The sequence below is a fragment of the Lynx rufus genome, unplaced genomic scaffold (genome assembly GCF_022079265.1).
Source record: "Lynx rufus isolate CCGP_SWC_20201006 ecotype Redwood Valley unplaced genomic scaffold, mLynRuf1.p SCAF_28, whole genome shotgun sequence".
Taxonomy (NCBI): Eukaryota; Metazoa; Chordata; class Mammalia; order Carnivora; family Felidae; genus Lynx; species Lynx rufus.
Genome location: NW_025814843.1, coordinates 1,636,142 through 1,768,612, shown reverse-complemented (window position 1 = coordinate 1,768,612; position 132,471 = coordinate 1,636,142). Strand labels below are relative to the sequence as shown.

The window sequence follows — 132,471 nt, the reverse complement described above, 5'->3', positions numbered from 1 at the left end:
TTGAACATCGTGGGGAGCCTGGGTGGCTCCGTTGGTTAAGCATCCAACGCTGGATGTCAGGTCAGGTCCTGATCTCGGGGTCGCGAGTTTTTTTTGTTTTTTTTGTTTTTTTTTTTAATTTTTTTTTTCAACGTTTATTTATTTTTGGGACAGAGAGAGAGCATGAACGGGGGAGGGGCAGAGAGAGAGGGAGACACAGAATCGGAAACAGGCTCCAGGCTCTGAGCCATCAGCCCAGAGCCCCGCGAGTTTGAGCCCCACTTTAGGCTCCGCTCCGCGCATGAAGCCCACCTAAAAAAAAAAAAAAAAAAAAAAAAAAAAAGACACGATCCCCTGTTCTTAATTCTTTGGTGTGCACACCTGGGACTGGACCTGCCAGCTCTCTGGGTAATTCTGTGCAACCGCCAAGCGGTTTTCCACAGCAGGTGCCCCATTTTACGTTCCCGCCAACAGCGCACAAGGGAGTTCTCCACATCCTCGCCAGCACGTATTTTCCTCCTTTGGATTATTATTTTATTACCCATCCTAATGGGTGTGAAGTGTTCCTGTGGTTTTGACGCGCATTTTCCGAACGGCCATTGACGTCACGCATCTTTTCATGCGCTTACTGTGTCTTGTTGTCTTGTTGCGTAAGAGTTCTTTATAGGTTCTAGATTTTATGTGCGTATCTGCGGATTTTAATCTTCCCACAGGTAACTCCCGTGTGTGCCAGGACCAAACACTACCGGGTTGGACTGTCCCCGGGTCAGACCTGGCTGGGGTGCTGACTCTCCACCAGCCTGCGGTGCCTCCCCGGACTTGTGCCCTAACTGCTGAGCCGGAGAGGCCTCGTCCGTAACAGGGTGGTGGTACGCACCTGGGGGCTCTTTGGCGGGAGGTCAGGGCCAGGCCTGACTGGCTGCAGTGAGAACGTCACCGACAGAACCCGCGGGGGAGTTTTCCAGGTCCCTTGATGGCCTGCTCAGGCTGGCAGCGTTCAGGCAACAAGAAATTGATCTGTCCCCCTCTAATGGTGACTGGAAAGGTTTGGACCCCCGTATGGACCCCCACGTACAGCTTGTGCGGTGCAGGGCCGAGGCGAAGACCACCCCAGCTCGCTGAGTCCTGGTTGCAGCCGAGCACTAGGCCAGGCGGATCACGTGCCGTGTTAATCGGCTTCCCAGCCTCCCTGCAAGGCAGCGCCTGCTGCCCGTCTGATGGTGGAGATCGCGGCCCGGATGGGGACCTGCTTACCCCTAGAAGCTGTCAAGCAGGAGTTGAAGTCGGCTGCCATGCCTGCACCTCGGAGCTCTGGGAGAGTCCACACTGTTCTCCACGCTGCGGGGCGAGCCGCCTGCCGCCCCTCGGAGGAGAGGAAGCCTGGCTGATGCCGCGCACACCTCCCCGTCAGCTGGTCTGCCTGCCCCGGGCTCACAGAATCCATCTCTGATGCTTCCTGGTCTTAGAGCAGCTGGAAACTACAGATAAGTCCCCTTCCCCGCCCCCCGCCGCTCCACGCGTGCCGGGCACACTGGGCACCAGCTCCTGGGACAGCGGCAGGAGACGCTGCAGCCCTTTGGGGTGAATCACAGCCCACGCTCCTCCCAGGAGCACGTCAGCTGCTCAGACCCCGGGATCGCGCGTGGTGTTCGAGTTCCCGGGACTAGAATACAAAGTGGTGCAGGTTCAGCGAGCGCGCCAGGTGGTACCACTCTCCCCCCCCTGGCCGTCCCTTCCGGGGTCAGATGTGTGCGCCCCATCCCCGCCTCAGACTGCCGTGTTCATGGTGGGGGAGCGGGGCTCCGGGTTGCGAGGTCACGACTGAAGGAGCTGGAGAGTCTGGCCTTCCCACCTGCCTGAAGGCGCGGCCCGATGGACTGTGCTGTCTCAGGAAATTGGCAGGAGTGCAGAAAGGACGCAAAACAGTGTCCCGGGAGCCCGTCTTTGGGGTACAATCTGGGCTTCGTCCGCTACAGCCTTAGCGTCCTCAACAAAGCGAGTGCAATCAAATGGTCGTGTTGCTGGGGTTTGCTTGTTTTTTTTTTTAAATAACTTTTTCTGATTACAAAAGAAAAATTGACTTCTGAAAAACGTAAATGCGTAAGACATATGCGATGTGCCAGGTTGAAGGCCTCCGTTTTAGGGTGAACAGGCCGGAGGTGGAGCAGTGGCCTTGGCCTACAGGCTGCTGGGTGGGCAGCTCCAGCCCCCACCCCTGGGCCCCAGCGCCCTTTTGGGCCCCGCCAGCCACATAAATCTGAAGGGGAAGGGCCCTTTGCCACCAAAGCTCGAGAAGTGCCTTCCTCGCGTGCCTCGTAAGCTAGCTCAGAGGCAATTCTCGAGGTAGATTCTGGCTCGTGAAGGAACCAGGTGGCCCCTCAGCTGACACTGAAGTGACAGCTTCTCGGCGCGGTCCAGGTAAGCGTGGAGAGCCACAGACAGCCGGCACGGCTGGTGGGAGCGTGCATCTCCCAAGTGGTGAAGTCTGCTGGAAGGAGGTTGGGAGCGCCGCGATGGGGCAGAGGCGCGGGCGTGGGCGTGGGCCCCGGGCTTCCGCCTCCCCGACGCAGACACTTGCCCTTCCTGCCCAGCCGGCCGGTGTCAGTTCGGTGCTCTGGGCCAGTTTTCCGGCCTGCTGACCCACATCCTTCCAGAATGCAGTTTGGCCGGATCCTTCAGGGTCTGAACACTGAATGCTTTGCACTCCCAGGAATGTCCTGTGCCACAGCTTGTGTGCACAGAGACTTTCTTCAGGGTTTGTTGTTGTTTAATCTTTTTTATTTATTTTTGAGAGACAGAGCGAGAAAGCAAGCAGGGGAGGGACAGAGGGAAACACAGAATCCGAAGCAGGCTCCAGGCTCTGAGCTGTCAGCACAGAGCCTGACACGGGGCTCGAACCCACGAACCGTGAGATCATGACCTGAGCTGAAGGACGCTTAACTGACTGAGCCACTCAGGCACCCCAGGGTTTATTGTTTTTTAAGTACAATTATCCCCCCGCTTATGGGTGGGGGATACATCCCAAGACCCCCCCGCAGTGGATGCCTAAAACTGCGGATAGTACCAAACCCTATATACTCTGAGTTTTACTATGCCTTTTCCCAGAACACATGAGAAAGTTGGAGAAAGTCCAATTTATAAATTAGGCACAGTAGGAAATTCACAATAACTTATAATAGAAAAACTATAACAATATATTGTAATAAAAGAGATGTGAATGTGGCCTCTCTCTCCCTCTCAAAATACCATATGGCACTGTACCCACCCTTCTTGTGAGGATATGAGATGATAAAATGCGTGATGAAGGGAGGTGAATGGCGTGGACCTTGTGACGCAGCGCTAGGCTGCTATTGACACGACGATACATCAGGAGGGTCATCTGCTTCTGGTCCGCAGTCGACCAGGCAGAACTGAAACCGCGGAAAGCGAAACCATGGGTAAGGGGGATCTACCGTCATCGCGAAGATTGGAACAACTGGACAGGTCGGCTCTAGGGAATGAAAGGTAGCCCCACTTCATAGACTGTTCTGCAGCTAAGCATTTCCTGAAGAGAAGTGTAGACACGTGGATTTACAAAAAGGATACGTTTTATGTACAGTAAGATTTATTCTGGACTCAGGGTGGAAGGGGTGTCGGTGACATGTTTTAAATTAGTAAGTTTCTATTTGCTGTTTTTTGGGGGGGGGCTGTTTTTTGTTTTTTATCTGCATCGGCGATTCTCTCTGAGCAGGTAGCATCTCTGCTGTGCCACAGTCATCAGAGCTCCTGGCTTTGGGTCACGTGGTAAAGCTAAGTCAAGGACACAGATTGCCTGCTTTTGCCACTGTGGCCAGAGTCTAAATATTAAGACATTTAGACCCTGGGCTGAGCCCACAAGTGGCTCAGACAGACTTGGAGTGGCCCTTGCGTTAAAGGGGTGCGTGAAACTGATCAGCAACCGCTCTGGGCTGGCCCAGCACACGAGGTCCTGAAAAGGCTCTTAGCAAAATGATGATTTGTTTCCAGTTCTCTGGCCAGCAGCTGAAAGTCCCAGACACTAACCTTGGGTGAGTGATGTTAACCACGAGCACCTCCTTTCTCTCTTTTTTTAATTCATCCTGGGTTTTTCTTACTGAAATCGTAGCGGGAGAATTCCTCAGAGCTACCTGAAGCATGGGGCTTCCACGGAGGGCACCACGTGGTGGGATTTGATCATCTACGAAGAGGGGCTCTGGACTCAGCTGGCTTCCAGACTGCTGCCCCCGGCTGTGCCCAGCCAGCCCTCCATGGGGGTCCTGAGGAGCACGGCTTGGTCAGACACAGGCCTGGCGCCGGGAGCCCCTTGCTGTGTCGGTGGGGAGGCGGCAGGGGCCAACAGTCTGGTTCCTATGTCAGCCAGGCCCCACGCGAACACCACTCGAGCAGTTACTCCGGACACCTGCCCGAGAAGTTGGTATTACGTAATTTACTTTACCAACAAGAATACCAAGGCCCAGCCTCTGTCTGCCTCCAGGCTGCTCCCTTGCCAACACCCGGCTGCCATTACAGCGGCTCAAAGCTCCCTGTGCACCGGTTCCCAAGCCAAGTGACCCGAATGGACCTTGGCTAAGCCAGTCTCCCGCCCTCTGACCCTCACCACAGCCTCTCCGTGGAGCCATCCAGCTGTCTGAAGGCCCGCGGCAGGGCCCTCATGACCTTCAGAGGCAGCCCACGGTCCCACATCCAGAGGTCCAGGCATCTCGTCTATTCCACGTGCAGGCTCTCAGACGAGAGGGGACGTTGATCCTGCTCCTTGTCCTGTACTCCCGGTTCAAAGGGGTGGGTTCGCCTCAGGAAACACACCAAGATGGAAAAGAAAACCAGGACGGGAACAGTGGCGGTGGTGGCCACACCCTGAGCACTCATGGCCCAAAGCACACGGGGGGGGGGGGGGGGGGAGGTGGGAACCTCACATTTCTCTGAACATTGACAAGCTGGCTGGGGGGCAGCCCTAGCTTGCCACAGAAGACATGGGGGCTTGAGGAGTTTAGGCTCTGGGGGGAAAAAAGAGTCCCTAACTAGTTGGTTCCCATTACTAAAGTGAAACGTCACACCAGGAATCCTGTAGTATCATCCCTCCGCGTAACCTACTTTTCCAGTTCGGTCCTAACACCTCCAGGCTGATCCCGAGACCTGTGGCCAAGCTTCCAGGACTCCAAAGACCAGTGTATAAGGGCCCAGCACAAATCACACAGACGTTTGAATTTTTCCTTTTATTCTCATTCACATTCTTTGAGGCATAGCTTTGCTTCAGCAAGAAGGATACCAAAGACGGGAGGGATGCCTGGGAGGTGGGGCGGCCCTCCCTCCCCACCTCTGCCAGGCTTCAGTGAGGACACAGGTGTCAGCGGGGAGCAGTTCAGGTTGGCACTGTGGAGGTCAGGCCCGCTCAGCCGGCTTCCCTGGGAAGGCGCGGCCTCCGCTCTCTGGCCGGACCCAGCAGCAGCTAGTCGGACAGCCCTGCCTCTAGGCAAGGTGGGCAGCACAGGGAACCTTGGCTCCCCCAGCAGCGGAAGGGGGCTCTCCCAGGGGCCTCTCTGCCCAAAGAGAAAAATGGCCCGGTTGGAGGGAGAGGGGCCTTCCCCTGAGGTACGAGGTGGGCAGCACACCAGACTGAGCTCCTGTTCCAGGCTAAAGGGGAGAGCTCGACAAGCCAACTAGACACGCAGGTGACGTCGGGAGACGCGGCCTTTAAATCAGCCCCAAAGCTGCAATCCGGGGGTACCAGGTGACTCCGGCCCCTGGGGGACAAAACAAACACGTCGTATTTACCATCCAGCACCAGAAGCCTCGAGATGCCTGCAGCTGGCACCCGAGGAAAGCGCTAACTCACCCTCTCGACAGAAAAACGGAGCTGCCTTTATCCCCTGCCTAGGAGAGCAGAAGCCGTGTTCTGTCAGTGCGTTCACTGCTGGTGACGACGGACCGAGCCCAAGGTCCTAGGGTCGGCCCGAGGGGCGGGAGAGGCCGGCTGCCCCAGAGGCCCGGGCTTGGGGCTCCCCGGACTGCTGCCCGGGACATGCTAACCCCGTGGACTTAAGAGCACCCTCCTCTATTCTGGCTAAAGCAAGAGAAAAAGTGCTCTCCAAATTCCTGGAGGGGAGGCGCACACAGCTCACCAGCATCAGCACGAGTGCCGGCCGCCCTGTCCCCACCCATCTAGAGCAGACACTCGGGGGCCTGCAGGCCGCTGTAGAGCGCGAAGCCGATGTCGTCAATCTCCTCCTCACGCAGGCCGCTCAAGAGGTTCACGCCGGGGTTGAAGTGGCAGGGCAGGCTGGCCCGCTCCAGGCTGTCGATGAGCGACTCCAGGGCCTGCAGGAAGCGCTCCCCCAGGGCCGCCTCGGCCCAGTCCACCTCCTCCTCCCCCAGGCGCAGAACCACCTGGGTCAGATGGCAGCGGTCCAGCCGCCCCAGGGCCGGGTGGCCGCGGCAGACCCCGCACAGCAGCCGCAGCAGCCGTCGGCGGGTCCCGGCATCACGCTCGTCCAGGGCCCGCAGCCTGGCGGCCTCTGCAGGGTACAGGTCCTGCAGCCAGAGGTTCCCGGCCAGCCCCTCCAGGGGCCAGGCCAGAAGGAGGCGGTCTTCGGCGTCGGCACCGGTGACCGCCAGGAGCACGGCGACGGTGAGCTCGAGGCGCTCGTGCTGCACGTCGAGCAGCAGCTCCTCCGAGGCCACGCTGGGCCGGATCAGGCACCCGAGGAGGCCGCCGATGGCCGGCCAGTTGACGGAGGAGGCCAGGGCCTTGCGGAGCAGCTCCAGCAGGACCCGGGAAGAGAGGTAGCCGCCCACCAGGAAGCGGTCCCAGGGGCTGCTCCCGCGGGGACGGAACTCAAGCTGAGTCCTGCGCACGGCCCAGCAGCGAGGGTCCCTGGCCACGGTGTCCACGCCGGGCACCAGGCCCCACAGGCCCACCTCCAGCACCAGGGGAACCAGGAGGCGCACGCGGCTGGCGGCCCCCCCCTGGAGCCCGTCATAGAGCGGCCCGCCGGGCACAAGGGCCCCGAAGGGCAGTTCTGGGAATTTGTTCCGCAAGTAGGCCTGCAGCTCAAGGGCGATGTCACCGGCCAGCTGCTTGGCCAGAGCCACGTGGGCCTCTGGAATGGTCACGTGGTCCCGCTCAAACGCCAGCAGCTTCTCCTGAAACGTCAGGCACAGCGGTGCTGGGGAGCTCGGCTGAGGCAACGGCTGAGGCTCGGTGTCTGAGGGCCCCTCTGCAGAATGAAGGGGTCAGGGACTGTGTCAGAAGACCCCGCGAAGAGCCAAGAGAACTCTACCCAATTACTAGCCGTGTGACATCCTGGGTCTCGTCTTCTTCGCCTGTGAAACAGTCACCTGAGAGGGCACTTAAGCTCAAGTCCTCACGCACAGGGAGCACGTGGTAACAAATTCTCACTGCCTCAGATCCCCCGCACCCTAAAACAGCTTCATGTAGAAAGGGAAAACAGGTTACTGGCCTCAGTTTCCCCACCTGGGGCCCCTCGCCGTCGTAACGCTGCTGCCATGCTCTGGTACCACCCTCCCAGTCGCGTCTTGGTGGCCGGAGCCTTGATGCCACCCAGGAGGTTAGCAGGGCAGAGAAATACGCCACCATTAATCATGCAGGGAGACAGCACCCTGGAGGAGCAGGGACTTGCACGGGTCACACAGGGCAGTCAAGGCGGAGTCTGGGTTGCATCTCCCAAATGTGACCACCAGAGGGGGACCTACCCAGGTTTGGGGGGAAGGGGTGCCGCTCACCGGGGGCAGATGGCAAGGGGGCGGGGAGCGATGCTGGCTGGCTGAGGGCAGCAGGTGGGGTCCGGGGCTGCAGGCGTGGCGTGGCCTTGAGTAGGGTCAGTTCCTTCCAGCTCTCCTCCAGGCACGTGGTGTCCCCTTTGGCATCATCCTCGTCTCGAGGGCTGGTGGCCCTGTCGATGAGCTGCGGGCCGAGTGACAAGGATCAGAGCATCTGAAGCCTGGGCAGCCGTGCCAAAGCCGGTGGCAAAGCCGAGGTAGCCGGGGTAGAGAAGCAGGTCCCAGCTGTGGGCTGTCCCCACCACCCTCTGGGTCCCCGCTGCAGGGAGGACAGCGGTCCCCAGCTATAAGTGGCTCAGTCTGGCCTTACCCGCTTCACAGCCAAGGTAGCAATTCCCAGCACAGCGGCCCCACCAACGCCCAGCACCAGGCGGGCATTGGCCAGGAGGAAATCCACAGTACTGCCCAGGACCTCGTCACGCTGCCTCCCCCGTTTCTGGGAGAACTCTGCCATGGTCTGTCTGCCTGTAAAAGAGCAGGGTGCAGCGATAGCTAGATGGGGGCGGCCAGGCTGGCAGCGGGACAGACCCCATCCTGCTGGGGTCGCTGAGAGTAGAGCCCATGAGAGGCGATCCTGGGAACTTCTTAGGAGAAAGGGTTTCTTGGGAGGAGATGGGGAACTGCCCAAACCCTCCTCCCCCAAACCTGCAAACAGCTCACCCATCCTCTGGACAGGGAAGGTCACATAGGCCTGAAACTTGTAGCAGGTCAGAGGAGGAGGCCCGTCTTCTCCATCCCACCCTCAAGGACCCCCTGCATCACCTCAGACCGTGAGGTGGGTCTTATCATCACGACTGCCATCTTAGAGAGAAACAGGCTGCCAGACCACACAGGGAGCGGTGTGGACTCGGACCCACGACTGCAAAGCTTCCTGACTCCTGCCCACCCCCAGCGTCCAATCGGTCTCCAGGGGCCTATGGCCAGGTCCTAGAGGCTGCTTCATCCTGGTTCTTAACAAGGGCTGGGCAGAGCAGGAGAAAACTGAGGCCTAAAGACACAGCTGGGGTCCCAGGCAGGCTGCTCTGGAGGGCCCCTCAGGCCTTTGAGGGAACCTCAGTGAAGCTCAGGGAGCCTCAGTTACCCCCCTCCCCAGATCTCAACAGGGTAATAGAGCTATCAACTCAAAGGATGGGAGGAATGAGATGGCCCAGGACGCCCAGGGAGGGCAGGAGACACTCGTCAACAGGTAGGTGCCAGTCAAGGTTGAAGACCCAGTTGTGGGGACAAGCAAGCAAGGTTTCTCTAAAGACCCCAAACAGAACTGGCTTAGTGCATCTCTGGGCCCCTCAGGTTTAGAATAATAACACGGGGTGGGGGGAGGCGGTGGCCGCTGTCCTCAGAGGCTGGGAGCCCAAGCAACAGAGAGAGAGGAGGGTCCGAAGCCCCAGCTTTGTTCACCTGTAAAATGGCACAGGCAGCGGTGAGGAAGGATTCACAAGCGAGGAGCCCAGACCTGTAGCGTTGGTTAGAGCCGGGCACTTGGGAAGCAGAGGCAGAGATCCTTCCCAGACCCAGGCCACCAAGCTCCAGCCTCAGGTTCTTCCAGGGGAAATCCTGCCCTCAGGCCCTGAGAGCTGAGGGGGTGTGTGACCAAAGCACAAGCTCACATACCAGGCAGTACCTGACCAGGCAGAACCGTCTTCTGTGCAGATGCCTGAGCAGATGACCATGGGCCCAGAGCCATCTTGGGCACCAAGGACTTCTGCCCTCCCTGCTCAGCTGTGGGTGCCCACGGCTCAGTTGCCAGGTGACCAGATGCCTAGAGCAGCTAAAGCCTGAATCACTGCGAGACTCAGCCCCAACACCTCCCCCAATTTGGCCAGACTAAAAATAGGACAAGAGGGCTCTGGGGCCTGGGTTGGTCAAAGGCTAGGGTGATGACCCACCAAGGCCCTGAAGCCATTTTTAGTCTCCTTATGGGTGATCAATATTGTCACCCGTTTCCAGAGGAACCAAGAATCAACTCACAAACTGTAAAGCGCTTTAAATACCTCCTATCTAAAGTGGACTCGGAGCAATCCTTAGCGGGGTCGCACAGGCCCCAGACAGAAGCCTTCCAACTCCCCGAAGGGGGAGGGGGCGCGGGTGGTTAAAAATAACCGGACTCTGGGCTTCCGGGCCCCACAGCGCTCTGAGATGCCTCCCGTCTTGCCCTTCCTCCACCACACCTGCTACCCAGGGCAGGGGCTGAGAGGGCCGCGCAGCAGACCCTAGTGGGCCTGCCAGGGCCCCTTTCACCGGGATGGCACCCAGGCCCTGAAAAATGCTGAGCGGTACGCTAGACGTGATGGGGCGGAGTCGACATTCGAACCCCAGCCTGGGGCCCAAAGCCCTTCCCTCGTTCCCGGTCCTTGACCAGGGGCCCCGGCGGAGACCACGCCCCCGACCTGCGTCCGACGCACGCTCCACGCCCGGGACTGGGTGACCGGGGCCGCCCCGTCACACTCCGGCTGTACGTGCGTCGCGGCTTCAGCACAGCGACCGGAGGACACAGCGAGTCTGCTCGGGCCCCTGAGCCCGAACCCGCCTGGGAATGGAACTTGGAGGACCCGGGGACCGAACACCGAGGCCCCAGGGCCTGCCGCTGACCTCCAACGCTTGCAGACAAGCAAGCCCTGCCTCCAATCGGAGCGCCCGAGGCCCCGCCCACGTTCGAAAATACTGCGCAGCTTAGCCAATGATACGTAGGCCACGCCCCCTCTCCGGCAATCGCCCTCCCTCTTGGGCGGGACTCTTGGACGCACTCCGGATTTAAAGGCGCAGGGCCGAGTTCCCCCCGCCCCCACTTGAGACCCGGCGGTGTGGTTGGTGGTCATTAGAGTTCAGAATGTTCATTAGAGCTCATTAGAGGCAGCCCAAAGGCCCGTTGTGAAGGCGTGTGTGCTTGCATGTGAGGCAGCGGTGTGGAGAAAGATATCTGAGCTTACGTTCTTTCCCGGGCCTGCAAACAGGTGTTACCTGGTCCCAAGGCCCGCTTGCCTGACCCTTTAAGTCACCTCTGAGGGCGCCTCGGTGGCTTCGTTATTTTATCTGTTGGTCTGCTGGGCACACAGCGTGACTCAGGAGGCTACCCATGCCACCTGTTCCGTGTGACCTTGTGCGGGCCACTTTTCCATTCTGGCCTCAGTTTGCTCTCCTGTAAAATGGGTATTCAAAGGCCGCCTCCTCTCCTGCAAAGGATGATTATGCATATAACCTGTGGCTCCCTCGGCATTTATTTATTGGGGACCCACTATGTGCCGGCTGGTGGGGGAGCAAGGAAATAGATAAGGGTGGGTGTTGACTCTAAGAGGGAATAATACTAATGTGCCACTTACTGAGTGCCTGCTGTATGCTCCAAGCTACAGTTTATTTGTTCCTGGAGACAACCTTAGGAAGCATTTCACAGGTGAGAAAACTGAGGCCAGGAGCAGGCCTGGGGTTTACCTTGAGTCCTAGGTCCCAAGGACCCAGGCGTCATGCTACCATTGGTCGCCATGCAGGGCCCAGTGCGGGGATAGAAGCTCCCAGGTCTCTGCGTCCCTGGGGCCTCGGTCTATAATCTCTCCAGAGGTCATGGCCAACACCAGCTGATGCAGCAGCCCAGGGGACAGTGCCTGGACCTGCAGGGCCTGTGACACCCCTCCCCCCACCATAGGTCTCTGGAATTTAGCCTGGGGGTTATGAAGCCTTCGGGAGCACAGGGGGAGCCCGGACTTTTCGAGGCCTCTCGGGTCAGCGAACAGACGGGGAAACTGAGGCCCAGAGAGGTCTAACGCAGAGTGGGCGGGCCCGGCGCTTCCCCGCGGCGCGCCGCGTGCGCGGGCAGGCGAGGGGCGCGGCCCGGGCTCCGCCTGCCCGCGGGCCCGGGAGGGGGCGGGTTAAAAGGGCGGAGCCAGCGTTGGCCCAGCCCGCGGCTCGCCCCGCTGCCCCCCGCGCCCGGTACGGCCCCGCAGCAAGAGCGGCGCCATGGAGGCCACCGGGGTGCTGCCGTTCGTGCGCGGCGTGGACCTCAGCGGCAACGACTTCAAGGTGAGCTGGCCGGGCGTGGGGCCGGGCCTCCCTCCAGGCCGTCTCTTCCGCCCGGGCCCGCGCCGGTCTCTGCTTCCTGTCCCGCCCGCCTCCGGGCCCCGCGCCGCCCAGGACTGAGGACGGCCCGGGGTGGGGCTCCCCCCGGGGCTCGGGACCTTGCCGGGAACGGACCCCCGACGCCTCAGCTCAGGGCCCGCACGGGAAGAGCGAGGCCGGCCTGGGCCTGACGGACGCTTGGGGGCGGAGTCACGCCGGGGAGTGGTCTGGGGGCCCCCACCCCGCGTCCCAGACCGGGCGTCTGGGCCCCGCCAGGGCCAGAGAGTGGCCTGGGGGGCCGCGAGCCTCCGCTCCCGCCCCCCCCCCCCCGGCCCTCCTTCCCCGCCCCTCTTAGGTCATACGCCCAAGCCAGGCCTTGACTCATGGCCGGCTACCGGCTGTCGGCTGGCTGTCGGGGGCGGGTCTGGAGCACACTCATCACTGCCCTGTCCCTGCCACCGCCACCCCATCCTGTGTGGTCTTGGGCAAGTCACTTCCCCTCTCAGAGTCTGGGTTTTGTCATCCGGTGAAGGGACTGTAATGTAGAGGCATGGATTGGTTGGTGTGGAGACTGTCAGGCTGATGTGCAAGGTCTTGGGGTGGTTGCTGTCTGAGCAGCTGCTAGACCGGTAGACTAGGGCCTCAAGGAACTGGAGCCCAGCCTTCCAGCCAGTTGGTGGGTGAGGGGGTTCTAGAGGGTCAAGAATGAGGTGGGCAGTGCTGGTAACCAGATGAGTGGAAGGAAGAGCTGGCCCAGCACAGGAGGGGTCAGTGAGCAAGCAGCTGAGGCTGGGGTCAGTGTCGTGTCAGCCTGGATCTTCAGCATTGGGGGGGCCCAGGCTTTGACTAAGGTTGGGTTAGACCAGGGCTGAGGAGGCTGGCAGGTCCTCCCTGCATTTACCCACATGTGCACACACCTTTGACCCAGGGCCCAGGCGGCCACACCACTTTCCTCCGTCCCCATCCCTACCATCCTCACCTGAGGTCTCCATTGTCCTCTCCAGACTGGGAGAGTCTGAGTCACCAACTGAGAATGTGGCTCTAGGGGAATGGGGACACCAGCCGAGGGCGCTGAAGGCACGTGATGCCTCAGACTGCCTGCCATAAAGGCTAGGGGTACTGAGGCAGGCATTCGAATGTGGGGAACGAAGACATGAACAAGGCCTTGCACAGGGGGTTGGACCTTGGCAGTGGCTTGTATGCCGATGGCAGGTTGGGGCACAGTCAGGGCCTTGTTGGAGCCTTAGGAGTCCCCCCATCTCTGGCGGCCTAGGTAGGGCCTGGAATGGCAGGCACAGGCATTTGAGCCAAGCTAACTACACAACTGAGCACTGGGATGACCCCTGGAACAAGCCAGTTCCGTCCTGGCCCTTTGAGGGCTCAGAATCCAACAAGAGATCTTAGACCAATAGCCATCCTGATAATTAGTCGGTCCTAACACTTTTATCATGAGGAGCTCTTATTAGCCCTGTTACATTGATGAGGAAGTTGAGGCACAGAGTGGCAAAGTGACTTGTCCAGGGTCACACAGCTGGTGAGAGGTGGCTCTGTTGCTCTCCCAAGGCTCCCATGCAAACGGGGGGACACAGAGGGTGGTGGAGCAGGGGCGCCCGTCATCCCAATCAGTCTCACCATGACACATACCCCCAGGGCGGCTACTTCCCTGAGAATGTCAAGGCCATGACCAGTCTGCGATGGCTGAAGCTGAACCGCACGGGCCTCTGCTACCTCCCAGAGGAGTTGGCAGCCCTGCAGAAGCTGGTAAGGGGCTCTGGGCAGTCAGGGAGGGTCCCTGTGGATTGGGCTGGGCCAGGTGGGCAAGCCTGCACAGAAGGCAGTCGACATAGAGGAAGATGCTGACAGCCATGAGATGGAGTGAGCACCCTGTCCTGGGAGGTATGCAAGAAAAGGCCACCGTGGGAGGGAGGGAGGGTGGGAGGCTGCAAGAGGTGGGCTGAGCGTGTGTGGCTGAGGGCCCCCTGGATGGTACAAGGTTCTGGTGGCAGTAGGGGGACTCTGTAGACATCTTACCCACACTGCTGAGCCTCTGCTCCCCCGTCCTGGCCCAGGAGCACTTGTCTGTGAGTCACAACAACCTGACCACGCTTCACGGGGAGCTGTCCAGCCTGCCGTCACTGAGGGTGAGTGCTGCCAGAGGCCATTGAGCTTGGGGGCTGGGGCCAGAGTCCAGCCAGTGGCGTGAGGGCAGGGCCAGACCCCAGGCTGGACCAGCACCTCTGGCCATCCTGTGTCAGACTCGGGGACCTGTTCCTAAAGGGGAAAGGACGTCGTAATCCGCTGCATTAAGTAATGCGTGGGGGGGAAATATGTAAAACACCCAAACTCCCACCCATTTTAGACAAATACAGTGAGAACAGTTGACAGCAGCCAAGCACTGTTCCAATTCTTCCCTATGGGTTTTTTTCCATATCGTCCTGACCTTCGCCAAGTTCACAGAGCCAGGTCACTTGCCCGAGGCTGAGGTCACTCGGCCAGGCAGGGGGAGAGCTGGGGTAGAGTGCGATTTGGTCAGAGCGGTCCTCTCGCCCCTCTGCTCTCCGTGGAGCCTCTGACGTCCCAGAACATCAGGTCCCCATCCAGACCCTTCGGGCCTCGGTGAGGGTTTTTTCTGTCCAAGGCCAGAGCCCTGAGTTGTTAAGAGCACAGCCTCTGGACTTGGGCTGCCTGAGTTCTAATCTGGGCCCTGCCACTTCCTGGCTGCATGACCTTGGACGAGGCCCCTTCCATGTTCTGGGGAGGGTTCCGTGGGTGACGCTGGGAAGGGGCAGGGTGGTGCTGCACAGACATGAAGGCTGAAGGAGAATTGGTCGCAACTGGGTTGTGGTGTCGCGGCACAGTTCTCTGGCCTGTTCTCTCTCCCCCTCAGACTTTCTGCATGTCTGTAGATGAGGTTTCAGCCCCGAGAGGAGGAAAACAGACTTGCTCTCAGTCCACACTCTGATTTCTCTTTGGTCCAGCCCCCTTCCTCTGCCCTAGACACTCTGCCTCAGAGCTACACATTTATCTCGCCCTCTGGACTTGGGAAGAAGAGGGATTGTTCAGTCAGAAAGGGTTCCCTGAGCATGCTGTACTGGGTTCCAGGGCACATTTGAGCTGGGCTTTGAGGCGTGCATAGGAGCTCATCAAGGGGGGCTAGGAAGAACTCTCCAGGTAGAGGGACTATGAGCAAAAGTCAGGGTGGGACAGCACTTGAGCCTGGCCTCTGGTGGGTTTCCTGGGGAGGTGTCCTTCCCTGATCTCTCTGCTGCTTCCTGGGGGTGGAAGCCAGGAATCATGGACTCTCATGGTGTATCCCCAGGCCATCGTGGCTCGAGCCAACAGCCTGAAGAATTCCGGAGTCCCCGATGACATCTTCAAGCTGGATGATCTCTCGGTTCTGGTCAGTGGCTACCCACCCACCTGGCGCCTGTGTTGGCCCACCAGTCAGTTCTCCTCTATTAGAGTGGTCTTCTCAGCCGCTGTTACACCGTTTTATAGATGGAGAAACTGAGGCTTTAGAGTGCCTTGCCTGAGCTCATTCACGGAGTCAGATCCCTAACCTGGGCACCCTTCCTCTCGGGGTTCTGACTGTCTGCTTTTGGCCCCGAAAGCTCCTCAGCCACTCCTTCCTCAGTCCCCCACCTGACCCCCAAGGCTGGCCCTAACACCCCTGACCTGGCCTCGCCCGTTCTACACAGGACTTGAGCTACAACCAGCTGACGGAATGCCCACGGGAGCTGGAGAACGCCAAGAACATGCTGGTGCTGAACCTCAGCCATAACAGGTGCCTGTCGGCTGGGGTGGGGGGCAGAGTCTGGGGGGGACTGCAACACGGGGTTGCATCCATCCAGGGGGGGCACATCTGGCCCTGACGGCCCCTGCCTGCCCCACCCCCACCCATCCGCAGCATCGACACCATCCCCAACCAGCTCTTCATCAACCTTACCGACTTGCTGTACCTGGACCTCAGTGAGAACCGTCTAGAAAGCTTGCCCCCACAGATGCGCCGCCTGGTGCACCTGCAGACGCTGGTGCTCAACGGGAACCCGCTGCTGCACGCGCAGCTCCGGTGGGCGCCTCCTCAGACCACGCCCCACCCCCGAACCCTGGGGAATCTGGCCTTGTCCCTCAACTCCCCAGTAGCCCTGGCCCGTCCTGCTTCGGGCCCCCCACCACATCCCTGCCCCTCCTGTGTGGGCTGGGCCCCTCAGGCCCCATCTTTCCTAAGTATCAGGTCCTACCTCAGTCCTGAGTCCTGTGTACCCCACCCTACAGCCGCCCTTGATCTTGTCTTCTGAGACCCTCTCAGCCCCGTGCGCTTGGGCCTGCCCCCGGCCTGACCACCCACGTCTCCCTGCAGGCAGCTCCCAGCTCTGACGGCCCTGCAGACCCTGCACCTGAGGAACACCCAGCGCACCCAGAGCAACCTCCCCACCAGCCTGGAGGGCCTGAGCAACCTCGCAGGTTGGCAGTCCCTGGGTGATCTCGGGCTCTCGTCCCCTCGGGTCCCTTGCTTCCTTACTCCCTTATGGAGGAAGGGATAGATCCTGCTTGCCTGCCCACCTGCCGGAGGGCAAAGGACGCGGTTATGTTAATGAGTAGTTCTTTCCTTACCGTGACAGCTAGTGGTAACACCAAATTATGAGCACTGGCTTTTTTTTTTTTCTTTTAATTTACATCCAAGTTAGCTAGCTTATAGTGCAACAGTGATTTCAGGAGTAGATTCCTTAGTGCCCTTTACCCATTTAGCCCATCCCCCTCCCACAACCTCTCCAGTAACCTTCTGTTTGTTCTCTGTATGTAAGAGTCTCTTATGTTTTGTTCCCCTCCCTGTTTTTATATTATTTTTCCTTCCCTTTCCTTATGTTCATCTGTTTTGTTTCTTAAAAGTCCTCATATGAGTGAAGTCCTATGATATTTGTCTTTCTCCGACTAATTTCGCTTAGCAAAATACCCTCTAGTTCCATCCACATTGTTGCAAATGGCAGGATTTCATTCTTTTTGATTGCCGAGTAATACTCCATTCTATATATATACCATGTCTTCTTTATCCATTCATCCATCAGTGGACATTTGGGCTCTTTCCATACTTTGGCTATTGTCGATAGCGCTGCTGTAAACATCGGGGTGCGTGTGTCCCTTTGAATCAGCATTTTTGTACCCTTTGGATAAATACCTAGTAGTGCAATTGCCGGGTCACAGGTAGTTCTATTTTTAGTTTTTTGACGAACCTCCGTACTGTTTTCCAGAGTGGCCCCACCAGTTCTCATTCCCACCAGCAATGCAAAAGAGATCCTCTCTCTCCCCCTGCATCCTCGCCAACATCTGTTGGTTGTTGCCTGAGTTGTTAATGTTTGCCATTCTGACAGGTGTGAGGTGGTATCTCAGTGTGGTTTTGATTTGTATTTCCCTGATGATGAGTGATGTTGAGCATTTTTTCATGTGTCGGTTGGCCATCTGGATGTCTTCTTTGGAGAAGTGTCTATTCATGTCTCTTGCCCAATTCTTTGCTGGGCTATTTGTTTTTTGGGTGTTGAGTTTGATAAGTTCTTTATAGATTTTGGATACTAACCCTTTATCTGATAAGCCATTTGCAAATATCTTCTCCCATCCCATCAGTTGCCTTTTAGTTTTGCTGATTGTTTCCTTCTCTGTGCAGAAGCTTTTTATCTTGATGTGGTCCCAATAGTTCAGTTTTGCTTTTGTTTCCCTTGCCTCCGGAGATGTGTTGAGTGAGAAGTTGCCGCGGCCAAGGTCAAAGAGGTTGTTGCCTGTTTTCTCCTCGAGCATTTCGATGGCTTCCTGTCTTACATTTAGGTCTCTCATCCATTTTGAGTTTATTTTTGTGTGTGGTGTTAAGAAAGTGGTCCAGGTTCATTCTCCTCCATGTTGCTGTCCAGTTTTCCCGACGCCACTTGCTGAAGAGACTGTCTTTATTCCATTGGATATTCTTTCCTGCTTTGTCAACTATCCATTGGATATTAGTTGGCCATACATTTGTGGGTCCATTTTTGGGTTCTCTGTTCTGTTCCATTGATCTGAGTGTCTGTTTTTGTGCCAGTAACAAGCACTGGCTTTATGGCTAGACTCAGCAGTATGAGGAAGTCTTTCCAAATGGAGAAACTGAGGCTCAGAGAGATTAAGTCACTGGCTTCAGGCCGCAGAGCCTGGAGGCCAGTGGAGGTGGGGCTCACATTAGGGCTGGCTGCCCCTGGAGCGGGCTGCGGGGGCCCCAGCTGATGCACCCCACTCCACACCCCAGACGTGGACCTCTCCTGCAACGACCTGACGCGGGTGCCCGAGTGCCTGTACACCCTCCCCAGCCTGCGCCGCCTCAACCTCAGCAGCAACCAGATCTCGGAGCTGTCCCTGTGCATTGACCAGTGGGTGCACGTGGAGACCTTGAACCTGTCCCGCAACCAGCTGACCTCACTGCCCGTACGTCCGGGCCTAGGGTGGGGAGAGGGAAGGCTGCCGAGCCGCCCTGGCTCCTGCCCCTGACTCCCGCCCCCCGCCCGTGTCTCCCCTCTAGTCAGCCATCTGCAAACTGACCAAGCTGAAGAAGCTGTACCTGAACTCCAACAAGCTGGATTTCGATGGGCTGCCCTCGGGCATCGGCAAGCTGGCCAACCTAGAGGAGTTCATGGCTGCCAACAACAACCTGGAGCTGATCCCTGAAAGCCTCTGCAGGTGCCGGGGCGAGTGGGGGCGGGGAGACTTATGGCATAGAAAACCCCAGATTCGTAGTCAGAACCCCCCCTGCCATCTCTGCCCATCATGCAACATGGATGGGTTAACTTGGCTTTGTGGGTCAAGACCCACGTCCTGTGCCAGCATGAGTTTGGGACACCGCGCCATGTCTGTCTCCTTCTGGAGGTCACTGTGTCCACTGGCATGACCTCCTCAACACTCTGAGAAGTCCTTCAGGCAGAGAACAGAGGACCCCTCAGCGGCTTCCACGCTAATTTGAGGGCAGAGTATGGTTTGGGTTTTTTTTTTTTTAAAGTATGTTTGTTTATTTTTCTTTCTTTTTTTTTTTTTTAAATGGTCAGAAAATTTTTTTTTAAGTTTACTTATTTTGAGAGACAGCACAAGAGGGGCAGAGAGAGAGAGAGGGAGAATCCCCAGCAGGTTCCACACTGTCGGCACGGAGCCCGATGTGGGGTTTGAACCCACAAACCGTGAGATCATGACCTGAGCCGAAATCGAGAGTCAGATGCTTAACTGACTGAGCCACCCAGGTGCCCCTATTTGTTTATTTTTTAAGAGAGAGGAAGAGAGCACAAGTAGGGGAGAGGGCAGAGAGGGAGAGAGAATCCCAAACGGGTCCCGTGCTGTCAGTGTGGAGCCTGATGTGGGGCTCCGTCTCACAAACCGTGAGGTCATGACCTGAGCTAAAATCAAGAGCCAGACGCTTCACCGACTGAGCCACCCACGCGTCCCTGAGAATGATTTTTAGTGTCCTGTTGGTCACGTGCAGGAGCCTTTAACTCTGCAGAGGGCCTCTTTGAAAACTGCTGTTGCGTAGAAGCCACTAGAAGATCTTCCCAGTCACGTAGCTTGAGGAGACTCCAGTTCCACTTGCTTTAGCCTTTCCTGCCTCTCTCGGCCTGTTTAAACCCAGTGGTTTCGTAACTAGCTGGGCTACTCAGTTCCTCTGGTCTTACCCGGCTCCCCGTCTCTGGGTCCTGGAAGTTTCCCTGCCTCCCCCGCAACCTCATCTGTCACCTCCCTGAGGCTCCGGCTCTGTCCTCACAGGTGCACAAAGCTGAGGAAACTCGTCCTGAACAAGAACCGCCTGGTGACCCTCCCAGAGGCCATCCACTTCTTGACGGAGATCGAGGTCTGGGCAGGCCGGGGCCAGTGCCAAGAGGGGCCTGATGGGGAGGGCGGAGGTGCAGACAGACACCCCCTCAGGAAAGAGCGCACAAAGCAGTGTCACTGGGGTGGGGACACCCAGCAGAGGCCCCCTGGAGCGGCGGCAGGGCCACAGTTGGGAGAAGGTGAACCGCATCCCCGTGTCTGTCCCGTGCTTGATGGCAGCGTTTTAGCCCCGTGACCAGCCTGCAAGGTCCCGTTTCACAGATGGGAAAGCCAAAGCCCACGAGGGGCGGCTGCAGAGCTGGGATGAGAAAGAACCCCAGCCCCCGCCCTGGACCTCTCAGCACTAGCGGCTGCCGAGAGCGACAGACGGGGGTGGGCGTGACGGGGCGGTGGATCTCAGGCCCACCACCTCTGCTCACCCCGCGAGGCAGGTCCTGGACGTGCGGGAGAACCCCAGCCTGGTCATGCCTCCCAAGCCCGCTGACCGTGCTGCCGAGTGGTACAACATCGACTTCTCGCTGCAGAACCAGCTGCGGCTGGCAGGTGCCTCCCCTGCCACGGTGGCTGCGGCAGCAGCTGGTAAGCAGAGGAGGTCGGGCTGGTCTGGGAGCCGGGGGCATGCTTCTGCCGGCCTCAGCTTATCCGTCTGTACACTGGGTGGGACACACAGAGCTTCTGGATCCTGGGAGATGGGGTTGGCCCCTGGTTGGCTCGTGCCCGAGGGCCCAGCTATTTACTCCTCCCCTAAGCAGTAAGTGGGCCCAAGGACCCCCTGGCTCGCAAGATGCGGCTGCGGAGGCGCAAGGACTCAGCCCAGGATGACCAGGCTAAGCAGGTGCTGAAGGGCATGTCGGATGTGGCCCAGGAGAAGAACAAAAAGCAGGAGGTAAGCCAGGTCAGGGGCTGGGAGGGGACAGGTGTCCCTGGGCTCTTCTTCAGACAGACTGTGTGACCTAGGCCAAGAGGGAGAGTGGGTCCTGGGTAGAGAGGACAACACATGCAAAGGCCCTGAGGTGGGTAGCAAATAGAGATCTGCCTGAGTGACTGTGACGAGGCAAGCCATGCCTTGTGACCGTGACCCCAGGAAAGTACTGACGCGCGAGCCCCTGGGGGCAAGGCACGGCGCTGGGACCAGAGCCTGGAGAAGCCGCGCCTTGACTACTCCGAGTTCTTCACGGAGGACGTGGGCCAGCTGCCTGGCCTGACCATCTGGCAGATCGAGAACTTCGTGCCTGTGCTGGTGGAGGAAGCCTTCCATGGCAAGTTCTATGAGGCTGACTGCTACATTGTACTCAAGGTGAGAGTTGGGCATCTTGTTGGGGGCTAGGACCCCCCAGTAACCTTATCTTAGATGGCTCAGGGCCCCCAGCTCCACAGTTTTGTTCCTTGAGGCAAGGTGGGAGGGGGAGGGCTTTGCAGAGGAGGTGGGGTGGGGATGTCCTAGGCAGAGGTGTGACAGCGCCGCCCACCGTGGGACTGGGGAGTCTGTGGCCGTTAGAGTGGCCTTTGGGGGGTGAGCTGGGAAGCCAGGACGCCTTGGCCAGGGCTGACACGGCCTATGCTGCCCGCCGCCCCCCACCAGACCTTTCTGGATGACAGTGGCTCACTGAACTGGGAGATCTACTACTGGATCGGCGGGGAGTCCACGCTGGACAAGAAGGCCTGCTCTGCCATCCATGCCGTGAACCTGCGTAACTATCTTGGTGCCGAGTGTCGCACCGTGCGGGAGGAGATGGGCGATGAGAGCGAGGAGTTCCTGCAGGTGCCAGCCAGCCAGAGGGCGGGGCCTTGGGCGGGGTGGGGCCGGGAAGTGGGCGTGGCCAAAGGCTGACGGGGGGCCAAGACCTCTGGCTCACACTGCCGACCCAGAGGTGTTAGGGGTGGAGACCTAAGGCAGTCAGGGAACTGGGTGAGGCCAGTGGTGGGGAGCCTGGGCCGGTGGCCAAGAGAGCTGGGGAGCTGGGACCAATAGCGCCAAGGAGGCGGGGCCACACGCAGGACCCTGAGTCAGAGAGCAGGGTTAGCAACCTGTGCTGTCCTTTCGGCCAGCTGGCACGTGGAGATGCCCATACACACGACGCTTTACTCCGCTTTCTTCCATGAACCTGCTTGGTCCTGTGCCCTGACACACGCGTATCTAGACATGCTGTGTGCGGCTAAACCTTAACAAGAGTGAACGCACCACGAACACATAGTTTTGTAGCTGGTGACGTTGAAATAACGAGTTTACGTTTATAGACACAGATCTTGTTCTTCTTTGTTGTTTTGTTGAACTTCATCACGGACCTGTGGCACTTGATGCAGGGTCAGGCAACTCTGCCCCCCTGACAGGAGGTATTTGAAGGGGGGCCGGGGGGGGGGGGTAGCTCAGTGACAAGGGACCACACCCTCACACACACAGGTGTTTGACAACGACATCTCCTACATTGAGGGAGGAACAGCCAGTGGCTTCTACACTGTGGAGGACACACACTACGTCACCAGGTGAGGGGGTGTGTGGGTAGGTGGCACTAACCTGGACTCAGCTGGGAAGGGTTGGGGGGAGGGTGTTAGGGCTAAATCGGCCCCTTCGTGTCCCTACCTCCCACCCCCTGGTCACTCTCGCTCTGCTGCCAGGATGTACCGTGTGTATGGGAAAAAGAACATCAAGTTGGAACCTGTACCTCTCAAGGGGGCCTCCCTGGACCCAAGGTAGGCCCCCATGACTTGAGGTGGGAGTGCTTGAGCCCAGACCTCCTCCCCACTAGTGGGGGGCAGATTTGGGTTTTAGAAGAAGAGGCCTTCCAGCAATCCTTTTGACCCCTGTCTTACCGAGTTTCGTGGTACCCACAAGGGGGATAAACCCCATAAGGAGGGATTGGGGCCGGGTCTAGGGCATGAGGGCAGTTGCTGCCCACGTCTAGCACCGCCCCTTCTGCCCCTCCCATCCAGGTTTGTTTTCCTGCTGGATCGAGGGCTGGACATTTACGTGTGGCGGGGGGCCCAGGCCACACTGAGTAGCACCACCAAGGCCAGGTACGAGGACTACACCCTGCTGGGACATGGTGGGGTGTCTTCTGCAAAGACCGACTGCCACCTCTAAGAAGGGGCACAGGACTCACCAAGGGCTTTGCACGCCACTCCCCCTCCAGGCTCTTTGCAGAGAAAATTAACAAGAACGAGCGAAAAGGGAAGGCAGAGATCACACTGCTGGTACAAGGTCAGGAGTCCCCAGAGTTCTGGGAGGCGCTGGGCGGGGAGCCCTCTGAGATCAAGAAGCATGTGCCTGATGACTTCTGGCCACCTCAGCCCAAGCTGTATAAGGTGAGCTGTGGTGCTGGGTGCAGGGCTGGCCTGACTTCCTGAGCCTCGCACCACTGTGGTGGCTGTGGACTTGGGCGGGGAGAGGGTGCCACCTTCTGGACAGTTAATAGCCAGAGCAAAGGTCTAGAGGCTCTGAGTGAGGCCGTGAGAGACAGTGTTAGGGTGTGTGTTTCCAGGAAGGTGGGGCTAGAGAGAGAGGCTGCAAAGTGCCTGGCTTCCAGGGCTGAGAACCTGGCCTTAATTCTGCAGGTGACGGGAAGCCCATGGGGGTTTTGCAAGCAAGAAAAGGACGAGTTAGAAGATTAGAAAAGACAGTAAGGACCTGGAGAGGGTTGGCAGGGAAAGCACCTTTTAAAAGCCCTTCCACTGATAGAATGCCCTTAAAACACTGGTGGAGGGAGGAAACAAAGGTCCAAAGAGGAGCAGGCGATGGTCCTGAGCACCCACAACAGGGCAGAGGCCAGACTCCAAAGCAGGGGGCTGCTGGTGGGTTGGGCTCCTTCCCCCAGACCCTTCCCTGCCACGCCCACCTCTTCATCCTGCCAGGTGGGCTTGGGCCTGGGCTATCTGGAGCTGCCACAGATCAACTACAAGCTCTCTGTGGAACATAAGACACGTCCCAAGGTGGAACTGATGCCGAGGATGCGGCTGGTAAGACACACAGAGGGAGGAGGGCGAGGGAGCCAGGACCCCTCCGTGGTGGTGGGGCATCAGCATTGACCTCCAGCCTTTGCCCCGCAGCTGCAGAGCCTGCTGGACACGCGCTGCGTGTACATCCTGGACTGTTGGTCCGACGTGTTCATCTGGCTGGGCCGCAAGTCCCCGCGCCTGGTGCGCGCCGCCGCCCTCAAGCTGGGCCAGGAGCTGTGCGGGATGTTGCACAGGCCGCGGCACGCCACCGTCAGCCGCAGCCTGGAGGGCACGGAGGCGCAGGTGCGTGTGTGCCTCTGGGGCGGCCTCTTACCGGCTATCCTGCCAGGCCCCGCCCCTCCGGCCACCAGGCCCCGCCTTCATTTCTAGACCACCCTTCGCTTTTCCGGACCCCGCCCCCAAGCCACCCCGACCTCTGCCTTAACCGCATCAGACCCCCATTCCAGCTGGTGTTGTCATCCCTTTGGAAGGTGTTCAAGGCCAAGTTCAAGAACTGGGACGACGTGTTGACAGTGGACTACACGCGCAACGCAGAGGCCGTGCTGCAGGGCCCGGGACTCACCGGGAAAGTGAAGCGCGACGCAGAGAAGAAAGAGCAGATGAAGGCTGACCTCACCGCGCTGTTCCTGCCCAGGCAGCCGCCCATGGCACTGGCGGAGGTGGGGGCGGGGCCCCGGGGGCGGGGCGGGGGAGGACTTGGCCCAGGACCTGCCCTGCCCGGTGGTGACTGGCGGCCGTGGCCTGCAGGCCGAGCAGCTGATGGAGGAGTGGAACGAGGACCTGGACGGCATGGAGGGTTTTGTGCTGGAGGGCAAGAAGTTCGCGAGGCTGCCGGAGGAGGAGTTTGGCCACTTCTACACGCAGGACTGCTACGTCTTCCTCTGCAGGTGCCAACGCGGCGCGCCTCCGTCGCCCGGCCCCTCCCCTGGGGCTAGGGGCCTCGAGCCCCCGCTCACGGCTCTCTGACCCCCCCCCCTGGCCCCCCAGGTACTGGGTCCCCGTGGAGTACGAGGAGGAGGAGGAGAAGAAGGAAGAGAAGGAGGAGGAGAAAGCAGGGGCGGAGAGCAAAGAAGGCGAGGAAGCAGCGGCTGAGGCAGAGGAGAAGCAGCCGGAGGAGGACTTCCAGTGCATCGTGTACTTCTGGCAGGGCCGGGAAGCCTCCAACATGGGCTGGCTCACCTTCACCTTCAGCCTGCAGAAGAAGTTCGAGAGCCTCTTCCCCGGCAAGCTAGAGGTAGGTCTGTCACGCCCACCCCAGCTCCAGCCACCGCCCCCCCCCCACCACCTCCTGAGAGGGACTCAGACCCAGGGGAGGCTTGGCCTGAGGGGCAGGGTGGGGGTCCAAGGAGCTGTCCTTAACATCTCCACACCCCCAGGTGGTCCGCATGACACAGCAGCAGGAGAACCCCAAGTTCCTGTCCCATTTCAAGAGAAAGTTCATCATCCACCGTGGCAAGAGGAAGGCGGCTCAGGGTGCCCTGCAGCCCAGCCTCTACCAGATTCGCACCAATGGCAGCGCCCTCTGCACCCGGTGCCTGGCCTGGGCAGGGGGAGGGGGGCGCAGGGGGTGGGACTGGGAGCATATGGTGGGCAGACGGGGGTCAGTGGCCAGCAGCACCTCCCTGCTGACCCCTCCCACTCCCCAGGTGCATCCAGATCAACACAGACTCCAGCCTCCTCAACTCCGAGTTCTGCTTTATCCTCAAGGTGGGCTGTGGGTGCGGCCAGCACTGTGGCTCAGGGTGGTGGGTTGTAGGCGGGACCTGACTTGAACCCCTGCACGCTCCCCAGGTTCCCTTTGAGAGTGAGGACAACCAGGGCATCGTGTACGCGTGGGTGGGCCGGGCTGCGGACCCGGACGAGGCCAAGCTTGCGGAAGATATCCTGAACACCATGTTTGATGCCTCCTATAGCAAGCAGGTGACCAGGGCGGGTGGCAGGTGGGCAGGCAGTCGTGCGAGGGCCGACAGGGGACCTGGGCCAGACAGACGCTTTCCCCACAGGTCATCAACGAAGGTGAGGAGCCCGAGAACTTTTTTTGGGTGGGCATCGGGGCACAGAAGCCTTATGACGGTGACGCCGAATACATGAAGCACACTCGGCTCTTCCGGTGAGGCCAGAGCCCATACCTCTCCCCGCGCTCCCTCCTCAGTCCTGGCAGGCTCCTGCGACCCTCAGCCTCTCCCTGACCCTTGACTTCCAGGTGCTCCAATGAGAAGGGCTACTTCGCCGTGACCGAGAAGTGCTCTGATTTCTGCCAAGATGACCTGGCGGATGATGATATCATGCTGCTAGACAATGGCCAAGAAGTGAGCCCCCTGCCCCCCCCACCCATTCAAGGGGCCTACCCGCTGGTAGATGGGAACCCGGGGCTGGAATGGGGGTACTCTCAGGTCCCGTGAGACCACCTGTCCTGCTGTCCCCACAGGTCTACATGTGGGTGGGGACCCAGACGAGCCAGGTGGAGATCAAGCTGAGTCTGAAGGCCTGCCAGGTGAGTCGGTGGTGGGGAGGGCCGGGGCCGGGCCTGGTGGTCCCGGTGCACCGCCCAAGACTCACGCCTTCTCCTGTCGGTCAGGTGTACATCCAGCACATGCGATCCAAGGAGCACGAGAAGACCCGCCGCCTGCGCCTGGTCCGTAAGGGCAACGAGCAGCACGCCTTCACTCGCTGCTTCCACGCCTGGAGCACCTTCCGCGAGGCCCTGGCCTAGGGCGGCCATCACCCGCCTGCAGTGCCCCCGCTGCGACCCCACGCCAGGGCGAGGAAGGGCCTCTGTCCGTCCACTGCCTGCCAGCAGAGGCAGCCCCCGCTCCAGCCACCACCCCCAGCGCCACAGTCCCCAGCGCCACAGTCCCAGCAGCACCGACGGGGAGACCCTGACCGGTGCCCTCAGGCGTCTGGGCACCTGGAGTCCCTCCCTCCTGAGCTCCTGTGTGACGCCTCCTCCCCACCAGGGATAAAGCAGATGTGGCTGCCTTTTAAGAGATATTAAATGCTTTTATTTTCAATATTAAAAATCAGTATTTTTAATATTAAAACAGCGCTAATTTTAACAAAATGACAGGAAAAAAACCCCAAGGTACAATCTACAGGGAAATCCATCCTGACCGACCTCCCCGCCCCCCACCCTCGTACACACACACGCACACACATGCTCGCACATGCACACACACACACCCTGACTGGGCCCCCAGTCCTGGGTGCCCGGCAGAACTCCCAGTCGTATATATGCGCACATCACAGACTTGGGGGGGGGGGGGTGGGTGCTGGCCCAGGAGCAAGTACCAAAATAGTTTTAGAAATGCCTGTCCAGCCCGGCACAGGCGTTAGAAAAATATTCTTTGCAAAGGCAGTGGGGAAGGACGGTGTGCTGAGTGGGAGGTGGCATGGGGCTTGCCAGGCCCAGCAGTCCTCGCCCTGTAGCACCTGGCTTCCAGATGGCTAACTGCCTACTGGAGCGGCCAAGGTGAATCTACCCCAGAGGCTCTGGGCTGAGTCCCGGGCCCACACCCCCCCATACCGCACTGGGGCAGAGGTGGGCAGGTCCCTCTGGAGGCTGTAGGTTAGCAGGTGTGGGTCTATGCGGAGGGGCCAGGGGTCCTGGATCCCAGCTCCCAGAAGGGCAGTGGGTAGCCAAGCAGTTCTGGCCTTCCTGGTAAAGGAAGAGAAGAGGGGTCAGAGAAAGCCAGGGAGCCTAAAAGTGCAAACGGCCTGGCTGCAGAAGTGCCACCGTGCCCCCTCTAGGGCAGGCAAAAGGGCCACCCCACCCATTTAGGAGCAAGGGTCTTGCAGGGACAGCCAGAGGTGGGCTTGCTGACTCTGACCACTGACCACGCTGGGCCCACTGAGGCCCAGGGCGTGGCCAGGGAGGAGGCAGCAGTAACCCCGGCAGCAGATGAAGAGGGAGCTTGGGGGTGGGAGGTCTCTGCCCGGCGTGGGGCCAGGCTGCGTGGGTAGGGGCACTGGGCAGCGAATAGGTTGGGCAGACCTCTGGGCCCCAGATCTGGGCTCCACATCCAGGCCCCACTCACCAGGCTCACCTGGCAGGACCCCACCACAAGAGCCTGAGTGATCATCTCTGCAAAATGGGCTGGCCACACCGGCCCCTGAGCCCCGAGCTGCCACCACCTCTAAGTGGTTTGCTCTGGCCTGGTTCCAAACAGTACCCATGCCATCCAGGAGCTGACAAGCCGGCCTAGCCTTTCTAGTACCGAACCGTGAAAATCAGGGCTGTCAAACAGTAAGGACCAGGCAGACCCAGGGCCCCTAAACCCGCAGCACCTCATTTGATCAGGATGGCACAGGCTCGAGCCTCGTCTTCGGCCAGGTTCCTCAGATTCTTCTCAGATTCCTCTGAAGAGCTGTGGGGAGGGGAGCGGAGATCAGAGGGTCCTGGGACCTGGCCCTTCCTGGGGCCTCTGTGCCCAGCTCTGACAGAAGGCAGACAGAGGGTAGCAGAGGGAGGCTGGGGAGGACCCAGGGCAGCCCCTCTGCGGACCCGCCCACCCGCCTCACCCCAGGAAATCCTTCACGTCCTCCACCGTGACGTCCCCTGTCGTGTCCAGCGTGGTGTCAGCACTGGTGGCCGAGTCAATGGACATGGGCGAGAGCGTGGCCTCGGGTGGCTCTGGGGTGTCTGCAGGAAGGAAATGATCAGGACCCCACCTGGCCATCTGGGCACCCTCTGCACTCTACCTTCCATCCCCTGGGGACCTGACTCGGACCCGAACCCAGCCCACAGTGAGACTTGGGACTGAAGGCAGACCGCCACCCCCCTCCCCCACTCCTGCCTGGCCTGGCCCCCCCACCCAGGCTTCCAGCCTCTGTCAGGTTGCTGCCACCTACGGAGGCTTGCCCCCCGTCCTGCCTCAGCTGCGTGGATATCCTGCCACTTTCACTTCACATCCAGCGTCCTTACCAGCTCCCTTGCTGCGGGCAGGACCAGGGCTTCCATCGCGGCTCCCTGGGGCCAGGACCACGCCTGGGGTCCCATTAGCCTGGCTCAGCTTGGGCGACTCTCGGAGCCTGTGGCTGTAGAGATGAGGCCACGATGGGTGCCACAAGCAGGCACCTCAAGTCTTAAGTGCCAGGCCCTACCCTCCCTCTCCTGGGGCCCAGGACCAGAGCGGGGTGACACGAGGGAGGGCCACCCTTGTTCCACGCAGGATCCGAGCACGAGGATGAGACCAGCCTTAGTGAAGGCCCCCTGGGCTGCCCCTCCCACGCACCTGGTGCGCGTGGTATCTCGGGGCCAGCTAATGTCCAGAGAGCACAGCGGCTCTGTGATGTTCCGAGCACTCAGAGAGAAGCGTTCAAACTCCGATGGAGAAATCAGGTAAAAACCTGGGTGGGCGGGTGAAGAGTGGGGTGCAGTTAGGGGGTGTGACTGCACCCACAATCCCTCAGTGGCCTCCCCCTGGCCTGTGCCGGCCAGTCCCGAGCCCGCCCTGGGGCCCCTCTGCTGACGCTCCCCAACAACTCTTCCAGCCCCGCTCAGGCCGCTTCTGCCCCAAGAAGCCTTCCCCTCACCCTGGCCGTGGCGCGTGAAGACACAGGAGGCGATGCCGCTGATGTCCTCCTTCCGGATACAGGAGTAGTGTACCTGGGGCCGCAGGCCAGGCACCGAGAAGACGTGCACGTCGCCCAAGTTGGTGAGGCAGGCCAGGCAGGTTTCAGCGTAGTCCTCACAGGCCACGCTGGCAAACGTGGCAAGGGCCACCTTGCGCACCCGACAGCCCTCGTGGGCCGTGAGCTTGAACTTGGTCTTGGCGCTCACCTTGGGTAGTGTGAACACCTGGCGGCAGGCGGGTGGCCGGTGAAAGGGGCTGGCCCTGTCCACACCCGCAGGGCCCACCCTCCCGGATGCGGGCACCAGCCCCCGCCCCGAACCCGGCCTGCCAGTTGGGCCTACAGCCCCGGCCGCCCGGCGGCCTCCCGCCTGGGCACCCTCTCCTCAGACTTCACCTAGGAAACCTCCCAGGGTACCCCCATCTGTGGCCAAACCAGTCACACTGGGTTGTAAGGGTAAGGTGGCTGGTATCCACTCAGGTCACGAGTTCCTGCCAGACAGAGCCCTGAGGAGTCTTCAGAGGGTCCTGGCAGGGACTCGGTGAGGCAGGAGGGTCCTGGGGGGATGTGGCTGGCTGAGGGAGCATCTGGGTTCTCCAGGGGCCATCTCTGCTAGTCCAGGGGCATGTGTCTCAGGCAGACAGGGGGTCTCAGCAGATGGGGAGCACAGTGAGGACAGAGTTCCTGGAAGGTCTAACGGTGTCAGGTGGGAGCCAGGAGGGTCGCCACGGTGGTTTACCTTGAACTGCTCCTCAGACGCGATGAGCACAGCGTGGCCGCCCTGCATGTCAGGTGCCTGTGCCAGATCCCGAGAGGCCTCATAGGGCTCGGGCAGCGGGCGGCCGCGCCCATCCAACACGGCAATCGCCACCACGGGTGCACGGTGCATCAACTGCACCTCCTTGCCCAGCACGGCCTCCACCGCCCGCTCGGGTCGCTTCTCACCACCTGCCGCGGCCGCCGGCACCTCCAGCGCGTAGGCAAACACGGACCCCGAGTTGGTGCCTGCCCACATGGTGGGTCCATGATGGGCCGCTGCGGGACGACGGGGGCTGGTGAGGCGGGGTGTCGGCCGCATGATACAGGTTCCTCCCCTCCTCTCCGGATACCCCGGAATCAGTTCTCTCGTGTCCCACGCCTCCCCAGGGACGTCAGAGGGCCTCAGGCCCGAGGCACCTTCTCTATATTACTGACGAAATTTGGGGCCTCAGATACAGCCCTCCTGCAGAAGTGGGAATGGCCTCCAGGACATCTCGAGGACGTCAACAGGCACCCAAACTAGACCCTGATCTCTCCAACCCCATCCCACTGTACCCTCAGCCCCCATTTCAGGAACAGAGTCCCTCCCCACCATGCAGCCCTGACACCCCCTCACCATATGCCATCACTAGTCTTACTGACAGACTTGGAACCAGCCTGCACCCTGCAGATGCGTTCCAGCTGGCCACAGCCCACCCCCCGCCGTGTGCTTTCGGCCCAACAGCCAGACGCGGAGTCCTCGGGGCCGGGCTGGAAAGAAATGAGGCCTGCGGGACGCTGTCTAGCCAGCTTTCCCTGTGTGGGCTGAACCTCTGGGGAAGGTCCTTGGTGGAGAATCACAGCTCAATGTCCAGGAGCCAGCAGGAGCCAGCAGCCACGGCTGTGTGCCCTTGATGAATCGGTGGCCTCAGCAACAACCACCAGGGGGAGCCAAACCCCAGGGAAAATAAGCAACTCAAAATGTTGCCCAGACCTAGGACACCCAGCCAGCTGGGAACCTGAACGCCATAAACCTTCTCATGGTGACAGCGGAACAAGGTAAAGAGCCTGGGGCTACCATGTCCAGACTCTGAGAAAATCCACTGGATAAAAGATCCTCAACAAATACATGACATCGGAAGGCGGGGGGGGGGGGGGGAGGGGGGTCCCTGCTCGGATTCAAGAGCCTGAAAGTCACATCAGTGAAACACCAAGTGCAGAATGACTAGATGCTGACCCAACATCAACCATAAAAAGGCATTTTGGAGATGAAAGGAGAAAGCCACCACAGCCCGAGTGTGACAAGAGACTGGATCAGCACCGGTTCCGCGGGGTGCGATGCAGGCACCACGGCTGCCGGTTATGTCTGTTAGACACACACTCAAGTCCTGATGTACAGATATTCATTGAAAATGCTCCAGCAAGATAAAAGCCACTGTGGGGGGGGTGGGGAGGGGGGCTGAGTGGCTTCGTCAGTTAAGCGGCTGCCTTCAGCTCAGGTCATGATCTCATGGTTCATGGGTTCAAGCCCCACAGTGGGCTTTCTGCTTGGGCTTTCTGCTGTCTGTGCAGAGCCAACTTCAGATCCTCTGTCCCTCTTTTTCTCTGCCTCTCCCCCACTTGTTCTCTCTCTCTCTCTCTCAAAAATAAATAAATAAAAATTTATTAAAAGCCACCGTGTGGGGCGGGGACGGTGCAGCAGCAGATGGCTGGCTGTCTTTGTGGGGCGACTGCACTTCTGTTGTTGTGTATGGTTAAAATTCTCCATGATACAAGGTAAAAATCCATCAGTGAATCAGTCAATAAACCAGACCACATCAGTCTGCAGAAGACCGTCCCGGGGCTCCCACCACTCAGGGCACTCGCCACTGCAGAGTGAGGTGGCCAGCACCCAGCGTCTCCCCAGCCTCCCCATCCTCTGCAGCCACCACGCCCGGGTCATCTCCCCAACACATACCCACCTCAGCCACTGGCACTGGCTGACCCCCACACTCTCCTCCCCCAGATCTTGGGCTCCCTTCTCCCTCTTCAGGTCTCAGAGGCCCGGCTCACTCACCAACCCCTCACAGTTGGAAGTTCCAGGGGGGACCACTTGGGGTGGCCAGGGCACTGTCGCCAGCTCAGTCCGGCGCATAGGGTGTGCCTTCCAACCTCCCAGACGGCACGGTCCCACCCTTCCCTGTTTCCTAGATGGCCGGCTCAGGCCCATCCCCCCAGCCCGTCCCCCTGGCCTCACCATCTCGAAGGAACGTGTCAGCGAAGTAGAGGCAGCGAACAACACCCGAGAGGGAGTCGTCGGCAGAGCGGGGCTCAATGCGGCGCTGCACGGGGGTCATCTCCACGTCATGGGGGCAGGCCTGCTCGGCCAGCTGCGCATTGGCCTCCTGCAACTGGAGGGGCACAGCCTCCAGAACTCCGCCTCCCCAACCCCCTCTGCTCCCATACAGCCTGGTGCCGACATCCCAGCACCTTCCCCGGTTCATCCTGATCAGCAGGGCGGGGGGGGGGGGGGGGGGATGGGAGGGGGGCCCAGGGGCCGGGGCTACTGAAGGGAACAGACACTTGGAGCTGAGGCTCCACTGCTGTGCCTGGCCCCAGCAGGCAGAGAGGTGGCATCCAGGCAGCGCAGCCCCGCCTCACCTTGCTGTTGGCATTAGCGGCCCGCTTCTTGCCCGAGACTCGGCTTTTGCGGATGCGCCGGAAAGACTGGCGCAGAGACTTCTTGAGCGACTTCACCCGGGACAGCGGCCCTTCCATGGCCAGGGAGTCGTTGGGGTGCAGGGTGCACCTGGGGGCAGGCAGGTGCCAGCTGTGCCACGGAGCAGACTCCTGGAGCAGCCGCCGCGCTCCTGCCGGCCCCGTGGCTCAGGAAGCCGGAGCCCCTCTGCCCCTCGAACCCACAGCCGGGGGCGCTTAACACTCTACCAGCAGCACTTTTCATAAAGACAGAGCTGCCAGCGGGGAAGGCGGCTTCAAGGACGCCCTACCTGCACCATGTCAGATCTCAGACGGGGAAACTGAGGCCCAGACAGGTGTGGGGAGACACCAAAGGTCTCACAGGAGGCTGGGGCCAGGTGCAAGTACAGCCCCCGCTCACCGGGCTCCGGGCCCACCACACACACACCTGGCCAGCACAGGGCTCTTGCGCTGGTAGTCGAAGAGGCCAAAGCCATGACTGGTACCGAAGGCCACGAGGCTCCACTCGGCATGGAGCGTGACAGCGGTGACAGCAGCTGGTGGCAGGCATTGAACCAGCACGCGGGGCTGGAAGCCAGCGGGCCACGGCAGTGGCCCTGTGCGCGGACTCAGCCGCTCGTGGCCCTTCCACGTGAAGCCCTCTCGGTCCTGGAGGAGGTCCACACTGGCCACGCTGACCGCCTGTTCTGATGGCACATCACTTAGCTCCAGCACCAGCACCTGAAAACACAGCCATGGCAGGGTGGGGAGGGGTCAGTGTGGAGGACAGGACTACCCGGGCCCCACCTGAGCCTGCAAAGCCACCGTTAGGCCAGTCCCAGTACTGTCTCTCATTTATCCGCTTAACAAGCACTCACTGAAAGCCTAGTGTATCCCAGGGCCTTCACTGAGCACTGGGGAACACAATGGTGACCAAGACCAGCTGGTCCTTGCCTTCCAGGAGCACAATATCCCACCCCTGCAAGTCTCTCTCCCTTTAGCAATGAGCATACATTGAGCACCTTCTGCATACTGCACGAGTGAGAGGGGAACAGCAGTCACCAAGACCCACTGGCCTTTGGAGCAAAGCACCCCCCACTAGCCTGTCTCCCATTTAACGGTAATTACCCACTGAGCCCCATATACCGTGTTGAGTGCTGGGGCACGGCAGCGACCCAGACCTGCTGGTCCCCACTCTCAGTGCCCACCTAACACCCGTGCTCCCACCCCTGGTGTGGTTCCCGGCGGCCAGAGCTTGGACTCCAGGCCTCCTAGAGGTTCCACCTCCCTGGCTGGCCTCACCGCAGCAAGCCCCACCTGCAGCCCCATTCCCATCTCCGGGCTTTTGCCCATGTGCGTCCCCCACTACTCCACTAGACCCTCTAGGTCAGGCCCACCTCCTCCAGAAAGCCCTCTGAGACCCCAAGCCTGGGGCACCTCCGCCTTACCTGGCCTGCAGTGCCAGCCACCACCATCTGGGCTGTGTACTTGCAGAGCGCCACCTTCTGCACGCCGAGCCGAGGATCGTCGCTGTAGGGGTCAAAGCAGCCCACCTGCGGGGCGGGATGGAGCGATGACATGGGGCAGAGCTGGGACCCGGCTCCCCAGGGCCGGGGCAGGGCCTACCTTGCGAAAGGGCGGCCAGTCATCCTCAGCGGCCTGGGCCAGGCTGTCAGCGTGCTCACAGTCTGTCTGGAAGAGGCCAGCTGTGCTGAGCTTGTAGAGCGGCCGCAAGGCCACACCAGATGCATCCCAGAAGCGCACGGTGCCGTCCTCGTGGCTGTAGGGAAGGCAACATCAGGCCCACCCCGGGTCCCCGTGCACCACCCCCATCCCGCTCATCCAGTGACCACGCGCTGACCACCTACTACATATGCCAAGCACTGACCAGACTCCCACTGCACACAGCAAACAGGAGGCATCTACTGTATAGAGCAAACACATCTTGAGTGCCTACAGTATGCCAGACCACATGCACCGGGGCCCCTCAAACAGGGTGAGAAGGTATGGAAATAATCACCAGTGTGACGAGCAGGAGATGACAGAGGAGATAATGCAGGGAACAGAGGACTACGGGCGCGTCCAGAAAAAGCGATCGGGAGTTAGCCACAGAGCAGAAGGATCATGAGGCATGAGGCAGCCATGTAGGCAGAGCAGCAGGAAGCCTGGGGAGGCTGGGAGGAAGCAGGGAGGGGAAGCGGGGGGCAGGAGCAGACAAATCTGGGGTGCAGCCTCAGGACACAGCTGCAGAGCCCACGTCAGGGACCTTTGGGCGGTGGTGGGAGCCCAGAGCCAGGGCGAGAAAAGGTGTGTGAGTCTCTGGGGCTGGTTGGGATACCTCCAAAAGCTCTGAAAGCCATGATTAGGAGCTCTCAAGCAGGATAGGGGACACTGGAGTCAGAGGCCTGAGGGTCCCAGCACAGGCAGGGGCAGGGCAGGAAGTTGGGGCCTGAGTCACTGGGCACGTCAGCGCCCGCCAGGCCCAGACTGGGCTCTCTAGCACCTGCCCTGGGCAGATGAGCGTGGGCCAGCCCAGATTTTCCGGTCCCAGGGCAGGCCGGGTGGGTGGAGCCCAATTCTAGACCAAAAGGCAGGGCAGGGCGGGGCCTTTAACCAGGGCCTAGGGAGGCTTCATCCCAATCCACCCTGCAGGAGAGGGGAATGGCCTGGTCCCACCAGGGCTGGGGCCTGAGTCACCAGGCAGGTCAGTACCCACCAGCCCAGGATGGGCTCTCCTGAACCTGCATGGGCCGCACCACGCTCCATTTGCCCAAATACACACGCGTACACACACACATACACACACGCACACACACACGCACACGTCACACCTGTGCTTGGCCATGGAACACATGTGTCTGCCTACCCAGTCAGCAGTAGCCCCCGCTGTGATGGCTCCTGGGCCAGGTTCCGGCCCCCGGTGATGGGCCAGCTCTGAGAGAGGGAGGCAGAGATGTGGAAGCGGTAGGTCAGGACAAACACCTTCTCTCCTCACCTTCAGCATGGCACCCGGGGCCCAAGCTGCCTGAATTCCCCGTGTACACCTGCTACATCCCCACCTCCAGGCCTTTGCCTGCAACACCCTCCCTCCCCATGTCCCCGCCCCTGCAGGAGGCCCTGGGCACACACCGAGGCGCTGGAGGCAGGCTGGGGGCTCTGCTGCTCGCCGGCGCTCACAATGCGGGCCCACAGCTTGGCGGGGACGTTGGCGACATGTGCCGAGCAGGTGATAGCAGATGAGTGCAGCGGGGCCAGGTAGGGGGCAGGCACAGCAGGCCAGCCAGGCGTTTGCAGGTCGAGCACCACCAGCTCCTCTTCGAGCAACACAGCCAGGGCCTGGGGCTCGTCGAACTCTGCGGGGCGAGGGCTGGGTGAGCAGAGCCACGGGGTGGGGGGCGCAGGGCATGGGGTGGGGAGGACAGGGCACACACCGTCCTCGGGCCGTGTGCTGTGCACCGTGAAGAAGTCGATGATGCGGGAGGTGAAGTCCAGCGTCACCAGAGTCTCAGCCCGGAGCACACTCACACAGTGGCGGTCACCGTAGCTGGCGCGGGGCATGCCTCCACTAAAGATGATGAAGTGGTCCCTGCACGGCAGGCGGGGAGCCACGTGAGCCACCCAGACCCCAAGTGCACACTGCCCGACCCAGGACAGGACATCCCTGTGCCCCAGAGCCCACCCTCCTCCCCCCTGCAGACACAGCCCCCAACCCACATCTGAGAACCAGCTCCCCACCTACCCAGATGCACAGTTTCGCCACAGAATCTTGTTAATGGCTTTGCAGGGGAAGGGGCCTGGAGGGGTGGGACAGTGTCGGGCTCATTCGCTCACAGGGACCAGAAGGGCCCCAGGTCACATTTCTCCAAGCTTCTCCCGTTCCTGCTCTGCCTCCATCATCCTGGCCTCACAGCTGCTTCCTGACCCCGAGGGGAAGGCCCACTGCCCAACCGTGCCCCCCAGCAACCTCACCTTCGAGGACGTGGCTCAGCATGGCATCTCACACAAGGCCTCCTGGGTACCCCCACCAAGGCCGGGCAGCCCCAAGTGCCTGAGCTCGGGGTCCCCGGTCAACCCCACGCTCAGGTGGCAGGGCTGCCCTCAGCCTCCCCAGCACTCACCGTAGGGCGTGGTGGCTACCGTGGGCTGTGTCACGGGGGAGCCGCCGGCACCCGCAGACCAGACAGCGTAGCTGCCGTCACTGTGCGAGCTGACCAGCGTGTTGCCGCTGCGTTCCCAGCACAGGCTCTCCAGCTGCTGCAGGGGGGTGGGGGGGGGGGGCAGTGTGAGCAGGGCCCTAAGCAGAGGGCCCCGGCGGCAGGTGCCGGCCTCCCTCACACACCTGGTTCCCCAGGAAGACACGGTCCGCGCACTGCGCCGCCCTGTTCCAGATGACCAGCAGGCCCCGGCTGTAGCCAATGAGGATCTTGGTGGGGTCCCGCAGGTGTCCTTGGAGTGACTCCACGGGGCCCAGCGCCTTCCCACACCGGTAGTCATCTGGCACGCTGCAGAGGGGCGCAGGTGAGCCGGCAGGAGCACCACCCAGGCATGGAGAGGCTGCTGGGAGGTCCGCCTGCCTCTTACCTTCGAAGAACGTCGTCCGGGGCAAGAGTCTGCCCCTCGAGCAGCGTCAAGGTGGGCACGTCCAGGAAGAAGACGCTGCCGCCCTCGGTGCCCAGGGCCGCCAGGTCACCGGCTGCCAACAGCAAGACCACCGTGACACGGGCGAGGCTGAGCGGGCCACTGCAAGGGATGAGGGGAGTGGGTGAGGGCGCAAGCCCGTCCGCCCGCTGAGGAGTGGTGTGGCGGGGGCTGGGCTGCTACTGGCAGCTCATTATGGACCCTGTGCGCTCATAGAGGCCGGATTATCGAGTGGGCTGGCTGGCGCACTGGGAAGGCAAAGGTGGTGGCTGCGGGCATCACAATTAGCTCACTCAATTATTCATCAGGATGTTGGGAAGGAGAGGGATAAAAATAGGCTCCTCAGGTCTTGGAGACGGGCTCCCGACCCCTCCCCCTCACTAGGAAGGAAGGTAGGAACCAGGCCAGTGCCTGGGCCAGGACCAAGGGCTCTAGGACACACACAACCCTCGTGAGCCTCACCCAGGAACCCTGTCGCCAGCCTCAAGATGTCTCCCTGACTTCGCAGGAGGGCCCCAGATTGGACCTGGCCTGAAGAGGATGGGAGACCCCAGGAGTCCACCCCCGTGTGAGGGTGTCACCCAGCCCCCAGAAGGAGTAGGACAACTCTGTTTCAGCAGAGCCAGACCGAGAGGCCCCTTACACTCTCACTGGGGGCCTAGGCCCACTCCACTGACCCCTGGAGCATCCTGCTGGCACCTCATACAGCCTGGGACAACGCTCCTTGCCCCCCAGCTGCCCTTTCACCCATGTACATTATCACCCATCGCCCCCTCCAAACTGTTAAAGGCCCCAGCGGTCCCCAGAGCATGGACACTACCTGCTCACCTCAGACTTGGCCAGAGCCCCCTATTTCACACCTGCAAAATCCACAGGGCACATCTCTCCGGGCCCCGGGCCCAGCCCCAGGTACCCTGCCACCCCGTATCCTAGCTTGAGGGAGGCTTCCTACCCCCACAGCACCTTTGCAAGGCTGGCTTCCACAACCTCCCCCGGGCTCCCCCTCCCACCCCCTGCGCCCAGCAGCTGGTCCCCAGCCAAGTCCTCCGATACCTGGCACAGTCAAAGCCCGGCCGACTGGGTGGCTGGAAGCTGAGTGCTTCCTCCAGGTGGGCACAGCCATTGTGGTGGACGATCTCCCAGAGATGCAGGCTGCTGTCGTCCAGCAGGGTCAGGAGGCGGCCCTGGTGGATGAGCAGAGACCAAGACTGGGCTGGCCTGGGATGGGGAGGGCATGGGGGCCACGGGAGCCAGTGAGGGTGGAGGCTCACCTGGCCAGGCAGGAAGTGCATCTGGGTAACAGTGGCCGTGTCTCGGTGTAGGCCGGTAAACTCCACGCCAGGTGCACCGTAGCTGAGAGCACAGGTCAAGGGCAGAAGCAGATACGGGAGATCCTCCTTTCTGAGAACGATTCCAACGGGCCCCAACCAGGGCTGCCTATCCAGAAGCCCTCCAAGGTCCAGATGGGACCCCTCCCTGAAGAAGCACTGTCCTATCCCCCCAAGATATCCCCAGGCTCAGCGTGCAGGCTCCACTCTGCTCCTGCAAGTCAGTTACTTCCTCATCCGTAAAAGGGGCTAGTGAGTCCCACTCCCACCTTGTAGGGCTGATGCAGGGCAAGTGAGAATAAGGACATACCCAACACAATTGGCCCAGGCCCGGCAGGCAGCCAGGGTTCTGCCCTGTGTTAGCCGTGTGCGTGTGTCTGTGTACGTAAGAGCTGGGCCCCCCAGGTTCGGATCATACAGGCAGAGACGCCAGGCGAAGCCTGGGCACGGAAGTCTGGAGCAGAGGAGAGTCCAGGCTGCCTCTTCCCACAGCTCCAGGCCAACCTCCGGCTATGGGCAAGGAAACCAACCTCCCTCTGGGGCACGCAGCCAGCAGCCCCCACTGTGACCAGGGAGAGGCCTCAGCCTGCCCATTTCACAGACAATCCGCAGAGGCTTAGACTGGGTGACCCGCTTCAAGTGTCTGGTGTCAGTGCCAGAGTCACAGCAACACCAGTCGGGCAGGGCCGAGGGGGCCCCAGGAGGGAGGGTTAGGGAGGGGTCAGCGTTGCCCAGCAACAACGCAGGAGCCGGTTGCTTTGGAGCTAGAGTTGGGATTCCCTGCAGGAGCCAGGAGAACACAGAAGAGGGGACAAAAGAGAGGGCAGGAGCGCTGGGCGGGAACCAGGGTTGCCAAGGAGACGGGCCACCCTTGAGGGGGAAGGGTGGCTTCTGTGGCCAGCCTCAGTTTCCCGACCCAGGGCTGGGAGCTAGGGTAGGCTGGGGGAAGGACTAAGGGGACAGAGGAGGGCCCCAGCTTCCTCCGGGGATGTCTCCTCGCCAGTACACCAGGTTCTTTGTGAGCGGGAGGAGCCTGTGCGTGAGACCACGGAGCGACAGCTCAAGTGGCCAACAGAGTCGCGTGGAGCAGGGCACTGAGAAGAAGAAAGGGCTTCGGGACCACAATATACCTGTGAGGCAGGCCAGCACCACAAGGAGTGGGAGCTGGCCAGGAAGTGCATGCCCCCTCCAGGGCAGGTGGGGACTTGGGGGCACGGGGTCCAGGCACTGCCCCCTCCCCACCCCCTTCCCTGCCCCACCAGTGCCTCAGGGGCCCACGGGAGAGGAGGGGCATCCTGGCCCAGCCACACTCCCTGGAGAAGGCAAACTCACAGACCACAGGCCCAGACGCCCACCCCTGTCTGGCCACCCAGCCCTGGGGTGGGAAGACCCCCATCCCCACCCTGCCTCCTTCCAGGCACTGACTCATCTTCTGCCAACCAGTGTCCCCAACGAGGGTACTGAGAGCCAGAGGGTCCCAAGAGGAAGGGTGAGGGTAGGCACCCCTCACCGAGCCGCCTCCAGCCAGACCCCACACCTCTGTCTCCCCACCCAAGGGGCTTCCCCGAGGGCAGTGGGGGTGGGGTTCTCCATGGCAGGCAAGGAGCATTCAGCTGCCTGCTTGCCCCCACCCCACCCCCACCCTGCGCTTGCAGGAAAATGCCCGCTTTGTGCGGCTCACACGGCCCATTGTGCAGCCGCCAGCATCCAGGTGGGGGCCGCGCCGCGCTCACCATGCTGAGCCTGGCACTGCCCCCAGCCCCTCAGCCGAACACACGTGTCTTCACATTGGCATACGTGTGTGCCCAGTCACCAGGGCAAGGCCCACTGTGTAACCCTGGCCCACTCAACACCTTTGCTGGGTACCGTGCGTGGTTAGCCTCCTGGCCTGGTGTCCCCAGTCAATTAATTGCTGGAACGACGCTAGGGTCGCCTAGGTAACTGGCTGGCTGAAATGCAGCGATGGACAGCTGTGACCACTGCAAGCAGACCCCATCCCCACCCCCCCCAACCATCTCCGCAAGGAAGAGTCTCAGGGCAGAAGCCACACCACCAACCTCCACCAGGATCGAGGCGCCTACTGCGGCCTCCCAGGCCAGCCCCCCTGCCCCCCCACCCGGCCCAAGGAGCCCACATACAGGGAGCTGCAATCAGGAGCTTCCGAAGGGCCCTAAAGGCCTCAGTTCCCAAAGGATACATCTTGACGGCCCCAGACCTGGTGCCGATGGCCATGATGCGAAGCTCCGGGTCAAAGGCCAGGGCGCTGGGCTGGTTGGGGAAGCCATGCTCCACGGTCTGCGGGGGAGGGGAGGGCAGTGGCATTGGCACAGGCACAGGCACGGCTGCCCCTGGCCCACCTGAGTCCCACCCCAAGGCAGCCTCCAGACTATGGCAGCTGCAGAGCAGGACTGGAGCTGGTCCGTCTGAGCTCTGTGCCTCAGTGTCCTCAACTCTGAAACAGGTGTTCACGTGTCCCGTCCACACCGCAGAGGCCCTCCCCCTGCCAAGCCCCTGTCTTTCTCAATACCCGTGTCCGGCCCGCTGTGTGCAGGGCTCTGGCAACAGAGAGAAACAGGACCAACGGGGTGCAGGCACAAAAGTCAACCCTACCTGTCCCCCAGAGCAGGGTTCTGCATCCCACTTTTAGCGGTGAGCCGCCATGCTGTCCGTAGTCTCATATGATGTCCCTGGCACTCCCCACAGGCCCCACATGGAGATCGGAGGGCAACACCCAAGATCAGCTAGGTGGAGGCTCTTGACCCTCCCCCTCCCCCAGGGCCACTCCTCTTGGCAGGGCCAGTCCCCCCCGCACAGACCCCTGCCCACCAGGTTCTCGATCCTTCCTTCCACCCACTCGTGCTTTCCTCGGTTTTCCCACATCCACCAAGGAGCTCCTACTCATCCCCAGAGGCCCGGCTGGAGGGGCCCCCACCCACTGTCCTCAACACCAATGTGGGACACCGCATGTGGGTCCAGGTATCTCCTGACCACTGCCTCAGCAAGAAACACATTTCAGAAGAAACCCTGGTCCCCAGGCCTGTAGCCCCGGCCTCCACCAATCCAGACAGGGACTGAGCCCTTTATGCAGCCTGCATGGGCTCAGGCTAGTCACAATACTCCCCAAGCCTCAGTTTCCCATCTGGGCACGAGGGGCAGTGCGCCCAACCTGAGGACAGAACAGTCCGTTTAGCTGGGGGGTAGAGGGGAGTGCTTCCCTTCCCTTCCCGCCCCCACGCTAGCATCACCACACGTTTGCTAGATCTGACCATCTGACCGTGTCTAGCCAGTCCCCACCCTCTGCTCAGGACCCTCTCCAAGCTCCCGCCTCACCACCTGGCCCCTCCCTGTCCTCTTCTTCCCACTCTCCCCCAGCTCACTTGACTCCAGGCCCAATGGCTTTCTGCTCTCCTCCAATTTACTAGGCAGACTCCTGCCTCAGGACCTTTGCATCTACTGTCCCTCTGCCTGGAACGTGCTTCACCCAGCACTGTCCAAAGAGGGGTCCTTCCCACCATTCAGGTCTCAGATCGGGAGTCAACTCCTCAGAGCCCTCCCTAAGCCACCCTGCTCTAGCAGCCTCCCTGTCCCCACACTCCACACCTTCAGCCTACTTTATCTACAGCACTGGCTGTTATCCAAGCTACTGCACGTTTTACTCTTTTGCTTTGGCTTTTCACTGTCTCCCCCACAAGTACATGAGCATCCTGTGTGAAGAGGCACTTGTCTCTTCTGGTCACTGTGGTGTCCCCCATACCTAGAAGGGGGCCCTGCACACAGTAGGAGCTCAGTATCTGTTAAACTGACATAGAGTGGACATCCCACAGGCACCTTGTGGGCAGGGCGGGGATTTGGATGTGAGACTGAGTCCAAAGTCCAGGCTTGCTTCTGACTCCCCTGCCATCGCTTGGGAATGTGGGGCCTATTTATTCTCTAGTGATCACCTACCACCTCCTCTTGTGACCAAGCCCCTTGCCCCAAGCCACACCCCTCTCGCCAATGCTGCCCACTCAGAATGGGGCCTCACTCTCCTTAGCAGGGACCCCTCGGCTTCTACCAACCCAGGGCCAGCCAAGCGGAGCCAAGCCTCTCCACCACCTCTCCTCTTCACACCCGACTCAATGGCTAAGGAAGTGACACCTTAACACATGCCTGTCGCCACCATCATTCTCTCGCCTCCCAGGGCTTCGCCCTCATAGCCACCCAGCATAGGAAGGGGGCCATCCGGGAGACCCTGGGCACCAGCCTCCCCTCTGGGCCCCTCAGGCCCCTGGCAAGTACTCAGCTGCCAAGTCTGAAGGTCCTGGCAGCCTCCCCATCACCAGGAAACCTTGCCTGCCCTGAGAGACATTCCCACCTCAGCCACTGCAGGTCCAGTCACCCCAGAGCGTTCTCTTGGACGAAAGTGTCCTTGAGTCTGGCCCAGGACCACAGCAGTCCCTCCAAAAATCCCTGCCCCTCAAGGCTAAAGTCAAATCCTGTCGACAAGGGGACACAAGGACAAAGTGCCCCAACTGGCTCTGTGACTTTGACAAGTCAGACGTCACCCCTCTCTGAACCTCGATTTTCTCACCTGTGTGACGGGGATAACAACTCTAATCCCCAAGAGCAGTGAAGGGCTGTGCATCAGAGGTTTGGAGTAAAACTGAGGCCAGAAGCAACACCCCAGGAGAAGTTAACAAGGCAAAGGTTGGGGCCTGGATCTACCACACATCAGAGCAAGGGTGGGAGGAGGTGGGGGCTGCAGGCAGCCCCTTTCCCATGGCCCCTCTTGCCCTACCTGGGAAAAGAAAGGAAGGAGCAACCTTCCACCCCCTCACCTCCACCTTGGCTCAAAGGCAGGTCAGCTGGCCCATGTGATACAGGGAGCCAGAGCCCACAACCAGGTGGCTCCATTTCACAGCAAGGGAAACTGAGGCCCCACACACTGAAGGGTAGTTGAGTACAAAGCCAGGCATCTTCCTTGGAGCCCCCAGCAGCACAGGGCAGGTCAGAGCCCCACAAGGCAGAGCCTAGGGCCTTGGGGGAAGGAAGGAGAGGAACATGGAAGGGATTTCCCAGCCCCACCCCCCAACATCTGCCTCTCCTCCTCACCCCTCCCCGCTGGCCTGGGTGCAAAAGAAAAACAAACTGGGGCCCTGGGCTGCCCTCAGGGCTGAGCAGGGGCTCCGAGAGCCCCCAAAGGAAGAGAAATAAAGAGACAGAGAGTGAGAGTCGGAGTGAGAGTTCTAGAGACCGCACAGGGACATATGCAGGCAGAGACACACGCAAGAAAAGACCAGCAAAGACTCACAGATGCAGAGACAGAGAGATGAAGGGAGACAGAGAAGAGGTACCCAGAGATACACAGAGACAGAGGTAGAGACACCCCCCACTCCCCGGACACACAGGCATAGGCTGAGGATAGGGAGGTGATCACAGGCAGAGACAGGGACAGAGACCCAGAGACAGGCAAAGAGTCGTACAGAGACAGAGACACACAGACCCAGGTAGACAGAGACCTGCAGAGCCAGGGCCAGTGAGGCCCACAGAGACCCGGACAAGCTGACTCGGAAAGTCAGCGAGAGACCCAGACCCACCCAGAGTCCGAGAGTGGAGCAGGGAAAGAGGCGAGAAGCGGGGCCCGAAGAGGGGCGCGCGTCCCGGCCCCCGTGCCCCGCCCCAGCTGGCGCCCCCTCCCCCCGAGCCCGACGTGGCTCCGGCCCCCGGGCCCCCGGCTTGGGCCCCCGGCCCGCCCCCTCCTGCCCAGCCCGAACCGCCGCCACCGCCGCCGCACCTTGTTGAAGGCGAAGAGCTCCTGCTTGAGCTTCTCGCGCTGCGGGTCGGCGCCCTGCCGCCGGAACCGAAACTTCATCATCTTGCGTCCGGCTGCCGGCGCCGCGCCCGCCGCCGCCGCCGCCGCCGCCGCCGCCCGCAGGATGCGCCGCGCGGCCCCGCCGGTCCTGAGGCGCGGGCGGGGCGCCAGGCGGCCCGGGCGCGGGCGCGCGGGGCGGGGCCTGCACGGAGGCGGGCGCAGAGCGCAACCGATGTGCTGCCCGACCAATAGGTGTGCCCATACGCCGCCCGCCCCGCCCCTGCGGGCCAGACAATGGGGGAAGACTGGGCCCCCGGGTTCGACAGGGCTCGCGAAGGTACTCTCGCCGAGCATGCGCTGCGGTGTGGGGCCTGCTGGGACTTGTAGTCCTTGAGCCAGGCCTCCTGCGTGGGCGGCTGGGGACGAGCTTTGGAGGGGGCCGGCTAGTGTTCCCGAACTTGGAGGAGGCGTTTTCCTTCCTCCAACGAGGAGCGACGTGCTTACTCGGGTAATGAGGCAGACCCGTCCCGAAAGCCAGGAGAGTTCTGACTGGGGCAATTCCCTGACCCCCTCAGCCTCAGTTTCCCCATCTACGCTATGGTCTAGTGATTGCCAAGTTATATTTACAGTTTCACGGGACACCGCTTTGTACCCCAGTGGGCCAGAACACCTCCCCCGCCATGCTTTTACCCTGGCTGGGTGGTCAGTCAGGAATGCCCTCTTCAGCGCCTAGCCCCTGGGGAACTCCTACACATCCTTCAGCATCCAAACTCCAAGGTTACGTGTGGCAGCACCGGATCCTTAGGAGGGCCATCAGGTAAGGACAGGGGCAGGTAAGTAAGAGGCCCTTCCTCAGGAAGTGACATTTGGGACGATCCTGAGATTGGATTTGGGCTGTTCCCAGATGGGGGAAGGGCCTCCCCTGCACAGGGAACAGTGTATAAACAAAGCTGCACCCCGCCTCCACTCTCTGAGGGACAATCGGCCTGTCCCCACCCACCTCCCAGGCCGCCTTTTCTCATCTGGACGATGGCCTCAAGGCTGAACCTTTCCTTCCAAGGCTGAGGATCATAGGCTGCCCGGGCTCAGGGCTGGGCAGAACGGAGGAGTTCCCAGAAGCCCCGGTGGGGCAGGTGGACCCGGCCCCAACCCCAGCAGCCTGACGTTTGACCCTGAGGTAGCTGCCAAGCAACAGGGGCCTGGCCATCCCCCCCCCCCCCCCCCGCACCGCTCCGCTCCCGGCCCGCCCACGCCCTTGGGGCTGCATCTGGAAGAGGAGCTGGTGGGGGAGCAGCGAGGTGATCAGAACAACAAATCTTAGGAGCACCTACTATGGTAGGCACTATTCCCAAACCTTTCCTAGTTTCAGATGACTTCATACTCTCAACTTACGGGTGAGGGCGGAGGAAGCCGTATTCCCCACTTTACAGTTGAGGAAGCTAAGATAGATGGGCAAAGGCCAGGGGAGAGCTTTGACCCGAGCTGTGGGCAGAGCTGGCTGGACAGAAGGGTCAGATCCCTCCGGCCACTGCCCATCCCACCCCCAACACAGGCAGCTCAGGCAACTCAGAGGCCTGGGTTCTGGTCCCTGCCACCCTGCCACTGGCTGAGTGACAAGCCCTGAGCCCCAGTTGCCTCCTCTGCAAAAGGAGAGCCTCACAAAGGGAAGCGTTGTCAATTTACAACCCCGGCATCATCACTTACAAGCTGTGTGGCCTGGAGCCAGTTACTTAAGCTCTCTGTGCCTGTTTCCTCACCTGTGAAAATGTGCAGACTATTAGTACCTACCTCAAAGGGTTGTTGTGAAGATGAATTGAATTAGGACTTGTAAAGCCCTTAGAAAGCTCCAGGCAGACAGGAAGAGCCATGTTGAGTGTTAGCAGTTCAGAGAGTTCTTGCTAATTGCTATCTGAGCTCTTCCCCTCTATCACCCTGGGCAAGTCCCTGCCCTCCTCAGTTTCCATCTTTCTGTCTTTGAAAGGGGACTTAGTCATCAGGCAGTAAGCAGCCCTGCCTCCCCACCACACCCCCAGCTCACAATTGCAGGGGGTGGGGGACTGGGCTGAGTGGAAACCGTGACCACCTTGTACCATGATGGGAGACACACGGGGGCTGTGGGAGCCCAGAAGTGGCATCTGACCCAAGGAGGTGTCCTGGAGGGAGGGGGAAATTCAAGCTTGCCTGTAATGCATGAGGAGTTTCACAGGAAGAGAGACCTGGGGGTGGACAGAGAAGGGTCCCATGGCAAGGAGGTATTCGTGGTGTCAGAACTCACCCCCATGCTTGTTAACAATGCAGATTCTGGGTCCCCCAGATGTGAATGCCCCTGGAGTGAGCCCCCAGAATGTGGATTTTAAAACAGCCCTTTCTCGGGTGACTCAAGCCCAGCTTGGCCTCATCTGATCAGTTTGAAGGGGGTTAAATGGGTACACGGAAGTACAAACGGGTAAACTGAGACTTGGGCAGACTTGCCCAGCCCATGAATGGCACCGGAGAAGGTACCATCCCAGGCTGGGAGGGTCTGGGGCACTAATGACTCTGTCTCTCCCCTCCCCCAAGAGCCTGGTTGGGAACAGGCCTGTGATTACTACAATAGCCCAAGGCAATAGGGCCAGGCCACTAGGCTCATCACTTGATGCAGGAAACAGGCCCAGGGGAGCCCAGGCAAGGGCTTGAGCACAGGATCTTCAATGATCTCAGGCACCCCCATACCTTCCTGGGAGCACTGAAGGGAAAGCAGTTTCCTCCTTTGGATCTCCCAGCTTCGGGTCAACCTCAGGCCAGGGATGGATTGCTCCCTTCTAGGCATTTCCTGGGTGGGGTGGCCTCTCCCTTCTCCCGCCTCCTCCTAGGGCACTCCAGGGCCCTGGCCCAGCTCTAAAATGAGACTTCGGTCTGGCTTCAAACCCCAAGACATCTTGCTAACTGGATGACCCCAGGTAAGACACTTGTCCACCTTGGGCCTCAGTTTCCTCCTCTGTAAAATAGACTGTGGACTAAATGAGATGATTCAAAGTAGGAGTCAAGCATGGGGCAGGTTCTATACCTAGTGAGCCACCTGTTTTTAGGACTCTCCCTAGGACCCGCTGGCTGCCTCACTGTTCTTCAAATGTGCTGGATGTGCTTCTGCCTCAGGACCTTTGCAGTTACTGATTCCTTGCCTGGAACACTTTGCCCCCAGGTTTTCACTTAGCCAAACCCCTCACAAACAAGCCAGAAGTAAGTTACTTTTAACTTAAATGATATTTGCTCAAAGAAGCCTATTTCCCTTACTCCTGATGCCCTTCTCTGTCTGATTCTTCTGATGACCTCTTCCCACTCACTACCTATTTGACTTCTTTATGTGGATATTGTCTCCCCAGCTTGAGAATGAGCTCCCTAATACGGTCTTGGTGGTTTTTAATGCCATTGTTCATTGCTGTGTCCCCAGTACCCATAACAGTGCCTGGCACACAGTAGGTATTTAACACATTAAAACATACATATTTAAAAAGATCTGAAGCCATTAAGACAAAATGTTAATATGTGTGGTAGGTGCTCTTGTGGCTTCTCTGTTAGCTTAAGTATTTTTCAGTGTGTTTGAAATATTTTATTAAAAATATAAAACACAATGGGGCACCTGGGTGGCTCAGTCGGTTGAGTGTCTGACTTTGGCTCAGGTCATGATCTCGCAGTTGTGAGTTCAAGCCCCTCATCAGGTTCTGTGCTGATAGCTCAACTTAGAGCCTCCTTCTCTCTTTGCCTCTCCCCTGCTTGTGCTCTCTCTCTCTCTCAAAAATAAACATTAAAAAAATGTTTTTTAATATAAAACACAAATAATCATCATCCACATTGTTTAGGAGTCAAGTTCATAGGAAATGGCGGTGGACGGCATGTGGAGAAGCGGGTGGGTAACAGGGGTATCCCCGAGCCAGGCTGGCGTGCATCAAGGACTTCCTCAGAGGCAGACGCCCCAATAAATGCCATATCTGTGCTTTATCTGCTTGTATCTTTGCAGCCACGCTGGAGGGAGGTACAAAGGAAGATCCCACTTTACAGACAGTAAATGGAAGCTAAGGGTAGAGAAGTGACTTGCCCAAGGCCACCTAAGAAGGGAAGGAGGGAAGGGTGACATGGGAAAGCCCCAAAGGGAGGCAGAGTAGGGGCAGCGAGGGGGTGGGAGGAAAACCTGACTGAGGGAGGCAGGCCCTGCCTTCCAGGAGCTGGCCCAGATCCCGGCCGAGGCCACGACCCTCCTCTGCTGCCCAAACCACACACGCAGCTTCTTCTTGGCTGCTTCCCCCGGGGGCCAGGCAGCCCTAGGATTCCTGGAGTGGAGTGTGGGCTGGGGGTGGGCAGGGCCTGGGGTGGAAGGAAATGAGGGAGAAAAGCGGGTGGGGAGTCGACTGGGAGGTCACTGGGGAGTCTGGGCCCAGGGGTAGGAGAGGAGTGAGCACCTCATCCTTCATGGTGAATGAAGCTGGCTCTCAGGGTGTTCTTAGGGTTTAGATAGGCAAGAGGCCGGTGGATGTGGGGGCCCTCAGTCCCCAGAAGGTGAACAGTGTGCTGGGCCTCAGTGAAAGAAAGGCCAGATAGGAAGAATGGTGGAGCAGACCCAGCCTATCCTCATTTTACAAGGGAAGATGCGGGCTCAAAGAGAAGTGACTGGTCTCTAGACCTCCAGCCAGTGGTCCTTCTCTGGATACAGGACTCAGCCCTGATGCTCCTGACACTCCCCCTGAGCCTAGATCCTGAGTTGTGCTTTTTTTTCTAGCTCCTACTGGGCCATAGGACCTGGTGATTCAGGTGCACCCGTCCCCTGCAGGGACTGTCAGGTTTGATGCTCCAGGTTGACACTGTCACAGGCCTATCTGTGCTTCATTCCTGTCTGTGGCCCCAAATTCTAATCCTGCCTCTGCTACTTCATTTTTCTAGGCCTCGGTTTACTCATCTGCAGAATGGGGGAAAATATTAATTGCTACCATTTATTAACACTGAGCATTTAGTCTGTGCCAGGCCCTGTAGTCGTTCATTTAGTCCTATGTCCATTGTACAAAGGAAGAAACCAAGATCAGAGAGGTTAAGTAATCTTCCCAAAGTCACATAGCTAGTACGTAGCAGAGTTGGATTTGGGCCCAGGCCCCAAGTAAGGTATTAAATGTTGTGGTGAGAATAAATTGGGACAGCTTGTAAAGGGCTGCACTCACAATGAGAGTCCAGGAAGAGTGAGGATTTGGGTCCTAGTGTCCCAGCCTGGAGTGGAAGTGCTGGGACCACACAGCACACTATGGACTGTGCTGAAGGAAGCCAGGGGTCTGGGGAGCCCAGAGGCAGCCCTGAGGAAACTGGATAGGGGGCCAGAGAAGGTAGCCTCCAGTGGAAGTTGCCCAAAGCAGAGGGCATTGGCACGTGCAAAGGTTCATGGGAACATACCCTGGTGGGTTGGGTCTCTCCTCCTCCACACACCAATTAACCCTGCCAAACAGGGCAGAAGCACTGAGGAACCTAAGTTCTTGCCTCTGGGGCCTTAGCTCCCCATCCAAGCCAAGGGACAGCTGTCCCCTGCTCCACTCTGAAGCACTGTCACCTAGACTCTGCTGCCACATTGTGGGCACAGGGAGAACTGCACCGGTGAGCACCCAGACACGTAGCTGGAGGACCCCTCACACCACCCAGTGGCTTCAACCCTGCCAGTAGGCCACAGCTCTTCAGTTTGGAGCCCCTTAATCTCTTGCTAATGCCAATGCCAATCTCTTAATGATTTCGACTTGTCCTCAACAACAGCAGCCTGAGGGATCCTAAGTCTGATCACGTCCTCTGCTCAAAACCCTCCCTTGGGAAGCCACTCACAGGAGCCAGTTTTAAGTAAAATAAAATTTTTGGAATTTTTGTGATTCAGTTGTTAAGGTCATTATTGAGAATTATATAAAATCATGTTAAAAACAAAGGTAATATCCAGAACTAAGCACTTTCTATTTTACAACATTCTGCTCATCTCTCTACACTTTCTTTTCCTTGCATCTGTTGTCTCTGTCTGGGGGAGATACTGTGCAATAAATAGTGTGCTTCTTCTGTCCACCTCTTCACAACTCCACGTTCAATGACTTTATGTTGACAGCTTTCAATCAGCCACTAGAGGAGTGTTTACACCACGGAAACTGGCAAACACCACAGATCAGGCTGGATTTGGGGACTTTCTAGACCAGTGCCATCCAATAGGGAGAGAATGCAAACCACATACGTAATTTCACATCTATGAGTAGCCAGATTTAAAACAGTAACAGGAAACAAGTGAAATTAAAGTGTATTTTATTTAACCCAGTATGTCCAAAATATTGTCATTTCAACGTGTAATTAATATAAAGTAACTCAGGATTTATTTTACATTCTTTATTTTCATACTAACTTCAAATTCTGGTGTGTATTTGACACTTAAAGTACATCTCAGTTCAAACCAGCCACATTTCAAGTGTTCAACAAATTGTCCAGTGGCTGCTGTATTGGAGAGCACAGGTCTGGATTTAAGAAATCAATGGAGAAAATATTGATGATGGGGATTAAATTTTAATAGTGCTGAGGCTGAGAAATTTCACTCCAATTAATGTAATTTGTTCAAGGATGAGGAACCAGTAGGCCACGTTATCAAATTTAATGACAAACTTACTGGGAAGAGAGTGGTATAGTAGGCTGAACAGTGACCCCCAAAGATTTCAGGTCCTAATCCTTGGAACTTGCAAATTTTTGTACTTCACAGATGTGACTAAAGATTGTTACGTGGACAGGTTATTTTTGATTATCCAGGTGGGCCCCAAATCCAGTCATTAGTGTCCTAATGAGGGATAGGCAGAGGAGGATTTGGTACACACGGAAGGGGCAGCCACGTGACCACGGAGGCAGAGGCAGGAGTCCTGTGGCCACAATCCGGCAATGTCGACAGCCACCAGAAACTAACTGTTAGACGCAAGGACTAGAGTCTCTACCAGAAGGAGCATGGTTTGAATCGTGATCTCAGCCCAGTGACAGGGATTTTGGCTTTCAGACATTCAAACTGTGAGAAAATAAATTTCTGATGTTTTAGCCACCAAGTCTGTGGTAATTCGTTACAGGAGCCCTGGGAAACTAGTATCAGCAGATGGGCTACAACTCCATTCGCCATATATCATGGTTGAATTACAACCACAAGTAGGCTACAAATACAAGAATTCAAAAAGATCAACAAAAGCATTCTGTGAAGAACACTTGGCTGTGCAGAACTTATAGTGTACTGTATATCTTATTATTTGTATTTCCTATGCTATACCTCTTTTAGGCCAGCACAATTTAGAATAGCCCTGTGTGTGTGTGAGAGAGAGAGAGAGATACCAGATCTGTCTTGTATCCTCAGCACCCAACACAGAACCTTGCACATAGTAGGACACTCAAATGTTCTGAATGAATGAAGGAGACTTTGGGCCTCAATTTCCCCCCAGTTCAGTAGGGTTAGGGGAATGGAATGGGCTCCTCAGGAAGGCAGGGCTGGTGCCAGATGCTGTTAGAGCACCTACCATGGGCAAGATTGGGCTGGAGGCAGTCTGATTCAGGGAGTCAGGTACGGGGGACCCCCAAGGGCTTGGGGACTATTCAGAAAAATAGCTTAGTCCAGAGACAGGGTGTCTTGGAACTGCTGTGCAGAGACTGAAGCCAATGATACAGCAGGACCTGTTAGGGCTAGAGCCCCTTCCTGCAGCCTCTCCTGTCCCTCATTCCTGCACAGCAAAGGGCCTTTTTCCTTCAGGGACCAGAAAGAGCCCGAGTGTGGTTTTGTCACAGTTACAGTAGAGTCCCAGCTCCCCAGCCCTCCACATAAGCCCCCCATTTTTTGCCTGAGTCAGGGGCCTGGGCAGAAAGTGGAAGATGCCCCCCTTTGCCACGTAGTCTGGAGGACTTTGAGCAAGTCCTTCTCCCTCTCAGCTCCACTGCCTCCTCTCTGGGGCAACCATGGCCCCCCGCCCACCCTGCCCAGTGGCTACCCCTGCAGGTCCAACTAGTCACAGACCATACGGAGGCTCTACCTCACTGCCCTTCATATCCTCTCACCAATTTGTAGGACTAAGCCCTAGCTGGTCACTTGCTCCCTCTAGATTCTCTCTTCTCTCTTAAATGGATAGTTAAGGGACTTGCCGGGTTTCTATTGCAAGAATTTGGCCAGACTGGTTTGGGCACTGGAAGTGCATGAGGGAGACTCCAGACTAAAGCTGACCAGAATCTGGCAGCCAGGACCGGGATCTGGAGGGACTAAAAACCCTCTGGGCTGAACCCCAGTCCACCTAAACACGTCAGCCTCATGCCTGTATCTGTATCCCACAATTCTGTAGTACATCTTGAAAGCAGGCACCAGAAGCGTTTTGCTTACTGTTGCGGCCACAGGGAGAGCTTGGCCAAAATACAGAAGAACCCAAGAACTGTTTAATGAGCAAAACCACTTGCCTACCTTTTACAAAGGCCAGGCTCTCCCCATGCTCACGTTGTCCCTCCTTCACTGGCACACAGCCTGTCTGATCACGCCCAGGAGGAAGGGCTTCAGAACTCAGCAAGGTGTGATCCTGGTTCCCGTAGGCCCACGGCGTCCTGGGCACCTGGACACACGGTCCATCCTCCTTGGAGCAGGAGAGAGGGCAGCAGGCAGAGGGCATAACCACCTGCAGCCCTCAGCCCTACTGTCTCCTGTGGGGCCCTCCCTGGTAGGCAATGAACGCTGGCCTCCCCAGCCCAGGTTCAGAGTTAAGGAGAAAATAAAGGGATTAAGGAAGCACCAAGTCCTCTCTTATGACAGTATCAGACAACTGTTTCAAAATATATTAGATTTGGTTTTTATTGTAGAGCACACATATCAGGGCAAAGTGCTGCACACACAACTACAAATCATTTTTGGGAAAAAAGCTGTAAAAAAAATAAAACTGCAACTGCTTTAGTTATGCAGTCCCGACTTGAATCCACGCTGGCAAAGGAGTTCTGGCCCCTGAGAAGGGCTTCTCGATGGTGGCTGCCCCAGATTTCTGCAGCCTCAGGCCTGGGCCTCTGTAAGACAGGGCACAGGGCCCCTGGGGTGGTGGCAACCTGGGTACTGGGAGGGCCTCTGCTCTCAGCAGGCCTGGGGCTTGGCCCTGGCTGGCAAGGAGACATTCCTAATGAATCTACATCATCAGAACCTTGCAGCCTTTGAGGATCTGAGTAGGTAGAAACTGCCAAAGACTTTATTTTTTCCTTTTATTATTTCTTAAAAGCCCCTTCCCAGCTCCCACGCCCCTGAGGCAGAGGAGGCACCAACCCAGTCTGCAGTCCTGAGCTCTGGCCTTGGATGCATGCTACAGGCAGACGGGGGGGTGGGGGGGGGGTGGGCGCCTTCCTATGGGGATGACACGGAGAGAAGGCCCAAGCTGGCCAATGTAGGAGAATGGAAAGGGTTAGGAAAAAGCCAGGAGACCAAAGGAAAAAAATAAAAACTCAAAAACAAAAGAAAACAAAAACCCTACCACACACCACAACAATTTTCCATACCCCAAATGCTAGACTTGGAAGGACACCAGTCCCTCTAGCTAGAAACAATTCCTAAAACTGCCCCGACATGGGAAGTCTAACTGTTCCATACAATCACACGCATATGCTTGAAAGGAGCAACCCACCAAAGAGGCGTGCCCCCAGCAAGAAAGGTCAGGACCACTGTAGCCAGCCCCTCGGCAGCCCAGGGACCTGTGGGCAGAGCAGGCCAATGGGCGTGGAGGAAGCCCGGGGTCTCAGCCAATAACTTTGGGGTGGCACATGACTGCTGAAACCTCCACCCAGTCATTCTGAACAACTCTGCCGCAGGAGGAAGAGGGGGTTTGCGTGAGCTTCCAGGGCCTGGAGAGCGGGTGAGAGGTGGGAGGACAGCAGGCCTCCCGCAGAACCAGCAAGGAGCACGAGACCTCAACCCAGCACGCAGACATCAGTGGGAGGAGAAGGGGCAGAAGACTGAATTTCATTTACAACACTGAGAAGATTTACATTTAAAGCAAAACAAGAATTTTCTTAACCAAAACATTTTGTTGTTTTTAAATAAACCCAGCCTGACACAGCCCCACTTGAGGACAGCTGCCCCTCACACCTCTACTGGCCACTCCGGCGTGAGCTTCTGTCCTCTACAGATGCCAACAGCCTTTCCATTTTGGAGGAAAACCAAGAACATGAGAATCAGGTCCCAACCAATTCTGTTCTTCAGCCTTAACAGGCAGCAAACCCAAGGAAAAAAATGTAAGGATCAAAAAACAAAAAATGAAAAATAAAAACAAAAACCAAAAAACCGAAACGAAACAAAAGGAGAGGGCAGCTACGTGAGGATCAACCAGAGTTCCCAGGAGGGCGCGGCAGGCTTCAGTGCCTCCGCATCTTCACCTTTCGGGCGGGGCTGCCTGCTGCCTCCGAGCAGTCCTCCCCAGACTCATAGGACTTGCGCCAGTAGTTCTCAGAGCTGAAGCTACTCCTCCGACGGTGTGTGGGCAGCAGCACCGAGCGCCGGTTCTCTTCCTTGTCCATTTCCAGGATCCGAGGCCTGCGAGGAAAGGGGTGGATGCAAGCGTTACCTCACACCCACCTCTGTGTCTGGGTGGAGCCCTCACCATCTGTGGGACGGCTCACCCAGCTGGGTGGTTCTGTGTGAGGGGCAGTACTGGCAGAAGTACTGGCACTGTCTCTGTGCCCAAGAAGTGCAGTGGCCACACCTAGTCTTTGAAACACCTTTCAATCACCCCGTGGGGCCTGACTCTGTCCAGTACCCTAGGACACCACCATGGCTGAGACGCCAGACGCCAGAGAGGTGGCGGCCTTCCCTACCACAGCCTCTTAGACCCTGCACAGTCCTGCCATCACCTCCACTTCTCAGTCCCCGTTTGCATCACCACGTAGCTCCTGCCCACCCCTACTCTGCTCACTGACTCCACTAGGCCCTGAAACCAACAAGCTCCTTCTGCCTCACCGTTTCAGCCCAGTACTTCTGGTCTAGACCGGCCTTTGCACACGGCTTTCTCATTCTTCTCATCTCAAACACTTCCCCAGAAACCTTCCTGAATCGTTCTGAAATGGGTCCCTGTCCCTGGTCTACTATCTTTCAAGTCCCAAGCTTTCCTTCTAACATTTAAATACAACCACAAAAGCATTTGGGCAGACTGAATAAGGGAAGTCATGGGAAGGCCACGAAGCATTCCCACTTCTCAGAATCTCGGCCCAATCCCTTCTCTCTGTGGGGTACACGTAGTTGGTCACAGGTTAGGTGGGAATGCCACCAATGCCACTGACCTAGAGGAGGCAGACATAAATCTCAGAAAGGTGAACAATGCCAGACTCCTAAGCAGCTGACCCAGGCTTCCCCACCCATCTCACTCTGCAGCCAGGCCAGGGGGCTGCTTTGCTGGCCTTTGTGGAAGGTTTTAGGCTGAGTACCTGTGGGCAGCATCGGGGTCTGCCTTGCGATGGGACCGCTTAGGCTTCAGAGCAAGGTCTCTGTTATTTCCTGATAGACGATCTGAAGCATAGCTGGGTGGTAACACGGAGCTGCTCAGGGACTTTGTTTCCAACCGGGGTGCGTCTAATCTCGTCCTGCAAAGGAAACACGCATGGGGTTATCAGTGGGCCTCTGGGGAGGGTATGGGCCCCATCAAACCAATTCTCTCTCGGGCCAGAGGGGGGCGGGGGGGGCAGCAGTCTCTACTCTGTGCCTCTGTCTCCTCGTGGTTCAACTAGGTCTGGCTGACTTGCAAAGACCCTCCATCTTAAGTTCGGGCTTAGGAATAGGACAGGAACACCTTTATGTGGAAACCTCTAATGATAGGGATCTGCTGCCCCAGGGGAAAGATCCAGGGCTCTCTCTCAGATGGACAAGGCAGCCCCGCTCACCCTACTCAGGCCCAGAGGGTTCTCTAGGGGCATCTACTCCACCTGCCAGAGTACTGAGGACCCTAAAATACTCTAGCAGATGTCTTCATCCTTCCCGGAAATACCAAGACAGGAAGGAAAGTTCCCCTGGTCTGAGCCTATGGAAGGAAAAAGAGACTCTCCTACACTCTCACACAGGAACACTAAGACTGTGGCAGAGCCAAGAGAGCCCAGGCCCAACTTAACATTCACACACTTGGCTCTGGTCCTACCACAGCCACCTGGCAGCTTTTGCTGGTTACAGGATGCTGACCAATCCAAGGCCAGGGGGCTTTTGAAGGCAAAGTCCCCACCTAGCACAGAGTGTGAGTTTCAAGAAACACACTGTCCAATACAAGGAGAACATGCACGTATGGATGGGGAAGACAGTGATGGGGGAGAGAGATGAGGAAGAGAGATATGGGGAAGAAGGAGATGGAGAAGGTGGGCAGGGAGGTAGTCCAGGGCAGTGATCTGAGTCCTTTACGAAGCCACGCTAGGAGGAAGCTAGCCTGGGAAACTTCAAAGAAGCCCTGAGGCTTCTTGGGTGATATAGAGAAGGCTGGCAAGTCAGGCTGGTGGCAGCAAGGGACAGGAGGAAGCCTGGGGTAGGGAGTGATGGGGACACATGTGGTAGAAGGCCCTGAGGCACCATTCCCAGAGGCAGCCGTGCACAACGTAGTCACCTGGTTCTGAGGAACGTGCTGTGGTCAGGGCAGAGCATCCTCACAATAACACTGCAGGCAAGACAGCAGGAGGGAAATCCAAGAGCTGCCCTGGCCTAAGCCACATGGTGTTCTTGGTAACAATTGTACCCAAACCCCACAGGTCCCCCTACCTACTCCCACTGGCTGGCCTGCTGTAAATAGATGAGGAAAACTAGGTCGGAAAGGTGATGAGTCACAGGTCCTGGAAATCATGGGGAAAAGGTTTAAGCCCAGGTGAGACGCCAAGCCTGACAAGCCCGAACCATAGGGCTTTGACCCTAGGCAGGGGCCTTTCTCTTGAGGCCAGCAGGGGGCGCCTTCTAGCTGGGAACCAATGTTCTAACACCCTTAGGCCCAAAGTGGTAGGCAGGCAGGACTACTTTCCCTGCCCCTTTGCTTTGGCCTCATGGACCGGGAAGCCAGAGTGGTCCATCTGTACTGACAGGCTCACCAGTCTCAGCCTCCACTCTGGGCACTCCAGGCTCAGGGAAGCAGGACCTATCTAGAAACAAAAGGAAGAAGACGCAGCACTAATGGTGCCTCTTAGAATCCAGGCTAGTAGTCACCCCTTTCTGGGCCTACTTCTCCATCTAAGCAAAAGAGGGAGAAATGCGGCTGGCCCTAGGAACTCTTTCAGTTCTTAAGGCTCTAGAAACCAAGTGGCCTCCTTCAAGGCTAAGATTCTTGAGAGGAGTACCAGGAAGAGGTGGTGCTAGGCAACACCCAGACATGAGGGTGGGAATTAAAATCACCAGAGTCCCCAAAGACCTCTTCTTTACCAGGTCAGGCCTCCCCCCACCTGCCCCCCCCCCCACCTCAACCCTCCCCGCTGAGAGGTCCAGGTGGCAGAGATCAGACCAAATGAGACACTGGCCATTAAACTTGGCTTAGAGTATTCTAAGCATGTGAAGCTTTATGGAGTAAAGTCCCCCTCTGGCCCTGTGGAGCTACTTCCAACACTAAGACCCCTCAGATACCAGGAGCACATGCTCAGGACAGGAAAACCCCTGCAGGATGAAAAAGCCCCAACAAAGCTCTGGTGGGCAAGGTTTAGCACCCTGCAGTTGTTTCCTCAGGTAAGTGAGGGATGGCAAGGAAACCAAGAGCAGGGCCACCAAAGAGAGCCTGGCCTGCACACCTCTGAGGTTGGAAAACACGAGCACATCCTGCCACGCAGGCACAGCTGGCACACACCGGTCCCTGGAGGGGTCTCCACCCTTCCTGAGCTGCCTTCTTGGGCGGCCTGTCTGCGCAGCCAGGGACAGTGGTGGTGGCCTCTCACCATGGCTGCAGGACCACTGGAGAGGCTAGGGAGACAGGTGGGACCAGATGAGACTAGAAAGGCCAAGGACATGGACCGACTCTGCTTCTAACTGCCTGAAGGAGGGGAAGAGAGTTGTTCCTTGTACATGATAGTTCCGCTGCCGTCAGGAGGCACCCTCGAAGAAGGGTTAGTAAGAGGTGACCCTACCAAAAACCTTGCCTCCTGGACCCACCTGGGGACATAAAAGTGTCTGGGACCCTAAAGTGCTCCTGACACATCCCCTGGGGCTGTTACAAGTACATTTCAGAACAGCTGGAGAAGTTCTTGCCCTCCCTCCACTCCCAAAGAGCTACCATCCTGCAGGAAGCCAGGATAGAATAAGATCCCAAATGCAGAGCCCACTGGTAGCTTCATTTCTGAGCACATCCCTCTTAAAAGGCAGCTAACTTCCAAGAAGCACCCTAGGTCCCTCAGGATTCAGCAAACAGATCCATAAACTTGAAGTCAGGAAGCCCAATTCTAGCAGTAAGGGCTAGGCCTGGGCCTCCTCAGGTGGCAAGAGGAATAGAGACTTGCCTTGTAGATCTGAGTCGATATCCAGGGGTTACAGTTACAGCAAGGCACCCCAGGTAAGTGAGGTCACCCACGTGTCGGGACAGCCCTCAGGACAAAACAGGGATTGGGTCCAGGTACAGATAAAGCCAAAACAAAGGGAGGATGACAGCATTAATGTTAACACATTAACACGTGACCTAAAGGGAAGGAGGGAATGGACTGTCCCAGGAGCTCCCCTCCTATTCCTTTATCAATCACTGAATGAATACTCCAGAGAAGCCACTGAGGAGGATTATTTCCACTGTGGGGATGGGGAAGCAATGCTAAATCAGAGACCGAATCACTGGCCTAAGTCACACAGCTACCATCCCATTATGGCCTCTGAAGCCCAGGTGGGCTCTCTGTACTACGGCAGAGAGCAGAGAGCTGGCCAGGCTGACCACCATTTCTGGGAGAACAGCAACCAGTCTGCACCTCAGGCCTGGATGTCAACCATCCCACAACTTCTGGCTCCACCCTCACGCCAAGCACCCCTGTGCTTTGTACAAAGTTGGACTTTCCCATGGGAGTAAAGAGGCAGGCAGCAGGCCTGAGTGCCCCCTTGTCTACTAAGTGATCGGGGGCCTCTAGGTCTAAGCTCTAGCACCTCTGAGAATCAGATTCCCACACAACCCCAACCTGTACCATTGTCTCTCTGGCAACAGTACCCACCCCCCATCTTCCACCAACCTCCCTCCAACATCACACTTCACTCCCCACAAAGCAGCTCTGAGACAGGTGTAGAAGCCTGCTATGGTCAGGAGGGCCTAAAAGGCACATGAGGCGTATATCCTGAAGAAAGGGGTTCCATACCCAGGCCTGCAAGATAACCAGGTCCCAAAGACCTCTCCAAATCATTCAGTCTAATGACCAACATGTCACACCACATACTTGCAACCCAGAGCTCCAGGAGCCAGGGCCCCCCAGATGACAGACAGACAAAGGGCCAGCATCATGGGTGATTAGGAATCCCCTTGTTCAAGCCTAGTAAGCCTTGAAATCATCCTCTAGGACACCAGATAGCCAGACAACAAGCTTGCTTTCCCAGCCTGAGCCAGTGAATGACGTATTTCCAGGTTTCCCTCTCCTCCCACTCTCTGGGCCTCTGCTCACACCTTACTTCGAATAAACAGTCTTCTTCATCCCCTACCCTTGCTTCATCAAAATCAGAGGGGAAGTATGGTGAGAAAGGGGCTAGAAGAAGCAGACACAGCATTCTTGAATTTAACCATCCCTAGCACCACTGTTGCCCCCATTTACAGGTGAGAACACAGAACTCAGATAACCAACCTGTATTCAGTGAGGAAGGGGTAGAGCCAGGCCAGGAGCCTAAGCCAGTTTCATGCCCAGGTGGTCTTAGCGCCCCCTCTCCCCCTCCCCACTGTTCCTTGTGCAGGATATACACACATAGACACACACACACTCACTGGACCAGGAAACAAAAGTAGGTTAACCCTTGGACCAGGGGACATGAATCATGGAGATAGAAGCCACAGCTTGGGTCTTGGTGGGGGCAATGTCCCAGGCCTAGTCAGGGAAACCTAGAGCTAGCCACCCCTCCCCATGCCCAGAGGGACAAAGCCCAGAACGAACCCTCCATTCTCACCCTCCACTCACACACACAGAATCTCACATTTGGACCACTCTGTTTTCCCGGACAGTCTCCCCCTGACCCCTGGACCCCTTGGCCTGAATGACCAAATAAACCGTTTAGCTCACTCAACCTCCTACAAACAGTCTCTCTCATGCAAACCCCACACTCCACTGCTTACTGGCACACACCAGCCTTGGTTAACATTTGGCAAATAAACCTCTAGATGTTCTTCCCAGCTTCAACCCACTCTAAGCCGAGCTCACTTGACCAAAAGCAAAGAAGTGGGTTATTTACAGTCTTGAGCCACTTTATCTGATTGACTGGAGAACCATGCAGGAATACAAGTCTTGTAGGCAGATTTGGGACAGCTGTGGGTACCTTCTGTAGACCAAGGGACTGGGTACCCTGGCCACCAAGTGGAAAGCCCTGAAGGCCCACAAGCCATCTCCTGATGATCAAGAGTTGATCTAAGAACTCCTTCCCACACTACCCCTCAACTACAGAGAGCCTCTATACTTCCTGCCTTCTAGCCATTTTTGCCTGCCCAGCAATTTCTAGCTTAGGAGCCAGATCTACCAATCCTGTCCCAACCCACCCCCGCATCCCACTAAGCTGGATTTAATTTTTTAATTAAAAAAACAAATTTTTTTTTTTTTTTTTTTTTTTGCTGGGTCCCAGCAGACCTACTTTGTGCTTTTAAGACAATGCTTACTTTGCTTGTGGTGTAATGGCATGCAAAATGCCAGCCTATTATATATCAGCAGACCCAAGTACAAGGCCTTACTCAGCCATTTATGGTTGTGACCCCAACAGACTATAACACTAAGCTGCAGCCCATGGATTCCACTCATGTGGAAGCTCTCAGGTGGTCACTCCCAGCCTCCCAGTCCTCCCCGTGAGAAACGATAGTACCACTCACATAAAGACTTGGCACCAATCCCATTCAAAGGTGCTGCATTTTGTTGAACCAAAAAGCACCTGGTAGCCAACCACCCATTTCCCACCATGAGGCCTTTAAAAGGACTGTCCCAGCTCTGACTCACCTGAGCTGGTGACAGAGCCCCCCACCAGGCTCTCCCACAACAGCCTGTGCAATTGTTATCCAAACTGAAGAGAAGGCAGGACTGGCTCCATCCCCCGTGCTTCCGAGAAGCAGGGCCAGGATGCTCCCCTTTTCATCTTGTCACCTACTTGTCCTTTTCCAAGACAAGCCTATACAGCTACTCTGGAGCTGCTCCTCATTCACCTGAATTGTCCTCCTCTGGTACTTCCTCTGGGCCAGGCCTCAATGCTGGGCCCAGATGACAGGGATCTCCCACCCCCACAGAATGCAGATTTTGGAAAATCACAACAGCAAGCATATGGGCTATAACAGTCTACAGCGGCGGGGAGGTGCACTGAGAGAGCTGCAGGTATGTGTATGAGGCTTCCTGCATGTCAAAACAGTTAATACCTGAGCCTCGAAAGATGGCTAGGTTAACCAACTTTTAGCATACGCACATGGGTCACTTGCAGGGTAGGAGGAGGACGATAGATGAACATGTTAGATGGGATCAAACTGCTGCAAGAGCCCAGGATGCTAGTCCGTGGGTCATACTAAGAACTGCAAGTACGTTAATATAAGTGAAAACTCCAAGAAATTAGGCTGGGTGGATAGGCAAAGTCCAACAAGGATTTTACCCTGGGCCTCTCATCTGGTCACCTGAGTTGGCTCCCTAAAGTTGGGCACTACTCTAGCTCAGCTGCCCTGGGGGAGCTGGGGGCTACCCTCCCACTCCTCTCCAGCCCCCTCATACCAAAGCTCTGTGCTTCTGCTCTCTAGCCCAGTCTATGGCGGACTCCTGGGCCCATTCAAGTCAAAAGGTCAAAGAGTACCAGTCACCCACAACAGTCATTCTCCAAGGTCAGACCACTGCCAAGGGCTCCACTGGCCAAAGAGCTTCCAGGAGGACCTGTTAACTCCGTAGGCTCCCTAGCTCCCCTGAGACGCATCTGACTCAGCCAACCTGGGATGGCAGCCTGGGAAGTCAAGCATGGAAGCCATCATTCAAAAGGAAAGAAACAGCTGGAAGAATGACCTCCAGCTATGGCTACTTCCATGTGCACCTCTGGTGAAGATTTCCTGGGGATAAGCTACTATGAGGCTTGAAGGAGCACCTGGCAAGTTGCTGCTCTGGTTTTACATCACTCTGGGAGTTCCTCTCCAAGTGCCTGGCCTAGGTGGATCACTTGTCCCAGCCTAAGAAGAAATGAATGCATAGAAGAGGCCAGAAGGGAGCTACACTCTGGGCTCCATCACTTCTGTGTTCTAGGTTTTGGCCTATGCTGGGAACCACAGGAAAAGAAAGCAAAAAGGCAGATAAAAACCCTTTTTCTAATGAATTCCCGGAATATTCTTAGGCTAGAGGGGAGATGCTGCCAGCTCCCAAACAGACCCATGTCTGGAGCTGTCACATGTGCCTGGTGCTCTGCAGTCACCATAGGCTTGTCAGTTTTGACTTGACAAAATGGCAGAGCCATGCCAAAGAGACTTCATCACCACATTATTCTGGAGTTCTGAACCCAAAGGGCCAAGATGCTCAAGTTATAGACTGAAGTTAAAAAGATGGCTCAGTCTGTTAAGCATTCAACTTCAGTTCAGGGGAGATCCACAGTTCAGAGGTTCGAGTCCCGCGTTGGGCTCTGCGTAAAAAGCTCGGGGCCTGGGGCCTGCTTCGGATTCTGTCTCCCTCTCTCTCTGCCCCTCCCCCACTTGCATGCTCTGTCCCTCAAAAATAAAAATAAAACAAAACAAAAAGATGGCAAGCCAGAAAGTAAAGACATAGTTCAAAACAAAATAAAACAAAACAAAATGTGGGGCACCTGGGGGGCACAGTTGGTTAAGCATCCAACTCTATCTCAGCTCAGGTCATGAGTTCATGAGTTCTACCCGTACATCAGGCTCTGTACTGATGGAGTGGAGTCTACTTGGGATTCTGTCTCTCCTTCTCTCTGCCCCTCCCGTGCTTGTGCGTGTGCTCTCTCAAAATAAATAAACTCAAAAAAAAAAAAAAAAAAAAAAAAAGGAACACAACTCCTAAAGCCCCAAGCTGGAGTAATTTGAGCATAAAACAAATACCCGTAAATCCATATGGGTATAAGTAAACGAATAAAGAAAAAGAAATATACAAATGAGAGAGAAGAAACAAAATCTTCCTGCAGAAGAATTCCAAATAACTTGTGTAGCGATTCCCCCCCCCCCCTCACTCCTTATTCATGGGCTGCAGGTGGTGACTTCCCTCCTGAGACAGGGAAAATACTGACTTTAGAGTGCAGAGAACCGGCGAACACAGCCTCAGCCAGATGTGCGAGGTCAACATCAACAGCGATTAAGTCCTATGCCCTCGATAGAACATGAAGAGAACGGGGCTTTACCTCTGTAGATTCCCTCCCCCAAAACCTAACCCCAATCTAACCATGAGAAAATGGTTAAATTCTAATTGAGAGATATTCTACAAAATACTTGGCCAGCCTGTTATCACGAATAAGTTTAAGAAACAGTCATAGCCAAGAAGAGCCTAAGGTGACATGACAACTAAACGTAATGTGGCACCCTGGAACAGAAAAGTTATACTACGAAAAAACTAAGGAAATCTGAATAAAGTAGGATTTTATTAAAGTATCAATACTGCTTTTTTGACTGCAATGAACATATCGTACTAATGTAAGATGGTAACGACAGAAACAGTAGTATGAGGAGACTCGCAAAGAGACTCTACTACCTTTACAATTTTCTGTAAACCTAAAGCTATTCTAAAAAATTGTACTTAAAAAAAAGACAGTAAGCTATAAGACATCGTGTTCCAACCGGGGGGGGGGGGGGGTCCAAGCATTGGTTCTGCTTTCCTCACTGATGTCTGTACAACCCTGGACAATCATCTAGCCTCTCAGGACCCCGCTTTAAAGACAGACTTGTCTTGACCCAGCATCTGCTTAGCTTAGTCCATTCACATACCTCACGAGCAGAGAAAAAGAAGCACTGAAGAGGCCAGGTCAGTACATCCCTGACTCCATGGCCAGAGAGGAGGGACAGTCACAAGCTATGTGAGGGCTGAACACTACAGCCTAATGCCCCACCTTTGTTTTCTCTTCTCACTCCCTGCTCCTCCTAGAAGTGAAAACCCAGGCATTTTTAAATCAGGCTGCTAAGGCGCAGTCTAAAAATAACCAGCAAGAGCACATGTGACAAATCAGAACCAAGGAGATGGGGAAAAAAGAGGCGGAGGGAAGGTCTGGAAGAGGGGTCCCCAAATAAGACTATGCCTATAAACACTGGGAGCATGTGCTTTTGCTCAATCCCCGACTCCCAAGTTAAGCAGCCACAGAGCTTAATTTTCCAATGAAAAAAACCAAAACAGCTTTTTCCTCACGGAATTAAAAAAGTATGAAACCTTATAGCCTTTTCCTCTCCCAGGCTTCATGCTGCCATGCTACTGATAAAGAGGAGCCAAGTTCTAAGGGAAACCAGACCTACATCTCCAGACAGGCCTGCAGGTGCCAGACAACGGGACACTTACTTCCTGAGGATGATGACCGCTCTGCGCTCCTTGATGTCCTGAGGCCGTATGCAGTGAGTGATTTCATCAGCAGCATATCCACTGAAAATAAACACAGAGCATATGAGCTTGGAAAGTGAACAAACAACCAAAGTTCCTACAGGGTAAAGAGACAGAAATATGGTCCAGGTCTTAATAGACACCTCTACCCTATTATTTTGAGAGGTTCAAGGATCTACATGGAAAGGGAAATAACCTCATAGGCTCTAGCATGATCCACTCAAGAACAAAACCTGGGATGAGGCAAAGGCAGGCTTTGAGGCAGACACCAAAGCAGGAATCTCCCCACACAAGCCAGGAGCCCTTCTTTTAAAGGACCCCCAAGACGGTACACCTTTAGTCACTTCGGAGGCAGCGAGAGTGACTCAGGCCAGACCTTGGTGAAAAGACAAAGTGCATCTCCTCCGCTTCTTCCCTCCCTTCCCCCTACCTTTAGGCATGAAGAGGAAGCCAAGGAAGACACTGACAGCCCTGAGTCACCAAAGAGAACTAAGGCTGCAATGTTCAAAAAGAGAATTTGTGTACTTGAAAACAAGCTTTCAAAAACCTCCACTTGGGGGGATCCAAAATCTTGAAGACAGCTGTGTTTGGGATATTTTAAGAATTCCCATCACACTCAAATATCTATTTATTTTCACCAAGTTACACAATTTTTAAAACTGCTTAGACCAATGAATGTGGGTAGATGACTGTCCTCTTCACAGCTAACATCTTTCCGATTTGAAACCCTGGAAGCAAACTCAGCATCCTGAGCCTCCTCACATGCCCTCACCCAGAGGCACTCCCACCCCAAGTTCATCTGCCGAGCTGAGGCAGCTCTGCACAGCCAGACACATGCTCAGGCACAGGCCTAGTGGGAGGTGAACACCTTCTTAGCCTGCTCTTGCTCAGCATCCCCCTGGGCCCCCCAGACCACAAATTTTCCTTTCCATGGTTGTAACCAGCTCTCTTAAGGGCAGCTATAAAGACACCTGTATAGCTGTCAGAAAGACTGCAGGCCAGGAAAGAACTCCTCAAAATGGCCAGACTGCCGCAATGTGGGCAAGAACTAGAAGACAAAAAAAAAAAAAAAAAAAAAAAAAAGAAGAAGAAGAAGAAGAGGGAAAGCCCTCTGATTTGAGGCCATGCTGGGAAGAGACACAGAATCTTTATCTTAAATATTTCCCCTCCAAGCTCCTCCTAGGCCAGAGGTTTTGAGGGTTTTTTTTTTTTTTTTTGTGAACACCAGTCCTAGGAGAGACTACGGACAAACATCCACAGTCAAATCAGTTTGAAAAATATTGAAGAGTTTAGTATGTTAAAGAATCTGAGAATTACTACAGCAAAAGAATCTGCTGACTTTGTTTAACTGAGCACTGACCAAGAACCTTCTCTCAAATAACACCTATTAATATCTGTAGGCCTACAGAAATGCCACAGGGAAGAGCTGAAGAGACCCGAGTTAAAACCTGAGTTTTGTCACCTTCTAGGCTTTGTGACCTTAGTGAAGTCACTTGCTGGGCCTAAATCTGTTTCTTCATCTGTAATAAGGACAGCAGGTTTCGGGTGTTCACTTTGTTATGCCTTAATACTTAGGTATTCTTTTATGACTACTAATAACAACAAGATTTATTTTTTTTAATTTTTTGAGAGAAAGAGAGTGTGCGCAAGCAAGGAGAGGGGAAGAGGAACAGAAGGAGAGGGAGAATTCCAAGCAGGCTCCAAGTTCAGCACAGAACCCGTTGTGGGGTTCGATCTCATGACTGTGGGATCAGGACCTGAGCCGAAATCAAGAATTGATTGCTTAACCAACTGAGCCACCTAGGTGCCCCAACAATAACAAGATTTTAAAGGGGTGGACAGAATTAGAATTCTCTTCCAGGCAGAATTAGAGTTGTAGGACCACGTGGTTGGCACCCCTGGAAGCTGTAGGGCTGCTATGAGAATTAAGTTGGATAACGCAATGTGCCTGGCACTGCACTCCCATTTACCAAGCACGCGACCCAAGACAGAGGGCCCTGGACCACCCTGGGGCAAGCTAGAGACTTGGGCTCAGCACCTGCCAAGGAAATGTGATCTGGGTTCCTTTTGCAGGGATATGCCAGCAGAAGAGGCCTCATGGGTCCCATTCCAGGGCTAGGAGTTCCAGAGCTTGTCCTAGGCTCCTGTCACTCCACATTGGAAGAATGCAACTGTGGGCTGCAAGACTGTTCTGTATAAACACAGGACATCCCCAGAAAGAACTAAGTCCAATTCTCCAAAGGTAATCCAAGGCACATTTTTTTTTAAGTTTGTTTATTTACAGAATGAATGAATGAATGAATGAATGAATATGGAGCAGGTTCTGCACTGTCAATGCAGAGCCCAACATGGGGCTTGAACTCCCGGAACTGTGAGATCATGACCTGAGCTGAAATCAAGAGTCGGACACTCAATCGACTGAGTCACCCAGCTGCCCTCAAGGCACATTTCTAAGGCCTGAGACTACAGTACTGGCCACAGGCAACCTACTGTTAACAAGTATCAGTCCATTTGACATGGCTATAGGCACCTGGGGTCCTCACCTCCCATCTTCAACGAAGAACCATTTCCCTTAACGCAAAAGGAGCAAAGCCAGACGTTTGTCACACCTTAACTGCCCCCAACCTCCCAAAGGGCTCCAGGATGAAGAATAAGCCATGCCAGAATTCTGCCACTGAGTTCAGGCCTCAGAGGAACTAGTATGGAAAGAGGACTATACAGGCCCCCAGAAATGACCATGGCACTGAACGCACCTGAATGGCTCATTAGCACCGGTCTTCTAGAACTTCCTGGCAGCTGTGACATAGCCCACTGACCCATCCTCAGCACCTCAGGCTACTCTGGGAGCAGGAGGCTCTAAGTCCTGGCCAAGAGAAGCTCTTCTGGTTAAACTTCAGCAGAAAGTGTCCAACAAAGACCACAGAAGATTATTCACTGCTAAGGAACCTACAAGAGAAACTGTCTGAAAGTCCCAATCTGCCAGCTTGAAACTTAATATGCTCTGGGTCCAGCCCTACCCTTGGCATGAAGAAAAGTTCCAGTGCCTCCTGCTCTTTTGTTTTCACAGGGAAGGGAGAAGAGGAAATACTTCATGCTGGTCAGCCTCCTGCTCCCTCCTGAGCCCTTTCAAAATCTCCCCACCCCACGTAGCAGTGACCACATGCCACAAGCATCAAGAGTGACAGAACCTGGCTCTGCCACCCACTAGCACTATGCCTTACAGGAACTCTTGAGAGTCGCTCCCATCCCCCGCCCCAGGAAGCTTTCCTCAAATCTCCCAGACTGAGTTCCCCCCACACCATCCACCTACACCTCTCTACTATGTTTGGCCTCATGGAAATTGTGTTTTCTCTACAAGACAAAGCGCTGCAAAGGTCTTATTTATCTCTGCACTCAGTTGTCCCTAAATAAAATGTATGTTAAGCTCAACTATTCTCAGTTTCTACATCTAAAAAACAGATCTCACAGGAGATCCTTCCTTAGAAGATTAGATGGAGGTTAAATGAGGAGTCTGAAAAACTCTAAGGGACTGTGCAGGACTGTACACCTCTCTTCTAGGAGACAGTTTTGGAGACTGTTAAGTTTTGGTTGTTAAGGCACATATCCAAGATGGTCACCAATGCCCATCTACTCTGTGCCCTGCCCAGGACAGAACAGAACCAGAGATGGAGGGACTGGCCAACATCACCAGGACTGCCTAGTGACTGCCTCCCTCTAACTACAGCTACCTGCTCTGGGCAGCCCCCAGAGGTCATGCCACTGATAGGCCTGCAGGACTAAGAAACTTAGGTTTTTGGGGACAGCATGCCAGCCACATGGGCACAAGGGTGGGATTATGAGCTCACACTCATTATAACCAGACCCAAACTTCTAAAAAGACATATGACCTAACTTTATGAGAAGTCCTAGGACTTTCTGATACATAAGGAAGGTTGGCCTGCTTCAGATCCCAATTCTCTACACATCAAGGTATAAATAGACAGTACCTGAGCACAGAAAGCATCTCGTCTCCAGAGACACTTTACCTAAACTTCAAGCATTCAATAATGTAGGAAGAAATTCAATCTTTGGTAACAACTCTATGGCATCAACAGCCCCATTTTGCAGAGGAAAACTAAGGCCCAGAGAAGTTAAGAAACTTACCAAACTTCAAACAGCTCAAGTGGGGACACTGGAACTCTAAATCCAACTCTGATTTCAGTACCTATGTTATACTGATTTTTGGTTTTTTGGTTGGGGGGAGGAAGTAGGTAATGAGGAGTAGAGAGAAAAGCCCATCTGCATTTTCTGATCACAAGGTCCAATCTGCCCTGAGGGCCGCACTGGCCTCAACAAATGACATTCACATACCCACCATCCCCAAAGAAGAAATCTCCAAAGATGAGCCCATGCCCCCAGACAGCTAGCATCATACCACAGCGATGGATGCACACTGATTGCCCAGGCCAGAAAATGGCCAGCTAGCCCTGAAATTTTTATGGCCTATTTACTTTATGCTTGCTCTGAGTTTCATGATTAAGCCCATGGTTCACCTGCTAGCTTCCTTTCCTTTGCTGCCTTCTGCCTTCTTGTTAGGCTTGGCAGAACGAAGGCCAGTCAACCCCCCTGGCCCAGGGGTCCTCCTGGGAATGCACAGCCCTGACTTCATCCTAAGGTTCCTCCCCCTCTTGTGGAATCAGAAGATCGCACACAAGAGATGTGGCCCAGGACCTATCTGCCCTACTTTCCCAACTATTTTAAGCCAGAAAGCTAAATTCTGCTTTCAAACAGCTGAACAACATCAGCCCTTGGCCCAGAATGGACAGGGGTGCCCACTCCACCCGATATCAGTTATTACCTGGAAGTCACAGGCTTTGCTCACCTCTGCATGTGCCATGGTTGGATGTGTAACAGTCATTTCCAGGCAGGTGGCTAAGGCCTAGGTCTCTAGGCATGTGACCACCACAACCACAGACCATGCAACAGTGATTAAAAGTAGCAACAAGCAAGCAATTAGGCTTGAGGAAATTATTCTAATTAATCCAACTGAAATCTGTCTTAATCTGCTCATTCACCCTATAGAGAACAGGAGAAGGAACACAAGAAAAGGTGATATGAAAAAAAGATAAAAAGAGACTTAAGTCCCCAGAAAATAGCACTAAGAGGTGACCCAACTAGGCCCAACATGGAAAGGTCACAAAACAAGCAAACAAAAAACAACTGGGCTTGGAAAGAAGTTTGAAGCACTTCCAGAAGGGTCTGTGAGGCCTTGCTCTAAATGTCCACATTTGGACACTGCTGAGTCAATGTTTGTCACACGCTAACATCTACACCGACAACTATTAAATATAAAACTGTATCCCTGCCATGTTGCCTTGGACGAGTGCAGACTCCACTGCCACCAACAACCAATGTCTGTGAGGAGAATTACTAGAACCCCTCTCTACCTACAGAGAACCACTATTTTCATCAGTCCCTCCCTTCCAATCTGCAGACTTAGGGCTTATCACTCTGGGCTGGGATACATACCAGAAAGTGACAGAAAGCATCCCCTCTTACCAGTTTGGGGAAGAGACCAAGCAGCATTTAAAGAGAATCACTAAGACAGGTGTTCACCCACCTGCATACCAAGTAAACTAGAGTGTTAAGTGAGCAGGTGCTGGAAGATTAAAATTAGCAGGGCATCCAGAACCCTGAAGCAGAGGCTCTCAACTGGGATGATTTTGCCACCCCGCCCTGGGACATCTGTGGTCATCATAAAGGTGATACTGGTATTTAGTGGACAAAGACCAGGAATGCTGCTAAACATTCTACAATGCACAGGAGAGCCCCCACAAAACAAAGACTCGGCCAGTCCAAAATGCCAATAGTACTGCTACTGAGAAGATCTGACCTAGAGCTTTCCCATGGCATGCCTCACCAGAATCTCTACTTCAGGTCCTGGTTGAATCTGAGGACTAAAGACAAATTCCATCAGCCTCTAGTCAGCATCCACCTGCCCCTCATCTTACCGATGGCCACCCTCTGGTACTGCCACCAAAGATGCCAAGCTCTCCCTGCTTCTTTGCTTGGTTAACTTCTAGTCACCTTAGTGCCTTACTGCCCTCAAGTTCTATCTTTCTGCTTCTGAAAACTTCTAACACTACAAAATGGCTTAAAAGGTTCTCTGCCCTCCCACCTTCAAAGTACTTCTGCAGCTACCTTCCTGGGCTTCCATTAAGCTGTGCACTCCATGAAGAGAAGAACCCTGTGATAGGGTCCACCAAATCTCTAGCCCCTTCCCCCAAGAAGGGAGCGAGGAATCATTACATGGTTGTATATGAAAGCAAACACCCATTTAAGTGTCTACCCTGTGCCAGGCTCTGTATGAAACACCAAATCACCACATAGGCTTTGGAAGCTGGCATTAACCCCACTTTACAGATGGGAAAACCAGCTCAGAAAACGCCCACAAGATCCCAAAGCAAATGAGAGCTGAGCTGGATTCAAAGCCTGGGGCAGCACTTTTCAGGACATGACTGAACCTCCCACATTAACTCCACAGCCAAGTCAGAATCCAGGAAGGGACTGGGAAAGCTTTAGGACTTTACTATTCCAAGGAAAAGATGAAGAGAATTTTCCTGATGATGCAATCCTGCTGATCACTAACAGACCTGCATTTTAAGAACTTGAAACTTCTGCTCTTCAATACAAGGGTGTGCATGTGCGGGGAGGGTGGGGGGGAAGGTCTCAGTCACAAACCGCCTCTTATGATCTCCCCATTACACACCCAACCACCGCTAGACCTCCTTGAGGATCCATGACTATGCAGAAAATTAATATCCCCTTAAGAGACTAAATGGCCTTTATGTGAGGTCCTTTTAGCATCAAGAGCCATTCTATGAAGTCAGACACCAAACTGCCCTACACAGCAAGCCACTTGTGAAGGTCTGCTCTGGAAATCCCATCTTAAAAGGCTCTGCTAAGACATCAATCTGGGAGCGCCACTTAGATCTGAGGACAAGCTTGGAAGCTCAAATGACAAAGGGGCACCTGACAGATAAATGGTCCTCTAAGTTTCAGATGCCTAAGGAAGCCAGAGTAGTGTTTCTGCTACCACTGACTTCCCAAACTTTCCCATCAGAAGACCTGGAGTATCGCAAAGCTCCACTGCCACCCCCAGATAGAGAAGCAGCCTCAGCTGTTCAACTGAAATGAGATAGATGACCTGCCTCACGTTAAGAGGTCTCCAAAGACCTGCTTCTCCCCATAACCAGGGCCTATAGCACTGACTTCAAAGGTTAAGCTGCTCACAAAAATTTGGTGTGTCCTGATCCTGTACTAGAATTCAGTGGTCAACCAAGCTGCTTTGAGCAGCTGCAGTCTCGATCCCCTAAGAGGTTTTGGGGATTACTGAAGTACCATGCTAGGTTACTTGTTTTAAGGCTGGAAGGGCTCTGCTTCAAAAAATATTTTCTGCTTCATATAAACAACAAAGGTGTTCCAGCAGGCAATCATTTTGGGGGGCCAGACTACGTAATTCTCAGCAGGATCTGGGGCCCAAAACAGGCCAAGAACCTAAGTTCTGTGTCTGACACAACTATAAGGCCAAATACCAGGTAGATCCACTTTTGTTTCATATGGCCCCGGTAGCAGGTAACACATTCTTACAAAAGGCCAACGGGCTCTTCTGCAGCCGACGGGGGCGGAATTTTCAGTCTGCTTGCTGCACTCTATTTATGCCCCAACCACTAATCTGTTCAACTCCAGGGAAGTCACTCCCCATACTGGAAATAGAGAACGTGTACCAGTTCAACACTTTTGAGAACGTTCCTCTGTATTTTCTGTTAAGGAATCCTTAAACATTTCCTCTGTTTTAAAAAAACAAAAACAACAGAATGGCAGAGTTGGAAAAACTTTTAAATAGAAATTCAACTCATTTTCTTAAAAACAGATTTGAAAACAGAGGCCCAGAAAGGAAAAGTGACTTGCTAAAATCACACGTAGACACTCCTAAAATCCTAGCCTTCTAGAAATACGCCTTTGTATTAATTCTTGATCAAGTGTGCGATCACTCCAAACCTGCCCTCGGGATACAAAATTCTGATTGGTTCCCTGACCCCTCCCTGCTTTCTTACTAGCGGTTTTAAACGCAGACCCCTTTCCTCCTCACCCTCTTCACCCCAAAAAGCAGAAGAATGGGTCAGACTGTAAAGTGCGGGCCATTTGCTGCTGCCTCCTGGGTGAGGGTGGGCAGCTAAGGCAGCAGGATGCAGGGCCGCCCCCTCCTCCCAGGTGGGTTACCTGAGCACAGTCACGCTTCCCCTGCGCACCGGCAGAGAAAGCACAGGTTCCGACACTCGGATAGGCTTGAACTGGAACTTGCAGCCGAAGCAGAGCGCAGAGTCGCTAAAGAAGGACACGGACACGATGGGGCGCTCGAAGATGTGGATGGGGTCCACGTGAGACACAATGCAGCCGCCGGGCTGATAGTCGTTGATGACGGCGCTGTTGACGAAGCCCTCGGGGATGACGCGGTGCTCCACCAGCTTCTGGATCACCAGCTGGTGCACCCACTCGGGGATCTCGTCCACATCGCCCGGCGGGTAGAGGCGCTCCTGGCCGGGCCCGCGCTTCTGCAGCTGGGCGCCGTACGTGTAGCCCTCGCCGAAGAAGTACTTGTTGCGCAGCGGGGCGCGGTCCACCGTGTGCTCGTTGTACAGGCCCTTCTCGGCGCGGGACACCACCTCGTCGATGCGGGCCTCGATCTTGGCGCACTCGTCCTGGCTGAAGAGGCGCATCTGGCGAATGCCGCTCTTCACCTTGCGCGCCTCCTCCTCCTTCTGCAGCTGCTGCTCCTCGTAGTCGCTGCGCTCGGGGTCCGAGTCCTCCTGGTATTTGCGCTTGGCCCCGGACACCGGGTAAGGCTCGGCGGCGGCGGCGGCGGCGGCAGCGGCGGCTACGGCGGCGGCGGCGGCGGCCGCTGCCTCCCGGCTGCCCGCCTTATAGTTGTCCCGGGACGTCATGGACTTGAGCTTCTCACGCAGGTCCGTGTAACCGCTGGCGGCCGCCATGGCCCCCGCGACGCTGCTCTAGGGTCCGCCGGGGCGGGAGGGGCGGCCGGGCATGGCTCTCGGAGGACGCGCCCCGACGCCCCCGGAGGAAAGGGGTTCCTCAGCGCCAGGCCCCCATGCGAGGCCGGAGGACCCGGCGGGGGGCGTCAAGGGGCCGGGCGCGGGGTCGGGCCTCAGGGGCGGAGGGTCATGCAGCGGTGGCGGCAACGGGGCTTCCTCCTCCTCCACCTCCTCCACGTCCCAAGGAGCAAGGGCGCCGGCAGCGCCTCATGCCGCGGAGGGCCGCTGCGGAGAACCGACCCGACTCCCAGCCAGACCCTCGGACGCCCGGCCCAGCCCGCACTTTAAAGCGCTCCTCACGACGTCACGGGCCGTCCGCCCGACGTCCGCCAGCGCCGCTCCTCAGCGGGCTTCTCAGCGCGCACGCGCAATGCCGCCGGCCACCGCGGCTCTGCGCGCAGCAAGCATGCGCGCGCGTGTAGGCCGGGTCACCAGGGGTGCCGGGCGCAAGCGCAGATGGGGACCGCTCGGCGTCCGCCGCCCCTCCCCCACTCACTGAGGCGCTCCAAGGGAGCACCCTCAAATAGCAACCTGCCTTCTTGTCGTGCCACCTCCGCGACCGAAGGGCTCCCTCCACAGGGGTGCGCTCACGCTGTCAACGCTGTCGCTGTGCTGCGTCACGGCATTGTCTAAATGCTCGAAAACGCCTCAGCCCTAAACGCGCAACCACCGGGGAACCGCCACAACCTAGGCTGCCCGGTCACCGCCCCCTTTGGCGTTTCCTGTTCTTTCATTGGGTCACGGGCCACGCGCTGGGCGGGCCCAGACGGTAGCTTCCGGAAGTTGGTTCGCGTTCATGCCTGTCAATCAGGCTGTCGCCTTGGCTACTGCGTCCGTCACTTAATTAGGTGCGTGGAGGGCGTCGAGGACCCCTGAAGGATGAATAGGTGGCTATGTAAGTGCCTGAATGGGTACGCCAACGGAGAAAAGCCCTCAGACGTTTTAGGAAACTTCTGAAACCAGCGGAAACTTCTCAAACTGCGGGCCCGAGAGCACCCGGCCCCAGCTCTGAGCCCGGACGGCCGACAGCCCCAGAAACTGCACGCACTGAGGGCGCACCTCCCTGCCCCCCCCACCCCCCAGCCCCGCCGCCCCACAGCCCCGGCGCCCCACCGCCCCCGCCGCCGGGAGTGGACGTTCCACGAGTCACGTCCCGGTGATGGCGGGCGCGTGCGCAGCCGCGGGACGCGCGGGGATTCGGCGTAGGTCTTGCTTCGGGCTAGAGATGGGTGTAGGGGCACCTCTTCGGGAACGACCGAAGGAAACTCACGGAGACTAGTAGGCTCACGGTGAAGGCAAAACTATAGAGAATTACTATAGAGGATTCAAAAGTTTCGCAGCAGTGCGGTTGGATAGGGTGCACGGCGTGAGCAAAGGGGTGGCAATTCCGCGCAGCGGGGGGGTCTCCAGATAGGAGTTTCTTCTCGAAAACCTCCCGCGACTCCCAAGATCGTGTTCCTCTGTTTTGCTTGGCGTTCAAGGCCTTTGTTCAAGACCTTTCCGGCCTTGCCTCCTCTCCCCTCTCCTCTAACTCTGAGCCCCAGCCTTGCTCTGACGCTGCCTGGGCTTGCAGACATACTCCGTCACACCTCCTGGCCTTTGCCCAAGCTGTTTCTTCCTCCTGAAATGCCTGTTCCCTTCTACCCATCTCCTTCATTTTGATTTTTTGAGGCTCACCTCACATCCCTAGCTGACTTCCCAGATTCTCATTGAAATAAAATGCATCCTTGGTTTCATGATTTGGCTTCCGCATCTGCCTTCAACCTCACCGCCCCAGCCATTTTGCTCCCAGCCAGCGTCCGCACCCTCTCCACCACCGTCCCCACACCCCGATATGTCAAGCAACAGACTGACAGGCATGGGTTTGAATCTTGACCTCCTGACAGGCTGTGTGAACCTGGGCAAGTGACTCCTCGTCTCTAAATCCGACTTCTGGTCTGTAAAGTGGAACATTAGTACCCATCTCAAATGGTAGTTGTGAGAATGAAACACAGTCGTGTGTGTGTTAAGGAGACTGCACATCGGTAGTCGGGGTCTCAGTTTCCAAGCTGAAGGGCCTACTGGTCCCTGTCCGGGAGATGGGGCATGTGTAGTTACTCAGGCAAGGCCAGGCCATCAGGGCCTGTGAGATAGGGAATCCTGGACACCTGGTGCCATCCCCAGGCTCCCTGCTGGGCCACCTTCCAAGAAACAGCAGGTGCAGGGGAAAATGGGGCAGCCTCTAGTAAGTCCGGTTCTGGCTCTTTTCTGACACAGCCTAGTGGGGCGCTGGTGCTGGTGCTGGTGGTAGGAAGGCAACTACAGGTAGTGAGAAAGTGGCCAGTGGGCAAGGCTGTGGTCAGGTGGCCTGGGCTCCTGCTCCAGTCCTGCCTGGGCCATACTGTGTGAACGCCCGCGCAGGGCCTCCTTTCCTGCATGATGAGCAATTAGCCTGTGAAGGCTTGGGCTCTTAGAAAGCCCAGCACCCACCCCTAAACTGCCCTCTAACAGGGCATTGGACTCTCGCACACCTGCTTGACAGAGAGGTGACCATCTCAGTAAGGAGAAAAACTCCCAGCGTCTCCTCTCTGGAGCCCAGCTCCCCTCACCCAGGCAAAAATGAGGCTCATCTCTTCTCTAGGTCTCAACAACCCCTCCCATCCCAGGCACCTCATCCAAAACTTCCATGTGCTCCTTCCTGACTTCTAGAGCCAGAGCCCTCACCTCTCAGAGCCTCACAAGAGAAAGCAGACTCTGGAGCCAGCCTGCCTGTGTTTGAATCTTGGCTAGGCTTAGTGGTCACCTGCTTCATTTCTGTGGGCCTCAGTTTTCCCATATATGAGATGGCAAAAATAGTACCAACTAACTGGGGGTACTTGGAGGGTTAAATGGGTCAGTATATGTACAATGCCTGGTGCAGAGTAAAAACTTGGTAAGAACGAGCTTTTTAAAGAAAAAAATTACTCCCCACCCCAGACATCTATTTGTATCCTATGGTGGACCCAACGATGACCACTTAGAAGGTATTTGCTCTAACACTTCTGTCAGCGTTTCCAGTTTCCGAAGAAGGGAGTAGAGGCTCACAGAGGGCAAGGAGCTTGCAAAAGGCCACACAGCTAATCAGCAAACGTGGACTTTGAACACAGGCCTCTCTGGCTTTACAGCCTGGACCTTCAACTACCAAGCCAAGATTCTCTCAATAGGCTTGTGGGTTCTGGGCAGCGGAGGCACCCCGAGGCAGGGAGGGGAGTATCTGGACACCAGAACCTGACCAAGTCTAGCCTATTGTTGCACACAGGGGTAGCAATGAAGTCCTTCTGGTTACTTTTTGGTGCCCAAATAAGGCACATCCTGTCACACCCATCTGGGACCTCAAGCCTTTACCAGTTGACTGTCTCAGACTCCCATGCCACCTAGACCTTTCTCCTTTATTGTTCTCACCACACACTAGTCTGGGAACCCTGAGGCTTGGTCCCTTCGCTCTGGATCTCCCCACACTTACCTGGAATTCTTGTCTTTCTGGGTCCTGGCCCAGACAGAGGGGCCTAGGATGCCTGGGGAACACAGCAGGGGCTGACTCTTCTGTCACCCCCAACTCTCTCCACTCTGCCTCGTGGGGACTGTTACCTCCTTTTACAAGGGCCTGAATTGCTGATGCTATCATGAGTCTCCAGAACAGCTATTAAAAGCATGAGCCATGGGGCACTTGGATGGCTCAGTTGGTTAAGCATCCAACTTCGGCTCCGGTCACGATCTTGCGGTTCGTGAGTTTGTGCCCTGCATCGGGCTCTCTGCTGTCAGCGCAGAGCCTGTTTCAGATCGTCTCTCTCCCTCTCTGCCCCTCCCCTGTTCTCTCTCTCTCTCTCTCTCAAAAATAAATAAACATTAAAAAAAAAAAAAAGCACGAGCCTTATGTCTTAAGGCCCAGGTCCTGAAATCCAAAAGCTCTGGTGTTCTGGTTATCCAGTGCCATGTACCAGGCCACCCCCAAAACTCAGACTTCAGTCACCTGTCCAGCTCACCAACCTGCAGTCTGGCCAGGGCTGGGCCGAGAGGCTCCCCTCTGTCCCATGCGTACCAGCAGGACCCCTCAACCTCAAGGAGCCACTTCCAAAGGGCCTCACTCACATGGCCCACCTGTATTCTGAAGCCCACAAGGCCTCTCGCCTCTCACCTGGGCAGAGTGACTGTGGCAGGGGCAGCCCGATGGATAACTCACTCTTTCTGCCTCCTCTTTTCCACTTGCCCCATGTTCCCAATCAGCTATATGCACTGGACTCCTCACGTCGGGGCCAGGCTGCTTTCTGGGGAAGTCAGCCTGCCGGGTGAAGGTGGGACAGCCCTGCGGTATGGGCGTGAAGGGCTGTTCCTTGACCTTTCCTGTCTCCGGACAGCCGGATCGATCCCCCAGAGATAACAACTCCTCTGCACTTGTCATCACCAGCAGTGTCTGCACCACAGAGTTTCCCAGCTGATGCTACAGCAGCTCCCCCCTACTTTGGTCTCCCTGTCCCCTACATTCACTCTGCTCTGTGGCCGGGATGATCTTTTCAAAGCATGATCTGAGCAGATTCCCCCGTCTCCCACTGAAAAACCTTTGAAGGCTCCTCGTGACTCTTGGGATGAAATCGTACATCCTTAGTGTAGTCTGCAAGCCTTACTCAGTACCCCCTGCCGGCCTCTTCAGCCTCAAGTCCTCCACTGGTGATGTCCCCTCCAGGGTTTCCGCACATGCTGCTCCCTCCCCTCATCAGCTAGCTAGCTCCCACTCCCAGATTTTGTCATGGCGTATGGTTCTTTAACTGTGAGCAACTCCCAGGGCTTGGCAGCTGGCTAGGACACAGTAGGTGCTTAACAGGTACTGATAGAGAGGCACCTGGGTGGCTCAGTCGGTTAAACGACCGACTTCGGCTCAGGTCATGATCTTGTGGTTTGTGAGTTAGAGCCCCGCATCGGGCTCTGTGCTGCCAGCTTGGAGCCTGGAGGCTGTTGCAGATTCTGTGTCTTCTTCCCTCTCTCTCTGCCCCTCCCCTGCTCATGCTCTGTCTCTCTCTCTCTCTCTCCAAAATAAAATAAACATTAAAAAAAATTAAGGGGCGCCTGGGTGGCTCAGTTGGTTAAGAGTATGACTTCAGCTCAGGTCAAGATCTCACGGTCCATGGGTTCAAGCCCCATGTCGGGCTCTGTGCTGACAGCTCAGAGCCTGGAGCCTGCCTCAGATTCTGTGTCTCCCTCTCTCTCTCTGCCCCTCCCCCCTACTCACATTCTGTCTCGCAAAAATGAATAAATGTTAAAAAAATTTTTTTTAATTAAAAAAATAGGTATTGATGGAATAAATAAATCCTTCCTCCGGCACCGTGGCTCCAGCTACTTATCCCCTCACATACTTACCAGGCCTTCTTCTCCCGAGACTAGTGCTTCCCTCCTTCACAAGTTCCCCAAAGCACCAACACTTTCCATCAACATTTATTTATTTTTTCATTCATGTAACAAGCATTTTTCAAGTGCCTACTCTGTGATAGGCATTGTCCTAGGCTCTGGGGGATACAGTAGAGAACAAACACTGTTTTTGCCGTTTGGAATGTTCATTCCCCTCCCCTCCATCTATTCTTAACAAACTCCTACCCATCCTTCAAAACCCAACCCCAATGTCCCATTCTTTGGGAAGCCTTTCCCAGACTTCTTCCTCCCCAACCCTGACATAAAACTTCTCTCTCCCTCCACTACACCACTCTCAAAACTTGCGTGACCCACCCAATGACGGGGGACTGGGTTGGGGCTACCTAAGGAGTATGGAGTTGGGGGACAGGGCTCTGAAGGGAGAGGAAAGGACAGAGGTCTCTGCAGGAAGCTCTGTTCATGGGCAGTGAGCCAGGGGCACAGCTGGGCCTCCAATTCCTGCCTCCTTCCTTAGGCTTCTTTTCCAGCTCCTTGGCCAACTGGCTGGAGAGAGGAATGGCCGCCAGGCACACCTTTTTGCATAGAAATGACCAAGGGTCACAAATCCCAGCTGAGCGTCTGCGTGGGGAGCACTCAAGGAGGACGCATGAGGGGCTGAGATGTGGACGTGGCGCAGATTTGAACATCAGAACGTGGGTAAGCCACACACGAAGTCCAATTTGACTGGGCCATTGGTGTGGGGCTTCTCTACCACAGGTGGGAGTCAGGGGCGGGGCCCACAGTGGGTATGTGACAGAGGGCCCCACAGCCCCGCCTTTGGAAGTTCCTCCTGTTATCTGACCCAAGTTTGCACACTGCAATTCCATCCCAACTCTGCATCTGTCATTTCAGGTTCCCGGGGACTTAGGTCATTCCTCCTACCACCTCTTGATCTTTCCTCCACCAAGGGTCTGGCCCCTTACAGGGGTCACTGGCCCAGAGAGGCCCAGTAACTCCCCTGGGGCCACACAGCAAGCCTTCTGGCAGAGGGCAGCTGGAGGGCTGGGGGCCGGGTCAGAGTAGCGTAATCTCGCTGGGGGGCAGCGTAAGCCGCTTCTCCCGGGCACTGAGCAGGTTCTCCACGTGCACAGCCACCACTCGACACAGCTCCAGGCCCTGCAGGAGAGACCGTGAGAGTCCACGCACCCGCTGATGCTTCCCCGGCTCTCGCCTCGGGGTGAGGACCAGTGGCTCCCACCTTTGTCCCCACCTCCCCCAGGGTCCCGGGAGGAGTGTGAGGAGCCGGAAGGGAGAATTGTTGGGTTAATAGGCTGGAAGGGGTAAGTAAGCAGGAGATCAAGTGCATCTGGTTTGCTTCTGGCCTTGCCGAGTGTGATCTGTGTGACCTGGGGCCAGTAGGGTCCCAGTTTACCAGGGCTTGCTTGCCTCACAGATTGTGGTGAGGATTCCGTGAGATTTTATTACATGTAAAGCCTTTAAAAATTAAAAAATCTTACTCTAGTCAATGAGTGGTAAGTTTCTAACTATGCGTTGCCATGGTCAACACGGGCACCCACAGCCTAGAATAAGCGGTGGCCCAGCCTCAGGGCTCCTGGATGGGGTACGGAGTAAGAGGCAGAAGAAAATTAGGGCAAATCCACCCGTGTGTGGTTTTCAGACCCAGGTGGTGGTGGGATCCCCGCAGGGACTTCCGGGGGCAGGGGGCACAGGGGCCGCTCGGAGAGAAGGTAAGCATAAAGGGCACCACTCACTGAGCTGTAACTCTCCTGACAGCTTCTGGTATCTTACCCCTTCTAGTCCGCACCGTGTCCCTATGAGGCAGACACTTTTAGACTCCATTCCACCGGCGAGGAAACTGAGGACACGGCCATGAAGCCACTTGCCCCAGACCTCACATCTGGTAGCTGATGGGGACCTGAACCCAGGTACAGGAGGCCCAAGGCCACACTCCCAAGTGCTCCGTGCTGACTTCAGCGGTGTCTGCCCCACCCCGGAGGGGCCACCTCTCGTAATGAGATCAGAGTACGTATGATGGGCGTCCTCTGCTCCAGTCAGTCCTCCAGCCAACCCTGCCACCCACGTGCTACGATGCCAGGCCTTGCTGGGATTGTTGCACGTTTGACAGGGGTGCACACTGAAGCTCAAGAAGAAGTGGGGCGGGTGGACCTCAGATCCCTTGAGATCCCTTCAAGGGATAGCCTGTCAGAGGTGGGCCACACGGGGACCTAGGACTGTCGGCTGCACTGCTGCTATACTCAGACATCACCTCCTCTTAGAAGCCCTCGCTGATTACATGCCAGATAGCTCAGCTACACCTTTCTCAGCACTGACCACGGTTTACCGAAGAGATTCTTTGACGTGGGGCTCCATGAGGGTCAGGGCTGAGGGGGTCTCAGTCACTTCGGTATCCCTACAGCCAGTGCAGGGCCTGCTATGTAGAGATGTTCAATGGTTGTGTGTTGAGTGAATGTGTCCCCCCAACCTCGAACATGCCAGAGGCAGAGGCAGAAGTGGCAGCAGTGGGGTCTGCAAGGAAGTAGAAAAGCTAAAAAGGCCTCCTCCAACCATCCATCCAACTATCCACTTACTAAGCATTTACTACAGGCTCATTGCTGTGCTATGGACACAACACGGACAAAACAGACACAGCTCTGGCCTCTTGGGGCTGGCGTTCTGGTGGGGGAGACATAATATGTAAGCAAATAACTGATCTGCAAGCCATAATGAGGTCTACCAAGGTGGAGATAGTGATATATCAGGGAGGAGGCTCAGGAAAGCTTCTGGAAAGAGTGATGTCTGTGCTGAAACTCAAATAAAGGGAAGGAGGGAGGGAGCCCTGTAACGAACCAGGGAAGAGCACTCGGGTGGAGGGAACAGTGAGTAGAAAGGGTCTGGGGCAGAGAGGGGAGGGCAAGCTTGGCAACAGGGAGCTGGAAGAGGCTATGGCTGTGAACAGAGGGGAGGCGGTGAGAGCAGAGGCCAGAGAGGTGAGGAGAGGAGGGGACAGGGATGGAAAGGACCTCTAGGGCAGGGCCTGAGTGCCTGGGAAGGTTCCAAGGTAAGGTGGAGAGGCCTGTTGGTCTCCGCGGGGAGAGGACGAGGGGTCAGAGCAGGAGACAGAAAGATGAGGGCTGTCACGGCAGATGTGGTTTTCTCAGGGCCAGAAAGGGTGCCGGAGGGAGGGCTCAGACTCAGCAACATTTAGAGGTCATCCAGGAGAGGGGGCAGCAGAAAAAGGAGCCCAAGAAAGAGCAGAAGGTAGGTCCGCTGTGCTGGGAGCTCAGAGAGGAGGGTTCTGGGATGCAGGCTAGGCCAGAACGTAAGGCCAGGGTGGGTGGTGAGCTTGGCAGGAGTGGGATTAGGGCATGGCAGGAAGCAGACTGGGGAGCTTGGTCCTGAGTTGCAGGCTCTCCAAGGGGCACAGGGAGCCAAAAGGGCTCTGTTGTGTCCCTCAGAGGCAGGGCTGGGGCGGTGGGAGTTCCTCCCTCTTGCCCTGAGAAGTCAGCCCCTCCAAGGCAGGCCCTCGCGTGGGGGCTGATCCTAGGCCCAGGTCTTGAGGGGGTGTGGGAGGCTGGCAAGGGCAGCTGTGGATAGGCCCTAGCCCTGATCCCACCTGTCCCTCGGCTTCAGTCTTCTCTCTCAGTGGGGTGCGAACTCTCACTCCAGGGGTATGAGACTTGGAAAGGAGCCTGTCAGTCATGCTTTTTAAGGAGCAGCCATAATTGCTGCAAATATGGGAAGGTACAGGGCAGGTGGACCTGAGTTTCCTTGTCTATCACACGGGGACTCCCCCTCCCTCCCTTCAAACCCAGACCCCACCATCCATCTTCCAAGCCTCAGTCCACGTGAACTTCCTCAAACTTCCTGTGTCTCTGCCTCTCAACAACCCTCTATGGCTGGCTCTTTAGTGCCCTCAGGAGAATGCCCCAGATTCTTAGCTTGGCATTTAAGGACTTTCAAGACCTCCCCTGCCCTGCCCGTGTCTCCCCCGTTCCCCATCAAACTCCTCAATATACTGCAAATAACCTAGGCCCTTCTTTCCCTGCCAAGACGCTTCACTGGGAGACCACCCTAATGACCTGTAGTTCTATGCTCAGTTGGGTTAGATCTGTCCCCAGCACTGGGCTGGACACTCTGGGGCATGGCCAGGACCTGACCTACTATAGAGCCAGGCCCAGCGGAGAGCCTGGTGAGTGGAATGAAGGGAGGGGCCAGGTGACAAGGCCTGGGTGCCGGGGCTGGGTCACCTGCTCCAGCTGTAGCTGCATGGTGCGCTGGGCTGTCACATCCCCCAGGGCGATCTCCACATACGGGTAGCTGGAGCTGGCCGTGGGTCGCTGGGTCCGAGTGGACTGGATCTCCTTTAGGGGGAATTTCACCATCAGCTCCTGGAGGGGGAGGGGAGGAGACAGGCTTGTGGGTGGGACAGTCTCACCCCTGCTTGCCTCTCCCCTGAGATCACATCAGCAGGAGGCAAGTCTCGGCTGGAGTAGCAGTTCCCCGGCAACTTGCTGGGTGACCTGGGGCAAGACGCTTTACCTCTCTGGACTTCAACAAACACTAACAGCGTGCCAGGCACTTTTCTGAATGCTTGGGATCCGAGGGTGGGTAAATGCCAGTGGTGCCCTGACCCTCACATCAAAGCTGCTTCTTAGCACCTGCCTCTCTTTGTCTGGAGCTTTCTTTCTGCCCCCAGGAGCAAACTCGGAGCACACGCAGGGAAAGCCAGAGCGATGAGAGTTAATGCCTTGATTAATGACAGAGGGCGACACGGCAGGGAGATACCCCAGCTCCCTCGCCCCCAGAACAGAGAGCATCCTCCAAGGGTGTGTTCCATGCTATCTCCTAGGCCCCTAGCTCAACTGAGCGCCAGTCCCCACAGGGGCCACTTGCTGCTAACACATTCTTCCAGACAGTGCGTTCCCAAGGTGTGGGAGGGGTCCCTTCCTGGTCTCATTTCCTCACTCCAGCATCTCCTAGAATCACCTCCAAATAAAGTCCTAACCCCCAGCCCCTTAGAATGTGACTGTGTTTGGAGGCAAGGCCTTTCAAGAGGAAATGAAGTTGAAATGGGGGCGGTCAGGGTGGGCTCAATTCAAACCTGACCGGTGTCCTTACGAGAAGAGGAAGACACCAAGGGTATGCACATAGAGAAAGGGCCACGTGAGGACACGGGGAGAAGGCGGCCATCTACGGGCCAAGGAAAGAGGCCTCAGAGGAAACCATCCCTGTCAGCACCTTGGTCCCCCACTTCCGGCCTCCAGACCAGTGAGAAATGAATGTCTGCTGCTGGAGCCCCCGGTCTGCGGACCTTGGTCACAGCAGCCTGAGCTGATTGTGCGCCGTTGGAGCGCTTTTCACGGTTGACCTTTCACCTTCACCACAGCCCCGTGGGGCGGGCACCACTATCCCCATGTTCCAGATGGACAAGTGAGGTTCGTGGTGGGGAAGAGATGTTGCCTGAGGTCACGCAGCCACACAGCTCGCCCGCCCCCCGGAAGGCAGTGCGGCTCAGAGGAGAGGGGGACGAGGGGCAGGGCCAGGCTCAGGCCACTCACATGGGTCTCGGTGCTGAGGAAGTTGAGGCCGTTCTGGTTGACGGCAAGGATGCAGGGGGCCGGCACGGCCACGTTGCTGCAGCTCTGGACGAAGAAGAAGGAGGAGCCGAACATGGGTAAGGCACTGAGGAGGCCTGGTGTGGGGAGAGGGGGGCGGTCGGTCAGGGCAGCGGCCAGGGCCAGCCTGCAGCCTGAGTTTCCCCCCAGCTGTGTCCAGCGTATGGGCCCTCGCCCCGGGGCTCCCCCCACCTCTCCAGCCGCCCCAGCCGCCCAGGGCCACCCAGAGCCTAGGTGCTGCCTTGATGGCAATTTTAGAAAAATGTTCTGTCCAGGCAGGCACTCAGCTTGGCTGGCACCGAAAATGCCTTGGTGCGAAGAAAAAGGTGCCTCCGTCCCCACCCTCCGGGCCCCCTCATCAGTAGAGCACCCCATGATGATCTCCCCCGGCCCCAGACTCTTACCCAGAAACTGGGCACGGGCCTGGTGGGGGCTGAGCGCCTGCGTCTGCTGCCGGTGCTGACCGACCAGGTTGAGCCAGGCCGAGCCAGCCATGGTGTGGTAGAGCTGGGCCGGGATGTAGTCCTGGACCTCTCGCCTGCACGTGGAGGGAAAAGCGATCCTGAGTGGCCACCACCACGCGTGCTCTGTGCAGGGCCTCAGCCCATCCTCACCGCGAGGCAGGGTTAGGCCAAATGGATGTGATCTTTGCACCCTCCCTGGAAGGCTAAATGCTGGCTGTCTAGTGCTCGCTCAGCATCTTGGGACACAGCAGGTGCTCCATAACCCTGGCTGGTACCACTAGGCTCCCTGTTTGGAGAAGAGGGAACTGAGGTTCTGAGAAGGTCCCCGACTAGTCCTCGGTCACACAGTGACTCGGTGAACTGGGGGGCCGAAGCTTGGACCCAAGATGCGTCAGTCCTTTGTAGCCCCGATTCCCGAAGAGAAGCCCAGGCCACAGGGGTGAGACGCACAAGGGTGGGGGAAATAACAGGGTAGGCAGAGCAACCACCAGCAGCTGGTCAGAGATGGGGCAGAGAAGCACTGGGTCCCAGGCTGGACCCCTAGGGCCATCAGACCCCCTACTCCAGTCCCTTCTCTCGGACACATGCTGGCTCTCTCAGGGAAGCCCCCTTTTGCCTCATGGGGCATCTGAGAAACACCAACAGCAATGCCAGCCCATCCCAGCTGCCCTGGGCTACAGACTGGGGAAAGGTTGGGAGAAAGTCTGGGGAGCCTCCTTCCCCCAAGAGACCCCTGGGGCAACAGCTTTCCTTCTTTATACTGCTCGGGTAAAGGCCTGGCATCTGGACCTGGCCTCCCTAGGTTTGGATTCCAGTTCCCCACGATTTACTGGGTAAGCTTCAGTGAGCCCGATAACCTCTGTGAGCCTCAGTCTTCCCATCTGTAAAGGGGGAAAATACAGTGTGGTTGGGAAGATTACCTGAGGTAACGCAGGCAGAGTGCCTTCCAAAAAGGAAAACTCAGTGAGATTTTTGTTTTCCAGGACTGGGGTTATAGCTTTATGTGCTTCCTTGGCCTTTTGCTTAAAATTATAATAAAAAAGGAGCTTTACATATCGAGCACTTACTGTATTACAAGCTCCTGGACATACGCTGTACCTACGTCACCTTTACTATTATTCATCCCAGGGGTTCTCGAGGTGTGGCTGAGGGTCTGGGAGGTCAAAGCCACCTGCCTAATAATGCTAAGACATTATTTGGCCTTTTCCTCTCCCGTTCTCTCACAAATGTGCAGGGGAATTTGCCAGAGGCCACATGACATGTGAGATCCCTGCAGACTGAGTGCAAAAGCACATCTGAGAATCCAACGGCCTTCCGTTAAGCCAGCTGGTAAAGCGATCTGCAAAATGTAAAACCGTGCCACTCTTCTCACTAAATTCTTTTTGGAAAATACAGCTTTTTATAAGTTGTTTGCATTAATGCGTAATATGAATTTACACTACTTGAGTTATCCTTACTTCTCACGTTATTACAACATACAATTATTTATGTTCGAGCATAATACATTAGATTTGTTTTTCAAATACGAAATCGATATTTAAATAAATCAATTTCAACTTTGACGCGGGTAAGTATATTGACACCGCAACCCACGTACATGAAAGCTCTTTGGGATCCTATTTTTAAGGGAGTAAAAATATTCTGAGACCAAAAGTCTTAGGATGACTGATTCATCACCTCTTTGGGGACGTCGGCTTAAAGGCTGCCTGACGCCCCAGAATTTATTTAAGGAACCTCCTGTTGTCAGGGGTTGGGGTTGCTGTTGCAGGTGACACTGAGGTGAACGCTTCTGTGGCCACAGGGTGCGTGTATCTCAAAAGCTTTTTGATCATCCCGTTTTCTCTGAGCTATGAATACCAGCCAGAAGCAACCTATTGTGGAAGGAGGCCGAGTCCCAGCTCACACTGCGAGGCTAAAGATTTCAGCTCCAGACCCAGGCCAGCCGCTCCTTCCCAGCCAGCTTCCCAGACACTGGTGCAAGAGCGGGGCCCAGGGCCTGAGGGATGGTGGGGGGCTGCGGGGGGAGGAGGCTGACAGGTGGGCAGGTGCTCACACGCTGGGCAGGTACGAGTGGTCCTTGGCCCGGTGCTGCAGCAAAGCCAGCTTGGACACTTGCTGCAACTGTTGGTCGCTGGGCCGGCTGGCCGGCACGCTGCTGAAGAGGCCCTTCAGGTAGTCGGGCAGGACCTGCGGGGGAGAATTCCACAAGGGCCTGCAGGCAGGTATGCGCTCCTGCCTTCATGAGGGGAAGGTGGGGACACGTGCAAGTTTAATAGTTCCAGTCCCACTGGCTTCGGGGCTGGGGCAGCCTGCCCCCTCCCTGGGCTTTTGGGAATAGTCACGTGAGGGTGAGCTGTGGGGGCCATGGCATCGAAGTCCCTGTGGGAGTCCCCACAGTGGCCGGGAAAGAGTGTCGTGGACACTCTTGAATGCAGGCAGCATTCAGGAATGGCCAGGGGTCTGGGGTTTCTGAAAACTGGGCACGCACCAGTTGTGCATGCTGGGGAGCACCGCGAGACCCCGATACACTAGATCTGGGGCAGGACTAGAGGATCTGCATCCTCCCAAGTTCCCAAGGGATGCTGCTGGCCCGTAGGCCGCAGCTTCACTAACCCTGTGCCCGGCTGCACAGGGCTGGTCGTCAACAGCCACAGCATGAGGCCGTGAAGGCTAAGTGGCAGTATTCTGTACCTGGAATAGCGGAAGCTTTGGCACCAGCTCGACAAAAACGTGAGCCCTCTGTCCGATCCCTCCCACCAATGTGAGCACAGGAGGGGAGAACCCAGGTTTTGGAAACTCCATGGTCCTGACTTACCTGAATCTCAAAAGGGAATAACACGAAGACAAAAATAACAATGCCAGCAAGAGCTGGTCAGGCGTTTAGACAAGGGACAGATCGTGCATTCAGAGGAGGAAGTCAGGAGGAAAGGGGAAGTCAGAGCCGCCTCGTGGAAGAGGTGCTGTTTGGGGCGGCCCTGGCAGCGAGGACTTAGGTGAGCACAAGTGCAGGAATCACAGGGCAGATGGAGCGATGGCGGGTGGAAAGGCCCACAAATTAGGTAGTGAGGGTGACATGGTCAGACCGCACCCAAGAGTCCATGCAAGGGAGCCTGGGCATCAGGGCTAGAAATGGGGCTGGAAACATGAAGGCACCAGATGCCAAGGCTGTGCAGTCTGACTTCACACGGGGGCGCCTGGAAGGTTCCAGAGCAGCAGAGTGGACCACACGCGCTGACCTGGTTGTAGTGCATGGTCACATATAGCTCATTCTCGAACTTGAGTGGCTGATCCCAGAGCACACGCCGGAACCAGAGCATGTAGCCACCGTCCACCTGTTCCATCTCCGAGGCCACGTCCAGGATGTAGGCACAGCGGCTGAGCGGGCACACGTGCTGGCCTGTGGAGAGCCGGGGGCGGGTGGACAGCCTATGTGCAGACCCCCGGCGAGGCCGCGGCCCCACTCCAGGACACGGAGTCCTCCCTAAAGCAGAGCATGTTTTTGTGGAACAGGGTGCCCAGTGTTTGTGGAACGTCGATGACCAGGGACGGGAATAACTCCAGTCAAAGCTGCAGCCCACCTAGGTCTTGGAAAGTGCCCTGGGTTCTGCTGAAAGGAAGCCCGGCCCCCTCCCAGAGGACACTGGGGACAAGGAGAAGCACAACAGACCTCAGGTCATGAGACCAATGGGTGCCTTTCTCCAGAACTCCTTCAGGAGAGACCTCTCGCCGGGTTCCTGGAACGGGCGGAGGGTGGGGAGGACTGGGGCCTGCCAGTGAGGGGATCTGGGTCTGTGAGGGACGTTTCAGTTTTTCCTTCTTGCGTTGACATTTCTGCTCCCCATCCCGTATCTTCAGTAACATCGTACTGAAGAAGGGACGTGTCATGACGATAAAGCCCAGACTCTTGAGGCCAATCTGCTGGGGTTTAAATCCCGACTGTGTGTGGGGCACCTGGGTGGCTCAGTCGGTTGAGCGTCCGACTTCGGCTCAGGTCACAATCTCACAGTTCGTGAGTTCAAGCTCCGTGTGGGGCTCTGTGCTGACGGCTTGGAGCCTGGACCCTGCTTCAGATTCTGTGTCTCCCTTTCTCTCTGCCTCTCCCCTGCTCACACTCTCTCTCTTTCAAATTTAAAAAAAAAAAAAAAAGGAAAAAAAAAATAGGATATAAGCTCCCTGAGGGTAGGGCACACATGCTCCCGGCTGAACAGGCCCGAAAGGGCAGAGGCGGGAGTCAGGGAGGGCACAGTCCTCCATGAACTTCGGGTCTGGTAGGCAAGACAAACGTACAGAGCTGGGGGTGCTTGGCGCACAGGAAATTTCTTACACAAGGCAGCAAGGGCTTCCTGGAGGAAGTGGCATCTGACCTGGGCCTTACAAGGCCGGGCCCAGTGTGCTCAGTCCTCCTGACCGCTCACCTCGGTTGGTGACAACGAAGATGACGTACTCGCTGAAGGCCTCGGGGCGAGTCAGAGCCATCTCAGCACAGATTTCTTCCACCACGTCCAGGGCCACCTGCAGGGAGGAAGGTGAGGCTGTGCCAGCCAAGCTGATCTCTGTCCTCCTAGTCCACCCAGGCCCCGGGAGCCCAAGCACAGAGTTCCTCAGGCCCTCTGCAGGGACACAGAGGATCCTTCTGAGGACTGCCAATCAGCCTCAAGCAGGGAAGGAGCACCGTTTTTGGAGTCTGAGAGACTCAGGGTTCAAATTCTGCCTCTGCAGTACGACTCTGAGCCAGGTCCACCCCAGAGGCTGAGGTGCCCCGACCCCTCCGGCACCTGCCTGCCAGAAACGTTCCCTCACTTACGGTGCATGTTTTAATTTTGAGGTGGCGTTCAAGGCCTCCGGGGAGAAGAAAGAGCTGCCTCTTGGAACTGCGGCCCGCCTGGGACAAAGAGAAGGGAGGAGATGAGAGAGGCTAGGACTTGGGACCTGGGCCAGCAATTGTCCCCTGCCATGTTAGTCCCTGAGCCAAGGGGCTCTGGACAGGCTTGCGCAGGAACACTTGTGCACCTGGACCTGATAGGGCCTGACGGCACATCTCTGAGCAGTGAGTGCACACGGGGTCTCTGGACAGGGCTCATGTCTCACACTCATCCTGACGTGCCCCCACCCCCCACCCCCCACCCCCCACTCCATGCTCACCAGCATGGCCCGAAGCTCCATGCTGCTGGGAAGCTCCACGCGGCCACCGAAGCGCAAGGTTTTCTGCACGTTCTGCTCACAGGCCTTGGCAATCCCTACAGAAACAGGGAGTCAAGGCCTTGCCCGGGGTAGGCAGCGGGGCAGAGAGGCTCTTCTGGCCACCAGCCATGAGCCCACTGGCTTCTCTCCACAGCCTATGGGGCATTTATTCTCCTGTTTGGTAGCTGAGGAAGCAGCTCAGGGAGGGACGGTGATTTGCCCAAGGTTGAGAGCTGGAGTGTAAAAGCTGCATTCGAACCCACAGCTCACGTGGTTAAAGCCTTTCGGCTAGCCCACAGTCCCCTTGGCTGACTAGGAGCCTTGGAAATAGCCGTCACCTGCAGCTGTTGACTGGCGGGGTATGTCCCCAACAGGCTGCGTGGCTATGGTAATGTGGTTGTGCCCCTGCCAGCTGAGACCCCCTTGCCAACCGCCCTCCCTCACTCAGAGTCCAGGGCAGAAGATTCCACCAAGTTTCTCTGTTTCTCTGTATTAAATGTGCCCTCACCCTGCTCTGGGGAGGTCGAGGCAAGAGTTCTAGGGCACATTCTGCTGTCTTCATGGGTCTGGGAGCCCTGCCTCATGGAGCTGGGTCTATTCATCTTAGACTCTGGGAATGTTAACCAAATCAAAGAGGATGATTCATGGAGTGCCTGGGTGGCTCTTTCAGGTAAGTGTCCAACTCTTGGTTTTGGCTCAGGTCGTGATCTCATGGGATTCATTGGATCGAGCTACACATAGGGCTCTGTGCTGACAGCACGGAGAGACTGCTTAGGATTCTTTCTCTCTCTCTTTCTCTCTCTCTCTGTGCCCCTCCCTTGCTTGTGTGCACGCTCTCAAAATAAATAAACTGAAAAAAAAAAAACAAAAGAGAGGAGGATTCAGAGGCAGACAAATTGAGGTTTCCTATCTTCTTCATGACTGCCATGAGGACCACAGAGCCCTAAACGTTTTTAAGGGGAAATCCAGGGGTTGCTTCAGAAACAAGGGTGGGGGTAAGGCCGAGGACTGGCCCCTTCCCTGCATACTTTTAGAGTAGAGAGGCTGAGACCCTGCCACCGGCTGGGCCTCACCCCTGCCCAGACCCACCCAAGACCCTTGTTGATTTGCAATGGCCAGAGAAGCAGGGCCTCAGCCCATACTCCAGGCCCTGCCACCTCCTTCCTTCTCCCACATGCCACACATTCCCACCTCTAGGCCTTTGCTCCTGCCACTCAGTCCACCTAGAAATCCCTTCCATGTGCTCACTACCCAGGGCCACACCTCCTCCAGGAAGTCTTCCCTGACATGCCACTCTCTGCGTTAGATCGGATAACCCATCACATCAGCCCCTGTGGGACCCCTGCGAATGTTTGGGGACAGAATTAATACTAGCAAACACGTGCATGTGAGGGACCAAGCCCTCTACGTTTCTGCCCGCAGCTGGCTTCCCAGCCAATCCCCATGAAGACAGGCCCCTCACCCTGGAAGGGCAGGCCCGGAGTCCGGCTCACATCTTGGAGGAAGCGAACAAGGTGTGGCTGGAGGACCTCGGAGCAGCTGTGGTAGGCAGCCACGATATACAGCAGCCTCCAGCCTCGCTGGCAGCTGTCCCTGCAGGAACACACACACAGGGACACACTGCGGGTGGCCACAGCCCTGGAGGGCCATGCCAGGAGTCTCCAGGACGGGGCTGGAGTTCTTTGGCTCTCGGGCAGCTCCTGTCTTGTGACGATGCTCCTCCTTGGCCAGTGAGAGGAGGGCGGGTGGGCCTCAAAGCCATGCAGGAGGTACGATCTGCTCGGGAAGCCAGGGTGGGAGATAGGGAGAGTAGGAGATGAGGCCCTTGACGTGACACGCCGGACATGTACGCACGTGCGCGCACACACACACACCCCACGAGGATTCCCCGGTAGAATCCCTCTGTGGAGGCTCCTGGGTGAAGGTCCTTGAAGGAGGGCAAGGGGGTGCCTGCTGGGACTGTGCGGAGTAGTGGTAGGGGAGGCCTGGGCATGTGAAGGGACAGGGGGGGATGTGCTGAGTGCTTCCAGAATTCCTGGGGGGATAGAGGGCAAGTGGGGGAGGTAGAGTAGACGGGGACAGGAGGATGGATCTGGCGGTAACAAGAACATCACACACTGGGCACTTGCTGGGTGCTCATCCCGCAAGACACGGAAATTCACCTTCACACTGCCCTGGATGTGAGGCTTTCATCTGTGGGGACCTGCTGGTGTCTGGGGACGGCATTTGGGCTCCTTTAAGAAAACACTCACGCCTCCCTAGGTCACTGTGGTTGGGGGATGGGCATGGGAGCCAGGTCTGACCAACTAGAACCCTGCAGTCCGCTGGCCTCGATGATGTTTGGTTTAGGGATGGTTATCTGGTCCAGGTCTGGCCAATTTAGGGTTCGGTCTTCCTTTGGATATGGTGATTGGTTTAGGGACAAATATTTGGCCCAGTACCAGCCAATCAAATCTCTGTATCCTCCAGCCATTGTGGTTGACTCAGGGATGGCCACGGGACCAAGTAAGCCAATAAGATTGGATTGGGTCATTTTTGCTACAAATATTGGGTCAATCTTGCTTTCCCTAGGATTACTGAGCTGGAAAATGTGTCTCCAGAGCTGGTATCTTACCAGCGTATTGGAGATACTACTTAAGAACACTATCAACACAGAGACAAGCAGACCCAGAATATAGAGAAAGATGCTTCCTAATGACACTTGGATCCAGCTATGCCTGAATCCACGTTTGGACTTTTTAGTCACCTGAACTCTTTTGCTTAAACCAGCTTGAACTGGGCTTCTGTCGCGTGCAACCAGGAACCTGGACATACACATTACTGCTGCCATTTTATAAAGGAGGAAACTGAAGCTCAGAGGACAACGGCTTGTCCCAGAGCCGGCAATTCCAAGTACACGTACTCTGTCTACTGAGTGAAGGAGAGAATGAGGGGGGAGAATCAGGAGGGAAGGCCTGGGGAGGTGAGAGGCTGAACTGGCCCCTCCTAGAGCAAGGACACAGAGTGGGGACAAGAGGGCAGAGGTAAAGGCCCAGCTCACTCACTGCTTGGTGCTGGTGTTGTCTGTGATCTGCTTCACAACCTGGCAGTAACACTCGTCCCGCATGACTTCATGGTCCCCACACAGCTGAAGGAGGGCAGGCCAGGTCACATGCCGAGGCCATGCCAGGGCCCACACCACACACACCAGGCACACGAGAACAGGGTGAGCACCTGGAGAGAAGCCTGGGGTCCCTTCCCCAGCCCCCACCCCACCTGCAGGATGTACTCCTCTCTGGGCTTCCCATCCCCGTGTCCTGCAACTTTGGTTGACAGATGGGGAAACTGAGCCACACAGCAGGAAAGGAAGCATCTGACAAAATCGGCTGGACTGACCTTTAGGAGGGTGTAAAGCACGTCCAGTTCGCTCTGGCCCTTCAGCGGGGCATCGCCCATGAACCTCATCACAGCTGTAGGAAAGACCTGTCCCACTCAGGCCACCAGACACCCAGCTGCCCACTCACCCCAGGGCATCCCAAGGTTGGGTCTGTCCCTGGGAGGCCATGGCCAAAGGCAGCTGGGAGGCTCCTCTTCCCTTTAAGGGTCCCCAGGTCTGAGTTGAGGAGGGGGGAAGACTCTGAGGGCCAGAGAAGTGGGATGAGCAGGGTCACACAGTGCTGGGTCCCCCCTGACCCAAGGCCCTGGCCACAGTCCCAACCCCACACCTAGGAACATGTCGGTGGCCATCTTGTTGAGGCTGCTGTCGCTGAGCTCGATGAGAGATTCCTGGAGCGGGGTCTGTGGGGGGAGGGAGGGTCCGTGTCATGATGGCGGACGGACAAGTCAGAAAGAGGAGGGCCACACGAGACAGGAGAGTCCCCCTCACAAAAAAGGAGACAGGCTTGACAGTGGGACGGATGCTGCTCCTGGGAGGAATCCAGGCCCTTGGGCTGCTGAGGGCTGGGAGGGGTCCCACTGAGGACAAGACTGTTTGCCCGAGGGGCCTGGGAGGGGGCTCTGGCGTCATCATTTTACAGATGGGGAAACAGGCCTGGGGCTGGACACCTTGGTGAAGCAAAGCATGTCCTCCAAGGTTCTAGACTCCCGACCCTCCTTGGATTTCAGCCTGAGGCCATCCCTGCAACAGGAAACAGGTGCTACTGACAAGTCTTGTCTCCGAGCCTTTGGCTACATCCTTTTCCCACACAGAATGTTCTTGACCCAGTGTCAGTCAACCAGGCACGAAGGCTCTCATGGCTCCCAGAAGCGGAGGCCGCAGGCGGACCTCACATCGGGGTGGTTTCTCATCCCCTTGCCAGAAGTGGGGTCTCCCCGCCTTGGATGGCTGGGAGAAGCCCCAGAAAGACCCTCCCCTCCTCAGAGTGAGGATAAGGGGTGGGGCCGCCACTCACTGGGGTCTCCTCCGAGGGTCTCGGAAATACTTCTGGGCAAACTCAAGCATCGTGTACGGTGGGAGAGTCAGGCCGTCCTCCGCACGGTCAGGGGAGCCAGCCCTGACTGGGGGACCCTGCGGGAGGGCCAGAGCTAAGAGGGCCTGCCCTGCCATACCCGGTCACACTCAAGGATGCCTCTGGCCAGACCCTCTCGGGCTGCCCCCCACCCCACCTGATCTGGCCCCACCGCCATTCACTTGTCCTGACACCCTCTGCCTGGTCACACCTACCACATATCCAGCTGACCCCCTGCCCCCCGGCCCTGCCACATCTGCCCCCACCCCCACCATACACATCCCATCCCGGGGTTGGCCTCCCCAACTGCTTAGTCCTAGCTGACCCTGCCCCTCACTTCTTAGTTTCACCTCACTCCACCCCTCACTGGTTCCATTCCACAAGGCTGACCCTGCCCCATTCGGCTGGCCCTACCCCCTCCCAGGTCGACCACCTGCTGGCCCCCAGGCTGGTCCTGCCCCACGGGCCTCATCACAACCCTTCTGCTGACCCCCACCATCCTTACCCCATTTGGCCACACCTCCAACCACCTCTGGTCAGATGCCACGGGTCACACATCTGGCTAGCCCTACCAAGTTCGCCCTGTCCCGGCCAGGACGACCTTGCTCCTGTCCACCTCCACAGTCGGGCTGACCACCACCCACCCACCTCCGCTGTCTCAGCCCCATCACCTGGCCCTGCCGGTCTCACCTCCCTCCTGCGGCCCACCTCCCGTGCGGCAGCCGTGGAGGCCACCGCAGCGGCCACCGCAGCAGCACGGCCCCGGCCAGGCTCGGCTGGCAACTGCAGGAAGTCAGGGGCGGCCGCAGGCTGCACCAGCTCAGAAGGGAAGCGGCCCACACGCCCGTGGATGGTCCCAAACCTCCAGCCTGGCGGGGGGGGGGGGGGGAGGTAAAGGGTCTGAGACAAACAGGAGGGTCTCGTCTTGGGACTCAGGGGACCCTCTAGGTATACTCTAGAACCTTCTTGACCCTGCCTCAGTGCTCTGTGAGGGAGGCATGTCACGGAGCCTATCTGCAAACGAGGAAACAGGGGAAGGGAAGACATTCCCTCAGCGGGAGATGGAGCAGAAAACACGGTGCTTGTAGACTCCCAGGCAGAGAGAGAGAGACCTGGGCCACATACGTGGGAACACGAATACTCATGGAGACCCCACATCCAGATATGGAGGCAGAGAGCTGGGCTAGGTGGCCACCAGGAGGACCTGGCTGGCCAGAGCAGGCACCCGAGGAGACCTGGCTGGGCCAGACCCCCCTGGGGCACCGAGAAACCCCCACGGAGCATCTGCAGTGTGAGTGCATGAAACCGGGGCAGACTGTTTAGCTTTTCCAGGTTTGGGAGCATTGGAGACCGGACCGGGGGGATCGGGGATATCCACCAAAGTCAGGGCCTCTGCGCCGCAGCTCCTCCAAGTACACGACCTTCTTGCGGACCACGCATCCGGCACTGTAGCCTGGGGGTGAAGTCTGTATCAGCACCTGGAGGGAGGCCCCCTTGCCCAGCCTCCCCCTGCCGTACCCGCTCTGTCCCACGGCCCTGACCCATTCGAGGTGGCTCCAGGGGCTGCAGATGAATGATGTCGCCCTTGTGGAAGGCCAGCAGGGCCGGGTCCTCGGGCAGGAAGTTCCTCACTGCGACCACGTAGTCTGAGTCCTGCGTCAGCCAGGGGCAGGGTGAGGGGCTGCAGTCCCATCCCCCTCCTCCCAGAAGCCTGGGGCCACTCCCCTGCTCCTCTCCTCCATAGGTATTCCTTCCTGATTCATCAGGGAAGGGAACATTCCCCAGGTGAGAGAGGAAAGGGCGTTGTACAAGTAGAAGGGGGGCCATGTAAAGCACTGGAGACCTGAATCAGATGAACCCAGGCACCAGAGTCCATGCACAGGGCTTACCCATTCCATCCCTCACCTGAGCTTCCCCACTGGGGCCAGGGGCCCAGCACCTGAGGAGGGGGGCATCTGTAGGGCGATCCTGACCTTCTTCAGCTCCAAGATGAAGTCATCCACCAGGGTCTTGACCTGGTGGGCTCGGGCTGAGAAGAGGATGACCTTCTCGCTGGCCAAGTTGAACTCCAGCATGTTCTGGGAGGGGATGGTCACAAACAGGATATCCGCAAAGCTGGAGAACGGGAAAGTGGCATGAAGGCAGGGCTCCCTGGCCAGAGGTGCCCTCCTCCCCACCCATCCTTCTCATTCTGCCCTGTACCATTCCCAAAGCCCAGCCCCGCCTCAGCCCCCCTGCCCCTGCCACCGGGGGACCTGACAACTTGCCCAGCCTCCCCTCCCCATCCTGCCTGTGGCTCCAGCTCACTTCTCATCACCGTTTGAACTGACACTCCAGCCCTCACTACCCTTTGCCTTTCTCTCTTTTTTTTTGTTTTTGCCTCTTGATCCAACCCCCCTGGTTTTGCCCACACACGTATCTCTTTCACCCACTGACCAAGTTCTCTGCATCTTTCACGCGACCGATGAACAAGGCTCTACTCCTGTCCTTGTGTGACAGAGAACAAAAGGGGCTGCCGGCAGGGGAGGGGGCCCAAGGACTCAGTGAGGTCTTATGTCAGAACACCCTTCCCTTCCCGGCTGCACTAAAATTTGGCTGTTCACAACACAGACACCGTTCGCTGCACAGTGAGCTCTGTGAGGGCAGGGCTGAGGTGTGGTCTGAAAGGCAGGAGAGGGTAGTAATGGGCTCCCAGCTCATCCGCTTCCTGGCTGACCTGAGAGCAACTTTTCTCACTGAGCCTCGGTTTCCCCATCTCTAAAATGGGCTTGCTTATAGGGCTTGGCACAGAGCCTGGCACATCACAGGCACCCGGTAACTGGCTGGGAAAGAGTCAGTGAGGAAACGCTAATGCCAGTCCGCTAACCCCGTCTCCAGCTGACCCCATTCTCGCCTGCCTGCCTCCCGGTCACCTGTACGTGCGCAGAACCTGCAGCTGCCCACCAGCCTCCCGGCTGCCCTTGACCATCCGCAGGAGTTTGATGCCCGTGTGGGACACAGCTAGGATCTGCACGCCAGTGCCCACGCTGCCCTGGGGTGGGGATAAGGGACATGTGAGAGTCTCCTAGCCTCATCCCTGAAGCCTCTGGGTGAGCAGGGGCTGGCAGGGGGCTCGCACCGTGGCTGGGAAGAGGCGGGAGAAGTAGACCTCCCAGCTGTCGCGTGCGGTGCTGACCACGGCCCGCTTCACACTCTCTGTTGCCAGCGGCCGCTGCGTGTCCAGCTGGTTCTGGGCTGAGGGATGCCAGGTCAGGTCAGGGATGGGTCTCTCCCCTCCCCCGCCAGCCCACATTGCAGGGAGGGAGGCTGACACCCAGCAAGAACGTATTGGAAAAGTGTGTCCTCACTGGCTACACTGGGAAACTAAGATCCTCGGACAGACAGGATGACTAGGGCCACACGCTGTGTTAGGCAAAACTGAACTCAGAGTGGCAGCCTGGCCGTGGAAGAGGCCAGGGGTGTCTGGGAGGCAAATGGGGCTGGGTTCATCCTCTGGAAAGGGCCGGCTTGGCTTTGGCTGGCTGTGCCAGCAACGTCCCTCCCCTCCCCCTGTGGTACCAAACAGGGCCTTCATCTTGAGCCTCTCGTCCTCGGAGATGCGCACGCAGGCCTCGGACAGCGTGTCGTGGACAATCTGTGGGAAGGGGCCAAACGCAGGGAGCTCGTGGGACCCCCCTCACCCCAGCTGGGAACTCAGGCTGGACAGTTCCAGGGTGAGTGGGAATGTAGAGGGTCCTATTGGTAGAGCAGTGGGGTCATCTGTGTGAATCAGATCTCATTTACTGAGGACCCTCCCCTTTCTCCTCTTTTCCGCAACCAGTGCTGCCCTTCCTAGGCCTCAGTCTCCTCATCCACACGGTAGGGCTCGGATTTGACTTCTGAGTCCCATCTGACGCAGACAATCCGTGTGTCTGGTTAAATCGAACCGTGGGCTTGCTGACCTTGTCCATGAGGGCGGGAAATTCACCAGAACAACCTCCCATCCTCACTGTGGTCAAGGACCCCAAATCTAAGAGTACAAAAGTGAAATCGGCAGACGGCTAGTCTATGTACCCATTGCCCTGATGAGTACACCGAGCCAGAAAGGGAAGAGAAGTCCTCACCTGCCGGAACAAGAGGTCTAGCTGCACAGGGTGGCTGTAGCTGTCCTTGGGGTAAAACACCTGCGGGATCGGGGCTCCCGTGAGGCCCTCTGGAGAGTCCCCTCACTGTGCCTCACACTCGGCCCCACCCCCAGCCAGATACGGCTGGCTCCATACCACCAGGGCCCCTGGCTCTGACTCTGCCCTCTGGCTCAGACCAGGCTCCTGTGCCCCCACTCCCGCCCCTCCTCCCCGCTCTCTGCTAGGGAGGGGGCCCTGCCCCCATCAGCCCCTGCTTTGGCTCCACCCTGGCCAGGTACCTCTTTGCGCAAGAAGATCCGCCAGGGGGCATCCTGGTAGCCGTAGTAGTTGGGGTTGACTAGGCGGTGCAGACGCGTCTGCAGGGGTTCCTCGGGGGGCTCCAGTGACCGCGAAGGCGCCACTGGGGAGCACAGTGAGTGGGACAGGCATGAGTGAGAGAGAGTGAGAGTGAGGAAGGGGACGAAGGGGCGACCTCTTGTCGGGGAAGGGGCGGGGGCTGGGTGCTCTCCCACACCCCAGGCAGCAGACATACCAATCCTGAGGGCACACCTGTACAATCCTACCACTCAACCCTGGCTCAGTCCTTCACTTGACACATACATGCAACACCCTCGTATATGCAGCAGGTCTGTGCTAAAGGCTGGGGGTACCACGGTGAACATTATAGACAAAGAGCCTGCCCTTGTGTTTAAAGTCTCGTGATAGGTGTAGGTAGAACAAACAATTAAGAAACAACAAAGCTCTCAATTCTAGGAGCTGGGCTGGAAATAAATGTGGGCTAGCTGGGAAAGAGTCTAGGGGCTGGTCTGTGAGGGTCCTTTGGTCTCGGTGATCTGGCGTACCTCTCTGAGAAGACACTGAGCCAAGACTTGAATGATGAGAAGGCATGCAACGATCTTTTGAGGAAGAGCATTTTAAGCAGAGCAAGTGCAAAGGCCCTGAGGTAGGAGTGGGCTTGCTGTGTTCCAGGAACTGTGTGTGCCAAGGGGATAGTGGGAAGGGATGAGGTTGGGAAGGTGGGCAGATCATGCAGGGTCTCATAGGCCAGTGAGGAGTCTGGAGTTCATCCTTAGAGTCACGGGAGAATTTCTGGCACGGACATGATGTGAGCTGATTTACATCCGTTAAGATTCACTGTAGTTACCATAGGCAGAGAACGTAAAGATTAGGGTTCCAATGGTGATGCTAGGAGGGCTGGTTTAGACACGTGATCTGACACTTTTGAACTGTGTGATCATGGTCAAGTCACTAACCTCCCTGCGTCCGTTTTCCATCTGTAACATATAGACAAAAATAGTACTTCCTTGAAAGATTTTAGTGAGGATTCAGTGAGGCCAGAGTGGGCCTGGCCTGAAGTCAGTGTTATTTAAGTGCTGGCACACTTACACAAGTGTCCACCTGGTACTTCCACGTGGGCTCGGGGACACAGACACACGCACGCCACTGACATGTAGCCCAGGACGCACCTGTGCTCACACAGGCTTCCTCATACACTCGGACAGCAGCTCTTTTGCCCCTCCTCCCCTCCTGGCCCCTCACCTGGAGTGGGTCCTATGGATGGCCGTGGTGTGCTGGTCACTGGCTTCACCAAGGCCACGGCCTCTCTAGGCACCTGTCCCCACCACAAAGAGAGCGCTCAGGGGGCCACAGGTCTTAGCTCATGGGGGCAGCTGGTTGCTGAAGCTCTCCAAGGCCCCGCTTTGTCTTTTGCTCTGCTTGGGCCCAGCCAGAAACCGCCCCTCACCTGGCTGCCAGAGGCTGCCGCCGGGTGGCCCATCTGCCCCTTGAGGATCATCAGCGCCTCCTCGTGGGGGTCTGGCCGCTTCACGAACACCTTTCCGCCATCCTTCCTGGTGGATTGGACATGAGTTTCTTCTTCCCAGCCACAAATTCCTATGACAGGGAACTTCTTCTCCCCCGACCCCCATCATTACACATGAGAACCCAGAGAGGATCAGAGACTGGCCTGAGATCACACAGCACAACCTAGAGAGCAGCAGTCTGGGCCTTCCCCTCTGCCTAAAGGGCTCATCTAGATCATAAACAAACTCACTCCCTAAAGGTTGCTGCTAACTGGGTAGATGGCCACACTGCTAATGGGCACTCAGGCACGGTGAGGAGGCCACTCGTCCAGAGGGCTGGAGGGCTGGGGTCGGGGCACAGCTGACCTGAGGGCCTCGGGCCGGCCTCCCCGGGGAGGATGCTGGTACTGCCTCACGATGTTCTTGATCTGCTGTGTGGGCTGCGGGAAGTGCTCCGAGTTGAGTGTTGAATACCGGACCAGCTCCGGGCAGGGCGAAGCTGTGGGCAAGGGGCGGGGACAGGATAAGGCCACAAGGAGCACAACCACACCCCCAGTCCTGTCCTGGGAAGCCCCCACTGCTGGGATAGGACACTCACAGGTTTCTGGACAAGCCCGGTCCTGAGCTAGAATGGGGGCAGCCACGGGCTTGGTGGGGGCTCTTGGGGCCTTGGCCAGAGGGGCCGGGGCCGAGGGCTTTGGAGTGGAGCGCAGGAGCACGGGTTTGGCTGGGGGTCCCGTGCCTACAAACTTCGGCCGCGCCTCTGGCGCGAGGGGTTTCTGCAGAGAACAGGGAAGAAGGCGCGCTTCCTGGGACACGTCAGCCCGTTCTCAGGGGCCCCGTGCTTGCCCAGGATGGGCTCAGAGAGGCACCGTGATGCCCTGGAGCAGCGCAGTGCTCACCTGGGCAAGCCGGGCTCACCTCTGGGAGCAAGGGCCTTGGGGCGGGACTCAGGGGCTGCTGCTGGAGTGCCATGGCCTGCAGGGTCATCTCCCGGGCCTGGGAAGAGGTGGTGGTGGTGACCAGGCGGGCCCGTGCTCAGGGCACCTCCCGCAGCCCAGCCGGCACTCACCAGTAGCACGGCCTGCTTGTGGATGAAGGCCTGCTGCAGAGCCAACGTGGAGGCATCCAGGCCTGGGACTGGGGGAGCCAAGTCGGAGGGCGTAGATCCCAAGGGGTGAGAGGTGGAGGGAAGTGGAATTCCCTATCTAACCCCCACCCTGCCGTTGACTCGCCCCCACCACACCCATGGCTGCCCCCATTGTCGCCTGTGAAGGAGCCCCGAGAACCAGCGGTGGGGGGGGGGGGCCTCCTCTTTGCCCAACCCTGGAACCACCCTGGCGGTAGGCACTGACTTGGCTTTGGCTTCGGCTTTGGCTCTGGGGGTCTCCTGGGGGGGTCTTCAGCGCTGCTGCCGCCACTTTCGCCAGGCCGGCCTCCCCCTTTCATGCGGTAGGCAATGGCTGTTGGCTTCTCCAGGTCCTGGGGACAGCAAATGGCTCAAGTGTCTGCCTCAATGCCATACTCCCGAGGTTCCAAGGCAACGGGCACCTGACACCGGCCACCTCCTCTGTCCCGGGGGCCTCCCGCCAGTCCAGTGTCTGCTCCAAGCCCGGCCTCTGCCCCTGCAGCATCCCAGGCAGTACCCCCATAGCCTTGCAAACCCCCAACCCATTCTGCCCTCCATGGAGGAGTAAACAGGTTCAAAGAGGAGCTGTACCCTGCTCAGGGCCACATATCATGCCACACAGGGGCTCCTGGGAGTTCCCAGAATGAGTAAGGGTGCCTGAGGGGGCTGGCTCTCACCAGAGGAGGGGGCTGAACCTTCAGCCGTGGGTCCTTCTGGGGTCCCAGCCAGGAGCCTCCCTAGCCATGAGGACACCCTCCTTTGGCCCCTGGAAGACCCAGATGAGACAAACCACTCCCTGGCCCTGGCTGGGAGAGGCTCCTGTGTCACCCTGTGGATGTGTGACTTGATGTGTACATGCGGTCCCAGCTGTCCGCAAACATCCCATCCCAAGCCTACCGCATCCCCGTAGGACAGCACGGGGTCGAAGAGGCTGTCCAGGTAGCAGTCCAGTCCCTTGTGGGGCACAGAGGGTTCTCCAAGGCTGTCTGAGTCTGGTGTGTGAGGAAGATAGCAAAGTCAAGTTATTTTCTCCTGCTGATCACCCTGTACAGCCCCCAGGATCCCTCCCCACCAGAGACAGTGGCCACTGCTGGTTGACCTTGGTGGGTCGCTGTCCCTCTCCGGGCCCCAGTCTCCCCATTTGTACCATCCTCATTGTGGCTGCAGTACCCATCGGAGTCAGCCACTTTGGGCACATGTCCCTGGGGCTCTGGTCTGGTGGGAGTGTCCGAGTCTGAGTCCCAGCTGTTCCCAAACACCCTGTAGGGAAGGGGGACAAGGAGCAGCTGACCTCCCACGAGATCATGGCCCTCCCAGAATCACCATCCCCCCCCTCCCACCACCATGTTCTCCTCTGGGCCCTGGAAATGGCTGACTCTCCTCCTTTATTTAAATTTTTTTTTTTAACGTTTATTTATTTTTGGGACAGAGAGAGACAGAGCATGAACGGGGGAGGGGCAGAGAGCGAGGGAGACACAGAATCGGAAACAGGCTCCAGGCTCTGAGCCGTCAGCCCAGAGCCCGACGCGGGGCTCGAACTCACGGACCGCGAGATCGTGACCTGAGCTGAAGTCGGACGCTTAACCGACTGCGCCACCCAGGCGCCCCTCTCCTCCTTTAAAAATGGGGTGCCTGGCTGGCTCAGGCAGTAGAGCATCTGACTCTCGGGCTCAGGGTTGTGAGTTTGAGCCCCACATTGGGTGCAGAGATTACTTAAAGCCTAGGTTTAGAACTCAGCTCCTAGCCAGCAGTTGGGAGGGGAGCACTGCGCTGGGAGAGGCCATCTGCACGAAGGGTTCAGGTAGCCACCTACGCTCTGGGGCCGCCCCTGCCGGCCACGGGCCCTTCTGCACCCACAATGAAGTAAGACTTCTGTCTCGGGAAATCCCTGAGCAGCTCTAGATCCGCCACCAGGTCCAGCACGTAGTCATGGCCTGCCAGCTCTGCCCACTGGACCCCGTTCTTCATGGCCACTGTCCAGCCACGCCAGCCATCTGTCAGCCCCCTGGTGACAGCACATGGAGGGACAGAAATGAGGGATGCAGCCAACAGGTACTGCCTAGGAAAACCCTGGGACATAAGCCAGACCCCAAGCATGACCACAGCGGACCCCACAGGGGATCTGGTGTTCTGCCCCTCCCCTCCCTCCTTCCCAGGTTCACAAGCACGTTCTGGGTGGGGCATTCCAGGTGCCGACCTGTGCCTCAGAATGTCTCCAGCCACTTCTTCCCCTGTGCTCCAGGAGTGCACCGGGCAGGAGAACTGGTCACCTGGGGGAGCAGCAGGTGCTGGGCTCAGCCAGGATGCATCTGAGGTCCAGGCCTACTGCTTCCCCACCTGCACCCTGCTCTTAGGCCTCCCCACTCTTGTCCTGGACCCTGGATCCGCATCCTCGAAGCCCCAGCTCCCTTCCCCCATTCTAGGTCCGGCCCCCACACCCACATGCTGACCTCTTTCCAGAGCCACACCCAGAGGGCTCCTCCCCACTCTAGAACGTCCCACGGCTTCTACTGGGGCCCGTGGACTCCAGGTGCCCCTTTGTGCAGGATAGAGGGAGAAGGGAAGGCATCACAAGGTGTGGAGAGGACAGCTCACCGTTGAAGCAGCCCACATCCAACGCCATGTTGGCCTTCTCCTGGGTTGCTATCCACTCGAGCTGGGTCGGGGGAAAGGTGCGGGCTGCCCCAGAACCCTGCTGTTGGGCCCGGCCCATGGCCTGCATGAGGCGGTGTTGACACACAGCCTGGAAGCCATTCCGCCCGTAATCAGACACAAACCTGGTGGGTAAGAGTTGGAACCAGGATGAAGAGGGATCTGTGGCTAGGCCAGGATAGACAGGGATTCTAAGTCTAGTCTGACGGAGGCCCAAGCTAGTCCAGAGCTCTAAGGTGAAGCCGAGAAGGCCCCAGCTCTGAGGCTAGATCGGAAGGGTCCCAGGCTATGGTCCAGAGCTCTGGGATGATACTGAAGGGGTCCCAGGACAGCCCTGAGGTCCAGGACTAGGCTGAAGGGCCTCAGGTCGGTCCCAGAGTTCTGGGGCTAGACTAAAAAAGATCTCAGGCTATCCCAGAGTTCTAGGACTAAGCTGAAAGGGTCCCAGGCTAACCAGAAGTATCTTAAGCCGGCACAGAGATCCAAGGATAGGCCAAAGAGGTTCCACAAAGGCCCATCAAAACTTGTTGGAGCAAAATGTCATTGACAGGCTGGGGGCTACAGCAGGGTATGGGCAAGAACTTGGACTCTGGAAGATTCTGCCTTCCATTCCTTCACCAAGCATCCCTGTGCAGTCATCTGCCCTCTCTGAGCCTGCCTCCAAGTTCCCACCTATACAGGAGATGACCGTGAGGGTTCAGCTTGGCCCAGGATCAACAAGCCTGATCCTTGCCAGGGCAGGTGATCCACATACCTGGCTTCCTGTCCCCCTTCCTGCTGCTGTCGGGCCTGGCCAGGAGCAGCAGGGAGTAGGCCCAGAGTGGCCGAAAGAAGGAACCTAGAACTGTGCCCATAGGAAGCCTTGCACAGGAAGGCAGTGGTCCCAAGACTGACCAAGTGAGCTGCCCACCTACTGCACACAGCCCAGGTGAAGCTCTGCACGCTCTTAGGCTCACACCCACCCCGTAAGGTGGATCCTGTTACCATTCCTAATTTACAGGCGAGGAAGGAAAGAGACTCGGAGAAGGGCAGGGAGTTGCCCCAGGACACACAGCAGATAGGTGTCAGAGCTAGGGTTTACACCCAGGGCCTGCCTGAGCTCTTTCTCTTGCAAATCATCCTTCTCACCCAACAGGGTGACATCATCATCATCATCATCATCATCGGCCTCATCATCATTATCAATACCATCAGGATGCTGACAATAACCTCGCTCACATAGCAATTACAACGCTTTATAGGTTGAGTTGGGATTTGAACCCAGACTCTCTCGAGTCCAGACACGCTCTACTCCCATGACATGAGATCAGTGCCTTTTTCCCAAACTCCCCGCACCCCGGTCTTGCCACCCTCTGAGCTCTGCAAATCCTTTATCCAGTTTTACCTGAGCCCTACTCTCCATAGTGAAGACCTGCCCTTCTTTCTTCCTCTGAGCCCAAGAGAGAAAGAGAACAGCCCCTGACCAGCCCCCCCCCCCCCATGCCTCAGCTTCCAAGCACAGAGACCTCACTCCTGGCCGGCCCTTTAACATCCCAGCCCAGGGTCTCACGCCAGCGTCACCGTCCCCATGCCCTGGCCCTGCCCGGTTCCACTCACTTGAGCAGGTACTTGTTGAGGCGCGATGAAGGTGCAAAGCCACTGAGGCAGGTAGCCAGTAAGAGCCAGCCCCGCTCAGCATTGTGGGTGCTGGGGTTGCGCCACACCTGGTTGGCCAGCTGTGCCAAGATCTCATCCCGAAGTTCGGGCACCGCCAGACCCTTCTGCACAATGTAGTTCCCGAAGACATTTTCCTGGGCGCCATACAGGTGGGGGTCGCCCATGAAGCGCAGGATCTGGGCCACAAACAGATTCTCCTGGGCCTCTTGGAAGGTTGTTCCTGCCAGGGCCCCACCCCCGACAGGCACCCCTCTCACGTGCTTCCCATGCGTCCCAGGAAAGCCCACGTAACGGCCCCCTGTGTTACAATCTAATTGCCACATCGTATGCCAAATGACCAGGTGGCCCATCCCGACTATGAGAAAAGTCAAGATCCAAAGCACATACTGACCTTCTCACCTGTTCATGAATGGTCCACTACAGCTGCCCATACAGCCCCAGCCCTCCCTGCATCCCTGGCCTCCAGCCAGCCCCTCACCTCCTACTCCATCCAGGCCCCGGGGAGTACTTTCTAACATTCATATCTGACCACACCACCTCCCACGGAAGCACCTTCCTTGGCTCCCTAGGGCCCTTAGAATGAAATCCCAAGTTCCAGATCTGTCAGCCAAGACCTCCTGACCCCTTCTTGCCTCTGCTCTTCTCACTCTCATCCACTGATGTGTCCTGACTACATCAAGTCCCTCTTCCTTCTGTGCCTTCTCCATTTGTCCTGGCTGGTGAATTCTGACCCCTTCCACTCTAGCTCACATGCCCCCTCTTTGATTCTGTCCAGGACTGGATTAGGGGCCCAGTCTGGACTCCCCGGCCGCCATGCCTAATCTCTGTCCATGTTTGTAGTCACTGGTCAGGACTACTGTACCTCCCCCCTCGGACTAGGCCTACTCTACCTCCACCCTCAGACTAGGAAGTCCTCGAGGAGAGGCCCTGATCTATTCTTGCTGTTCCTGGGAAACTCCACAAAGGCCCTGGGGCAGCCTCTTTGCCAGGAAGATGGCTGGGAGAAGAAAGACTCCCAATCCTCAAAGCCTAGCCCAGAGTGGAGCCCAGATTTTATCTCCTGGCCCCACCCCCACCCCCACCGCCACCCCCAGAAGTCTTTCCTCCAAAGAAGAGGGCTGGGCTTAAGGGCTTGGGCTAGTGGAGTATCCAGGGGAGACAGACAAGGGGCCTCAAGGCCTGTGAATTCAGGGGTGACCTGGGCAGACCCATACCAACTTGAAGACGCTCACAGCTTCTGCATGGCACTCTACTGGCAACCGCATGAGGGGTGTCTTCAGGGGCACGGTCAGCATCCCGAAGGCAGGTTCCTGGGGGCACAGGGCAGGGGCGTGGGGACAGACCTGGGACTCATGGGCACATCTGGATCCACTACCCTATGCCAGGTGGGGGCACAGAAGCCTGTGAGGTAAGGGCTCCTTTCCCCAGTGTATGCATGGAGAAACTGAGGCTTGAAGAGGGGCAGACTCTGGCCCTCAGCAAGCTGGCGGTGGAGACTATCTGCGCCCCTTGGAGAGCCCCCCTTCCCGGAGAGCGAGAAGTGAGAGTAGGGATGACTGTGGCCCTACCGGTTGTTGAATTTCTGGAATATTTCCAACTGGTTGGCAAAGAGCCGCTTCCTAAGCCCCCGAGGGCCCACTGCTTCTGTCCAGCGCTTCCCCGGGAGCCCCCAGACTCCTCACGATCCACAACTCAAGGGCTCATTACCCCATGCCACAGGGCACGGCCAGGAGCCGGCCCCCGGACAAGTACAGCGTTAGCTTTAATTGGTCAGCGCCCACTGGCCAGAGCCACTTGGGCCTAGGCCAGCCATTACCTTAAAGTGGCATCGAACAAACTTGGCCATGGGGTAGTTGTTGATATCCAGGGGCAGTGTGACACGGGGCTCGGCCTGGAGCCGGGGAGTCCGCACGGGGACCACCCGGGGTACCCGGGCTGGCCTGAGGCCTGTGGAGAGAGGAGGGTATGAGGTGCCAGGCTCCTGTGCCTGCCCACGCCCACCCCCACCCCACCGTCCGGCACGGAAGTACCTGCCACGGCTTGTAAAAGTCCCGCCAACTCAGCGGGTACCTCCAGGTGCCCCACGGCCACCACCTCCCGCTTGCTCAGCTCCTGGAGGGACGGCGCCTAGTGAGGGCCAGGCCCACCACAACTCTACCTGCAAGCCTCCCTTCTTGTCCTGGCTGCCGCCCGGCCCCCACACCCACCTCCTGCTCCCGAAGCCGCGCCTCCTCCGCCCGGAGCCTCCGCTCTGCCCTCAGCTGCAGGAGAGCACACGGTCAAGGCGGGGAATGGTGGGCAGAGGCGACGGCAGGCCTCGGGCCTGGGGGCGGCCCCAGCCGGCCCGGCACGAGGCAGCGGGCGAGAGAAGCAAAGGGGGCATCTGCCCCGCCTCGCAGATGGCAGAGGGAAGGCAAAAGTGTGGCCAGAGAAACAGGAAAGGAAGGGAAAAAGAGAAAGAGGTAAGGGGCAGAGGGAGTAATACTTTGGGGAAAGGGAAAGACCCACAGGGGGCTTTCTGGGAAGAAGCCGAGAGATGTGCGATGGAATCCTCTCTGAGCTCCACAAAACCTTCAGTAGAAGCCAGGTGGTTCTTCGGGGACTTGGGGATTGCAATTGTCTTTCTGGTGGTTGGTTTAGATGACAATAAGCCAAGACCGGCATTAAGGTAAGAGCAAGACCATATCCAGTGCTGCTCAGGTCGACAAATTCCATCATACCCAACTGCTCAAGGCCCCACCGTGAACCCGGCACAGGCCAATTCCTTCCCGCGCAACAGCTCATTGAACTCGCCCCCCCCTCCAAGGCCCCAGGGGGTAAATGGGTAAAGTGAGGATACAGGAGGCCAAGGTCACAGCTAGTAAGTGGCAGAGCGGGGATTCGAACCCAAGACTGTCTGAGGCCAACAGTCTCCTCCCGGGTGCTAAGTGCCTCCTCCCTCTCCCTGCCGCCTGGCTCCCGGGAGGAGGGTGAGGGGTGGGCTGTACCTTGAGGTAATGCCGGTGGTTCACGTATGTGTGTACCAGGGACCGGAACTTCACCAGACTCCTCCTCATCTGCTGATACCGCTGCCTGGGGGGTGGGGAGGAAAGAAGTGTCTGGGGGGGACGGAGGGGCAGGGGTTGGGATCACAAGGTGACGGAGATACGGAGATGCCCACGCCAGCCTGGCCTGGGTATCACTGCCCACGGTCAGTGTGGCAGCCCTGTGCTACAAAGAGAAGCTGGAGCTCAGAGAGGGGCAGTGACTTAGCCAAGATCACATAGCACATTAAGTGGCAGGGCCTGGATTAACCTGTCTCCAGCATGTACATCCTACTGGGGCTCCTAGGATGCAGGGTGGGACCCCTCTTGGCTGGAAACATTCCCACCCATCAATCACAAGCGCCAGGGGGTAGGTGGGCGGGACGTCCAAAAGCAGAGACCTAGAGAATCCCAACATCCTTCCCGCAGAGGCCCCGACTCTCAGCTTGCACGCCGCCAGGCCAGGGGGCTTACTGCCCAAGTTCAGGTATGGCCTCTCCCAAGCCTCGCCTAGCCCTAGGCCTCCGGGGAGGCCTGCCGTGTCTGGGCTGTACCTGGCCAGGTAGCCACGGGCCCGACTTTGCAGCAGGATGATCTTGCGGCGCAGGGAGCGGAAACGCCGCCGGATGAAGAAGCCGCGGAGGCAGCTCTGCAGCGTGACGGCTGCCAGGTTCAGGACGTGCTCGCGCATGCTCTCCAGCAGCTGGTGTAGGTGTTCCTTCAGGAACAGCTGAGGAGAGGAGGCAGGCGTCGAGGCACATGAGGGCCTGGGGAGTGGACTGGGGCCCCTCCCCTCCAGAAGGCGGTGGAGACAGACTAGATGGGGCAGCAGCGCAGGCTGAGTTTGGAGAGGGAGAACAAAGAGGGACGGTGCGTTAGACCGTGGGAGCTACCCGAGCAAAGGTCCAGAGGCAGAGTGAGCATTCCATCGACCAAACTCAACTGCGCGGCCTCCGGGCCAGGGATCTTTAGTTTGGGCATTTCTGACTCCAGAGGCTCCGGTTCTAAAACCCCTGAACGCGGGGCTTCAGGGACCGCGTGTGGGGTGGCACTCACCTTGCTGACACCGACGCGGTACATATTTGGCGTGACCGTGCACAGCCGGCTCAGCACCGACACACACATGTCCCCACTGGCTGGCAGGTTGTGTTTGAGGGCCACTAGACAGCGGTACCTGCAGGGGCGCAAACTCAGCCTGGGGCTAAGGGACCTACCCCCAGCTGCCCGCTAGACCACGGAGTCTCCAGCAGAGGCTCTAGTCATAGTGTCTTCTAATCAGAAATAGGCACTCCATCCCCAGACTCCACTTCTGACTGTCAGAAAATCCCAACAGAGTTTCAGTCGAATAAGACGCTTTACCGCCATCTGCTGGAAACTTGTCATAATAACCTAGAATTATTCCCTCCCTGGGAATCTCCACACGTTAACAATAAAAGCATGAGAAAATGCAAAATAAGAAATGTACCTGCCACGTGGCAGCTAGCAGGTAATAATCTTGTGTGGCACACAACCTGAGCAACTGTGCACAGCAAGCTCTGTCCTGCCTTGGGTTCTGTATTCCTGGGGCCATGGGGGAGCTGGATAAGGATCTGGGCAGCTCAGGACCCACCCTGGCTGAGGTACCTGTCGATGAACACCTGGAAGGGCAGGCGCACTGGAAAGCCCTCCTTGCGGATCCGCACGGTCTCCAGCACCCCTGAATAGCGTAACTGTGCCACTACCACATCTGGCTCAAAGAGGCCTGGCTCCTGTAAGGAAAGCCCAAATGAGGAGTTGGCATACTAGCCTACCCGTGTGCAAATGGCACTATCGATGACAAATAGCTCCCACAGTGGGCTGGGAAGATGGAGGTCCAGAGAGGCACAGCCACTTGCCCAAGGTCACACAGCATGGGGAAGAGAATATGGCTCTCCCAGGGACCTCAGCCATCACATACCTTCTTGTGGTTGGGCTTCAGGCAACGTACGAACAAGGGGTTACACCTGGACGGAGGTGGGAGGAGGGTAGTATGAGGTCCCAGGGAAGCGAGGTGCTTACCCGAGGGTCACGGGGTGGGTCAGAGGTGAGGCTGGGTGCCCACCCGCCCGCCATGCTCACCTCTCCATCTTTTCCACCAGATCCAGGAGCGACTGTTGGAACTTAGCGGCCACTGTGTGCGCCTTGTAGAGCCGGGTGACAGAGCTGCTCTTGCCCAGGCGCTGAGGGGCAGCCTGTGGCGCGTGGCTGGAGAAGAGGTGTGCCACCACCTGAGCAGGGGCGGGCAGCAGGCCGGGACAGTGGTCAAGGCACCGAGAGACAGGGAAACGGGGAGAGATGGGGGCCGAGAGACAGAAATGAGGGAATAGAGGTTGAGGGGGTGGACAAAAGGAGTTGAGAACAAAAGGAGTCAAATCTCCAAACCGAAGTGATCAGCAAACTAACCCACTGGGCCCCTGCCTCTCTGCAAGGCTGCTGTCCTCCCAGATCACACACCTCCCGAGTCAGGGTGATCTGTGCCTCGCAGAGGACCTATCCCATGGTTGGGCTGACTTTTTTTTCTTCAGTCTGGGGAACACACAGGCACTGACTGTACACCTGAGGTGGCCTGTTACACACATGGTCATGAACTCTGGCAATGACCTTAGGAGGAGGGTTCCCATTTGGAAGAGAGAAGGTGGAGGTCCAGAGAGTGGGGTGGGTGGCTGAGCACAACAGGCCATTTGGGAGAACTGCTCAGTGAGGGGATAAGGCAGGGCACAGTTGGGTGGGCAGGGCCATGATGGGCCAGAGGACAGACAAGGCAATCCAGTGGGGCCGGCCAGGGGCACAGACCTTCAGGAGACAGGATCAAGAATGGAAGAAAAGACAGAGCAAGGCAAGACTCTGGGTTAGGGTTGGGGTCAAGGTCAGAACCTGGCCGGGGCCAGGACGAGTCAGAGGCGAGACCAGCGCCAGGGGACCTCCCCATTTCCTGGACTAAGAGAGGGGCCTGATGGTAGGCTGTGTGCTCTGGGGCAGGGCCAGAGGGCAGGAGGCGAGGCTTGCTCACCCGTGTCCGGCTCCGCACAAAGAGATCAAGCACATCCTGGCGCACCTGGTCATGGTTCTTGTCTAGGAACTTGTGCACCTGCAAAGGGGGAACAACAGGGCAGTTTGGGTTGGACCCACTGGTAGGCAGGGGGGACAGCCTACCCCTACCCCCATATGCATCAGCCTGTCTGCTCCCCTCCTCCTCCCTGCCTCCCTCCAGCAGGTCAGGGGCTCACAGCCCCTGGGGGACCCTGGCCCTGCCCCTCCAGGCCTCCCATCTCCCTATCTGTCCTAGGAGGTGCTGGATTCTTCCCCCTGCTATGGTCCCCTCCCCTTCTGCCTCCACTACCCTTCCCATCCTCCAGGGAGGGGAGTCCTAGCCAAAGCTTCACATGACCAGTGTGGCTCTTAGCCCCCTCTTCGGTGGAGGACACTGTCCTGTGTCTGTCCTACAGATGAGGAAAATGAGGCCCAGGTGGGGACAAAAGCTGGAATGTGTCAGATAACAGTGATGAGAGTGACCACATCACTACTGATAACAGTTACTCTTTATCACCCACCCCCAGCCCCAGGCTTCTCACACTCAGCACGTGAGATGGGCACTATCGTTATCCCCATCTTCCAGATAAGGAGATGGGCTCAGAGAGGTGAAGCAATTTGCCCAGGGTCACACAGCTGAGGATCGGCAGGGCCAGAACTAGAACCAGGTGGGAGCGTTCGCAGCCCACGTTGCCCTTCCATCTTCAGCTGCGGGGAACAGCGGCACTGGGGGCCGTGCGTGCTGTCTCGGGTCTCACCTGATAGGTGACTTTGCCTGCGTAGTGCTTGATGGTGAACTCGGGCAGTGGCATCTTGGGTTTGGAGTAGAGTGGGTTGGCGCCGTGGTGGTAATGGCACTTCTGCAGGAATGTGTGGTCTGTGGCCTGGGGGCAGGCGAGGGTCAGCGGGTGTGTGGGGAACCTGGGTACCCTGCTCCTGGGCTAGTGACAAGTTCTCCAGGGAGAACTGGTTCCCAGGGAGCACTGGGGAGAAGCAAGTCACAGCTTCCTCTGGCTACCCATTGCCCTGGGTGGGGAGGCTTAAGTGGACCCCCCTCCCAGACAGGAGTGTCCCATTAGCTCCCAGCTGCCTCACCCTCCAGCCCAGCCTTCTTTGTACTCTTTAGTCCCACTGCCCAGAGCGCCCACCCTACCCTCGTGTCTTCTAATCAAGAGTTTGAGGCCCAACCTCAAGGTCACCTCCTCCAGGATGGCTTCTATAACTTCCCAGGCTAGTACCCTCCTCTGGACACCTGCAGCCCCCTCTCCAGCCTCAATCACCCACCCCCAGGTTGTGAATGGCCGGCTGGGTGTCCTGATCTCCTGTCCCCAGGCCAGAGCACAGAAGAATGCAGGACTCAGGCCTGATGAGGACAGGAGGCCCAGAGATGTTGAGCAACCTGACCAGGCTCACAGGGCACCCGTGGCTCACCTGGGGAAAGCAACACTGGTCATCGAGGATGCGCAGGATGCCGTAGGGCTTCAGTGAGATGAGATTGATGCACGGCTGGTTGTCAGCAAAGGTGATCTCCCGCCAGTCGATCTGTTCCCGGATGTACTCCTCCTGCAGACGTCAGGGGCTCAGCCTCCTCACCCTGCCCAGCTCCCATCCACCCACCTCCCGGGCTGGATCCACCTGAAGGGGCCTGAGCAGGGGCCCCTCTGCTTGCACAGGAAGCTCCCTCCCCAGAAGGGCAACACGAACCCCCTCTGAGCCCTGCTTCTCCCTCCACCTGGGCCAGCCCGGTACGGGGTGAGAAGGATCCCCTAAGAGGGCTTTTCTCTGGGCTCAGCACCAAGCGTCTTCCCCTCCAGAGCACAGGCCTTCGCATGTGCTGGCCCTTGGCTTAGAATGCCTTTCCCTCTATTTCACCTGACAGCCTCCGGTTTGCCCCTAAAGGACCAGCATATCCTGTCAGGCTCCGAGGAGGCCCACTGCCCAGTCAGGAGGGGACAAGAGTGCTAAGCGAGGCCCCGCGCACCTGCTCCTCCTGGAAGACGATCTTGTTGAACAGGTACTGAAGGTTCTCGTTTGCATAGTTGATGCACAGCTGCTCGAAGCTGTTGAAGCTCAGGTCCTGCCAGGTGGGTGGTGAGGCTGGGCCTGCTCCCTCCTTGGCCAGTAGCCCATGTGTGCCCCTCACCAGGGCCCCGCTCACCCCCGTCTGGCGGCCCAGTGCCCTCCCTGCCTTCCGTGGCCTCAGGGAGTGCTTGCGGGTGAGGGAAGGTGATGGCAGGAGACTGAGGACAGATAACGGTGTGGGCTATAGGCAGAGACGTGAGAGAGATGACGTTTTATGTCCCCTGTCCCTCACCCACCCGTGCAGCCCTACCTCAAAGCCATAGATATCCAGGATGGCAATGGACAACGTGTCCTGCCGTGGGGACACCAGCGCGTTGACCCGGGCAATGAGCCAGCCGAAGAGCAGTGCATACAACACCTTGGCGATGGCATCTCTGCAGCAGAGAAGGTGTGGGGCAGGTGGGCCTAGTGCGGGGGGGTCTCGGATCTGGGGGCTCAGGCGTGGAGGACCAGGACTCACCTGGCATCCACGGCACTCTCCACTGTCAGGGGGGTGAAGATCTTCTCTCGCATTGTCTCCTGGGGAGGGATGAGACCCCTGAATGACAGCAGGCTGGCCACCACCTCCAGGAAGCCCCCAGAGGATTGGAGGCAGGACATGGGGAAGGGAGCAGGAACGATGATCTGACTGGTCCTGGGCACACAGTTGGCCAGCGGCGGAACAGGACACCCTCATCCCCCCTCTGCCTGCCTACACTGGCAGGGACAGGGCTGCTGGTCTAAGGGGGGAGACACAGGCATGAGCAGACAGACACAGTGAGATCAGCCTTGGGATGGGACAAAGGGCCAGCGGTTGTGGGAGCCTGGAGGAAGTAATGACCCAGACAGGGGTCAGGGGTGGCCCACTGGAGGTGGGGGAATGCCTGCATCAGGTCTTAAAGGAAGAGTAGGCGTGGAAAAGGGAAGAATGAGCCAGGCAGAGGGAGGAGCCCATGCTGTCTAAGGGCCGGCAGGAGGCTTGGTAGATCCGGGTCCCCCAAGGACTCACGGTCACTTTGAAAGTGATGGCCTTCTGCAGGCCCTCGGGGGATATCTGCAGCAGCTCCGCCACGGCCTGGATCTCCCGGGCACTCACCACCGAGGCCGTCTCCTGTGCATCTGTCTATGCAAAATACCAATAGGACCGCGTTTCAAACTGGGTTTAAAGTTCATATAAAAAACACAAGCAAGGTAGGGGCACCTGGGTGGCTCAGGTGGTTAAGTGTCGACTCTTGGTTTCAGCTCAGGTCATGATCTCAGCTCAGGTCATGATCTCAGCTCAGGTCATCATCTAACGGTTAATGAGTTCAAGCCCCTAGCCAGGCTCTGAGCTGACAGCACAGAGCCTGCTTGGAATTCTCTCTCTTCCTTGGTCTCTGCCCCTCTCCCTCTCCCACTCTCCCCTCCCCCCCCCAAAAAAAACACACATTAAAGAAAATAAAAATTAAAAACATAAGCTAGAGGGGCGCCTGGGTGGCGCAGTCGGTTAAGCGTCCGACTTCAGCCAGGTCACGATCTCACGGTCTGTGAGTTCGAGCCCCGCGTCGGGCTCTGGGCTGATGGCTCAGAGCCTGGAGCCTGTTTCCCATTCTGTGTCTCCCTCTCTCTCTGCCCCTCCCCCGTTCATGCTCTGTCTCTCTCTGTCCCAAGGATAAATAAAAATGTGGAAAAAAATTTAAAAAAAAAAAAAAAAAAAAAAACAAAAAAACATAAGCTAGAATAACCAGGAAAATTCTGAAAGAGTGAAGGAGGCCCTACGAGATAGTCTGACGCTATAAAGCTACGATAATTAAAACAGTCTGGGAATAGACACATAATACATTGGTTAACGAAGCACAACAGAAAATTGGGAATTAGGCAAAAATGTACATAAGAACTTAATACATGGTGAGTAGGTATTTCTCAAATTACAGGATTAGTAAAACTGAGGAATCATGTGGAAAAAAAGGAATTGAATTCCTACCTCAAACTTTACTGGGATAAATTCCTGATAAGCCAAAGATTAAATATTAACACACACACACACACACACACACACACACACACACACCATAAAAGGGTTTGAAAAAATTATGGGAGAAATCTGTTGTAATTTTAAAGAGATGAGTCTCTCTAAAAGTGATAAGAAAAAAATCTAAAATTTATACAAGATTGATAAACCAAATGCCTGAGAATAATTCTAAAAATCTACATGGCAAAACCCAAACCAAACCAACCACCAAGTAAAACATGAAAAAAACCTGGATACAAATCAAAATATCGGGGCGCCTGGGTGGCTCAGTCCGTTGAGCGTCCAACTTCAGCTCAGGTCATGATCTCACGGTTCATGCGTTCGAGCCCTGCATTGGGTTCTGTGCTGACAGCTCGGAGCCTGGAGCCTGCTTCGGATTCTGCGTCTCCCTCTCTCTCTGCCCCTCCCCAACTTGCACCCTGTGTGTGTGTGTGTGTGTGTGTGTGTGTGTGTGTGTGTGTGTGTCTCTCTCAAAAATAGACAATTTTTGAGATTAAAAAAATTTTTGTAAACAAAATATAAATGGTAATTCAGGGAACATATTCATAATTCATATCTGAGGCAAAGGGCCGATTTCCTTCACATATACAAAGAGCTCTGATACATCCATAAGAAGATGAGCAACCCCATTGTTTTTTTTTGTTTTTTTTGTTTTTTTTTTTTTCAACGTTTATTTATTTTTGGGACAGAGAGAGACAGAGCACGAACAGGGGAGGGGCAGAGAGAGAGGGAGACACAGAATCGGAAACAGGTTCCAGGCTCTGAGCCATCAGCCCAGAGCCTGATGCGGGGCTCAAACTCACGGACCGCGAGATCGTGACCTGGCTGAAGTCGGACGCTTAACCGACTGCGCCACCCAGGCGCCCCGCAACCCCATTGTTTGAGGGAACAAATGATATGTGCGTGGTGGAACCTGAAAGGCAAATACGCATGGCCCGCAAGCCTCTGAGAAGATGATCTGTGTCCCGAGGGTGCCAGGGCCCCACGGCAAGCTGTGGGCTCTCTCACCTCGTACTTCTCAAAGTAGACGTTGCCCAGGTGCAGGATGGACGCCAGGATGCGGAAGATGCTGTCCTGGTCCTCGCCACTGAAGCCCAGCACCTCCATGGCGGCCAGGAGCCGGCGGAAGTCGTCTGAGTCGCTCTTCCCTGAGATCTCACAGTTCCCACCCTGGGCGAGGGCAGGGGCCGGGGGACCTTGAGAGCCCCCGGCCCCTGCCCAGGGTCCCTAAGGGCCCTGGGGGCTGGGGGCTCTCAAGGTCCCTGCCCTGGCTCACTGGCAGTGTGGCCCAAGGCGGGCACTCCCATTCCCACGGGCCAGGAGGCTCTGAGCAGGTGCTGCCCGCCAGGCCCTGTGTAAAGCCCTTGGTGTAGCTTTCCTCATCTCCTCCTCACCACATCCCTAACGAGTGGCATTATGCTGTCCCCACTTTACAGATGAGGAAGCTGAGGCCCGAAAAGGGAAGTGCAGGAGCTCCAAGCTGCTTAGTGCTGTTCTAAGCTATAGAGAAATGAAGAGTCGTATAGGCCTCTCTTACCCCCACCGTGGACCCTAAAGATGCCTGTCACCCTTGCCGTGATGAGACATTTTCAATCCAAACTCATGCCCCCAAACCCCATCGCCTACGCTGGCTGGCTATTAGGACACCATGAGTTGGTTCTCTCAGCCCCCCTGGGTGATGGGGCAGGGGTGCCAGGCCGGGGGCCCTTGGACACCTGCGGGTACTCACCTGGTTCAGGTAGTAGTAGGTCTCGGCCTCCTGCAGACTGAAGGCCTGCCGGAGGTGGGCGGGCAGCCCGGCCAGCAGCTCGTAGAAGATGTGGTAGTTCCTTTCATTTTTGGCCTATAGGGCGGATAGGTGGGTGCAGAAAAGGGAGCCACCACCTAGGTGACCCCCAGACACACACACGATGCCAGGGCCCACGGTTGAGACCGGGCACCTCTGTGACGAGTAAGCTCCCAGCCTGGCACTGGGTGGGGGACTGGTATGGTGGTAGGGAGGGGGCTCCGGTCAAGATTTAATTCCGTTTGGAGAAACAGGAGAAAGACAGCCTTTCTTCGCTTGTGCACGCTGGGCACACACACCTGCCTATGCTGCGTCCACAGCCCAGATATGCACACACGGGGCCTCCTGATGGTTTACTCAGCCAGCGTGGCTGAGGGACAACTGTATTCCAGGCCCTGCTGTAGGCCCCTGAGACCCAGTGGGGGAACAAGGGAGACAGAAGCCTCGACCTCACGGAGCCCACCTGATAGCTGGGGAGATAGACACTCAACAAATCACTGGTTAAAACCTGTCAGATAGAGACAAGAGCTCTGGAGAGAAATAAAGCAGAGGAGGGGGTGGGGGGGTTCCAGGGGGGTGGAGAGGGACTTCATTCTAAATGGGGTGGCTTCCCTGAGCAGATGACATTTCAGGGAAGGCTTGGAGGAGGTGAGGGGTTTGGTCATGTAGGTGTCTGGGGGGGTTAAGAGTGCTCAGATAGAAGAAATCGTAGGTACAAAGGTCCTGAGGCAGGATCATGGCTGGTGTGCTTCAGGGGCAAGAAAAGAGTCAATGTGGCTGTAGGGGGGGAGAGAGGGGAGCAGATCACATGCTCACACAGACACGTCTTTGTTCATTAATTCAACATTTACCCAGCCCTGCCACGTGCCAGGCTCTGAGTATCTGCATACCCCCAGCCCGTCCCAACACACAAGGGTCTGGAAGGGCCTGGCCCACCTGAAACACAATCCTGGATTTCTCGAGCAGGTACTGGGAGGTTATGGCACCAGAAATCACGCCCCTGGAGTGGGGGAGCACAGTCAGCTCGTGCAGGGTAGCTGGGTGGGTGGAGTCGCTGGTGTGGGCTCTCAGGGGCTGCACCAGGACGCGGAGTGCCCTGCAAGGCCTTTGGGGGTCCCTCCACCGTCCCACTCACCCTTCCAGAAAGACCTCCACAAACTTCCCGAAGCGGCTGGAGTTGTCATTCCTGACAGTTTTGGCGTTACCGAAGGACTCCAAGAGGGGTGTTGCCTCCAGGATCTGGACCCCAGAAGATGTGGGAATTGTTCTGGGGGCCTAGAGTAGGGAGCATGGCTAGGGCCACCCCTAGGTTTTCCCAGACACAGACCTCCCCAAGGACCCCCTGTGTGAGGGGCAACCGCAGGTGGGCTCCCTGTAGAACCCTTGGGTCTCCCCAGTGTCCCCCAATGCCTGCCTCATGCTGCCAACCCCCACACTCAGGCCGCAGCTACCCTCTCCCAGCCCCGCCCCTCCCACCTCAGCCCCCAGCCAGGACGGGCCTTTGGATGCCTCTTCCTGCGCATCCTGCCTTCGCACACGAGCGTGTGTACCACGCACACACACACAGGCACACGTGCACACTCCAAGTACCTTTATCTTCAGGAGTCCCCAGGATGGAGGAGGAGAGAGGCACAAGAACAGAAGCAGGTCACCTGTAGGACTGACCCCCTCTCCCACCAGGTCACCAGGGGCCTTAGACCATGGAGGGACCACCGACCCCTCTGGGCCTCCGGGGTGGGCAAACCCACGAATCTCAGAGACCCCAGCTGTCCCGGCCTGGGGCCTGCAGCGTGGCCCCTGGGTGTGGGAGTCTGCTGGGCCCACATGCCAAAAGGCTCTGGGGATATCCCCTTTACCCCATCCCCATCCCCATGACCACCTCAGGCTCAAAGCCAAGCCTTTGCCTTGGCCACACGCCCTGCACAGTCCAGCCCCCGGCTGGCCTCTCTTCTTCCCTCCCCCTCTCTGAAGGGCACCTCAGCCCTTCTGACTGGCCCCTCGATACCCAGGCCCCAGCCGGCCTGTGGACCAGAGTCCACTCCCTCTGCACCACTGGCAAATCCCTCACTTCTTTTTTTTCTTTTTAATGTTTTTTAATGCTTATTTATTTTTGAGAAACAGAAAGAGATAGGGTGGGAGCAGGGGAGGGGCAGAGAGAGAGGGGGACACAGAATCCGGAGCAGGCTCCAGGCTCCGAGCTGTCAGCACAGAGCCCGACGCGGGGCTTGAACCCACGAACCGTGAGATCGTGACCTGAGCCGAAGTCAGAGGCTCAACCGACTGAGCCACCCAGGCGCCCCTCCCCTCACTTCTTTGTATCACGTCTCCCTCACTAGAATGTCAGCCCCCACAGCAGGAATGTTTGTCTGTTTGCAACCTCTGGGACCCCAGCGTCTACACGGGAGCAGGGGCGTGGGAGGCCCTCATAAGATACCTGCTCCACAGATCTCAAGAGGACTAGCATTTCACGACAGCAGAACTGCCCAAGGCGTAGCCAATCACCGTTGCCATTTATTAAGCACCTACCATGTGCCAGACTCTTTGCCCTAATTACACGGGTGTCAACAATCTCAGGAGGTAGGTGCTGATGTCACCCGTTTTACGGATCAGGAAACAGACTTGGAAAGGCGAGGTAACGTTCCCGGGGACTCCAGAGTCTGTACGAGTGAGATCACAACACCGTGACAAGCATGTGTGTGTCGGGTGTACAGCATTTTCTGGCTGAGTCATTTCCTCCCGATAAATTCTCAGGGAAGAGGCAGGGAAGGCCCAGCGTCTGCAGAAATGTTACTTTGGGGAAGGTGCCAGCCCCCTCCATCTGTTCACTCTCCTGGTCCCGTTCAGTCCAGGAAATACCACATCTACCATGTGAAGGAGCAGAATGAGGCCCAGACGAGAGGGGGAACTGGCCTAGGGTGGTTCAGTAAGTTGAGATCCGCCTGGGCCTGAGAGTGGGTCAGCTGTTTCTCTGTTCCTAGCGCCCAGCCTGGGGCTGGGGAGAGGACTGGTGTACTGGACGGGTGAACATCTGGCCCTGTGGGGGCCCCTAGCTCAACCCGCAGGTGGGGTGACAGCCTGCGGTTTGGGCTGGGCGGCATCCAGCAACCCTCCACCCCGCGGAATGCTGCTCACGTTCCCGGCCCAGACGCAGAGCCCGTGGCCGGGGCCTCGGCCAATCAAGACACAACCGGGTCCAGTGAGGACACATGGCCAGAACTAGTCCAACAAAAGGGAACCCTGAGACTTTCCCCAGAACGTTGGAAGGTTCGGGTGGTACCCCGTGGCACTACCCTGCTGACTGATGACAGAGAGGTTGACGATGACGCCCATAGATGGGTAAGGTGGAGCCAAAGCAAAAGACGTTGTTTAAAACCCTGGATTGTCGGGGCGCCTGGGTGGCTCAGTCGATTAAGCGTCCGACTTCGGCTCAAGTCACGATCTCGCGGTCCGTGAGTTCGAGCCCCGCGTCGGGCTCTGTGCTGACAGCTCAGAGCCTGGAGCCTGTTTCAGATTCTGTGTCTCCCTCTCTCTCTGACCCTCCCCCGTTCATGCTCTGTCTCTGTCTCAAAAATAAATAAAACATTAAAAAAAATTTTAAAAATAAATAAATAAAACCTTGGATTGTTTAAGAGTGTGCCTGAAACTGACCCTGGGTAAGGACTGTCGGATTACACGAGCAGGGCAGAGTGGCGGCTGGGAAATGAGGCGGTGACCATCCCAGCTGGCGGGCCCATCCTTACCTCTACAGAATGCCTGGCACGTCCCATGACCACGACTGTCCTCCCTGACCCCTGCTAAGACAGCTCTCTGCCTTGGGCTTCAAATCCCAGCTCCTCCACCCTCTCACCTGGGGACACTGGGTAAGTCATCTCCCTTCCCAGGCCCCAGTCTCCGCATCCATAAATGGACACAAACATACCTGCCTCCCAGGGCTGCCGTGAGGCTCTCGCGCGACAACATAATGAAAGCCCCGAGCAAATAGGAGGGGCTCAACGCACACATTTCCCTGCTACCCGGCCAGTCCTTCCAGAAGTCTGAACTTAAGAGATTTTGAAAACTCTGGCTAAAGCAAAGGGAGGGCCCCGGAGGCCCAGGCTGGGATAGGAGGGGCTGGTAGGCCAAGGCACGCGTCAGAGGGGACCGGGGGAAGTAACCCCTCTTGACTCCTAAGCCTGGGCTGACCCAATTCCCACTGAGGGCCACGTGGCCCCCACCTGATGCCCCTGGATCCCCTGCCAAGATTGCCATTGGCTGGGACGCTGCGGCCACTTGCAAATCTTCATGGGAGTCTGAGAGTCAGGTTCTGGAGTCTCAGTTGGTGGGGCTTCGCCTCCAGCCTCACCGTCCCTGAGCTCTAGGCTCATGGTACATCTGCCACCTTCCCAACATCTCTGGATGCCCAGCAGACACCTCAGAGTACCTGTGTCTGTTCTCCACAGCCCTACCCATGTAGCTGATGGCACCTCCACATTGCCTATGGCTCAGTCCAAATGCCTGGGGTTGCCCCCGGACCGACCCACTCTGTCACACGCCAATCTGGCCTTCAGCAAGTCTCTGGCTGACCTTTAAACTGCACCCGGGTCTAGCTGTGCTCACCATCTCCATCACCACTTCCCTGGCCCAAGCCACTGTCCTCCCTTGCCTGGACTCCATGATGCCATGCTGCCATCCCCTGAGCACACCAGACCTCCTCGCACCCCAGGGCCTTTGCACTTGCTCTTCCCGCTCCCTGTCTGCTCTTCCCCCAGATGTCTTTAGGGCCCACTCTCACCCCTTCTCAGTGGAGCCTACCCTGACCACCATGCTTCAAATTACAACCCCCCCAAACTCCCCATCTCCCTCCCTGCTTTTTTTCCCTCCACAAATTCCCACCCTTTCACAGAAACACGATTTACTTGTGTATTTTTTTTCTTCCATTTCTACTATAACGAAATTCCCATGAGGGCGGGAACACTTGTCGGCATTGCTGCTGCCATCACCTAGCCCGGACTGTGAGGGACACACAGTATGCCCTCGGGAAAGCTTTATGAGGGTCTAACACTCTCAGGTTTGGAGGACCTAGCACTCTCCACAATGTTCCAATCCTGTGCTTACCCCGGTCCCGTGTCCTCACCACCCCAGCATCTACTGCACCCCACCCCCTTGACTAGGCCTGTCCTTTCTCTTTCACCACCAAGAAGATGAGGCCAGGCAGCAGAAATGGAGTGACTCCCCTTGCCCATGGGGCTTCCTCTCTGGCCAGGCCCAGCACGGCTGGAACCAGAGCTGCCCTGGAGCACAGGCAGGAGGGAGCTCCCTGCAGGCATGGCCAGGGCGGGCAGGGGTGTGGCTGAAGGAGCCAGAGTCCTAGGAGCCCCCCCAGGGCAACCCTGGCCTCAGCCTCCCCATCCTCTAAATGGGGCCAAGGAGCCTTGTCTCTCGGGGAGCACTGAGCTTGGGAGTCCTGGGGAGTCAGACAGACCATGCAACTCACCTGCTGCATGATGCCTTGTTTCTGGTTCATGGCGGCCAGGTAGCGTAGAATCAACTTTGTGGCCTCGGTTTTTCCAGAACCACTCTCTCCACTGACCGGGAAAAGGACCAGAAGGAGACTCAACCAGTTCACTGCCTGTTCTGGGCTCCCCCTACCCCTACCCTTCTTCGACCTCCTATGACACCAGAGGACGTGGGCTGGCTGGCCCAGAGATGTCACGTGATCTTTCCCAGGTCCCATAGCAGGTCTGGCCTGATACAGACCCATCATCTGAGACTCCTCCCGTACATACCCCCCGCCCACCCTGTACACAGAGGTCCCCGGCCTGACCCGCTGCTCACCTGATAATTATGCACTGGTTCTGTTTGGCATCAAGCATTTTGGCAAAAGCAAGATTTGCGATTGCAAAGAGGTGCCTAGAGAGACAGGCCACAGGTATCACTGGGACAGGACCCTGCCTCCCAACACCCTCAGGTAGGAGAACACCTCTGTCCACCTCAGCAGCCAGTTCTGCTCCACCCTTCACCCTGGGGAAATGCTCCCTGCCCCCATTCTGGTCAGAGCCATAGAAATTTGGGGAGAGACCACTCGGCCGAGCAGGTGGACGACCCGCCACCAGCTGGCCCCACCCTTGGCTCAGGGGCAGGCAGGGACCCAGGGGACCCCGGGACAGCCCCCTCCCCATCCCCAGAGATACTCACGGGGGGTTTTCTCCTAGGGCCCGCCCACTGTACTGCTGCACCTGCTCCTGCCCATAGATTCCAAACATTCGGTACGGGTTCACCGACACCAGGATGCTGCCGATGTAGGTCTGCTGGGCACACGGTGGTCTCAGTTTCTCTGCCTCCTCATGGCCCTTCTCCCTGCTCCCAGGAGCCCGGAGCCCCGTTCTCACGGGGCCAAATGTGTGGCTGCCTGGCCTCCGTGTTCGCACCTCAGGCCCTCTCATAGTTTGATGGGTCATGTACTCTGGTAGTGGAATTTCAGGCACCGTACCAGGCTGAGGCTGGGAGAAGGCTAAGTGAGCAAAACCGCCCTGCCACAACTGTGCAAAGGTGGCTGTGTCAGCTGCTGCATCCTTCATTTATTCATAGTCAGCACCAGGCCCCAGAAGCTTCTGCCTCGCAGTGAGGTCAAACCTCCACTGCCTGGAGTTGGGAGGGAGTCAGAAGTCCAGGGCATTCCGAGGTGGCCAGAGCCCTTGTGGGTGGCCTTCCCTCCTTCACTGTGGTTCTGGGCCTCTGGCCCTCCGTTCCACTTTCTGGGGCCAGAGATTTCCTTCCACCTCTCTGGCCAACCCCTTCCTGGGATCCAGGTCTACAGATTCTAGGACTCTGGAAGCTTTATCTATCAGGTCCCCAGTGAACAGCCACTCATTTCTGGGTTTCCTGTCTCCAGGTCTCTCTCCCTGGCATCCACCAGTCTAAGACTCTGTATTTTAGCGTTTTGGATTTGAGAACCCCAGGCTCTAGCATGTCATACTCAAATGGTAGAAACCCCAGAGTTCAAACCAGAAGCCACAAATTTGGCTTCTGTGGCTCAGCAGAAGAAATCTGTGCTTCCCACTGTGGCCCCGAGAGACAGCTACCTCTTGATCTGAGCCCAGGGCAGACCCAGTCCCAGGACTTACGTAGATGAGGTTCCGTTCAAATCTGGTCTTGAGGTTGGACAGCACGGTGGTCTCCTGGAGGTCTCTGAAAGGGCACGAAGAGGGGACATCAGGGCCCACCTTCCCCCTCAGTGCAGGGCCTTGGTCAGAAAGCCCTGAGTTCAAGTCACCAACCAATCGTGAGGCCTTGAGCAAGTTCCTTAACTTCTCTGTGCCTCCATTTCTTCATCCGTCCAATGGATATATACTACCTCGTGGGGTTGGGGGATTCTCTGGGGGAGCAAACGTGAGAGCTGAGTCACCGTGACTGGATAATGATCTTGACCAGCATAGCCCTCACGTTTTGGGCACCTCCAACGTGCCAGCACCCTCACAATAACAGCCACCCACCCCCATCTTGCAGATGAGAAACTGAGGCACAGAGAGGCAAAGTAATGCGTCCAAGGTCTCCCAGCCAGTAGGTGGTGAGGCTGGGGTTTGAACTCAGGCCCGTCCAACTCAGAGCTTAGACACGCACACACCGGCTCCGGGACACTTCACAACTCCCACTTTGCAGATGAGGAAACAGAGGCTCTGGAGATGTTCTAGGAGGTGACGGGCACCCCTCGTAGGAGGAAGTGCTCAGGCCAGGAGCGTGCAGCCCCGAGGTGACCCCTTGCCGGCCCCACCCCACTCACTCCAGCTGCGTCATGTCCTCCACACCATCCTCCCGGCACTGGTCACGGAACCGTGTGGTAGGCAGGTTGCGAATGGAGTGCATCTGGGAGAGAGAGTCTGTGGTCGGCCTGGCTGGAGAGCGCCTGTGGGTGGCCCCCTATCTTGGACACGCCTGGGACCTGCTCTTGTTCTGGAGAAGAGAACCCCGAGGCCAGGGCCCGGCCAGGTCCTGAGGCCTCCCTGCCGTGGAATACTGTGGCCCACGGAGCCTGCGTGCAGCCCTTACTCGGGGGACACATGCCGGCCTCCTGCCCGTGCGTTCCCTGTGGCAGGTGCTCCCAGGGGCTCCCGAGTATCCTGACCCTGGGGGGGAAGCACACGCACACACACGGTGTTCTCTCTGACTGCCTAGAAGGCCTCCCAACCTCAGGTTCTCCCAGCCACTCTTTCCCTGGGTGGACCCCAAATCCTTGCTTCTGCAACGACCTGATGCACGTCCGGGTCCTGGTGCGTGGGGCCTCTGGGAGGGCTGACACTGAACCGCCCCGCTCAGTACCGTACCCCTGCATCCAGCCCGGGGCGAGCACAGAGACCCCTACACGCAGCCCCGTATGCAACAGCTCATGCAACTCCCACGCATACCCATGGTCTTGCAGAATGCCTGAGGGCATACACGCAGGCCTGGGAGGCCTGGCCGGAGGCACACACGCTTGTAATACACACTCTCAATGCCCATTTGACACACTCTCGTGTGCACAGAGAGCCGGGGCTGTCTCAACCACACCTGGGGGTCTCAAGACAAAAGTCCCGATGCCACCCGTGGCCTGCGGGATCTCCATCCTGCCCACTGATGTGCACATTCATGACACCCAGGATGCCACATACGCGCGGGCCCTGGCACACACACATTACACACACACGCTTTCCTTGTCGGGCCACGGTACGCCTCAGAACGTGTCCCGGGCACAAAGGCCTGCATGTGACCTGCATGTCTGCAAGCACACGTGTGCTTCCTGCCTCTCCAGCCTCTCAGCTCCAGCCCGCACCCTTCTCTGAGCAGGCAAGGAAAGGGGACACCAGGACAGAGCCCTGCATGCCGCCTGCCTGTCAGCAGGCTGCTAAGTAGGGCACGGCAAGTATCACCCTTAGGCCCTGGCCTCCCGCCCACCCGTCTGGCCATGTGCGCCAGTGGCCACAAACCCTGAATAATTCAGCCACTCACGTATTCCAGGGTGAGGAGGGCCCAGGCATCCTTGCCCCTCACCCCCGGGCGCCCCGCGCCCCGCTCCCACAATGCTGCCGCCCACACAGCACGGGGCACCCGCCGCCGGGGCCAGGGCCCCCCTAGCAGCCAGGCCGCCCCGGTCGCCATCGCCGGGCCGGCTAGCTGCCCGCTCCACGGGGCACCGTCTGCAGAGGCTGAGAAACGCCCGCCACCCCCTGCGTGCCCCGCCCACCCCAGGCGTCCCGGGGGAGTCTCCGGTGACCACCCCCCTCCTCAGAGGGCCACCCAGCATCAGGCTCGCGTTCCTCCCTGAGCAGGGTAGCCACGCACGAGCTCGGCACCCTTCAGTTAAGCCACCTGCCCTGCACCCTACAGAGGGCCCAGACAGACTCCTGGCTCAGCCCCTGGTCCCCCGTGTGATCTTCTGGTCCTCATTTTCCTCATCATGCACTGAGGACCCAGAAGTTTGGGTCCTAAGCCCCTCACCCTTGGGCAGTGCAGAGTCCTGCAGCCCAGGGGACTGCCCTTAAGCAGGAATGCAGAAGAGAAAAAAGACTCCAGTCTGGGGGAGGGTCGGCAGGAGACAGGAGGAACAGCATGGACGTGGATGTGGGGATGGGACAGGGTGGACAGGCAAGTCCTAAAGTTGTGTACTCAGCCAAAATCTCTGGGGGGCTGCTGGGGACAGACGTGCCATTCAGCCTGGCCCAGGACAGGGCTGCCCAGAGCACAGGCTGGGACAAGATCCCTTCTCTGAAGTGACTGGGAAGAATTTCGGGAGTCTCTGTACTGTGCCTGCCTGTGCTGGGCATCCTCTTGTTCAATCTTCCAGAGGCTCTGGGAGCCCAAGGCTGTTCTCCTCAGGTTACAGATGGGAAGACTGAGGTCCAAGCAGGCGGCAGCTGACCAAGATCCCTAGGCTGTTCCTGTTTCCCAGCACAGAAGCCCCAAACCCTCCCTCTGCCCTCTGCCCTCTGCCCTCGTACCTTGTTCCACCAGCTTTTGGGACCAACTTCTTCCCAGGGGCCCCCATGGTGCAGGCAATTGGCTCCAGGGCCCAGGCGGCAGGACTGGGGGCGGGCGAGCACTCGTGGCCAGGGTCGAGGGGCTTCTGCCGGCAGCCAGAAACAGGACCAGAGCAAATTCCAGGCTCTTGGCTTGGGGCCGGGCTCCGGGTCCTGGTTTATCTGGACAGGGGGCTGCAGAGGGGCAGGACCAACTCGCTGGAAAGCGCTGAGTTTTTGCACCTGTGGCATGACCACTGCAAAACGCCCAGGGCCTGCCTGGCGCCGCTCGCCCACCCTGGGCAGGGGCCCTGGGGCCCCAGTGGGTGCCAAGGGGGCTGGGGCGCTGGGCACTGTCCCCCAGCGGCGCCATGGCGGCCACGTGGCTCTCATCTTATCACATGTGGCCAGCGGGTAGGAGAGGCTGAGCCTTAGCGTCTTCCGCTCTGGCGCGGAATCCTTGGGAGGGGTGGGGGTGGAGGGCTCAGGCTCTGCTGGTGACTGAGGGCCCTCCAGAGTGGTCTCTTCTTCTGTCTTCTCAGGAATCGGGCTGGCTGATTTTACCAATTGTCCAGGCCCTGGGTCGTGGTGCCTACCCAGGAAGACACTGGTCAGGTCGGCGGAGGCTGGGTCCTCAGACTGGGAAGCAGGAGGTGGCACAGGGCCCACGTGCTGGAGGAAGGGGTTTTCGGGCACAGGAGGTGGCCTGGAAAAGCCCCGGCGGCTGCCTGCACCTCCTGGCCAGGGCGACGGTGGGCGCTGGGCGGGAGGTAGGTCCACGTCCCAGCTGGGGGCCAATGGGGGCACCGTCCAGGGTGTCTCTGAGTCCTCAGGCTCACGCTGGCTCTCCCGGCGCTCAGGGGCAGCTGCAGCCACCGGCCAGGACCCTGCGTTGGGAGGCCGCTGAAAGGGTTGGCGCACCCGGGGCTTCACGGCCCTGGTGGGCGGCTCGCTGAGTCGCCGCCATGTGTTCGGGAGGTGAGAAGGCACGTTGAGGGAGCGACACCGCGAGCTGTGGCCCAACAGAGGGGGCGGGGAGGGCGGCCGCCCGGAGCCCAGCACGGGCGAGCGGGGTGGGCCCAGGCGCCCAGAGCGGCGGTGCGGGGACGGGGGCTCCCGCAGCGAGCGGGGCCGGCGCGGCGGGGGCGAGAAGGGAGGCTGAAAGGGCCGAGCGCAGAGCGATGGCTGAGGGGACGGGGGCCCCACGGGCGAGCGGTAGCCTAAGCCGGGCAGGCTCCTCAGCGAGGGCTGGGGCGAGGGCAGCGGGGACCAGGGGAGGCCGAAGGCCGCCCTTCGCCGGCGGGAGCCTCTGAAGGAGGGCCGGGGGCCGGGGAAGGCCAGCAGGTCCGGGGGCACCTCCGGGCTCACGGGAGGTGGCTCCACGAAGGCCCACCAGCTGGCGGGGGGCGTGAGGGGCACGTGGGCCGGGGCAGCCCAGGGCGGCGGGTGCCGGCGGAGGGAGCCGTAGGGCGACGCGGGACGGGGCAGGCCCGAGAGGGCGGGGGAGAAGGGCGCGGCGGGCAGGGGCCCTGGGCCCGGGCTGGGGGGCCGTCGGGCCGCGGGCGGGGAGAGGAGCGCGCTCCAGTGGGAGGGCGGCCGAGGCGCGGGCGCGGGCGCGGGCGAGGGCGAGGGCGGTCGGTGGGAGTTGTTGTTGTTGCGCGTCCGCGCCTCTGCCCTCCTCAGCACGATGGGCGTGCCGGGGCGCTCGGAGTCCATGCCCGCCAGCTTGTAGCCGAAGCGCTTGTAGGCCGCCTCCCGGACTGCCGGGCCTCCCAGCCGCGCCTTCTGGCTACTCCTGAGCCTCGGGATGGGCTTCTTTTCGGACAGCGTCTTTTTGAGGAACCGCGCCAGCGAGGTGGCCGGGCGAGGTGGGGGGCGGCCAAAGTCGGTGCCGAAGCCCAGGCCCCGGTGGGCGCCGAAGGCGGACAGGGCGCGCTGGAGGTTGCGCTGGCGCGGCGTGAGGAAGCCCCAAAAGGGGTGGGCGTAGGGCACCGGAGGCACAGGGGGCATCTCCTCCTCCTCCTCGTCTTCGTCCGCATCCCCCAAGGGCAGAGGGATGTCCAGGGAGGGGGGCAAGGACACGTCCAGCTTCTCCTTCCCGAACAGCTTCACCTGGGGCCGCGGGAAGAGGCGGAACCTGCGGATGAGGGATAGCTTGGACCTGGCGGGCTTGTCCATGCCTTGCTGCTCGAAGAAGGCGGCGCTGGGCAGGCGGAAGGAGGTGGTCTGCCGTTCGGCGCCCGCCTCCTCCGGCTCCTCCAGCTCCGCGATGTCATCCATGGGGTGGGCGTACGGGTTGTGGGGCGACAGGATGGGCGGCGGCACCCACGGGTACGCGAAGGCCGGCTCCTCTGGGTAAAGATAGGGCACTTCGGGCGGATAGATGGCCTGGTCTCCGCCGCCATAGATGCCTTCGCCGTACGGGATGCCATAGGGGGCGCCATAGGGCCCCCCGTATGGATCAAAATAGGGCACGTCGTACGGGAGGTCGTACGGGCGGTCGTAGGGCGGGTATGGCGCCTCGTAAGGTGCGTAGGGATCCAGGTAGTAGCCGTGCGGGTACGCCTCGCCCTGGTACGCATCGTAGTAACTGTAGGGAGACGCGTATCCCGATGGGGGCGCGTATGGGGGCTCGTAATCGTCGTAGCCGTAGCCGTAGGGGTACGTGGGATAGTAGGGACCGCCATAATAATCCGGGTGGTAGTAGTCGTAGGGGTCCTCGGGCGGGTACCCGTGGGCGTGGTCTCCGTAGGGTGGCCAGGCCGGGCCGTAGGGGCCGTAGGGGCCGTAGCCCATGTAGGGCTCCTGCTCCTCCTCGTACTGGTAGAGCGACTGCCGGTCGTAGTAGTCATCGCCCTCGCGGTGGTAGTCATAATACTCGCCCAGGTCCTGGAAGCCCTCGAGCCCGTACAGCGACTTGCGGGAGCCCGAGGGCCGGAAGGGGACCTCGTCCTCGAAGGGCAGGAAGCCCACGGGCTCGCCCGACTCGTAGATGCTGCGGCTGCGGGGGAACCTCCGGAGGCGGCCTCCATGCCGCAGGATCTCGGCGCCCGACGGGAAGGGCAGCTTGCGGGAACCGACGCGGGAGCTCGAGCGGTTGAGCCAGGCGTCCAGCGTGGCCTGCTCGCTGCCGGACTCCTCGGCCTTCTTGATGAGGAACTTCTTGGTGAGCCAGTTGATGGCCGTGGATGCCTTGCTGAGTGACCGGGCACGCGGCCGCAGGCGGCCGTAGCCGCGCCGGCCCGGGAAGCGGATGACCATGAAGGACGGCTTCTTGCCCTTCATTGCCCGCTTCTTCTTGCCCATGCGCATTTGCGTCATGAGCTTCGACGTGGACTTGAGCACGGTGCGTGCCTTCTTCTTGCGTTTGGTCTTCTGCGGGCCGGTGTGCAGGCCCCAAAAGAAAGCCGACGCGCTCCGGAACTGGCCCTTCTTGGAGATCTTGGGCGTGCGATCGCGGAAGCCCATGAACAGCCGCGATGTCCCCTTCAGGCTCCGTTTGGGCTTCTCCGGCTCCGGCGCCTTCTTCCCCTTTTTCCCTTTCTTAGCTTTCTTCTCATCCTCTTCCTCCTTCGCCATGGTGGCTGCCTGCTCCCCACCGGGCCGCGGCCCGTGTCACCAGCTCTGGGACTTGGAGACAAGGGGACACACCGCGTTTCCTGCCCGCAGCTGGACACTCAGCCTCTTCGGGCTGGGAGCAGCTGAGACTGGTCTGGGTGGCCTGGGGAGGGACCGCCAAGCTTCTTCTGGCTGGGACCAGACTACGGGAGGGCGGATCCATAATTCATCTCCTCCAGAGCCGCCTTGGGTTTCACCCGAGTGGTGGTGGAAAGTGCATGGGTGTTGTTTACCAGGGAGCAGGGGAAGCCTGGCCCAGACCTGTGCTGGGGGCGACCATCTTGGCGTTAAAATCGCCAGGAGGGGGACTGTTTTGACAAGTCAAGCTCTCCCTGTGCCTTAGCTGCCTCAGGTAGCTCCCAGGTAAATGCTGGGGTCACGGCTGCTTCACAGAG

General features: G+C 57.5%; 5 protein-coding genes across 11 annotated transcripts; 1 reads left to right on the top strand and 4 right to left on the bottom strand.

Annotated features, from left to right (window-relative positions):
- Nucleotides 1-5,195: 5,195 nt before the first annotated feature.
- Nucleotides 5,196-10,436, bottom strand: MIEF2 (mitochondrial elongation factor 2). 6 transcript variants are annotated; one of them, XR_006964152.1, is made up of 4 exons: nt 8,105-10,436; nt 7,738-7,918; nt 5,831-7,211; nt 5,196-5,738 (listed from the first exon to the last, which is right to left on the bottom strand). XR_006964152.1 is itself a non-coding variant. In XM_047089985.1 (4 exons), the coding sequence occupies exons 1-3, from the start codon at nt 8,456-8,458 to the stop codon at nt 6,157-6,159; spliced, it is 1,590 nt and encodes a 529-aa protein (XP_046945941.1). In that variant the 5' UTR covers nt 8,459-10,436; the 3' UTR covers nt 5,196-5,738; nt 6,117-6,156. The 6 variants fall into 6 exon arrangements, 5 of the variants coding, with proteins under 5 accessions (XP_046945941.1, XP_046945943.1, XP_046945942.1 ...); XM_047089985.1 differs by having other exon boundaries at nt 6,117-7,211; XM_047089987.1 differs by having other exon boundaries at nt 5,196-7,211; nt 8,105-8,259; nt 9,193-10,436.
- A 1,262-nt stretch (nt 10,437-11,698) lies between these two features.
- FLII (FLII actin remodeling protein) lies at nt 11,699-26,639 on the top strand. 2 transcript variants are annotated; one of them, XM_047089783.1, is made up of 30 exons: nt 11,699-11,805; nt 13,492-13,602; nt 13,911-13,982; nt 15,161-15,241; nt 15,540-15,625; nt 15,749-15,910; nt 16,202-16,305; nt 18,104-18,279; nt 18,374-18,531; nt 19,600-19,684; nt 20,097-20,244; nt 20,418-20,551; nt 20,750-20,962; nt 21,248-21,427; nt 22,067-22,149; nt 22,282-22,356; nt 22,597-22,680; nt 22,797-22,968; nt 23,515-23,619; nt 23,710-23,901; nt 24,090-24,278; nt 24,367-24,506; nt 24,607-24,853; nt 24,996-25,150; nt 25,266-25,326; nt 25,411-25,539; nt 25,623-25,729; nt 25,823-25,928; nt 26,048-26,113; nt 26,198-26,639. In XM_047089783.1, the coding sequence occupies exons 1-30, from the start codon at nt 11,743-11,745 to the stop codon at nt 26,330-26,332; spliced, it is 3,819 nt and encodes a 1,272-aa protein (XP_046945739.1). In that variant the 5' UTR covers nt 11,699-11,742; the 3' UTR covers nt 26,333-26,639. The 2 variants fall into 2 exon arrangements, with proteins under 2 accessions (XP_046945739.1, XP_046945738.1); XM_047089782.1 differs by having other exon boundaries at nt 20,415-20,551.
- LLGL1 (LLGL scribble cell polarity complex component 1) lies at nt 26,633-44,424 on the bottom strand. Its single transcript, XM_047089784.1, has 23 exons — nt 44,344-44,424; nt 40,768-40,865; nt 38,514-38,595; nt 38,296-38,426; nt 37,186-37,344; nt 36,944-37,106; nt 36,723-36,858; nt 36,344-36,398; nt 36,036-36,190; nt 35,734-35,957; nt 35,471-35,538; nt 34,231-34,384; nt 34,053-34,157; nt 33,053-33,345; nt 32,569-32,716; nt 32,165-32,318; nt 29,930-30,225; nt 29,152-29,416; nt 28,851-28,965; nt 28,541-28,653; nt 28,138-28,258; nt 27,904-27,983; nt 26,633-27,274 (listed from the first exon to the last, which is right to left on the bottom strand). The coding sequence occupies exons 1-22, from the start codon at nt 44,422-44,424 to the stop codon at nt 27,905-27,907; spliced, it is 3,195 nt and encodes a 1,064-aa protein (XP_046945740.1). The 3' UTR covers nt 26,633-27,274; nt 27,904.
- Nucleotides 44,425-53,165: 8,741 nt separating this feature from the next.
- Nucleotides 53,166-74,796, bottom strand: ALKBH5 (alkB homolog 5, RNA demethylase). Its single transcript, XM_047089799.1, has 4 exons — nt 73,282-74,796; nt 64,981-65,061; nt 55,795-55,950; nt 53,166-54,907 (listed from the first exon to the last, which is right to left on the bottom strand). Exons 1-4 carry the CDS (start codon nt 74,049-74,051, stop codon nt 54,730-54,732), a joined length of 1,185 nt encoding a protein of 394 aa, XP_046945755.1. The 5' UTR covers nt 74,052-74,796; the 3' UTR covers nt 53,166-54,729.
- Nucleotides 74,797-80,543: 5,747 nt separating this feature from the next.
- MYO15A (myosin XVA) lies at nt 80,544-132,037 on the bottom strand. The gene is made up of 65 exons (XM_047090015.1): nt 128,441-132,037; nt 126,250-126,332; nt 125,594-125,657; nt 124,665-124,774; nt 124,305-124,379; nt 123,964-124,054; nt 120,081-120,086; nt 119,626-119,729; nt 119,427-119,490; nt 118,434-118,547; nt 117,713-117,874; nt 115,703-115,816; nt 115,175-115,233; nt 114,965-115,088; nt 114,614-114,709; nt 114,064-114,195; nt 113,391-113,516; nt 112,613-112,690; nt 111,682-111,830; nt 111,521-111,566; nt 111,208-111,332; nt 110,641-110,758; nt 110,139-110,314; nt 109,549-109,633; nt 108,769-108,822; nt 108,592-108,673; nt 108,378-108,508; nt 107,776-107,871; nt 106,502-106,737; nt 104,849-105,030; nt 104,451-104,523; nt 104,067-104,258; nt 103,353-103,513; nt 103,151-103,245; nt 102,480-102,606; nt 102,197-102,264; nt 102,046-102,123; nt 101,723-101,903; nt 101,491-101,623; nt 101,067-101,172; nt 100,862-100,934; nt 99,601-99,722; nt 99,302-99,361; nt 98,757-98,832; nt 98,317-98,432; nt 98,111-98,229; nt 97,172-97,313; nt 96,740-96,851; nt 96,577-96,651; nt 95,889-96,067; nt 95,142-95,257; nt 94,795-94,867; nt 94,455-94,527; nt 94,126-94,199; nt 93,795-93,877; nt 92,213-92,343; nt 90,712-90,806; nt 90,374-90,451; nt 89,985-90,081; nt 88,806-88,966; nt 87,623-87,756; nt 85,510-85,643; nt 85,049-85,182; nt 83,738-83,878; nt 80,544-80,645 (listed from the first exon to the last, which is right to left on the bottom strand). Exons 1-65 carry the CDS (start codon nt 132,035-132,037, stop codon nt 80,544-80,546), a joined length of 10,593 nt encoding a protein of 3,530 aa, XP_046945971.1.
- Between the last annotated feature and the right edge of the window lie 434 nt (nt 132,038-132,471).

What these genes read in the sequence shown, in the direction of transcription:
- MIEF2 (XM_047089983.1), bottom strand. Translation starts at nt 8,458, where the DNA reads ATGGGTGAGCTGTTTGCAGGTTTGGGGGAGGAGGGTTTGGGCAGTTCC. An exon ending in CTACCTTGGCTGTGAAGCGG is followed by an intron (nt 7,919 to 8,104) that starts GTAAGGCCAGAC and finishes CTCGGCCCGCAG; the next exon opens with CTCATCGACAGGGCCACCAG. An exon ending in CCCCTTGCCATCTGCCCCCG is followed by an intron (nt 7,212 to 7,737) that starts GTGAGCGGCACC and finishes TTCATTCTGCAG; the next exon opens with AGGGGCCCTCAGACACCGAG.
- FLII (XM_047089782.1), top strand. Translation starts at nt 11,743, where the DNA reads ATGGAGGCCACCGGGGTGCTGCCGTTCGTGCGCGGCGTGGACCTCAGC. An exon ending in GGGCCTGAGCAACCTCGCAG is followed by an intron (nt 16,306 to 18,103) that starts GTTGGCAGTCCC and finishes TCCACACCCCAG; the next exon opens with ACGTGGACCTCTCCTGCAAC. An exon ending in GGTGGCTGCGGCAGCAGCTG is followed by an intron (nt 20,245 to 20,414) that starts GTAAGCAGAGGA and finishes TCCTCCCCTAAG; the next exon opens with CAGTAAGTGGGCCCAAGGAC.
- LLGL1 (XM_047089784.1), bottom strand. Translation starts at nt 44,424, where the DNA reads ATGATGAAGTTTCGGTTCCGGCGGCAGGGCGCCGACCCGCAGCGCGAG. An exon ending in TGCCCGCAGCAAGGGAGCTG is followed by an intron (nt 28,259 to 28,540) that starts GTAAGGACGCTG and finishes TCCTTCCTGCAG; the next exon opens with ACACCCCAGAGCCACCCGAG. An exon ending in GACGTGAAGGATTTCCTGGG is followed by an intron (nt 27,984 to 28,137) that starts GTGAGGCGGGTG and finishes CCCTCCCCACAG; the next exon opens with CTCTTCAGAGGAATCTGAGA.
- ALKBH5 (XM_047089799.1), bottom strand. Translation starts at nt 74,051, where the DNA reads ATGGCGGCCGCCAGCGGTTACACGGACCTGCGTGAGAAGCTCAAGTCC. An exon ending in GCGGTCATCATCCTCAGGAA is followed by an intron (nt 55,951 to 64,980) that starts GTAAGTGTCCCG and finishes TTTCCTTTGCAG; the next exon opens with GACGAGATTAGACGCACCCC. An exon ending in GACCCCGATGCTGCCCACAG is followed by an intron (nt 54,908 to 55,794) that starts GTACTCAGCCTA and finishes CTTTCCTCGCAG; the next exon opens with GCCTCGGATCCTGGAAATGG.
- MYO15A (XM_047090015.1), bottom strand. Translation starts at nt 132,037, where the DNA reads ATGGCGAAGGAGGAAGAGGATGAGAAGAAAGCTAAGAAAGGGAAAAAG. An exon ending in TTGTGCGGAGCCGGACACGG is followed by an intron (nt 111,831 to 112,612) that starts GTGAGCAAGCCT and finishes GCCCCTGCTCAG; the next exon opens with GTGGTGGCACACCTCTTCTC. An exon ending in CAAGATGAAGGCCCTGTTTG is followed by an intron (nt 98,433 to 98,756) that starts GTACCACAGGGG and finishes GGCATCCCTCAG; the next exon opens with CCCAGAACCAGCTGGACACG.